The sequence below is a fragment of the Denticeps clupeoides genome, chromosome 18 (genome assembly GCF_900700375.1).
Source record: "Denticeps clupeoides chromosome 18, fDenClu1.1, whole genome shotgun sequence".
NCBI classification, from domain to species: Eukaryota; Metazoa; Chordata; class Actinopteri; order Clupeiformes; family Denticipitidae; genus Denticeps; species Denticeps clupeoides.
Genome location: NC_041724.1, coordinates 5,224,789 through 5,349,047, shown reverse-complemented (window position 1 = coordinate 5,349,047; position 124,259 = coordinate 5,224,789). Strand labels below are relative to the sequence as shown.

Here is a 124,259-nt window from a genome sequence, read left to right as displayed (position 1 = left end):
CACCCTCACATGCCCAAAATATCAATGGGCAGCGCAAGAGCGGCAGCTGGGATACAGTTTGAGTTAAAAGTTTAATAACCGAATTTAAGTCAAAGGAACGTCCTCGGGCCCTACTGTGCTGTAATGACTGCACAATGTCAAACCGGAGTCTGTCACTCCTCTTCCATTTTTCCTATCGTTGCTGGCAGCGGCAACTTATTCTACAAGATTCCAGATGAGTGTGGAAGGACTCTGCGGAGCCTGTTTCAATTGCCAGGGAATTGGGGCAAGTCTTTTGAGCTGGAGGAAAGATCTCTGATTCAACTTGTGCAGTGGACCTGTGATAAGAGGCCTTTGAACATCATGGAAATATCAAGGTGTGTGCAGATGCCTTTTCCATTCAGTGACATTTGTTTCCTGAGGATGGGCGCATCATCATCCTGGATGGCACCACGCCTAGTTCCTCACATCTTCTCCTCATGCGAATCATGCAAAATCTGGGTTGACTCCAGACATGCAGCATGGTAGCATTCTTCAGCCATCCTGCAGCCTTTTTTCAGGTTTTCCCCATTCATTTCCAAAAATAAAATCCATCGAATGTCATGACCATGGTTCACAGCTGTTTTGCAGTGATATCCTGTTTCCAGGATAGAAAAGCCACATGAGGATATCAGATGCCCTTTTATGGAATGTGCTGTGTGTTATCAAGTTGTAGCCTTGCACCACATTGGTAACTTTAGTGTCGTGTACTTCATAAGCACATTTTTTCTTACAGCAGTTATTGCATTATGAATTGATTTACCATTAGCAAACCGTTCATTATTCTCCATTACAATATTCTGCAATTATTCTGCATACGGTATTGCTAAAAATGTTACAATTGCATAATAAATAAAACACAGCAGTGAGAGTCTTGAAGGAGATACACATTCTCATACACACACACAGACATGCACACACATATATATAATTACATTTTCTTCAGCACCCACATGCACATTTTCACATTGGATGTGTTTTTCTTCCCCATGAAGTGAATTTTCAATCTGTTTTTCAGGGCAAGTGTTCCCAGAACCTGCAGGCAGTGACACTTTTTTCTTTTAAATGCATACTTAAGGTGTTGCATTGCAGGGAAAAAGTGATACAGAGTCCCAAAACAATTTATCCCTCATTGTAGGTGATGGCACCCTAAGCACCCTTTGCTCCAAAATCCCTGAGCTTCAAACAGCCTGCAGCAAGGAAAAGCCCTGAAACATTACAATTAACAGCCTATTTGTTAATCACAAAGGAACTTTGTACCAGTGAAATGGCAGCACGTTTCTTTACAAGTCTGCAAGCCTGACAGAACAATCTCGCTTTGATGTTGTAGCAAGGAGCAGCACTGTCGCCCCCCTTCATCTGAACTGTCTCCTCAGCCACAATTATAGCTCTTGACTCATACCCTCATTGCCACAGTAGAAGTCAGAATGCCTCCTTTCTCTTCCCGTTTCAACTAGCAGAGGCCAATCAGACCTTTCCAATCTCCCACAAGGTCAGTAAATGGGAGCAACAGCCCTCACCCTGCAGACCATTCAAATACTCCTTTAGCAGTCAATTAACGAAGGACTTCACAAGCAGCCAATGATTTACCATACTGGGGTTTGACAGACCTAATTTTAACTAAAAAAGGGTGGTCATATATGGTGAAAACCATACATTTTCAACTTTGGTCAAACAACACAGCAGTTTCAGATGCAGCGGATGAGCGTTTCTCACCACAGCTCAGGCAAAAATCAATCCAACATTTGCATTTGTTGAATACACGATGCTAAGCAAATTGACGCACTGAGTTGCGGTGTGCCAAGTCTCCTTGAAACGTCACCGTGATTAAAACCCCCTCAGATGTCATTCTGACCACAGTGGACTTAATGAGTTATTATTCACGTAGCATCCCTCAGACAACACTACTACTCTGGGCTGTGCAGTGGGCATTAGATAATTTTGCACTATAAATGGTAATGTGTGAGAGCAGAATTAGTATTCGCTGGCCATAGCCAGAGAGGTAAAAACAGAAATGTAATATCCAGTGGCTACCCTGCTGCTCGAACAAGCTCAGCCGCGATCCATCGCTGTCAGTTTAAAGTCAGGCCAAGACACCGACCTAAAAAATCTGCACACCAAAACCAAGAACAAAAATTTAAGTGCTGACGATTGCTGTCATCTAGTATCTGCACATTGTAGAAATCTTCAACGGTCTTTTCCCGAATGAATCAATGCACTAAAAAGTGCCAAGGAGGCACTCTGAAATCTTGGGGGAAAAAAACTTTTTTTGTTCTCTTATATTCCACTGAATCTCGTCATTGTCAACAGTAAGGCTGTCTCTAGTCAGCACCATTAGCATTGGAGAATCAGAAATCATTATTCAGTGACACAGGAGTCGTGGGCTGAACCGAGGTTCAACCGAAAGTTTGCTCACGAGGAAGACTGATAGAAGGCCGATACCCTGCAGGACCACTCAAGGCCTCCATCCATCCTGGCAATTACCTGCAGTAGGAATCAATGCTTGTGGACCCCTAATAAACCGGGTATTGCTGCCGTATCTGCCTGGGTTGTGAGTTGTTTTGATTTATCGTCCCTGTTGCTGTGAGGAGAGAGTAAATGGGAAAAATGATGAGCTGAATGGTAAAAATAAGTAGTTTTGGCAGTTGTGTGTGTGTTGTGGTTCATTTTCCTATGATTCTAGGCTAAAATAATCATGTACAAGCCAACAAGCAGTCTTTTACGTGATTTTATTTAAAGACATACTTGATGTGACTTGATCTACATCTATAGAAGTGCATTGAACATAGTGAAAGTGAAGTGATTGTCACTTGTGATGCACAGCACACGGTGCACACAGTGAAATTTGTCCTCTGCATTTAACCCATCACCCTGAGTGAGCAGTGGGCAGCCATGACAGGCGCCCGGGGAGCAGTGTGTGGAGACGATGCTTTGCTCAGTGGCACCTCAGGGCCACCTTGGTGGATCGGGATTCGAACCAGCAACCTTCTGATTACGGGGCCGCTTCCTTAACCACTAGGCCACCACTGCCCCCTCTAGGCCACCACTGCCCCATAGGTAGGTCTGACATACTTGTTTTGACAGATTGTATACATCCACATTCACTTATTGTGACTTTGCCCTTTATATCTATAATTGTAATGACTTTTGCCATTACAATTAGATAAATAAAAGTCCTGTGTTGGTGTTTAAGTAGTAAATATGGTGGTAAATATGTTGCATAATGTCCAAACCAGTACTAAATTGTTCATCAAATTAGCAAGAATTGGCACTCTGGCATCAGAGTGGCTGCATTACTCTTTTGTGAGTACCAGATGCATCATGCAGCTGCCGAGCGACTGGAGATTTGCGAGTGTGTTTAATTAGGACGCACGCACAGCTAACAATACAGCACCCAGAATAACGGGCATGGGCGTTAATCATTCAGCGCTGAATGGAATTAGACTGAGCACGTCTCCCGCGAGAGCTTTATCTGCTTCTTTCACTCAATCAGGCGGAGGAGCCGAGTGAATCCGAACAATACGGGAAGCGGGGAGAAGGATGAGGGAAGAGGTGGCAGAAGGGAGAAGATGAAAATGTGAATGCAGGAGCATGAACGCATCTGCAGGGAGAGAGAGAGGGATGAGAGAGAGAAGTAAAAGAGTTTCTCTGAACGCAGAAGAATATGCCAAGAATGTTTCTTCATGGACTATTTAATGGGTTAACAGTCACTTAATGTATTGCTTCAGAACTTCTAATCAGGTGATGCAGGGATTACTGAGAAGAATCAGAGAAGGAGATGGAGTGTGAGGAACCCTGTGGAATGGGAGGTTGAGACAGATATGGGAGATGGATGAGCTGAGGGAGGAGGCCTTCTGCTCCACTGAACTGTGGTGCTGAACATCTGTTCCTCACACTGTGTCCACGCAGCACATTCAAAATGCTCTCCAAAAACGTCCCCCACAAAATATATTCTGTCTTACCATAGATTATTGATGGATGTATTATTTTTGTGTGTGTTTATACACTAACAAAGTTAGTCCATTGCACTTTACTAAATATAAATGATGAAATTCCACTCGAAACCCCACACCCATAAGTCATCGTCACATTTGTGTGTCTGTTGCACATTCATAAATAGATACACAAGAACAAGAACAGTCTTTCTAATCCCTTTGCTGCAGTACTCTCTGTGTGTTGTCTGTGTGACTATGTCCTCATTTCTGGAGTGTGTGAAGACTGAGGCTTTCTTTAGATAAGGAGGCCTCTCATAAGCACACCGATCGGCTGAATTGTCCTCATGCCTTTATCTGTGTGTGTGTGTGTGTGTGTGTGTGTGTGTGTTCTTTTCTGTACATTATTAATGTCCTGCAAAGAGTTTATTAACACCCCAACATCCACTGTGCCTCTGAGAGCTCACATTAAGGCATTTTTGGCACGATGTCACAGACACACAAACCCACATGTGCATTCACACACACACACACTGCAGATAATATCCAGAGTGTTTGTTCCTGAAACCACATCAAAGTTTGCACAACCCTCCTGCCAGGGCACATCTTCACAATCTCTCATTGTGATAAATTAGTACACTTTTTATATTTAATAAGAACAGTGTGACAAAGTAGAATGAATGTGTGTTAAATGTTCTACTAAGGTTCCGCAGTAGAGTTTGGATTATTGCTGAAATATGCAAGGCATCTCTGCAGTGGTTATATAATTTACATGCTATGGAGACATCTAACAACGATCTACACGCTAAAAATACATTAAGGAATTAATCCAATTTATCCGTGTTTTCCCATCATATGCAGACATGATTGCTCCTTTGATTGTGAGCCAGATATAATTTACTTAAATGAGATTTGAAATGCCTCAAAATACCTGTGGTAAACAAACACTTGGCTGCAGTGCTTAACGATAATTCTAATATGTTTTCACCGAAGAAAAAAAAATGATTCAGAGTGTTCAGTTTTCCCAGGAAGGTGGGACACCTGTTGGCTCCTGCCTGTTGCAGGATGCTTTATAAGTCACGCTCAGCGGATTGTAGAGCTGGATTACAGTGCACTTTTATAGGGGCTGTGGCTGAACGTTCTACTTTAAATCCCAGCAGGCCAAGCCCTGTTAACACCCCTTCACAGGCCGGGATAATCTTCAATCTGCTGGAGCGCTGCGGTCAACCAGCCACCCCCCCAGCTCTCTCTCTCAACTGCAACTTCGGTCAGCTAAGAGGCTTCTGTACCATCAAAACCATCCACTGAGATAATAAACTACAATAAAAAGCCAGACATCTGATCCCAAGAAGAAAAAAAATAGAGAAGGCCACACTGATTTAAGTGAAAGTGTCATTGTCACTGTCTTTGTGAAACACTGCAGCACAGCACACGGTGCACACAACAAAAAAAACATCCCCCTTGGTGAGCAGTGGGAAGCCATGACAGGCACGGTGCTTTGCTCAGTGGCACCTCAGTGGAACCTTGGCGGCTCGGGATTCGAACCGGCAACCTTCTGATTTCAGGGCCACTTCCTTAACCGCTAGGCCACCACTGCCCCAATTTATCATTTATTATTACATGATACATTGTCCTCATACAGCATACAGGATTTGTCTGTCATGAGGATTTCAGTCACATGAAACTACAAACAAGGGAGCAAATACGGTGCAAAACCTTAACATGAAATTAAAATGCTCCTTGGCACAGATTTGACAGCCTCTGCCAGGTTAACTGTAGGCAATGATCTTCCAAATAGTTCTCTATTGTGACAACTGTGGTGGAGATCAAAGATGTCATCTCAAAATCTGGGTGATGAGTTGATATTATTTACATCCTTTTCATTATCAAACAGAGAGTCTTGTGTTCTGTAGATGGATGATGTGAAGTGATTGTCATTGTGCACACAACGAAATGTGTCTTCCACATTTAGCCATCACCTTGGTGAGCAGTGGGCAGCCATGACAGGTGCCCGGGGAGCAGTGTGTGGGGACGGTGCTTTGCTCAGTGGCACCTTGGCAGCTCAGGATTCAAACGTTCAGCCTTCCGATAATGGGTCTGTTCCCTTACCTGCTAGGCCAACCACTGCCCCTGTGGATAATCACGAACAATATACTGAATTGTATTGATTTGCCGTCACCCTTCGATAGAAAAGGGACCATTCTTGTCTTAGTTCCAACAATACTTTTAACATCACCTGCCATGCCATTCTCCACCCATTTGTGCCCATCCTCATAAGAAGATGGGTTTATTACTAACAAGGTTTAGTAATAAAAGGCAATGTTCTGTTTAGATTTATTCTGCACTATACACTTCCCATATTCTCATGGACTTTCCATCTTTGGCAGGAATCAGGACCACAGACAGTTCTTCAATATTACTGAGTGACTGCATTTTTATGCAGCAGTAAGTAATGGAAAATGTATATCTAATGAAGAAGTCCTAAGGGCCTATAAAGGAAATGCTTTAAAATGTGTATGGCATCATATTTCTCCACAAGGGTTAGCAGACATGGGCCTCAATCCCAAACTTGGTCCTGGAGGCTGCGGTTAGCATTGGGAAATCGCTGCATCTCGGTTAATTGCCCACCAGTGCTGAGCTGGTACAAATGAAACAAGGAAGAAAATTAATCTCTCTGAGTGGCAGGAAGGCATTTTTTTTTTTTTGAGGCAATGCTTCAAAAGGTTTCTGTTGGAGATCAAAGCCGCCCAGATGGCTGAATACGTCCTTGAACTCAGATAGGCTCGCTGCGTGTGACTTCCTTCTACTCCGTCAGAACAGAAAGCCACGTCAGAACAGGGCGAACATGGAATGTGACTTCTGAATTGTTTTAATAAAGACAGATGGCGGGTTCAGACGACTTCAAATAAGAGTCTCTGCTTATTTGGTGAATGAAGGTATGCAGTTCTGAAGGCCGCAATTAATCAGCCATGGAAGGGCTGGGAATGAGAGATCCGTAAGCCTTTTACTTCAGAGAAGTTTGAGGGCAGGTTCAGAGCTGGTGCCTGATCAACCACAGCTTCTTTGCATTTAAACGTCAGAAGAAGCTAGAAAAACTAGCTCTTCCAGTCAACAACCAGCAGCTCATGTTAGATGCTGGTGATGCGATTATCTTAGCCAAAAAAGGCAGACTAAAACATTCTTATTTCAAGGAAATTTTGTCATAATGATATTTAATAATGACATTGACTATATTGATATTCAAATATCATATTTTTTTGTTTATTCAGTATGATTTTTCAGTATGATCTGGCACAGCCCTGCGTGGTCCTATAAGTTTCTTAAGGTGTATAAGTTAAAGGACACCTTGTTTGTGTTGGTGGAAATGGGGTAACATTGATGTTGACTGGTCTAGTCTACAGCAGTAGTTCTCTCATGCGTGCTGGGCGCATTGCCTGCCCTGGAGCACCGAGTGCAGGCCCCGCCCCTTCCTATTTCCTGCACTGGTTTCCCTCCTGTAAAGGAGTACCTGGTATTTGAAATCGGTCTGTAACTGTGTGGGCATGTGGTGCATGCCGTAGGTGTTTGGTGAGCTGGTCGGTGTGGTGGTGCTACCACTGGCTTCCCCATGTATTCTTACCCGGTGGCCATGTCCCGGTGCGATATGACTCAAGTCTGAGTCATGTGACTCAGGGGGTCTTGGTTGTGTGTGTGTACTGATAATGGTGACCTATGTGGTGTTTTTCAGGCGTGGTGTGAGTGTGGAATGGTCCCCGTTTCTCACTCCTTTTTCCCAAGCAGAGCCCTATGTGTGTGTTTGTTTGTCCAGTTTAAAATTTAAAATGTTTTCTTGAAGCACCAGCACCTTGGCCCTCCCCCTTCTTTGGTGACAGTTGAAGGTCTGCTGCCAGTGTCTCCAGCTTCCCAGAGAGCCAATCCTCCATCCAGTACAGTTCATTCCACCATGACCAATATTTAAAAAAAAAAAAAATCATCATAATAAGATTATTGTAGACTGCGCAGTTTTTCAGCAGGCATGGATTTAACTGCTTTGCTCTCACATCATTAGTTAAAACAGCGTGAAGCTGCCTGTTCTTTCATGGGTCCCTGGCTTGGTTAAATCTGGCCCTTTGGACACAGCACAGCAGATGCCACAGCCGCGGCCTCATGCAACATTATGTCTAAGCACACAGTGCCTGAGTGCCTTTTAATCACAAGCTGTTAAAGAGCTGCACTGCTGAATTGAGCCCTGGACCTCTCTGCCCCTGAGGAAACTCATCCATGCGAACACGCCGAAAGCCTCCCACACAAGCTGCACGCGAAGAAACCTGCTTGACGCTCGCCTGGGTCATTGCATTTAATGGCAAAGTATTTTTCTTCATTCCAACCACAATGCATCTTAAACATTTCACATATTATAGACCGCTACACTACTCACTTAAAACCTAACCTGAAAAAAAAGGGGAAATAACTAGAAATGTGGCACTGGTGCAATATATATTAGGTAAGGTCTCAACAAATCACATCAGGAAACAGACAGATCAAAGAATGCATTGATACCTAGAAACCAGTTCTCTCAGCTGAACAACAAGCTGACCTTCCCACACGCTTTTCTTTTCTTTTCCTTCTCCTGCCTCCTCTGCTCTCCTCTCCTTTTTTTTTTTTTCTAGCAGGAGAGCATCTTTCGTGTGACGTTTTTCGTTCTCTGTATGGGTATGTGATGTATAAAAGAAATGCCATAGCTGTCTGAAAAGCATATAAATAATGGGATGGGATGATTGTAAAGTCAGTCTGATCAAGGTACCATATCATCTGTAATAATAATAATAAAGGGATGTGATTGTCACATGTGATACTCAGCAGCACAGCACACGGTGCTCACAGTGAAATTTGTCCTCTACATTTAACCCATCACCCTGAGTCAGCAGTGGGCAGCCATGACAGGCGTTTAACCACTACCAGTGTGTGGGGACGGTGCTTTGCTCAGTGGCACCTCAGTGGCACCTTGGGCGGATCAGGATTCGAACCAGCAACCTTCTGATTACGGGGCCGCTTCCTTAACCGCTAGGCCACCACTGCCCCAGCAAGTGCCTTAGGAGAAAAACATTTGCTAAATCAACATGAATACACCCCTATACATTACGAACTCGCCTGGATGAGCTGGAAAAATATTTATATATCTATGCCACACACTTAAGACAAGGAGAAAAAATGGGTGTAAAATGTTCAGAATATGAAGTAGGGAGGATGGTGTGGAATATTTAAAAAATAATTAAGAAGATGAGGACCCGGGGCCTGGATGTATAATGCATTCCAAGGACATTTGAACTGTAATAAGAAATAAATCAGCATTTTATACAAATACAGGGCATGGGACTACGCGATGACATGAAATTTCCATGAAGATAAAGACAGATTCAAAAATAACACACGTAAGCGTGTGTAACACTATAGGGTCCCAGAGGATAGCTCCAGTCTCATCAGTAAACAGAGAACATAGCTCCCTCCAGCAATTCTACGCTGCAAAACCACAAACACCTTTTTTTTCCCCAGGTCGCCAGAGGCGACAGGCTTGATTTTAAACACACCTTGACAAAGCTGAAGAAACTACTAAATTACAGTCCAGACTGTTGCTGGGCACAGTGTACAAGGATGGGTGAAAGTAGAAAGAAAGTGAAGTGATTGTGAAAATCAGCACACGGTGACACAGTGAAATTTGTCCTCTGCATTTAACCCATCACCCTTGGTGAGCAGTGGGCAGCCATGACAGGCGCCCGGGGAGCAGTGTGTGGGGACGGTGCTTTGCTCAGTGGCAACCTCCACTAGGCCACCGCCGCCCACTGTTGTGGGCAAGTGTTATTTTGATTTCCCTTTGCAAAATGGAATAAGTCCATCCACTCCCGTGAAGAAAATAGCATACCTGATTCTTACCATCCACTCCCGTCCAGAACGCATAAGTGTCCTTGAATGAGATCCTTCTTTGTGTGTGGGACTCGGTGGCACTGCTTTTGAGGACCGTTCGCCTGAGTCGGACTGCCAGAAGTGTAATGTTCTTACTTTCTCTGCCGAATGGACTCAATCCCATTCACCGAGCCGTGGTTTTAATACCCGTGTCCTTCCCCATTTCGTGCCTGCTCGCTCACTCACCATCCAAACCAACACTCCAAATTGCTAAGCTTCCCGGCTTCTCGCGTTGCCAAGTTCTCAGATCATTGCACAAGCACCGAGTGTGTGTGAGTGTATGGGTGCTGTTATGTTTTGCAGAGGGACGTGGGTTCTACTCTAAAGCTGGAGCGGTTGGCGTAAGACAGACGAGATGCCACTGCCGGTAGAGTCTGAATGGGGTATAATTATCTGGAATGGTAAGCGTGCTGGTGGCTCCGCGTGATTAAAATCTCATTAACTGCTGCTGCTATTGCAATCTGCAGCTCACTACATTGCCAACACCATATTCCCAGCGGTGTGATACACGTGAAGACGTATGTGTCTGTTTAATTGTTTAAGGCCCCTAGGTAACTGGTGCAGACAAACGAAAAATGGATGGAATTCTTGCTGGTCACTGGCATGGCAGTTACGAAAAAATAAAACATTTCTAAACAGATATTAGTTGGATATTAGTCTGTTCTTAATTACCCATGCTGCTTCACAATGTAATGGAAATGGGCAAGACTAGCAAAGTCTTAACTTTGCTTTTAAAAGTCACAGGAAAAGTGTGGCTAGCTCTGTGGTGAACCAGAAGGCCACAAAGTCACAGGTTCAAATCCCCCTTACTACCATTGTGTCCCTGAGCAAGACACTCCAGATTGCCCCATTTGTGTCCTTGTAACTACTGATTGTAAGTGAAGTGACAAGTCGTTGTGGAGGCCTAGTGGTTAAGGAAGCAGCCCTGTAATCAGAAGGTTGCCGGTTCGAATCCCGATCTGCCAAGGTGCCACTGAGGTGCCACTGAGCAAAGCACCGTCCCCACACACTGCTCCCCGGGCGCCTGTCATGGCTGCCCACTGCTCACTCAGGGTGATGGGTTAAATGCAGAGGACAAATTTCACTGTGTGCACCGTGTGCTGTGCTGCTGTGTATCATATGTGACAATCACTTCACTTCAACACTGCAGCACAGCATATGGCGCACACAACGAAAACTGCTTTCAACCCATCACCTTTGGTGAGCAGTTGGCAGCCATGAAAGGCACCCGGGAAGCAGTGTGTGGGGACGGCACCTTCCTCAAGTGGTCCTCTGTGACCTTCAAATCTGCAACCTTACAATTATAAGTCTGCTTCCTTACCCACTAGGCCACCACTGCCCAGGTCAGTCTGGATAAGGGTGTCTGCTAAATTACTTCAATGATAAATCCCATAATTAATGAGAAGTTTGCTAGTATAACCAGCTAACCCATGTAAAAACACAGCTTATGCTGGTAAATTTGCAGGTTAAAAAAAAAACAGCTCGAGCTGGTAAAACTAGCTTTTAAACCAACTTCACCAGGTAAAGCTGGTCATATCTCTTTTAGCCTGAATTGCAAAGAAGTGATTTTCTATGTATGGTAAATAAGGGGCCTGGTAGCAGCCCAAACATATGTTGATCAGAATCGTTTTTTCGTGCTACGGCATGTTCTGACCTGACGTCATTTGCCAACAGGGATCTGAAATCTGGACAGTCTCTGGCTAAACTGTCTCATATAAGGAAAGGACACTGGATGTGATGTCAGCAAACGTGCCTTGTGCACAAAGACTTCTTTTCTTATCGCCTTTATAAATATATGCATTGTCAAAACCTTTTTGAAGCCTGGTGCCATGGTTCCCCATCATGAAGCATTAGTTCTGTTAAAGGTTACCGGTGAGTCAGGCTGCTGAACGCGAACTGTTCACATCTCTGGTGTTCAGTGGGTGAGTGTCAGCACAGAGATTGACTGTCTGCGCGCCCCCCCGTGTTCGTCCACCTACCCAATATATGGCATCCATCTGTCTCCCGAATGAGACACAGCTGTGGGACTGATCCTACGCAGAAAATGTAACCCCATCTAAGACTTGGTCCAGCCTTCATTCTCAGCAGCAGCTGCAAACTCTTCCGTCTGTTTTCATTCCACTTATTCCACTTTACCAGATTAGGATGCAAGTGGCTGAGTATATTCTCACTCCCTGTGTGTTTCGTTTACACCCCCCCAGGGCGGCCTTTGAGGGTCCCTCGCTGAGGCGATCATTGTTCTTGCCCCCCATCCCCAAACCCCCACTTAATCCCATCAATAATGCAGCTGTGTGCTCAAGCACCTGAATGCGGCATCTGAATTTGCTGCTTTGAACGAAAGGGCACGCGTCGCAGGGTTCCAGAGTCGGCTCTAATTGCATACTTCCCCCTTTCCAATCACCGGAAATGGCCCCTTCGGGCGTTGCATTCATTAGCCTTACCTGCCCAGCGGTGTCTCTGAACCCCGCGTCGCGCTCAACCTATGGAGCTGACCCCTGCTGAGGGGTTAACTCTGCAGACACCATAAGATTTATAGCTCTGAATATCATGTGGCATCCCCTTTAAAGCCAGTTGTTTTTAATGCCTGTTACTGGAGCCACGAGGTACATTTCTGCTGCAGAAATGCAGACACAACTCCCACCATCAAAATGTGTCCCGTGAATCCGTGTGCAAGCAAGTTCCACTTAGGAGGCTGAATTTAAGCTATTTTAAAACGATCCCAGCACGGAGATTGTTAAGCAGACAAGGAAATCTACCCTCCCCAGCAAGAGCTCTGAGGCATCACTGCTGTCATCAGCGCAGTCGTCATGGTTGTCATTTTAATCACAGCGTGCGAGCCTTACACACGTACTCCTCTCAGTCACACACTGGCACCGTAGGCAGCATAATCTGCCACACACGGCATGGACAGCTATTTTCTACGGTTTTTGGTAATCAAATGGGGGCACGTTTGCATTGATTTTAGATCATTTTTCTCACCCCTCTGCCTCGAGAATTTGTTATGAATGCCACAAATATTTGAAGCCTTCCCATTGAAGCGTCAATTGCAAATGCAAAAAAACAGAGTGGGCAAACTCTGTTTTTGCCTGGGGCAAACAGAGCACTCCATGATCATGCTGCTGCTGAACCTGAGGCAGCTGGAGTGCACACTACGAAGTGCACATTGCAAAGTGTACAGTACACCTCGGGGCTAAACACAATTGGAAATACATTGGCCCTAAGAGAAGACAGCATTGCTGGACAGTAAACAGTGGGCCCTCACGCATCTGAGTTCCCATAAGGCCAGAATGATCTTCAGTGAAGGTCTCCCAGAAGGAATTAATAAATTAACAGGCGTGAAGTTGGACATGCATTCAACATCAGAAACCAGTCCAGACCAGGCTTGCTGAGGATATATAGGTGAGGGTGATTGGGAACAGAGAGAGAAATATGATCCAAACTGGATGGAGTATCCAAAGGTGCATAAGTCAGAGTCCAGGTGGACGGGCAGTTTCTGCATATGAACTCTTGTTTTCCTGTACTGTGACCTACTCTCTGCTTTGTTGGGGAGAAGAAGACAGCATTTGCTAGTTTCAACTATATGTATACTATATATATATATGTGTGTGTGTGTGTGTGTGTGTGTGTGTGTGTGTGTGTGTGTATGTATGCATATAATTTTTTTCTCATCGACAAATTTTCTCATGGACTGACTTAAATTCTTAATCCACTTCAACCCTTGAGTGCACTCATGAATATGTTGATCTGAATTTAATATACATGTTCTTTCGAGAAGTTATGCAATAAAGTGCCATGCTTTATCCCTTCATTCATCTTTTTAATGGAGTGACAGACAGTTCTTTTTGTTGTTGTAATTAATCACTAACACTAGCAGTGGTGGTAAGATCTTTGTTTTACATGGTGAAGGGATGTGAGAAATGAGCAAAGCTCTCTCTAAGCTGATGAAGCCAGAATGACAGTCGTAATGTGGTGGATGCCTACATGTACACTACCAGTCAAAAGTTTGGACACACATACTCATTTGTGTATTTTGCATTTTTTGCATTTTTTTATAGAACAAAACTGAGGACAAAACTACGCAATAACACACATGAGGTTATGTAAGAAACCAAAAAAAAGCAAACAAGGCAAAAAGTTAAACATTTGCATGTCTCTCTGTCACCTAAAGTTTGACAACGGGTCTGGTTTCCAACATCCTGAAGGTTGAAAAGTTGCTGAAAACTTTCTCATCATTCACAATGAGCATCTCATTGGTGGCTTTTGATGATAACAATAGTGAAGCAGCCATGAAGATAACGAAAGAGGCAGAAAAAAAGATGAATCAAACTTCACTTTCTCCTGATGCTTTTGTTGGATTCTTCAAAATGGCTCTATCTTATTCTCCATAACCTTTTGTCCAAACTTTGCATCCAAGCTATTTCTCTTCCCTGCTATCATTATACTGGACATATGGCTATATACAGAATCTCTATGAATTCACAGCAAATCACCCTGAACATTTGAGTGTTTTTGAGTGTTTTTAAAGTGATGGTGACATTCCTGTTCTGGTGTTTTTTATTGTCAAGACTGATGCTGCACATGATATCTGTACTTTAACTGAATATAATTTAGTAAATAAAAAAAGGATTTACATTTGGCTGCTTTTTCAGTACATAAAATCTTCCTCTGCTTGTTCTCCCACATGCCTGCTGGCTAAGGCTTGATATGAATATTCTCCAGAAGTGTCTTTTTCACCCATACAAGCCAAATGTGTGAAATAACCAAAGAACCAACAGGTTTCATTGCAGCATTCGTGCAAACAAACATTATACAACATTTTACAAACAAGTGAAAAAACAGCATAATGTGTCATTTCAGCAATAATTATGTAGGAAATGATTCATATTCACAGAATAAATGATTAAGCCTGTTTTTTCTTTTCTTTTTTACCATCTGATTAGAAATCCCATCCAGAATGAAAGTAATTCAGTAACTGAGGACATTTCATGTTTTATTTCCAGTCCCTTCATCCATCCCTTTTCAGTGTGGCATAAAAAAAAAGAATCATTTCAGACCGAATTACATTCTCGGGCAGGTTTTTGTTTGGACAGCTCCGTTCGCGTCCTGGCTTATTATCCTCGGAGTGAACTGAGGCCGTGTGGAGGAGTGTTTTCATGGCCCTTGTTTATTTTGCCTGTCTGCTCATTTAATGTCATTGACGTCTGCATTGCGTAAAAGGGCTTCAGTGTGTTTTGCCTTCGGATTCTCTGTTAAGGCTGAAGTGATGGCGCAAGAGCTCAGGGGTCAATTAGAGGTCATTGTACCTATTAGAATTGAAATCACATTTACTGGCAAATACACAAGCAATTTGGATCCAGCTGTATCCAGTATCTCAAGTAACACAAAACATTCTATAGTATGAAGAACAATTTGGGGGAAAGGTGAGGAACCCAGTGGGACTACTAATGCGGGCGACTGTGGATCGTTTAAAATGCTGTATCACATTCAGACACCATTTAAAGTGAAAGAAGTCAGAAGTCTCAAATGCCTGTGGAATTCTTTCTTTTTTACATTTTTATTGCTCTGCAGACATTTAGAACAAAACCTAATGCAGCTGCAGTTGCAGTGAAATCCATTAATGCGCAGATCTCTGTAATTACACATGCGCTGGTTGGTAAAAAAATTATAAACGCATAAACGCACAATTGAGAGAGACAGAACTGCACACTTGTGTGTTTGCGGGACCATTAGGCCGTCCACTCACTCAGTCTCTGTTTCCATGGCCACAGGAATAAGAGAAGATCCTCTTCTCTTCTCTTCTCATTCCCCTCCCCTACAACTCGCGCGTGGGAGAAGGACCATGAGGGGGGAGAACCACCATGCGCTCACAGTGACCTCTACATACATATTGCACAGAAGTTCACTGGCTTCATATTTACACTTATACACAGGTAGTAAAACGTATGGTAATGTTACTATTTTAATGAAAGCATTTAAAAATATATATGTTTTAATATTGTAGGCCCTGTATTCAATAATAACAATAATCAATGTAGAACCTTAGACCTCCATAAATTAATAGAACTTGCCTATGAATATAAAAAAGAAAAGAAAACAAAGCTCAGTTTGTTTTGTCTGTATCTGTGCTGGGTTTGAGTAATCACTTTATAGGGACAATCTGGACAAATAGGGTATGTGTGTGTGCGCACAACATTTGCACAAGTAAACTTCCTGCTTACGTTTGAAGCCAGAATTGATACAACAAGCAGATGGCTGAAGACCAACAAGAGACCATTAAACCATAACATGTCTGCAAGTCAAATAGTACAAAAAACGCAAATGATGTGCAATGGAAAGATTAAAAAAAAAGTAAAAACAAACGTCAAATGGAGTTTCTGCTCTTTTATCATTTATTATTCTGTCTAGACCATATATATTCTGTCTCTAAAATAATTTCAGAAAGCGAGAGAGGGAACATCTGTAAGAATGGAGAATTACATTTCTGCTATGATGATGTTAGTCAAGGTTCTGCTGTTGCATGCTGTTGCAGGGAAAAGCCTCATGAGGTCACAGAATTGACGTCACAAAGATGAGCACAGCTACAAAAGAGGAATTGTTGTAATTCATTTAGACTGAAATTGCATTAACGTTTAATTGCTCTTTTTTCAGACTGTGACTGAGACTGTGTGTCTGCCAAAGACACCATTCAGAAACATGTCTTACGAGGACAGTAAATAATTAAAATAACGGCTGAATGAGTGGCTTACGTTCTGTGCCTGGAGGGTGGAGCCCAGACCTGTACATCCATCTACCGTAAACTGTTCCATGCCCTCTTAAATTTTTAAACATCGGAACATGCACGGAACATTAACGTGTAAACAGTAAAACACTGGCCTGGACGAAGCCATCACTTAGCTTGCTTGGAGGAAGGATTTGGCCGTTTGCCTGCAAGAGGAAATGTGCTCTGTACCCTTAATGCTGCTGCACACCCAGTAAAAAACCAAACAGCCCTGGACTTAGTGAGGATTTTTGCTATGGCGTTTGCCCAGAGCAGCATCACTGGCATCGACCCATGCCCATGCTGCCCTAGCATCATGATAGCATGGCCACCGATTGGTTTTCTATTCTTCCTTTGCGGGGAGTAAAGGCACCCTCATTTTTTTTATATTTTTTTCGAGGTGTGCATGAAAACTGTGAGGAACGCACTAGAACATCTATATTATTTAGCATAAATGAACAAAATCTCTCCCCCCTCTGTCCTGCATGTTGCTCCCAGGCCGGCGCGGCACACGGGGAACCGCGATCGGGTGAAAGCCGGGCTAATTGCTGTCTCCCACACCCCACTTCGTCCAGCTGAGGCTCGCGGACACGCGGCCAGCTGCCGAGGAGTTCCCAGCTGTTTTCTCTACTGTAAATATCTTTGGACCCAAGAGCCATTAAAGCTCCATATTAAAACAATATAAACCCAACATGGAGATGTTTGTGTGCCGAAGACATAAACTGCTTCTTTTGTTTGCTAAAACACCACAGTGCACAGTGCAAAAAAAAAAAAAAAAAACTAAATTTTTGGCCTGTTTTTGGTCAATTTCCTTTCATTATATTTGGATGGTCTAATAACAATAAAACCAGTAGGAATGATTTTTATAAAATGATTTTTGCAGCGTGGCTTGCTCGTGGCATCTGGGCTACCAATTACTGAAAAATAATTAGAACACATAAATTATTAACTGTACTGTGACTGCAGCTTAGAAGGAGGCAGTTTGGTGTTAACGACAGGTTTATGATCTATATTTGATCAATTTTTTTATTTTTTTTTGGTATGTTCCAATCAAGGCAGCCCTTCAGTGGATCACTGGGAGGTGCGTTCTGTGGGACTCAGCAAGATGATGCGCCCGGTCCTTTATCCACAAGAGGATCAGGTCTCCGTCCTCTGAGTGACCCACATACGTGAATCACCGGGGTCACCCACCCAAATCCCACCTGCTGAAGAAGATCTCCATAACTGGATTTGCTCTGCTGGCCCTTCCACTTGGTGGAGTGAAACACAGTGGGATGTCTTTAAATGTTGCTGGTCAGTATGTTTGAAGACGAGATTAGTAAGAGAGATGCTAAACACAGGACCCATAATCTTGTTTTGTGGTTTGCTGTGTTACGAATGGTGCTTCTGAGAACCAGCAAGGTCTGATTCTGGCATTTTAAATGACTGTTTTGTGGCACCACTAAAGTCTCAAATAGTCTGTGTTCCTTTACTTGATGTGGTAGTGGTGAAGAAGCCTTCTAAGATGTCTCTCCAAAATCTCCAATAGGTTGGTCCTTCAAGCTGATGATTGAAGAACCATAAACATGATTTTAATCATTTTTCAAGCTCACTCCACAAAAGTGGAACGAGCAAAGTCTTTGCTGTGTGTTTTTTTTTGTTTTTTTTTAGTACATCTCTCTTTGGTTTACACGTGTGATGGTTTTCTAATCTATCAAATGTTATAAATGTATAAAGTCTGGTGCATTTGTCCCACATTAACAAAGGAAGGAAACATAACAGGAAAAGCAAACACAAAGAACTCTTTTATTACCAGCTGGATACGCCATGCCTCTCAACAGACGGAAACTAAATTCTTTAGCATTGCCGTAATGTAAATAAACCAAAACAAATCTGCTCTTAGTAGCCTTCGAGTAAAGTAAAAAGCTTAAGAGCAAACTAAACATTTTTTTCGGGGGGGAATGCTGGAATGAGAAAAAAACATTAACCAGACAACAGCTATTCTGCTTTTTACTGCTTTACTGAACTTTACGGAGGACTTCAAGTTGGAGCGAGGAGGAGGAGGAGGAGGAGGAGGTGGGGAACGTCGAGCTCGCCGCCAGGCTAGATCCTGTCCTGTAACCTTTTCCTGTGTGTGACCTTTTCCTGTAGTGCTGCGAGGGCTGCCTCTCAGCGTCAGGTCTCAGCTCATGCTGTGGAGGACCAGACAAGATAGGACTATTTATGGAAAAATAAGTTGCTTTAAAATCACTCGCATGAAGGTCATTCAAAAATGCAAATCACACTGTAACACACTGTAACATTGGGCCTGGATTTAATGGTGCTATGATAGAAGGACATCCAGAAATAAAGAAATGTGCAGTGATTAAAAAGGTTAATACATCTGGATATAAATATAGTGACATTGCAGAAATTGATGATGAATGATTGATGTTGTAATTAGCTAAAGGTCCAACCCCGTTTTTCAGTAGCGAGGTGTGTGCTGGCAAAAATAAACTGCAGTATATATTAGATTTATTTTGCTCTCCCCTGTGGACCACACAACACCCACCTGCCTCCATCAGCCCTGTTAACTGCTCAAGGTGGCAGGGGTGGCACGTGTCCCCTCCCTGACGCTGTCAGCCTGACAGGAATATGGATGGTGAGCTAATGTGACAGTAAACAGCTCATTTAAGACGCTCCGCCAGCACACTGCACTACTGGCCCTCGAACCGAGAGCCCTTGGAACGTGGGGGCGTCACCTCAAGACATTCGGCAGGTTCTCTCTCTCACATTGTTTTCATTTCAGAGAGCCTGCCTATCATATTCCTCATATTTGGCCCTTTTGTTTGCCCCTTATTCTGCTGGTGCTCTGTTGAAGCTTTGGCTGATGGTCGGAGATCAGAGTAGGTCAATCTCAAGTCCTGCTCTGCATTTGTTGAGCACAAATAGGAGTGCAGGAGAAAAGATAACTACAGAATTTAGCACCACACACCCCCTTCCAATGGGTCATCTTGTGCATTGGGAGCATAGATGTGCTGTGTATTGTATAGACAGATGCACATTGTATACAAGTGGCATCGGCTTCATTTTCTAGAATATTGTTTAGTGTTGAGATGGATCATACCAAACACCAGAAGCTGTGACTTTCACTATTACTCATGCACATACATTCACGCTGGCAGGAAGGACGTTCCACTCCTATTAACAAACTTTATTCCATGTGGAAATAAAACTTTCAGCCACTACAAACTACTGCCAAAGACAGTGCTGTTTTATTCTCACTGGAACCAATTTTTACTGGAATTTTGAAATAATTTTGTCCATTTTAACTCGTCATGCAAGATGCATTGCATTTTACTTATTAGTTTTGAAGTTGCTCAAAATTCAAGCCTTTTGTATCAAAACAGTCCCTGTGTAATGCTGTCGGGGCTGCACAATGCATCCCAGGAAAAAGGCTGGTCTCTGTGATTCTAAAGTTCACTCAGCCCCCTTGTCGTTGGCTAATCAAGCATCCAGGTTGCATCAAAAAAATAAATTAATTAATTAATTAAAATACCAAAAACTACAGAGTGTCAGTAACGTGGATACTGGCGCCTTATCCCCTGACTATGCAGCCAGCCTTAGGGTCATTAAAGTTATCCATCTCGCAGGCGCAGATTTGGCCACCAGCCCAAGGGTAACCACTCTTCATGCTGCTCTACATGGCTCATATCCCTCATTGTCCTGCAGCGTGAGCTGCATGTTAATGAGGTGAGCCTCAATGTCATTTCCCCTCGTCACTTATTCCCGTTTCAGCGGAATGTGCACGGCGGTGAAAAATGCAGCCTGGCCGCCTTGTAATTGTGCGCGCACTTGCTTACAAATGGCGATGGACTTTGTCAGCAAAGAAGCATCAATCATGTCTCTATGGTAACCTATTAAACATAAAGGTCACCCCGACGATGTTCTGTGCTCTGAGGGTTTTGGCATTTGAAGCCCTTACATTTGATTGAGGTTGTGGGGGCCTATTTCATCCTGACAGATGATGGTGGGAAAATGGATACACTCGGAAGGGTGGCTTGGTTGACATTGGAATCACAGTCTTGCTGAGCGAAATGAAGAGGGAGGACCTCGAGTGCCATCTAGTGTCCAGAAAGTGCAGTGATTTAAAAAAAAAAAAAAAAAAAAGTTTTATTTTATAACACTGACCCTATTTCCCTGTCAGAGTCTTTATCTTCCCTCAGATAGCCTAACAAAGAGTGCAGAAGGTTGTGGCTTGAAAACACAACTTCCTTAAGAAACATTTTCCCAGTGCTGGTGACTGTTTCCGACAGGTGCTCCCGTTAGGAAATTTTAAATGGACCTTTGTGGACCTTGCGACATGCATGAAGATAAAGACCTGCTTCAGATGTGACTTGAAAAATGAAAGGATGAGTTGACACTGACGTGCAGGGCAGCTTTGTCTGCAGACACATTTTAGGTGTTGCCTCAGCGCGCAGCGTGTTAGTTTCACTTTTTATCAGAGCTTTGACCCCATACAAGGTTAAAGTAAAAGGTCAGGGGAACAAACGTTCCCTTTGCATCTATTTGACAAGGGTTCTGTGTTCTTCTTCTCTTGCAGTCACCCATGCACTGCTGAAGGTGCCGACAGCTCTGTGAAACAGACACCTCTGCGCTTTGTTGTGGCGCGACTGCCAGCGGGCCCGTGGCGGAAGGGCACGTCCCCAAGAAGACGCTTCTGCAAAACCAGCAAGAGGCGCGAACGCTGCTTACTGTTCCGCTTCCCCTCCGAGACAGCGGCACTGGTTTGGTTTCTGCGTTGGCTTCTGACCTGAACCGCACCCTGAAAGGAGCGGCAGACTGAACCAATCATGGACGAGGGTAACTTTTCAAACTGTCTGGAGCTGTCTTTTTTTGTCTTATGACTGAATTTTAGATACAAATACAATACAAAAAAAATACAAATAAAAGAAACACTTCTGGGTAAAGTAAGGGTTCGGACAGAATGAATTGTTGGAAGTCTTTGTCCTATTCTGTAATCCAGTGTCCTGTGCTCTCATTGGCTGTAGCTTGAGCCTTGACCAGATGTTTGGCATTATAGATGTCTGGTCACAATCAGCGACAAGTTTTTGACCACATTCTCACGTCCGATTTGCCTCTGAGGTCATTCCAGGACGTTGTCTAAAGGGTGGAGAGTCACCCACGAACACACCACTCCATCACGCACTCATACCTCAGTGACCAGTTCACCTAGAACTTAAGTACATAACTCCCAGGTGGTGGAATGAACTTCAACCAGATGTTTGAATAATTGAGTCTCTAAAGGTTCTCAAACAGCAGCTAAAAAACGCTTCTTTAAAAAGCCCTTTAGCTGTGAAAGCCCTTTAGCATTGAGGTGTGAGGCTAACCACCATGCCACTGCATGACCAGGCATTACTCAGCTGCCCGTTCACAGAAAGGATGAAAGCATTATATCAACTATATCCATTTTATTCGGCATAATTTAAAAAAAATTAACTGTTAGTTCATTTATACAAATGTTTTTTCCCCTCCATTCCTAAATACAAAAAGTTATTTGACCAAAAAGTTTTTAAAAATCAAGTTCCCAGTGTATAAATTTAGTACCACAAACCAGAGCAGACAGACGACTATGCCATGCAAAGCCCTAGTGCCGTTTTACATTGCAGCATGTTACAGTGATGGTGGAGGGGGGTTATTATATAAAATACTATTTAAAAAAATAAATCACACATAAAAGCACATTGGGAAAAGAAAAGAAAAGAAAAAAAAAAAAAAAAAAAAAACACAATTACCGGGTCACCAGTTTCATCTATGGAGGTAACCGGTTATTCCACTTCCATTCACCTGTACAGTAACACACACACACTCTCACACGACTATTACACAGGGCCCACCATGAGGTCATTCCAACCAAGACAGGAGGAAGGAAATTCCAGCCTTGAACTTTAACCCAGACCCGTAAAATTTGATTTGGCTTTGATTTTACTCAGGATAAAAAAAAAAAAATTCTTTATAAATACAAACAAATGAGAAGATTGAACGGGTCCAACCGATCCACTGAGTGAGGTGCCCTAGAGCCGAGCAGCTTCACGCTGTGACATTTAACAAAAAACAACTCACTCACTGTGACATGCGGCCGTTTAAGCTCAGCCACTGATTGAAACGCTGCGAGAGGCTGCGTGACCTGAAAGCTCGATCAGAGGAAGCCGTAGGCCGAGCCTGCTCGCTGCTCACTGATGTAACAGTTGCACCGAAGCAGCTCGCCGCAACCCCATTCGCCAGGCGCGTGAGAGCTTCTCAGATCTTTCCCTGCAGACGACTGAAGCAGCACAGTCTTTGGTAAAGAGGTGAACTTGGGGCTGGCAAACAAAACAAAATATACTTTGCACAAATGTATTAAATATGATTAACCATTTTGATTCACTTTTTACAGTGGTCACAAATAATAAGCTTTTATTGGATTTTTTTTTTTCTTTTAGCCATAACACTAGAGAAAAGGCACTTATGCTGAACTGAGTGACCCCCTGGGTGCCAGAGAGGAACGGCAGCCACAGGCGTAGAGTTAAAAAAAAAGTGGGGTAAAGTTTTTAAAAGAAGTAAAAATCTCCCTGCAGTTCTACCTTGTGGCGCATTTCCACTGAAGCAAAGCAAAGTTGCCTCGTATCGCAGAGCCATCAGCAGGGTGAGGGTGCATCCATAGGATGCAAAAAAAAAAAAGTTTAATTCAAGTGCATGTGCTGCAGGTCTCCTGCAAATCTGGGTCCACACAAATTGGAATTTAATGTGCAAATGCTATTTACTGCATGAAAATGTTCAGTTGTTTAATACACAGGGCCTGGTTTTTGAAGCATTTGGGGAATGTTAACTAACGTTTTCAGGAATTACAGTAATAAAGAAAGAAAGAGGGCCGCTTGCTAGTAATCTGTATGTTGTTGAGGGAAGTCCACTTTGGTTTGTAATTATTTCTAACACACAAAAGATGACCATGTTATGATGTTTTCATGAACTTACATTTAAAATAGGAACGGTCTCCATTTTCTGTACTCATCATACCCCATGTACAAGAACGCTTAAGTCGATTTGAAATTGGCAAACACTGCCCACACAATCTATTATTAGCTCCATTAAAATGAAATTTAAAAAATGTACTTGAATAAACCAACTATTTTTCCGTCTGCAGATTTAGAGAAGTCACGGTTAAATTGCTCTGTGTCAATCTCATAATCCCACGTTCGGGTTTGTCACCAAGCTCTGCTGAAACTGAATGGGGAGGGATTTCTTGCTCCAGTGGAAATGCACCATAAGAACGGAAAATATGAGCTAGCAAATGAAGCAAGGCTTGCATGGATCGCAGATAAAAAAATTTTTTTAAAAAAAATAAAACTCCAGTGAAAAAAAAAAAACACATATTTAATATTCGGAGATGATCAGGGGTGCGGATCACCAGGCGGTGATCACCGCTAACAAAACATGGGCCTGAAACTTCAGACAGGAATCTGTAGGGAAGCCAATGTGGAATGTAGATAAGCTAGGGCTCGCTGCGATCGAGCTATTTTACCCCCCAAAAATGCTGACAATACAACTCAGCGGCTCCTAGCAGCAAATTTGTCTGATTGAACTGAGCCGCTCGACTCTATTAAAGCAAAATTAAAACATTTCAGTCTTCTGAGGCCAAGTGCTGGACACTTTTACCAAAAGAAAAAATAAATATAATTTATATTTCTTTGGCTTGGCATAGCATAAGCACATTTAGTCATTAACAATTACCCAACTATACAAAACGAACATCTGAAAAGCGATTCCCTGGCACGTGTGTCTAGTCATTATTATTGCATATGGCCTATATGACCTGGTTAACACACACAAGTGTCACCTGCCAACGGACTTAAATCCCATTAAAAGGCACCGTGGAGACAGATCTTTGTTTTTTTTCCTTGACCACCCAAAGACAAAAATGATGGCGAATCCTTAAGGTTACAGAAAGAAAGGTAGAGGTGGAGCAGGTGGGTAAAAAAAAAAAAAAATTTATCCTTCCTGAAAAATGCAGACTGGAGAGGCACTGACCAGAACCTTGGACCACTATCTTCCACCCAAAGGTCTCCAAAAAGTAAAACCTACAGAAAATCGTAGCCTTCCAAAGCAAATATGGAGATGATGACGCATGACTGGCCTGCTGAGGATTCCTAAAGCAGAGAGAGACACGACAAGGGAAGGAGAGAATCGAAGCCGAGTGCTCTGAGTGACATCAGCTCATGTGTCCCACTTGGGCACGGAGACTGAGCGGTGTCCACGTTGCGCACTATAGCAGAACACACTTCTTGCCGTTCTTTTTGGCCGTGGGGTAAAGCACGGCGCGCACCGCCTCCGCAAACACCTCCCGGACCCCCTCCTGTAGCAGCGCGGAGCATTCCATGTACTTGACGGCGCCAATCTGCTTGGCGAGGGCGTTGCCCTGCTGTTGGGTGGTGGGCGCCAGGCCCTGCTCCTTCAGCTTCTTCACCATGTCGCCGTCTGACCGGAGGTCCCGCTTGGTGCCCACCAGCAGGATGGGGACGTTGGGGCAGTGGTGCACAACTTCGGGGTGCCACTTGTGCCGCACGTTGGCGTGGGAGGAGGGGCTGCCGATGGAGAAGCAGATGATGAAGACGTTGGTCTGCGGGTAGGACAGGGTGCGCAGGCGGTCGTACTCCTCCTGACCGGCCGTGTCCCACAGGTTCAGGCTGACCGTGCGGCCGTCCACGCTGATCTGGGCACTGTAGTTATCAAACACGGTGGGGATGTACTCCTCCGGGAAGGCGTTGGTGGTGTAGGAGATCAACAGGCAGGTTTTACCCACCGCTCCATCACCCACAACCACACACTTTATGGTCTGCATCCTAGAAGGAGACAGCAGGGGAGTCAGCAGAGAAATATAAGATGTAGGGCACTGTCTATGTTGGCTTTGATAGTGGGTGGGGTCCCGATATCATGTCCTCTGACTCAGGAGGAAGGAAGTGTTTTTTGTTTTATTTTTACTACACCTGGGCGTGTGACATTCACAGTAGGACGGTTTACATATTCCAGAATGAGGAAACAGGATGTGTGCGAGCTGCGAATCATCACTGTTTGTCCCACCAACTGAGCACCTCCAAAAATTCCTACAGGAATTCTTGTGACATGAATCAACACCACCTTTGGACACCCATACAAGCTTCCTCATAATATTAATTTTTCTTAATGAAACACTGCAGCACAGCACACGGTGACACAACGAAATGTGTCCTCTGCTTTTAACCATCACCCTTGGTGAGCAGTGGGCAGCCATGACAGGAGCCCGGGGAGCAACGTGTGGGGACAGTGCTTTGCTCAGTGGCACCTTGGCCACTTTTGGGATTTGATCCGCTTCCTTAACCGCTAGGCCACCGAACAAACAGAAACAATGATAATAAATCATAGATTAATGTTGAATGATTAATATAAACATGAAGACCGTTTTAAGCAGCTTGTCCTTTGCAGACCCGATAGGAGTATCGGATATTGGTCAACTAATGACTCAAATAACTGTATCAGGTATAGGAAGAGGTGGGGCAGTGGTGGCCTAGAGGGTAAGAAAACAGACGCGTAATAAGAAGGTTTACATATTACATTTACAGCATTTACCAGGCACCCTTATCCAGAGCGACTTACAATCAGTAGTTACAGGGACAGTCCCCCCTGGAGACACTCAGGGTTAAGTGTCTTGCTCAGGGACACAATGGTAGTCTTCTGGTTCACAGGGCTACTAGCACCTATGTCACTAAGGTGCCACTGAGCAAAACACCGTCCCCACACACTGCTCCCCGGGCGCCTGTCATGGCTGCCCACTGCTCACCAAGGGTGATGGTTAAAAGCAGAGGACACATTTCGTTGTGTCACCGTGAGCTGTGCTGCAGTGTTTCACAATGATAATCACTTCATAGATGCATCCTTAGATCAGCATACTTTGTCAGGATAGCACAAGCAAACTGACAGTCCTTAGCCTAACCCTAAACCACATGTACCTTGACATTACGTTCAACCTCTTACCTTCAGTGGGTGGCATGATAGAATGAAAGATCGCGCATGCGCACTACCCACGTGGATGCCATTCTGATGGCATGACATGCTGATCTGTTAAGACACCGGCAGAGAATCAAAACTGAACTGGTATCCGAGGAGATTACAGGCATTCCAAGGAATTTTCAGGCCAAACATTTCGAGAATTTGCGACGCACGTTTCAAAAGTTTGCGGTGGAAAATGTATTACATAACATCTTCCTTTCGGGGTAAAAATGCAGTGAATAAAAAATTAAGAAAATTCACACATCATTGCGAAGCTGCAGCTGTTTCACAATCTTTAGGCGCGTCATTAGTCGATTTTTCTGGGAACGTTCCACCCTGCCTGCCTGTCAGACGACGGCGCCGTCACCTCACCTGCGCGGTGAAAAGTTAGCGGGTCGGGCGACGGCAAGGAAAACCGCCTCCGTTCACCGCTCCGCTCACAGTTACTGATAAACCACGACCAGCGGCGTGATCGCGAGTAAATAAATAATCGGCGAGGCGGGAAGGAGAGAGGGAGCGGTACAAACATCGTTAGCCAAACACCAGCACCGACCGACTTTTAGCAACTTTCTACAACAACGCGAGGTAATTCAACTCGTGTGGACTCAAGCAACAACTGTATGAGTTTGTTGTGCTTCTAAACGTTTAGTTTAAAAGTTTGGCCAAAACACTCACCTCAGCAGTCGCTACTCTCCCCGAGATTCGTTCGCCAGCACATCCGGGAGTTGCCCAAGTGGGCGGTCCCCCCGGCCCGGATGCCGACGTCACATCCGGCGCGTCGTTCGGGAGTTGAGAGGAATTCGAACGTCCCGTTGACTAATGGAAATGTGTGACTCGGGCGCAACCCCCCAGTTCCCTTCGCAGAATCGCTGGCCGCGCCGAAATTCCGAGGCAAGACCATTAATATTTTCCGTTTGCTTCGGTTCATGGATCCCGCTACTTTCTATTGAAAGTAACTCGCCTCGGAGCTGTGCTTCACGAACCTAACACTAGGTGTCACTCTACACATCATGACTAGAAAAGTTCATTGATTAAAAAAAAAATCGGAGAAAATTATTTAAGGAGTCGTTTATTCGTGGCATAGTGACACAAGCCAACTGGATTTCTCATTGAGAAATTATCATTTGTTTTGTTTTTAATAAAGTGATTTGCCTACAAATGTTTCTCACCTTCCGCAATTTGTCAAATTAAATTGATGATATTTATTAATTGGTCTATAGCTAAACCCTTTTCATGTCTCTGGACAGAACACTGTGAGAGTTCAGTATCACCCTGACCTGTAGTGTGCCTGTAGTAATATTATGTGCAATTATATTAAGATCTGGGATCTAGAAAACAAGCCTTTATTCTATATTTTGTTTTTACAATTAAAATTCTTTCTAATTCTAAAAATATTTTTTTACACTTTAAGTTTGTGTCTCTTTGTGTACTAGACAATTTCCATAGAATGTGAGAAAGTTGAAATGCATATGTATTTTTAAATCATGGAATTTTGAGGTCAATACATTCCTTAAGCCATTCCCAAACAAGTTGTACTGCACAATATGCCTACTTAAACCCTCACATTAGAACGTGGGAGCGAAAAAAACGATGCAACACATGAACCCTATCACCCCCATCTTGCAAAAACCTCAACACTACGATTTCCCAGGAACCCATTAAAGTCTAAAATAAACAATCATTAGCCAACGAAGGTCTACATTCACACATACAGAACCATTTCTGTTCTTTCAGTGGCAATTCTCAGTACTACCCTTTCCATCTCCATGACAACGTTTATAAGCCAAGGGGTGACAGACAGTGGATGGAGGGAAAGAGTGACACAAGCCAACTGGACTGGAAAGAATAGGCTGTAAAAGGTCACTGAATGCTATATCATTCATTACTACGGCCACCATTACCATAATTAATATATCATTTAGCTTTTGATGTTAAGCAGCAGTACAAATTCCCTCCTCAACATTATAATATCTGTGGAATTAAAATGCAGCTTTGGAGATTGTACCACTTAATTAAAAAAATCTAAATCAGACTGGTATTTTTTTTTTTTTATTATTTTATTTAAAACATTTTTTTATAAAAAACATTATAAAACATACAGACAAAATATTACAAATACACAGTTCTTTTCATTTTGACAAAGTTGTTCTTCTTTGACAAAAGGGGTTAGGGTGGACTTGGTGACTCCCCTCTTGGTGATGTCCTGTGGCCAGCACAGAGATACCTTCCTTCAGAGGTAGAGTGCAGTACTAAAGTGGAACACTCACACTTGACTACTTGCCCTACATGCCCAATTTAAAGAATACCAAGACATATCAGAAAACCAGCTTGGGCCAGTGATGTTATGTAACTTGTTGTCCTGGTGTGTGATCTTCTCTTCTGAAACCTTACATGCCACTAATTGTTCAGAATGTGTTCATCCTCTAGCTCAAGCTCAGCTTCTGAAGCTTCTCTTAACTTAGCCCAGACATTTTTAGAGGGTAGGAGGTAGAACATATGGTTCATGTTTTTTTTTTAAATAATTTGATTTACATTCATTAAAACAGCATGTACAATGGCATAAAAAGGGATAATTTTGCCTTTAACTTAGTACCTGATGAATTGTTCACTCCAAATCTTCTGAAACTCGAGTGTTATTCCTTGTTTGTACAAGGCTTTGGATAGAATATCCAAAGAATATCACATACTGTAGTATTCAAGCACAGAAATAGGACACATCAGTTTTCAGTAAGCAGAGATTCAGTCAGAAGGTGTATGAGGGTCTCAATACTTCCACACCTAGTTGTTCTTGAGTTCAAAAATATAAATGTATAATTTAGGGGGCAAACAAGTTTGATGGCCATGACTGCAGCGATACCAAATCTTTCACCCCCCTCTGGTCATTTCTGTCTCCAAAACATCATGAAAGTGAAAGTCATTGTGAACACATCGCAGCACACGGTGACACAATGAAATGTGTCCTCTGCTCTTAACCCATCACCCTCGGTGAGCAGTGGGCAGCCATGACAGGCACCTGGGCAGATTGGGATTCGAACCGGCAACCCTCAGATTGCAGGGCCGCTTCCTTAACCGCTAGGCCACCGCTGCCCCACTTTCACAAAAAGATTTGTGAGTCCTCAGCACCCCCAACCAGTCCAGGCCTGGGGAGGGTGTAGTAAAAACGGGAGGGGGGCCATTGAAATGTTCGGGTGAAAGCGCTGAGATGAGAGTGAATTTGACTTCTAGTGCAATGAGGTCACATACAATCATAAAGACATTCAGTCACACATGCAAGTGCCTCCACGTCCACCCCCGCATCACCTCCACATCGGCCGGGCAGCCGCTCTCGTCATCCTGGGACCTTTGATGGACGTGGCAGTGGTCTTGGCCGGGGACGATTCGGCACTTTTGGCGGCTTTCGCTGTGGCCGCAGTGACCGGGGATGAAGTCTCGCTTACTGGCGCCAGACGTTTCGAGGCCCTCAGTAGGGAGTTCCTCACAAAGGGCTCGTGGGCCATCAGAACTTTCTCCAGCTCCTGCCTGACCCTCTTGCCCTTCTGCTGAGTCTGCTTGTGGTCCTGCAGCATTGCGGTGGGGGGCTTTTCCCGAGTGCCACTGCTCGCCTGCAGTTGGGTCTGGAGGCTTTTGGAGCGTCTAATTGGCGCAGCACCGGCGCTGGGTATCCGCAGTGAGAGCTGTCGGGACGTGCGCATGGTGGCTGGGGTGTCCGGCGAGACTGTCTCGCTCTTGACGGGGACCCTTCCGCTAACAGAGCTGTTGTGAGGAGAAGGCCGTTGGACCGGGCCCTGCCTGGGGCCACGGAAGGCGGCCTTGCCACCGCGAAGGTCCTCCCTTGGATGGGCGGAACCCGCTGCCTCTCTCTCTTCCGCCTCTATCTTCTTCTTCCACTTGGAGCAGTGGCTCGGCGCCGCCCTTGCCAGAGGCACCGTCAGGCTTTCGTAGGAGCGCAGGCCTCGTACCAGGGCGCAACACTCCACCGTCTCGCCCACGCGCGGATACGTTCGCTCCCGGTCTGCGCCGGGAGAGGCTGCCTCATTCGCCAGTGCAGGACACGGCTGAGACGGAGATGATGGCAGCTTCTCCTGTGCCGGGGCAGCCGCTGTCTCGGCATGTATTGGTGACGCCAGGCCTGTCGCAGACAGGAGTGACAGCTCCTCGGCTGAGCCTGTCATTTCCTGAGCTGGCATCTCCTTTTGCGTGGTGGAGACACGTCCCTTCTCAATCTCCATATTGTCCCCATTGAGCAGATTTGTTAAATCAGTGCATTTCCCATGACATGTTGCTGCTGTGGCATCCATGGCGCTTTGCGTTTTCCCAATGGATGGTGTGGAAATGCGAAAGGAGTCCGTGACGGGTGTATGGTGGTCAAACCTGCCCGTGTCCCGGCTGAGGGCATCCGAGGGAGGAATCTGAAGGGAGCGCCTGCGACCTACGCTGCGCAGAGAGCGCCGGCTCCAGTTGGAGTTGGAGTTCAAGCTCTTCATCAGCATGCTCTCCAAGTCGTCACCAGAACCGCCGCCCGTCTCCAGACCAGTGCAGATGGCCAACGAGCGGCGCTTCTCAGTGTTTTCCCGCTCGCGCTTCGCCCTCCTCTCCTCCAGCAGCTCGCGCTCAGAATTCTCCTGAGACAAAGAATTTACAAAAAACACATGAGGACACTTTGAAACAAAAAAAAACTACTATATAACAAAACTAACTCTAAATGGCATAGTCTTTTACAACCACTAGATGTCACTAAGAAGACTCAATAGTCCGAAACCAGTTGTCACAACCATGCTATGTCTGGGACTGACCAGCAAAACTCACCAGGACAGCTTTCTGGAAGCGTTGGCAAAAGCAGTAGAAGATGTGGCATGCCTCCTCCAGTTTGAAGGTGCTCTCATCCTCACAGAAGAACTCCGACAGGGCCTGACTGCTGCTGTGCATTCCCTCCACTTCCTCTTGGGCCTCCTTCAGCCTCTCTTTTGCCTCCTGTACACCAACAGATAGGAGAAACTCAGGATGAATGTTGCTGCAGCACCTACAATTTCTAATAACATGATAATATCACTGTTATTATTAATATGTTAGTGGCCTAGTGGATAAGGGTGTCTGCTAAATGCCATAAATGTAAATGTTTACGGTACAGGCTAAAAGTCTGGACACACCTTCTCATTAAATGTGTTTTCTTTATTCTCATGACCATTTACGTTGGTAGATTCTCACTGAAGGCATCAAAACTATGAATGAACACATGTGGAGTTATGTACTTAACAAAAAGTGGAGACCTGACCTCCACAGTCACCGGACCTGAACCCAGTCGAGATTGTTGGGGTGAGCGCCAAGAGGCAAACGATTGCTGAACACCTCTGGGAACTCCTTCAAGACTGTTGGAAAACCATTTCAGGTGACGACCTCTTGAAGCTCATCGAGAGAATGCCAAGAGTGTGCAAAGCAGTAATCAGAGCAAAGGGCGGCTATTTTGAAGAAACGAGAATCTAAAATATTTTCAGTTATTTCACCTTTTTTTGTTAAGTACATAACTACACATGTGTTCATTCATAGTTTTGATGCCTTCAGTGAGAATCTACCAGTAGATAGACCAATGGTAATGAAAATAAAGAAAATTGAATTAGAAGGGGTGTCCAAACATTTGGCCTGTACCGTATATTAATTAATGTGAAAGCTGATAAATTGGACACGGACCTCCAGGAAGTGGCAAGTTTGCTGAAGAATCTCTGGCTCGTTCTGAATGCTGAGTGTGAGAGATTCCGCCCTGCTGTGCATCCTGGACAGATCATCCAGCACAGATTCCTCAGACAGTCTGCAGAGGGAAGCAGGCATCAAAAATCCTTTGTGGCAAATTCATGCAGTAAGGGCAAGTGATTTGAGCAAAAATGTCAATTTTGTGGTTTTCATTCTGCAGAATGTAAAATCTTTAACAGAATACATCGCTCACCCCTACCACACAAAGTCTCTCTGGACATTGCTTGAGGCCCCACAGATGACTGAGGCTTTTTGTTCACCAAACCATGTGTTACTGTAAAGCGAGTTGAAGTTCTGACCTAGCGGCGGGTCCCAGATGACCGAGCTGGTTGGGAAAAGACAGCAAACTCTTGTCTTTCTTCACCGCTTCCTGAGGAAGATCAGAAAGGGCAGATCAGTACCGCAGAAAAGTTATGGAAAAAAGGTTCAGTCAATCAATTATGTAACAGCCGTAAAAAGGCTGACTGTTCGGTATGTCTCACCATGGCAACAAAGTGAAGCAGGTTCATGCCTGGCTTGTTGGCTTTGATGTCTGCCAGTCTGAGCAAAGAAGCAATTCTGAAGCCAGCAGCATTTCCAGCATAGCCCCCCTGAGGGTTCAGACAGGAGCCAGAACACAATTCAAAACACTACAATCCCTCCCATTAATAACGGCCATGAACTTCAAACTGATCGTAATGCTGGTCACATCACTGTTTTAGAAATCACTCACCGCATTCATATAGTTTCCTGCCTTCAGAACCAGACGCAGGATGGAGTGCAGCTCAGAACAGTTCAGTAGCTCTGCAAACATAGCAGACATCCAATAAATGTCAAGCAAGGTCGTCAACCAGCAATCATGATGGGTACTTTCCTTCTGGTACTTCAGAAAGTTGGGAAAGTCCAATCTAGTACTAAAGATTCCAGTTAGAGATGTTTTTAGAGATGTTCAGTTAGAGGTACAGTAGATTGTTGTAACATTTATAATTATACCATTAAAGTTTAAAATGCACTGTCCCAGTGAGACTTATTTTTGGAGAGTGTATGAACCCAACTGAAACAAAGGGTAGTTGGGGGTGGGTCTAGTAACATTGTTCACTGCTGATTTGTGGTTTATTGCATCATGCATAAAGCACTGATCACCATCTGGGCAGAGAAGAAGATCCTGTAAGAGCTGGACGGAATTCAAAGAAACCAGAACGTTTTTCAGAAAATTCTGCAGTGCATATGGGAAACAGGCTACAGCCATAACCAAGATTAATATTGCTTAAAAATGTATGTGTCCAAAGAGAAGTGAAAAGCACTAGACCTAAAGAGTGTTTTTGAAAGAAACCTTTCACTGTGGGATATATGTCCTACAGCAATAAAACAAATCCAACAAGGAAACTAATGGCACGAAGACCCTCCCCCTCAGTCCGTTTACCTCTGGCTGCTTCTTTCAGACATCTGGCCCCCACACAGATGGAGGTGATGGCAGGGTCGAACTCCTGCTGCAGGATCATCGCATCCAGACGCAGGCGAAAACTGGAGGGAAGGAGAGGAGAGGAGAGATTGCACTGAGGTGTCTTTGTGGTTGAAGAGTGTTTAAAATGGTGCTCAGGCAGTGGTGGTGGGGGCAGGGGTGAAATGATGGAGAACAGACAGCAGGCTCCCCCTTTTTCAGGCCTGAGGTTTAAAGTTACACAGAGGAGAAGAGAATCTAACCTTAATCTAAAGGCCAGGCAGAAAGGCTTTAAGTAAAGAATTCCCGAAAGAAGTCTAGAAAAACAGGGTGTTTATTCAGGTCAGAGGAAGACTTGGTTTTTTCTATTAGTTGGTTAATGGTGTTTCTTTGTAAATTCGTTTTGTGGTTCATTTTCTGTACCACAAGTTAATGTAATTTAAACCCTGTGTCTCTACACATAATATCAGTGATTTACAACATGTATTACAATAACCTCTATTGAAACATTTTAGTGAAAACATGCAGGATTTAAAAATATCTCACTTTATAGATGATAATCAAAGATTTGAATTCGTGGAGGCATTGTGAGCTACACAATATCCACAAGAAAAGGACTAAGCATGTGGTGAGTGTTTCAAAATGAAATCATTTACGCAACAGGCTGGATTGAAAACATTCTGGAAAAAAGTCACCTCACTATTCCGAAAGAGCAAAGCACCAATTACATGTAATAGAAAGCATGTTTGACTCAGAAGATATGCAGATCAAGCCCTTATAAAAATGTCAATTTTCTTTGTGTAGGCTGTTGATAGACTGTCAGAACATGCTGTAAAAGGAGAGTAAGGGGGAGTGAGATACAGAAATCGCTCACCTGGGCACCTCCACCAGCAGCAACATGAACAAGTCCGGCTCCCACAGAGCACCGCGGTCTCCAGAGAAATTCTTCAGACGAGACTCCTGAAACACACACAGTTCATTCAGTGTGGTTTATTATCTTAAATCGGCATAAATAAAATCACAGACCATGAAGTGGGATTGGTGTCGAAGAATCCAGTTCTGAAGACCAGAAGGAATTGAAATTGAAAGAGATTGAAATGGCAGTGCACTCAAAAAAATGATTTGTTGGGTTAACTGTTGGGTTATTATGACACCTATGTTTGAATTATGCTATTTGAAATTAAGGCAGTCTATTTGCCTGCATTAGCTTCTTATTCGTAAATGTGCACATTTTTTGCAGCAATGCCACTTCTGATGAACCAAGACATCAAAAAGAACCACCACATAGGAAGACGTTCATTCAAATATATATACATACAGTATATATATGGAAAAAACATGGAATCCATGTGCCATATTCATGAAGAGAAGTTTTGGGGGCCTTGTGATATTCCAGCACAGAAGTTTTGGGTCAGCAGGGCCAGCAGACTAATTTGAACCAGACTGGTGGGAGGGGGAGGGCTGCTCTCGGCCTACGGTGAGCCTCTTAGGACACACAAAGCAGACGCCTTACCTCCTGGCTGTCAGGCAGGAGCTTGCAGAGCTCTCCCAGTTTCTCGGCACCGTAGCAGCCGCCGGCCCCCTGCCTGATATCCTCCACGATATCCTTGGCTGCGCTGCAGAAGAGGAAGAGAAAACGTCACTTATTCACAACGCGCTTGAGTCCGCACTGCCACTGAATGAAGGCGAGGTGACATTTCCTGATCCCTTGGGTTGTTTTCGGTTTATTGACCTTATCTCACCACTGTCTTGGGGGTAAAGGAGGAGGTCGGACACCAGATAGACCATTAGCTAAGCAAATAAACTTCAATCCAAGCTGCCCTTCAGTTAACGACATCCAGGGAGGCATTTGAGGGGGAGGAATTTCACCTTATCTTTGAGTACCCACCCCCCACCCCCCCAGCTCTGTGACAAAAGACCAAAAGTTTTACAAACGAGTTTGATAAAAAAAAACAACAAAAAAAAGCATGGCAGCACAATTCCACAGATAATTTTATCAGCGTTCTGCTTTGTAAGTGATGTTAATGGTGGCCTGTTAACAGTCACCACATTTATCCTTGAGTCTTTCGGCATATTATGAAAAGCCGGTCTGTCTGACAGCTTGTAAAGGCACGAACTTAACACTCACACACACACACACACAAATCAAGATAAAGACAGAGATTCTACATGAACACCTGCTGACGAAATATAAAATAATGAATGAGTATGAAGCACATTGAGTTCCACTCAGTCATAAAAAAAGACATTAGTTGTGCAAACAAATATTTCCCTGGCCAGAGTAACACTCCATTCAATGTTCCTCCAGACCCAACAAGTTCAGACAACAGAAAAGAAAAACACTATACAATTAAATTGTGCACTATTGAACCTACAACACTACTCATCATACAAGTGCAGACATGAAAGAGAGCCACAGAAAATAATAAAGGGTCAGACGAACAGCTGAGGTAACAGCATCGGATCCGGGATGCCCTCTTTTACTGTATTGTCATTCAAATAAAACCTCGAAGTGTCATTGTCCTGCAAAAAGGTCACAGCAAAGTGGTGCAAATCTGTGCGCTATTCAGCCTACAGCTTTTATTGAAAGAATATTGACAGGGCAGCATGGCTGTGTGAATAGCTGCTCAGGGCAGGTTGAGTTCAGGGCGAGGGGAAGATTACAGTGGCAGATGGTCGCAGAGTGACAGGCCACCTCTTAAGATGCTGCATGAAGATATCTCAGCACTCTCATTAAAGTGAAATGTTAAGTCAGAAGAAAAAATATATATATTTACACCCCTAATAAAGAAATGTAAGGACTAATTAAATATTTGCAGCAATCTACCGGCAGTGCTTTTATACCCAGGTCAACATGGTATTACAAAAATAACATTTTTGGACTTTTTAATGGTTTTTATTTATTTATTTGTTTGTTTGTTTGTTTGTTTATTCAAGTGAATCAATAGCAAATCAATTGTGAATATGCTCATTAATCCTCAAACTGACCATCACAATTGTTTTTATAATTTTAGATTCTCAGAAAGCATCTACCTACCATTATCTGGTTCAGGAAATTAGGTCAAGCAATTTCAGAATTTTATGAAGCTCAAAGGAAAAATGGGTCAAATCAACCTGCAATATAATATGAGGCTCAATACAGACTCCACTATGTACAGTACTTGACCAACAGGAAGGTAAAATCAAAGACAAGCTGCCTTTACAATAGCGAGTACAAAAGCAAAGAAAACTGAGACGTCTACCATGCTCAGGACTACTTTTGAATTCACAACATCAGTATCATTTTTCATCACATTTTATTTAGCAGTTTAATGGGTTTTTTTTTATATTTTACTGCTATTAAACTTAAATTCTCATCTCTTTTTTTGTCTCTATGATTTCTTGAGTCCCCTGATAATAAAAGTGCCATAATGGAAAGGACCTTGCTAAACTATTTATTGCACAGTTACATTTGTATGTTTGCAAAGGGTGCGAAAGCCTATTTAGATATTAGCTATAATCAAATTGTTTTGTGTGGCAAATTGTAACATTACAATAACAAAGACGCAGATGTGAGCCTTCAATAGGCATCACCTTTGACCCCTGTAATGACAAGAAGTCCTACCACAGTGTGGCCTAATTGCCTCAGCACCTTTACTTGCTGCTCTTAAAGACACGGCCCTGTAAGTGTTCATCAGAAGTGTTAAGCGCAACCCTCTGGAGTGCCGTAGTGGCCACATGTGCTTCCTTTCCCTGCAGTGAAACGTTACATTACTGCCTGGAATTACTGCCTGCAGTTGTTCTGAAGGTCATCCCTAAAGAGATCGCCTCGGCTCCAACTTACGTCTTGAACTGGCGCAGAAATATCCCGATGTTCATGCTCCGCTTGGAGTGCAGCAGCAGCACCTGCGGGCAGAAACATGTAGTCCCGAGTCAAGGTCAAGCATGTCTGTGGTGCGTTTACAGTCAACAGATGACCATCATGGCCAAAAGCTGCATGTGAAAGATTTAACTCTCCGTGTCAGGATTTGGCACTGCCGGGTTTATGGCTAGGATTTAAAAATGGTGTGAAAAGAACCAGTTCCTGGTTTGAAGCCATCAAAAAGCACACAGACAAACTCCAGACATTTGTTTCGAGCCACTCAGGGCGGCGCTAGTCTAACCCAGCCCATAGATTATTAATAATCATGCATATATTAAAATTGAATCAATCACCTTGTCTGCGCAGTTCTCCTGAGAGGAGCGGCTGCACAGCTTTTTGTGGAAGATCGTGGCCCGTCTGGGCATCTGCGCCTCCTTCTGTCCAAACAACTCATCCAGGGAACTGAGATCAATGGAGAAGTCGTCGTCGCCCACAGCCACCCCGCTCCAAACGCTCTTTCGGCCTTCCACACGCTCCCTGGGGATCTGGTCCCAGTTCAGCTTCCGGAGCCGTGGCCTCTGGGGGTCCAGGCACGACAGAGCTGAGACAGACGAGGCCACGGAGGGCAGTGGCGGTGGCGGCGGTGGAGGGGGAGGAGGAGGAGGCGGGGCTGGGACCGCAGCCATGACCCTCACTGCCTCCACCACTGGACCGGTGCAGCCAGGGTCGGCCGGACCCCTCGTTGCATGAAAGGGCTGGGTGTCCTTCAGTGTCACGTGCAGGTTTATGTGCATAGCCACAGGCGGGCACCTGGGCGGGCAGAGAAAAGCTGTTACCCATCAACACTCTCAGCACACACGCTTGTGTGGGTATTGGCCTACATGCCCTTAAATGCCCTTTAAGCATTTGTAGGAAGTCTCAACATCAACAAGACATTAATAAATCAGTAAAATGGTGATTATTTTTGGGCTTGTTTTTGCAGCAGTGCTATATGCCAATGCATGTTGCAGCAGAAAGTGACAATTGTGGGAGAAATTGAAAATCCTCATTTAATTAATTGCCCAGGCTGCGATATTTGCCTGGTCTGTAGTTCTGTGATTCATACACTGATGCTCGATCGGTGCACGATCGATTATGCATTCAAATGTAACCATGGAAATTACGGTTTTTAATACAGTATAAGACATGAACATGTACTTGATCATAACCAAACTGCCGTCAGGCTATTTGATTATAAGTTTTTGGGTAACGGGAGTCAAAAATGAACCTCAACTCCATTCCTTCCTCTGGTGTATGTGCATGTAATACAGTGGAAGTTTTTGGCAGGACAGCAGCAGTGTCAGAAGCCACTGTCTGCTATGACAGGTGAAAAAAAAAAACTCATTCATAGGTCAAATTTGCTGAATTCACTGGGAAAAAAAGTACGTTTGCACAGGTTATGGCATTAAAAAATAATTATGCGGCAAATTGCCATATAATTATAAATGATGTTACAAACGCTATTTTACAATCTGATAACAAAGGTTAACATAATGCTCCACTTTCTCAAGTCATGGAAACCCATATCCTGACCAACACGCAAAATGCAAATTCCATCGCCACAGTTTTATCTCTGCGTTAGTGCAGATTGTCCAGAGGGATTTTCACAGGCTGTACCGAAAGCATGGACACGATCTCGCCGTGTTATCAGACTGAAGGTGACTAAGCTGCTCCTGTACACAAGCACACTGCAACCAACAGCAGAGATGACAAAGTTGCGATGAATGCAGATATTGATCCCAAAAATGCATCAAAGAAGCGGGGAAATCGTTTCTTCCACCGGTGCATCGTGAAAATCCCGTGAAGTGAGTTCAGTCCATCGGTGAGCATAAGTATGATGACACTAACTTCGAACCTAGTTGAATCTTCCCGGACAAGCAAGATGACACTGCGCTATAATTTGGTTGGGGTCTTTCAACTTTTTAAAACTACGTTTTAAGGGAGAAAGTAATGCAGAAAGCAATATCTCTCTCTGGTCAGAAAGTTTGCCGGAAAAAAAACTTTTCGCCGACTTGTCTGCTGACAAGTGAAAGGCAGACGTTGCCACCTTGAAACGCGCGGGTTCTGTTCACTTAAAGCTCCGCAAAAGTAGAAAAGCGCAAACGTACCTCGTGCAGATTTTTATTTTCTCCCCTTTGCCTTCCACTCGGAGAAAGGAAAAGAGAAGGGGGGGAAAAAAGGCTCTCCTGTTATCCCCTCTTCTCCGGCCGCTCGGCGCTCCTGTCGCACCACAAGGCAGGAGCCAGCGGCGTCGGGGGCGCGCATCGCTCAGCGCCTGCGCGCTCCCGACGCCTCCGGTTCCCAGGTGTCCCCGCTGCCCGGTGGCATCGAGGTCTGGGTTGTGTCTCTAAGCGCAAGGCTTTGTTAAACTTTAATGGGCAAAACGTCAGCGAGGAAGTGATCATCGACGTCTGTCGACGCCGTTATTCATTCGCGGGGTTCGCAAATCACCACGGGCCAGTAACGTGTGTGATAAAGCGCTGGAGCCTTTTAAACAGGCTCCTGTGTGACGCCCGGGGACCTGCGGGACAGATGAGCGTTCCTCTCTGGGTTATCATCGCGGCCAGGCCCGGGCCTGTGATCTCCTGTTGGCTACAGAGGGCCTTGATCAGGAGCCGGGGGTGATGAGAGCCCCTGGGAAGGCAGATGGGTATCAGACATGGGAACCAACACTGGGATACCCTTACAGAGCCGCGGCTTCCCAGGGGAAAGGGAAACTGGGGGAAAGTAGAGAAGACGGAGCTGAAAGGGACCGAGAGTGAGGTGTGGACTCTTATCGCTAGAGGAAACTATAGCACTCTTAAGAAGTGTGGGTTTTTTTTTTCTGTAACATCCCTGTGCTGATCTGGGACCAGTTTTGCTCTTCATCTCACAACAACCGATGCTGGATTAGCAGGTCAGCTCTGAGACCCTTTGTAGGAAAAAAATAACAAAAGCTCACGTACCTAAGAGTGTTCTGGGCTCACGTTTCAGTATCATCACGTTACACAACATTGGGGTGATGAGTGTCACTCAACATGACGGGCGTCGCCACTGACTGCTGGCTGGCAGCTCTCCCACGAGAGGGTATGTTCTGGGCACCGGGAGCCAGAATAAACCTCATTTATTGCTCTCGCTCCATGGTGGAAAGTGCGGTGAATGGAAGGAAATGCCTCGGTGAGAGCGGCCATGTTATTGCCTATGTTAATGGGTTCATGAATAGATAGGAAACTCCAAATCGGAGACTTTCTGCATCATATATATTCATGCCGTGCTTTTAAATGCAACAGTCCTTTGCAGACCGCTGCACCAACTGAGGAAGACGTTTTTGTTTTTCTTGCCTCCAGGCCAAGACAGAAAAAAAAAAAATCTCACACGGGCGTATCTCTGAAACTGCAGGTCCTGTGGGGCATTCTCTCTATGCAGTCGTTATAACCTACCAAAGGTGGTCCAGGCCATAAGGACAACTGGTCAACCAGCAAGAGGGTCATGCTGCCCATTCTAACTCCTGCCCACAATCAGAAGGTTGCCGGTTCGAATCCCGATCCGCCAAGGTGCCACTGACGTGCCACCGAGCAAAGCGCCGTCCCCACACACTGCTCCCCGGGCGCCTGTCATGGCTGCCCACTGCTCACTCAGGGTGACAATCACTTCACTGCATTACTCACTTTTCAAACCCTTTGAGCATCTGTGGGATGTTCTGGAAAGGCAAGCACTTTCTGGAGTAAAAGCCGCAGTAAAAGCGTTGTTTTGGCAGCATGACGCTAACCTGTGTACCTGTCTCCTGTCTCAGGAGGTTTCTGTTAAAAGTGGCCTTCAAGTTATGCCCGTGGGGCATAGAGCTTAGCTTGCATCTTTAGTGTTGAGACTCTGGGTGTCTAGTTCTCCGTCTGAGGCCCCGGGGCAGTGGCACCATAATCCAGCATAATCCTCTGCAGTTTACATCTTTTTTTTTACTGACATTCTCAGTCGTTAAATGTAAAATATCAGTCAAATGCCATTGAGAGAGGGGGGAAAAGGAGCATTTCTGGTAGAAATTGTACCGCTGCAATCCCCCCCCACTCTCAATTTCACCCCTGCTGGAATGAAGCCGCTGATCCAGTGCCCCTCAGTCGAGGGCCACAACCTGGGATTACAGTGGGCAACAAAAAAAAAACCTTTTGAAATCTTAATCTCTCTTTGAAGCTCTTAATGGGTTATGTAAAGGTGAGGGCCAGAAATCCGGTGCAGCCAGGAAAAAAAAAAAAAGTTAAATTAGCCAGGACTATTTCTGCAGAGGTTTTTAATTTATGCCTCTAAGAACGAGTTGGTTAAGAAATGAAAAAAAAAATCTTTTTACTGCTGTTGTGCGGGATTTGGGTTAAGACTGCTACGAATGCATATTCTGGGTTTAAAAAGGAACAAGAACTGACTTGCTGGTTGGAAGAGGAGGAGCAGACCCCTGTGACAGTTCTGCCTTGTTTGTTTGCTTTCGTTTCTGAAAAGTGATGAAACATGCTTTTTAAGCACACAGATCGGAGACCGAGAAATGCAAAAAATTCATTTAGGGAGATGGTGTGGTGCATGAAGAGTCACATTGTGATTATGAAGTCCCATCAGCTCCCTTTTTGCTTCAAATTAGAAACATACGACTTTTTTTTTTTTGCCGTCTGCAGTGGCTCCCTTTTCTTCCTTAGTCTGGCCTCTCCAGGATCTCCAGAAAGGGTCTGTGGCACAAACCTTCCCTTGACCGGTGAACTGGGGCAGAAGGTCACTCTAATGCAGCGCAGATGGGCTGCTTTGCGTCTGCGTTTAGCAACACTTGCGGCCGAAAGGCTGGCGAAAGGGACCAGGAGGGCCGGAGCGAAACACAGACGTGGCAGTGTGACTGATACATGTGGAGGCGCACAGAGACTGCGGGATAAGGGGGGCAGACGATCGGTTAAACAAACCAAGGCTGAAAAGAAGAGAGAAAAAAAGGCGGGTTGGGGGGGGGGGCAGGAAGAGGCCTCCTGCAGTCTGCCCATCCCTCTTCACAGCGGACCGGGTTTCTTAGCTTTTCATACTGCACTGTTGTTTTAATAAGCTGTTCTTGGCCCCCAGCCCGGGGATCGCCCGGCGATAAAGGAGAGATTTCTCTGCCCCATCCTCCATTGTGAAGACATTTTGTATCTCGCAGTTCCATAAACAATGGAGGGTTAGCCTCTGATCCACGAAGCCCAGCGAGAGTCTTGTGTGCGCCATTAAAACAAGCGTCTACATGCTCCCCCGAGCACCGGAGGAAGACGTTACGACAAGAAACCCTCATTAAGCTCAGACACACTCGTCCCTGACCAATAATGTCATAATATTCTTAATATGGACATTAATGTCAACCTGATCAAAACTACAGTTAGCATTTTACATTTAGTGTTTTTGCACATTTCACGCATTTTCCATAATGCACAATTTGGTGTGATTAAATCTTCTAAAAACATTTTTTAGTGTGTAGTGGTGTGTTTAGACAGTGAAATCCACCCTAAACTGCCAGATCAAACACGGAACAACACAAACACAAGCACCAAACATCTGGCCATCAACAATTTTCCTTCCAGAGTATTAAAAAATATCAGATTTTAAGATCTTGAGACAGAAACAAGAGATGATTGTTTAGCCTCATGAAAAATGGTAAGCAATGGTAAGCACCCGGGTCCGAAAAGGAATCAAAACATTGTGTTCATCTGCAGTCAGTGGAAGATCAGATCTATCTGCTTGTAGCACATCCGACTGTAGAAAACAGTTCCCGTCTCTGGTCAGGATTTCCAGAGGCTCCATGACAGACGCCATTAAGCCGTGCAAACACTCGACAGGTTTTCCTCTTCCCCCTGTCTTTCATGGTGACACGTTCACAAGTTCACGGTGACTGAGGCAGCACAGCACTAATCCACCCTGTGCTCGTTTGGGACTGATTTGCACCACTCTCATTCGCTGTTTCATCCAGCACCGTGACATGAACCCTTCCCTGCACGTCCACGACGGGCCCAGCTGAAATATGCCATAGGTTCCATGAATAAACTCAAGGGCCTCCTTTGTAATTACACATTTGGCCCCTAGTATGGGCACAAAGCAACGAGCTGAGGGCTTGGCTGCGTCTCCTCCAATTTGACGTGGCAGGGAAGGGGGGCCTTGAAGAGTCTGCCTGTGTGGCAAGAGCGATCACACAGTTAATATTCAAAGGCCCAAGTCGTATAAAAAGGAAGTGGTGTAAAGGTGACTGACAAAGCACGTCCCGCGCACAATGAGGAGTCAGCTGAATGGGGTGTGTTTGCTGCAGAGGGGCTGGGCTGTGGTACGGTGCCCATGTATAGGGTCTATAGTGACTCTACAAGCATGAGACCACCCTCCTACAGTGAAACCCTACACAGCTTCTGAGTCATTTGATGCCAAACATGTTCATCCTTTTAAATGCCAAGTGCTGCATCATCTCTTTGTTATGCTCGGAAGAACCTATTCAGCAAATATTGGTTTATTCAGCGAATGCAAACCAGGAATCAAAATGCCAACGTGCAACCAAGCAAAGGCAGAAACATCTACGTGATATGCCCCGCATAAACAAACACACACAGATACACACACACACACACACACACACACACTGCATCCACAAGCTCATTATTGCCTGTTCCCATACAGAGGCCCCTTCTGTGCCAAGTAATGATGTCATCCGGAGAGAAAGAAGAGCCACTGGCATGGTGCCTGGCACTGGGGTTGGGGCAGCTGGGGTGGCACTCCTCTGCCCCGGAGCTGAGGGACAACCGGATTAGCTTTCCCACCCGGACCCGGACTGCCAACAGGGCTTCGGGAAGTGGGCCACCCCCCTATTGAAGCGGCACCTCATTTAGTGTCTGAATGGAAGAGACACGCAGGACATGTGAGCCTGAACTTGGGCAGGGCATCTTCAGGATTAACCCCAAGGTCCCGCCCCCTCGCTCCTCTATCCAGTTGCCTATGGGCACTTTGGGCCAGGATGGGGGCCATTCATTACCCATAATCTGTTACATAACAATGCCGCCCGCCTTTTGCCTCAAATAGCGAGATGTTGGTTAAACACAACGCCCCAACACTTACACCTTCGAAACTTTGCCACCCTCCCCTGGAGTAAAAAAATACTCAGGGCACCAAACCACCGGCATGCAGGGAAAACATCCAACTTATCAGACATTAGCTTTGCAGTGAAAAATAAACACGGAGGGGGGCGGCGGTATTATTAGCAACGGAAATGGAGACGGCAGAGACAAACATTCTGTTGGGTCAATAAAAGCAGCGACCGTGCTGGGTGTGCGTTTGCGCGGGGTTATTTTGCATGTGTGAGTACATGTACATTCACTCCACCCGCGGCACAGAGGGCCTCTGTGCGCTTGGCCAAAACCAAAAGGAAATAATGCACAAAAGTAGGGGTGACCACTGCGGGCTGCTCACTGCCAGCTCAGTTATTAGGGCAAAATCGAATAAAACAACTGGAGGGGTTGTTGCTAGGGGATGTGGAGCATGATCAGTAAACAGATTGAAAAAAAGAAATCTCTCAGAAATCTCCCAATATCTCTTTCCTTTCTCCTGGGCATGGCAATCAGACCTAATTATAGTGATTAACCCACCTATACACCCGCTTGTGCCAACAGAGAAGAGCGACAAAAGTATAATTCACATTAAATGAGATTTAATGTGAAGCGATTGTCATTGTGATACGCAGCAGCACAGCACACAGTGAAATGTGTCCTCTGCATTGAACCATCAGCCTTGGTGGCCGCTTCCTTAACCGCTAGGCCACTACTGCCCCAAAAGAAAATAATGCAAAATAATGCAAATAATGCAAATAAGCATTAGGTGCTTGCACCATGCATCCAGCATTATTGTGGAAAGCCACCCCCCCTCTTCCATGGACTGTTGTCCCCCGTGTGTTCTGGAAAAGGGTTTAGAAGCATCAAAATCACCACTGCCAGACACCACAGCAGCTTCTTCCTCCAGTCAGAAGCAAAGAACTGTAGAGATAGATGAAATTCATGGGGGTCTGGGTGTGTATCTCCCAATACAAATACAGTAATGGGGATCCCACCTTCTCCCCAATTCCCAAATCAGCATGTACACACACACACACACACACACACACACACACACTGGGAGTTTTCAGCTCACATGTGACGCTCCAGTGTCTGTTTGTGTGGCCTCAATGTGGAAAGCGTGATAAAAAGGTTTAGTCCAAAACAGGGACATGACGAGGGTCTCCTGAGAACAGATCTCACTCAGCTGCCATATCAGGTCGCTCTCTCTCTCTCACTCTCTGAAATCTGTGTGACTTCATGCAAAGTTCTTCCAAAATGTCACATAGAGAGGGGTCGAGATAAATCTTACTCCACACGTACTAGTTCTGAAAAATGGCCAAAGCTGCAGTTCATATCAAAATAGCTGTTAATGTCACATCATTTGTCACAAATAGACAGTGTGTATGGGTGAAATACTTGTATGTTAATCCTCTTATCATAGTGAAGGAGAGGAGAAGAGGAGAGGAGAGGAGAGAAGAGAAGAGAAGAGAAGAGAAGAGGAGAGGAGAGGAGAGAAGAGAAGAGAAGAGAAGAGAAGAGAAGAGAAGAGAAGAGAAGAGAAGAGAAGAGAAGAGAAGAGAAGAGAAGAGAGGTGTTGCAGATCCAGCAGCTGTTGCCACTTAAAGCCATGTGTCCCTGTTTGTGTCTCGCATGCACACACTACTGCCTCTCGGCTATCTGAGGTAAAAATTCACACACACACCCTCGTACACACTGCGATAAACACACACATACTCACGCACATTGTTGCCTCTCGGCTACCTGATCTGAAAACATACAGGGCACACAACACAGCAACACAATTAAAGAGGTCTGGAGAGTCTCTGCGTCTTTTTATTCTAAACTAAGGAGCCAGGTTTGTGGTCAAAGGTCCGCCAGAGGGCTTGGGTTATCGTGTTCAGCTTTAGATCGCTGTGTTCCTGAACGGCCGTGTCTCCTGCACATAGTGCTGCTGTGTAAACATTATTCTTCACCGGCTTCAAACAGAAACCGTTCAGCAGCCCCCGCTCCTCCCCAGGCAACCCTCACGTCCAGGGGAGCAGAGGAAGCCAGCAGCATGGGGTGTGGGGGAGGAGGCGGTTCACTCTGTTGTCCCAGGTCCACACCTGCCTGTTGTTTTTGGGTCTTTTGGTGTCGTAAAGGGAAAAAATGGGTTCAAATCACAACAACGGATCCCCTCATGTGTAAAACCCCATGCAGTGGTGGCCTAGTGGGTAAGGAAATAGCCCCATAATCAGAAGGTTGCCAAGGTGCCACTGAGGTGCCACTGAGCAAAGCGCCGTCCCCACACACTGCTCCCCGGGCGCCTGTCATGGCTGCCCACTGCTCACCAAGGGTGATGGGTTAAAAGCAGAGGACACATTGCACAGTGTGCTGTACTGTGTTTCACAACGACAATCACTTCACTTCACAATGGGTTGCGCTTCAGGACTGAATGGTAATGACAATTACCTTCTACTGGCTTGACTACCATGAAAGGGAAGGTCCTGGTATAATAACATCAGGCCAAGAATCTCAGAATCTAAAGTTAACTGCAGCTGATATTTTTACTTTGCAAAATGAGAGCTACTGTCTATGTTATCCCATTATGTTAGTCCTTGCATTCATTGAAATGTTCACTTCTCTTTCATTTTAATTAAAATGCTCAACTACGCACACTTTTTATTCCTCCTTTGTAGCTTGGTACAGCGTGCAGATAAATGTGCTGAAAGATACTCTGAATAAGTCAAGTTCTGAGAAGAGTTGCACTATTGCGATCTGAAGGTTGGAATTAAGAAACAGAAATTGACCTATCAAACTCCAAAAGGTTTCTAAACAGGCTTGTCCCAATAAGCCATTTTGTAAAGTTTGGCAATTTGCATGTCTAATCCTGAAATGTTTCCAATGTGAGAACTTGCAAAAAAATCACATGTAGGCACATGAGCTCAGTCAAACTGTGTTCTCATTTCAACGCCCAATTAGGTCCATATGATATTGTCACAATGAAGGCATCTGAGTGAAACAGGCGGTACGTGTGAAGTGTCACAACAGCATCATAAGGGGGGGGGTAGTAGCCATGTGGGTAACACACTCGCCTGTGAACCAGAAGACCCAGGTTCAAATCCACTTACTACAATGGTGTCCATGAGCAAGACACTTAACCCTGACTGTCTCCAGGGGGACAGTCCTTGTAACAACTGACGGAAAGTGGCTCTGGAGAAGGGCGTTTGCTTAGTGCCAGAAATGTAAATGTAAAATGTAATCACAACATGCTGATCCCCAGCACCATAGGCAACTACTCAGCCTCACCGTGGAGTTCAGATGCTCCTTTGGAATGATTTGGCCCATCTTCCCTCAGTTAGACCTCAGGGTGCATGAATAATTTTCAAATAAAATTACATTTGATCCATTGCATTTGGTTGCTCACAGCTAGCACAACAAAGTTCAGTGCAGTTCACAAAATGTGTACAACTATGAAAGCACACTGCAGGATGCCTTGGAACTGCAACCAGTTCATAAGTGGTATGATGTTGGTTTCTAAACAGAGATGTTATAGTTTGCACGATATGTCCCTTGTGGTGGTACTGAATCCTTGAACAGATGCAGATGCCCTGGGGATGGTTGGAAGGAGGGAATAGAGCTTGCATCTTGGGAAAAATTACGGGTTGCAGCAACTTTAATTCTCACTGCAGGTGAGAAAAAGACAGGACTGTTCAAGAAAAAAATCCACAAGGTCATAATAATACATTGCACAGATTAAAACAGATAAAACACACGCTAGGAAATAAATGAAGAGTGCTTATTACAGACATCAGCAGAGCTAAGGGCTAATGTGCTGCAGGAATGTGCTCATCAAAGCCGATCACGCAACTTAGTCACCGCAACACACCTGAATCTGAGCAATGAGTGGAACAGCATTAAAGAAATCCCGCATTTTTCCCGGCAGTGCAAATAAAGTGGGGGTTTAGTTTGCCATGGTATGCCACAGTGGTATGCCCACAGCACGACTGGCATTCCTTCCTGCCATCCCCTACGACAACCATGGCATAGAGTGCATGGTAGAACAACATCTTATAATAAGCCTGCTTAAAGCATAGATGATAGCCTAGATTATTTTCCAGAATAAAAATGTTCACTACCAGTACAAATTTGGAGTCTGTGTAAAGTTGGTTAAGAACTTGACACATTATATGTTCTCCAGTATCTACACTGTGGTGGTTATAGGGATTAAGATGAAGCTATTTTGAAGAATCCAATGCAAGAAGCAGGTGAAGTATGTTCAAATAGTCGCCTTTTTTTACCTTGGTCACTATTGTCATCATCAAAAGCCGCTTCATGAGATGCTCAAGAACATGAGTAAATGATACGAAAGTTTTCCGCATAAACCTTCAGGACTGTTGGAAACCAGACTTGTTGTCTTTCTTAAGGCGGTAGAGAGAAGCCAAGATTGTGAAAGGCTGGCATCACAACAAAAGCTCAGTGCTTTGGAGAGACGCAAATCTATTTGCTATTTTATACATAGCTTCACGTGTATAATATATGTATGTACATATGTGTGTGTGTGTGTGTGTGTGTGTGTGTGTATATATATATATATATATATGTATATATGTATATATCCCTGCAGCTCCCTGTGGCTTTAGAAAATAAATAATAATTTAAGTGTTTTTTATTTTTATTTGTAGTTCAAAATTTTAAGATTATTGTGATATTGTAACATTAAAATGCAATATGTTAATTTTTTTGATGCTCAGAATATATGCATCACAAATGCCGTATATACATATGTGGCCAGTGCCCCCAGTGCTATTAATCAGCAGTGAGCTATTAATCAGTTTGTTCAATAAGAGTAAAAAAGTCTGATGCCTCTTGAGGTGAGTAAATAGTTGTTTGCAACATTTAGTGTTTAATGATTTGCATATGTTGACTTTAAGTTGATAATGTAAGTTGTGCAGAGTCGCTATGTTAGGGTGACCAGATCTCCTCTCTTCCCCGAACATATCTAGTTGGGTTTTTAGGCTTGTCTGGGTGATTAAACATTTGTGACTTCTACACGCATATTAGTACTAGTAAAAAACAGCGTTCTGGCAGCCTTCACCCCCCCCCCAAACCATCCGCACAGCTTCATCCACCCAACCCTACACAAGTTAACTTATTTGCATAAATTAAATTTTGCCAGCAACATACTAGCCTACTAATAATATATGTGCAGTGTTATTTTCGTTTTCATTTTACATTTACCTTTACAACAAGAAATTGCGACTCCCGGTGTTTTCTATTTTGTGGAAACCGTGTCCAAATGGCTTTTTGGGTGTTAAAGTTTGCCAACCCCTGGTTTACGCTAAAGTAAGTGTTACTTCAGTCTTGTTCAGGAGGTCTTATTTTACACTTGATTCATGATCTGCAGTAACTTTAGGCTAAGCAGCCCAAAGACACATAGACACATATGGCTATCACCATAATGGCCCCCTTCCCCCTGTTCAGCTCCACCCTACACCTGGTAAAATTAAAGGTAAATGAAGACAAGTAAAGCACTAACTTTACCCCTTCAGCTGACATTTTTAAGACATTGTCGGCCAGTGATGTAAAGTTGGACCATCTGAAGGCAGGGATGGGCCGGGGCACGTGGCTGGCGCAGGAATGCTTCAGTACATCTGGATTTCATAGCCTAATAACACCTCGGCAGTTTTAAAAGTGGAAAAGCCCGGGCTGTCATCTTGCAGAGAAATGTAAAAATTCGCCTCATCTGAGGAGAGCGCGGCCAGGGGGAGTCAGCGCCTCCAGTTCCCCCCCCCGCTCGCGGGGTCAGTAACGTTGTGCAACGCTGCCGACTCCCACGCAAGGTCCAGCCGTCAGCATCACTCCCAAACACAGACAATCTGAAGCGTGCAGTGAAAGCTTTTGATGTATTTTTAGTGTCGCCCCCCTCATTAGCCATTCAGCTTTTGGTCTTGCTTGCCATTGTAATCTGTAATTTTACCGAGCTTGTTTGTATGTTTGGTCCTCCCTCTCCAAGCCCAAAAAAAGCCCTCCGGGTCATCTCAAAAGTTGGCACCCCCACCATTGTCTGGCTCCCTTCCCCTCCCCATCTCACAGCGCAAGTACATCAAAGCTGCTAAAAGCCACCTGTTTGGCAGCGGACTTCAATGCAGAAACGACTGGAGCACAGGCAATTACACAAAAGTGAACTTGGAAAGGGCACCTTTCTGCTGCCGTTACATCCACTGCCAGTGATGTGCCTCACACAGAGGTCTCATGTTAACCCGGATGCCCAGATAAGAGCCATGGATATTAGGGGGAGCATTAGCGGCCTTCCGATGGTAAAAGGGTGGCCGAGGTCAGGTGGACCGCCCACACGATCTTCACCTGAAGTGCTGAGTGTGGAGGATGGGGAGGCTCAGAGAAGCTTCTCTCATCTGTCAACGCTCCGGACACACTGTCTGCCTCAAATGGGGATGAGGGGTCAAAGGTCGCAACCTCCGAAGACACAGTGTGACCCAGGCTAACGCCTCCAATGCTCCGGGGACTTGCCGGATCTCCCTGGTTGTTCCGTTCTCCTCGGGATCATCAGTCACTGGGCTGGTCAGTAAAGGTGTGGTGGCCGAAAAAAAACCTCTTCACTTCTGACTTGGTCAGTTTTTCTGCTTTTTTCATTTCTGACTTTTTTTTCCCCCCTTTTCGGTGCACCCTGGTCGGTCAGGAAGTCAGCCGAGCTCAGCCTTGGAAGTCCCTTGTGGCAGCCTCGTGGTTTTTTTTGGACATAGTCATTTTGTCAGCTTTTTTTCAGCATGTTTTGTTGTGGCGCACAATGATGGGGTAGTAATGTTTTAGCTCACTGCGAACATTTATTCACCTCTTTAATCTCTTCTGGGAAGCAAAATGTGTCACTGCCCAAAAGATATGTAGTGTTTTAATACAAAATGTGTGCATATACAGTATGTGTATGCAGCGTGATTTCAACCGCGCTATCACTGCTACGTTAATTAAAGCCACTACTGCTTCTGCTTGACGAGCCACACACAGGCCTGACAGTCTTTATTTCGTGACAGCAGCACAGTGGGACTCGCTGCTTGATGCCAAAAGGAGCTCACTGAAGTGGAGACGTCCAGACGACCGGCGCTGACACATTCGCTTGAAAAACAGCGTGCTCTCAACGCACAACCACCCCCATTGCAGCTGAGCAAAGGTTTTTTTTCCCTTCTCCAGCATGTCGTGATGTAAGGGGCGGGGCTGCCTGTTGGAGAGTCCCCAACATCTCATGTTCACGTGCAACAGAAAGTCGGGTGAATTTCGGGTGAACTGTGTGCTTGGGCCGTAAAAAGTGCTTCCCCGCTCACCTGAGGAGATGCTCTGGATCTGCTGAGCATGTCGAGCAGGCAAACGTTCAGCATTGCACGTACACCAGGCACATCGTCTGGCATGGCCGTCGGTGATCAAGCACGTGGATTCATTTATGAGAGGAGATTCTTCTTTATTAAGTGAAATGCCTCATGAGGAAGGATTCACTTTTTGATGAACTCAACTCGACGCGACTTCCAAAATGGCATCTGTGAGCAGGACAGACTTTCATTCGTTTTCCCTTCCTCCCACCACAGCTGCTCCGCTCTCCAGACACATGGGTAGGACCCCTAGGGTGTCTCCAAGTCACCTTTGCCAAACACTCAGCTGTCCTTTCCACTTATAGGTCATCCAGCCCTGTCTCGCCTCAACAGGAGAGTTTCCTCAATCTCCCTGGTTCTGTTTCTAATAAGAACTGTTTCAGCTTAACTGCAGACGGGATTTCCGTCCGCTATATCTGCTGTAACGCTGCTCTTTCTGCATTTGAAGGTGAAGCAGATTGCGGCCGTGAGAAGAGTAAACACTGAGAACTGGGCTACGCTGATCTACGGTATATACATCTGTGGGGGTACACGGGGGGGTTTTTAATATTATGTATTGCATTCACATGCGATACCTTGACTGTTGTTCACTTACTGTGGGAAGTTTGCAGAATTTCTCTCAGCACTGGGGATTTTTACTGTTTGTCATTCACACTTTAAAGCAAAAGCTTCTTTCGCTTTTGCTTTCAGAGGAGAGGTGGACATTTTTCGCATCCTGTTCAGAATTGTCATGATTTCAACATGTCATGGTTCTGGCGAAGATGGTTGAGGATGCATTCGCACCACTTGTGCATAAAAGGGGGATTTATTCACAGAACACAGACCGCACCAGAGGACAAGACATACCCCATACCATGGCCCGACGATGACATGGTATTAACAGGGTAGTTTTATACAGACAGTCTATGAACCAGAAGACCCAGGTTCAAATCCCACTTACTACCATTGTGTCCCTGAGCAAGACACTTAACCCTAAGTGTCTCCAGGGGGGACTGTCCCTGTAACACAACATGTACCCCACAACATCCGTTCATGCCACAACAATAAACTGTTTGCACGAGTGAGACACACACACACACACAACACAGACTTCCTTTCCAGTCACTTTCACAGCCGCCACTTGTCCACCCCATTTCCTCCCTGCTGGTTCTCACAGTCTCTCCAGCAACACACATACACACACACACGCACACACACACAAACACACTCTAACCACAGGTCAAAGCCCACATCAAGACAGTGCTCAGTAGCCACAACTAATCCCGGACCTTGAGCTCCAACCTCACCACGCTGTGTGTGTGACAGCCTTCAATGTGTTTAAATGAACGATGCCACTCGGTTTTTCCCTGCAACTAACAGCACCAGCATTCAACCTCCAGACTACCTCAACCTCCAGGAGGGGAAAAATAACTCCAGATAAGGTCATCACTTATCAACTTTGCTAATTAAAGCTATTATTAGCTAATGTTTTCTCAATACTTTGTTAGTACTGTAGGAACATAATATGTTTATTATAATTATTAAGTGAAAGTGAATGTGCAAGCAAAGCACAGCAAGCAAAGCACAATGGTGACACAATGAAATGTGTGCTCTGCTTTAACCCTGCATCACCCTTGAGCAGTGGGCAGCCATGATAGGCACCCGGGGAGCAGTGTGTGGGCACGATACTCTGCCCCAGGGGACCTCAGTGGCACCTTGATGGTTCAGGATTTGAAACCGAAACCCTTTCAGATACAAGTCCAACTGATGATTAACTTCTCAGCAAGAACAGATGTTTTACTATTCTGTTTACTGTTTACTATTAGTTAATAATGCATTATATTTTATATTCAAGCTCATTTCATATGTTGTGCACACATGGAGGAAAGATAATTTGTACTTTCAGGGGTCTGATGGCAGACCCTCCAGTGATGGCCTACCCTATGGACACTCTGCTCCTGCACATTCGCAGCCTGTTGGGTACTTGCAGTCAGACTGCACTAGGGTGACCTGCTTCCAGCACACAATGTTCCCTAGAGTGCTCCTGACTCATAAGGTACGGCCCGTTATGCAACCAGTGGCAGGGGAGGGCCGCCGTCTGAGGGCCGCTCGTTGTTTCGGGAAGGTGGAGAGGGGCCGGACGACTCTTGCGTGAGAATATGGGGCAACACAGACCTTGCTGGACATGGGTGAAATCTCATAGCCTAGTCACCTGACTCTTAAAAAAGCTTTTTTTTTTTTTAAATCGACGGAAACGAAAATTGAACTTGTCAGTTGTATGAAGAACCCCACCAACCAGGCAGGCATTATTATTTAATTACATAAATAACCTATCAGGGAGTGGTTGGTGAAATCATTTGTCATGCTGCTACACATCCCAAACTGCCTCGAGGGATTAGTTATGGTTATTGCACATGAAATATCCACAAAAGCAAGTGTTACCATAATTCTTAATGTTGCATAATGTGTGTGGTTTTCAACAAGAAGCGAGTAAAATAACTGTAAATTGGGAGGAGGCACAGACATTTTAACCCCTCCTAGGTCTCTAGGACACATAAATTGCCAAAAGAATAACTGCAGACGTTAAAAATCCAAGTTGTCGGGGAGGCTGGACAGTAATAAAGCTTGACATTCCCACAAGAGCCTCCAAGACACAAGCAAGACTCTCCCACTGTATAATGGATTTAGTGAGCCACAGTGTGTGTGTCTTTTACGTCTGGGGAGCATCTTTAACATCCCGCTCTGTGCAGATGTACTGGCCCTGAGTTCAGACTCTGGCTTTTCAAAACGGATAGTGGAAAAGCCAGGACACATGTACGCACATGGAAATACCGTTCTCTTCTTCTAAGAGAGCACGCATTTTGATGTCACTTATAGACAAAATCGATACAGTGATATATATCATGGTCCTTCTTTTGGTGACACGAGGGTCCAAATTAATAAGAAACTAAATGAGCAAGCAGGCAATCATTCTACCTTCTTCTAGAAACAACAAATGGCATTTGGCAAAGCAAATACAATGCACATGAGGCAGACTTATACACTTGTACATAGGGAGTCATTGCAATTAGGCAATCAGTGGACACAGAAGAAGATGCACGTGACCACAATGGAGCAAAATGCAAGATAAAAGAGAGTTATGTTGCTTTCATTGTCTTTGTATGGATGATGCATGGAGAGGGCATGTCAAGGAACCCACATTTTTATGGCTGGTACGCTCATTGGGTGTGAACTCTTAAAAATGCAGTGCATATCTGTTGATTTTATAGCCATAAAAACAAAACCAGGGCAAATACAGTTATTCATAAAAATATGATCTTTAATGTGTTGTAAATAACTGTCTTTTAATTTATCATGGGCAAGTGTCATGGCCAACGCGCCTCCAGCCCGCTAGAGGGCGCCTCACCAGCCTGGGAGACGATGACCCGGAAGAGGAAATGGAAGCGGGCGGTGGCAAGTATAAAAGTGAGGTAACCCAAAGGAGACAGGCCCGCTCTTTGTATTAGTTTACTCGCCAGAGACGCTAGCTCTCTCACCCACGACCTAAGATAATTGTGATCCCTGAAATACGACATTCGCCTGCCCACGACTTCGAGAATTGCCTGATCCCCTGGAAACCACGAAAAGAACCCCGACTGGAACTTCCTGGCTACAACCTCTGCCTGCCCCTGACCTTGAACCTACCTGGCCCATTGGTTAAGACGGGATTCCATGCTCCCCTACCTTCCTGCCGCCCAAGACCTACTGCCGTCCAGTCCAAGATCCCGGACCATCCTGAAACCCGCCGTCTTCCGGTTCTCCTCTGCCCCGGTCCTTCCCAAAGATCCCGAACTGACTCCCCGCTGCGTTGCAGCGCGCCCATCGCATCCTCATTCCTCGCCGGCCAGTGTCCTCTACCGGTACGACGGCTTCTCCCCACGCCCAAAGTATGTCTGCAAGTACGTCATCGAATTCCCCCTGTGACCGCAAGGCATGAAATGGAATTTTATTGTAGGATTCTCTGTGATTCCATTTGCTGCTATAGAGAAGCTTGGACATTCAATGAAAAGGGAGGTTTTGGTAAAGGGGTGTAGACAGGTCTTAACAGCAACAGACAAACTTCCAGCCTTTTCTGCAAGCATCTAGGGCTTGGCCCTCTGCCCCAAACAGACAAGCATTATCTCTTAGCCTGCAAGTCGTTCTTTAAGTTGTGCCGCTCTTTAACTCACAAGACAAAAGGGTGCTTCAGTAATGAAATGTGGGTGCACTGTTCTAAAACGGTACGAGTAGAAAAGCTCGGACAGTCCCCCTGGAGCAACTTAGGGTTAAGCGTCTTGATCAGGGACACAATGGTTTGGGTGGGGTTTGAACCTAGGACTTTGTGATTTTCCGGTTCATGTTTTACCCACTAGGTTACTACTGCTCTGTTGGAAAAGCATGGAACAGTAAAGCATTGAGCCACCAGAGGCTGCGGATTAGCCTGATTTCGTAAAGGTTAAAGTGTGTTGCTAGGCACAACATGAGATAAATTATGTCAACTCAAGGTCATGGGTGACGTTTTCCTTTTTTATGAGGTTTACAACCACACAATGATTTAACAACATGCTATGCATGTAAGAAATCAAGTTACTATTCATAAAAATCCAGTTCACAATCGGAATTGTGGTAGTAGCCTAGTGGGTTACACACTTGCCTATGAACCAGAAGTCCCAGGTTCAAATCCCGCTTTCTACCATTGTGTCCCTGAGCAAGACACTTAACCCTAAGTTGCTCCAGGGGGGACTGTCCCTGTAACTACTGTAAGTCGCTTTGGAGAAGGGTAAATGTTGTAAATGTAAATGAATGCAGTTGCTTAGCAATAATAATAACAGCAAAAAAGAGAGCTAAAGGTTATGTGGCACATTGATATGGAATTGAAATTATATCTTTATTTAATTCATTACCATGTTGAAGGCAAATTGTTTTGTAAATACATGGTGAAATACCTGCAGGCAAAACTGACCAGTTTCGCAGTGTAAATCTCATATATCATACTGGCCATTTACAGGATGCATTTTAACAGGCCTGTGTTGTCCAACCAAACAAATCAAACCCTCAAAATGCACTGCAACGAAACGAGAGCCCTGCTCCCCACACAGTGCAGAATGGCTGCAGCTCGCACCTGACGTTTAAAAGCTTGCAGCTGGCTGCCTCTGTGGCAACGTTGCCTCCACTTTTCCTGATTCTCTCCCCGAAAAGACCTGCCTGCCTTGAGGCCTGCATATGGCAAGCATCTAAGGGACTTTTATTTCCTTCCCAAGTATTATTTGTGTGGAATGTTAGATTAATTGCACGATTTTTATTCATGACCTGCATATGTTCATTGGTCTGATTTAGCATAAAGAAAACCAGCTCTGTCAGCTCTGTCAACGCTCTTTCAGCACAGTGACTAAAAGTATTTAAGAAGTAATATACTGGAATATATTAAGTAGTTATACTCTTATGCAAGTTTCACTTTTTCATGCCATTTTTCACATAATTCAGAAATGTGAAGTGTTTCTACGGTTCAACCTTTATCCCATTTTTTCATTTTTGCTTATGTGAGGCAGTTAGCCATGTGAAGGCAGGACATTATAGGTCCATCTGGAGGAATGTATTGGTACTGCAAGATAGAAAATCACCTACAGTAAAACACATCAGTGAAGCAGTTAATGAGCAAATCAAATTCAAATTTTATTTGTCACATACACAGTCATACACGGTATGATGTGCAGTGAAATGCTTTCTGCAACTGCTACAGACCACAGTATTGCAAATGTTGCAAGTAAACAATGAACCAATATGCAAATATTGCAAACATAACCAAGTATTACACTTTTACGTCTTTAACATAAAATATGTGTAACTGGTAGGGTGAAGGTGTGCAAATGAGTTACAGAACAATGTTTAAAGAAAGAGAGAAAGAGCCATAAAAGAAAGAGCAGTAAGGACCTAAAAAGCGGTCATTTTGTGCAAAGTGATTTGTGCAAAGTGGTTTTGTGCAAAGTGATTTTGTGCAAAAGAGTCCGGAGTGATTGGAGGTGAAAGTGCATGAGTTCTATGTACTGTTGTTGAGAGCTTGGACAGCCTGCGGGAAGAAGCTCCTCCTCATTCTCTCTGTGTTGGACTTCAGGGAGCTAAGGGCTTCCCTGATCGCAGCAGAGAGAAGAGTCCATTGTTGGGGTGGCTGAGGTCCTTCACTATCTTCCTGGCCCTGGTACAGCACCGTTTGCTGTAGATAGATTGAAGGTCAGGGAGCTTGGTACGGATGATTCGTTCGGCTGATCGAACCACCCTCTGTAGGGCTCGCCTGTCCTTCATGGTGCTGTTCCCGAACCAGGTTGAGATATTTCCCATCAGGATGCTCTCTATGGTGCAGGAGTAGAAGTTCCTGAGCACCTTGGAGGGCAGTCTGAAGTCTCTCAGGCGTCTGAGGTGGTAGAGACGCTGCCGGGTCTTTTTCACCACGGTGTTGATGTGACAGGACCATGACAGGTCCTGCGTGATGTAAACACCGAGGTTACGGAAGCTGTCCACTCTCTCCACTGGGCTCCTGTTGATGACAGGGGTCTGGTAGGTCCTCTCCTGCTTTGTACTGAAGTCCACTATTAGCTCCTTTGTCTTGCTGACGTTCAGGTGGAGATTGTTCCTCTGGCACCAGTTCGCCAGATTTCCAACCTCCTCCAGGTAGGCCGTCTCGTCGTTGTCAGAGATCAGGCCCACCACGACAGTGTCGTCAGCAAACTTGATGATGGTGGTGGAGTTAGTAGTGGCTGTACAGTCATGGGTGTACAGGGAGTAAAGCAGGGGGCTCAAAACACAGCCCTGGGGGGCTCCAGTGCTGAGAGTGATGGAGGCTGAGACATGTCCACCCATCCTTACTGCCTGTGGTCTCCCGGTTAAGAAGTTGGAGATCCACTGACAGAGAGATGAGCTGAGTCCCAGGTGCTCCAGCTTGGTGGTGAGTGTGGAAGGGATTATTGTGTTAAATGCTGAACTGTAGTCAATGAAGAGCATTTTAACATGATTTCCCTTCCGAGTGTCCAGGTGGGTGAGTGCTGTGTGGAGGAGATGTGATATGGCGTCATCCGTGGACCGGTTGGGACGGTACGCAAACTGTAGTGGGTCGAGTGTATCTGGTAGTGAAGAAATGATGAAGTCTCTGACCAGCCGTTCAAAGATCTTCATCACTAATGAGGTGAGGGCTACAGGGCGGTAGTCGTTGAGGGAGGCGGGATGGGTTTTCTTGGGGACATGTATGTGTGTGTGCATATATATATATATATGATCATCTTATGACATGGGATTTCAATGATGGTGTTGGTGAAATCCTTCAAAGTCCAGGTCATCTTTCGGTTAGCTACACGGGTGGGCTGTAGTTACACCCACGCAGCTTTTGGCTTTTGCAACAAACTGGGTAAATAAATTCTGTAAAGACAAATATTATTCCTCTCATTGAGTGTGCAGCAGATCTTATTTCGACAAGCTCCAGACAAGTCCACAAGACTGCCCCTTTTTTTATGTATTTGTTTATGCTCTAATAATACTCCAATAATTACCCCATTGTGAACGTGTGCATTTCTTTTACAATTGTACATAAGTGCATTCTGTTCCAGTTGGGTTAATTTTTTTCAGCTAAAGTGATACATTTTTGTTAAATTTTTATGGCCGCATAACAGGACTACAACCGCCCAGTTGCTTTGTATCTGTCACTTTGCTTTAATTAATGGATTCCACAAGTTTTAGAATAACTAGAAACTAGAATAACCTTTAGAAATTATGAACTGACTTGATCACCATGCAAATTTGCATAAATATGATTTAGTGGGCTGTTTTTGTATGTACGCATTCCTAAATATAGCTTAATTTTGTGCATTATATCTGATGTAGGACTCCCTAAATTGCCAAACATTCTGCTTCATTAACTGCAGACAAGTATCCAGCCAAACCCAGACATCACCTCTTCAGAAACAGTTCTTTATTAGGATGACCCTATTACATGCACGTGTTGCCCAAAATAGCTTGTGTCTGTGAGAGAGGAGAAATTGTTGCAGAAATAAATTGCGGGCCCTTCAATGCAATGGTGTCCACGCAGCCTGGTCAAATCTGGTACTTGCACAAGGATAAAGGATGTCACATGCAATCTCCACCCAGGCTGCCATGACATCATTCACCCTGCTGGCTTTTCCCAAGACAACGGCCAGGCCATGCAATTGGGGGAAATGGGGCAAGTGCACACAGTCAACCAGTGTCCCACGCACACCACTAGACAAACTCAGCAGAGCCACTGACGTCAACCCGTTCCCACAAAATAGAGCAGAGCTCAGAAATAAAAAGTTGGTCTGTGCCCGCTCCCTTCTGCCATTGTCTTCACAGCAAAGCTCTCCCATGTCACGACTGCATCAATCAATTGAAGAGTTCTGGAGGAAGAGCATGGCAAATTGATCTGGGTCCTTTCTGGCTTTTTCATTTATACATTTCTTTTTTCCTAGTATCAGAATCACAATAATCTGAATCACATGGGGCAAGGATGTCAACAGACTCAATGAATTTGATTCCAGATTTCCATATCTTTCAAGCAATACAATACAATATATAATAGAAACAATACAGTGTAAAACTGTACAATGTAAAAAGCAACACAACATTTCACAATCGTACTCAAAAACCACACAACACATAGATTATAAACACAGCATTTGTATGTGGACAGCAAAGAAATTATTTCATTCATGTCAAATAATTTTCAAATGTAAACAGCACTCTTGCAAGATCCTAAATGTTGAAGTATTGTAACAGTATCTTAAAATTATTGTTTTTTTAGAATAATGATCGTATACACATAATAGAATCTGCTTCAATAACACGCATCATCACAGACTGTGCATATAGTGCAATTTACCTCCAGAACGTTTGTAAAAGCCACCTCTGGGCAAAACAGCGCCCCTACCTAAATACTGGGGTCTTTCTCCCATTCATATCGGTAAGTATTTCATGGCTGCACACTATGGGTGAATGGGTTAAAGGCAGAGGACACATTTAGATCAATGACAATCACTTCACCGCGCTAAAACCCCTCATCGTTTACTTTCTGCGTCACTCAAGGGACCAAAACTTTTGGGAGCATTGCATTATGTAGTTTGTGTGTTACGAGCGCTTTATATCGCCGGGCCATAATAATATATCTATATGAAATCAAGCATCGTGAATATGACACCTATGTGTTACAAGTATGTCTGCGCATACATACATACATATGTATGTCTGTACATGGTCATGCTAATGAAATTACTATTGAATGAAGGGGTAAAATTATCGAGATTTTGGTACAAATGGCGAACTAATGTATGCTTTGGCGTGGATGGCACTGCCCTCTGTCGGTCGGGAGCACAGTTGCAAGGTGTAAATTATGATATAATAAGTACACATCACATTTACAGTTTACACTTTTGCTATGTGTAATGTATGTTAAAATAGCATATGTAGCATTTATAAATTCGTCGATTGTTTTGTGTCACTAAAAACCTGCTCCAGATAAGACGTTTGCCGCAGTGCTGCCATTTCTACTGCGCATGAATACATTCGAAACGTGACGGACCTAAGCACGACTCTACCTACGTCCTTACTACGTCTTCTTTTCCCATTAGTAGAAAACAATTGTCCACCTTCTAAACATTTTTAAATTCAAAACACATATATAACAAATATAAATCCGGACAAAAAAAATTCCTATCGTTACAATTTTACAGTGTGGACTATTTGGATGTAATGTAGTCCCTTTCAAATCCGCCATTTCAGACGCCTTCGCCCGCCATCTTTTCCGAAGTGCTTCAGCACAACATTAGTGTGAAGTAAGGCAAACTTAGCGTGTTGCGTTAATAATTATAATATGACGCGGTTTTTGGTTTGGTAGTCTTGAATAATATTGCACTGCTCGCAGACGATATTCGCCTGGCTACATCGTTACGTTCTGGCGTGGCTTTCTTCACCAGCTAGCCGCTGTGGTTTGCCTCGTTTGGCGCGAGTGTAACCGCCGTCTCGCCCTGTCTTTATTGTCTGACTACACCGATACGCTTAAAAATTTTTAATAAACCAGGACGTAACGCTGACGACCACCGTTCAGGAGTCCAAGAGCGAAGGAGAGATGGCGAGCTCGGTGGGAAACGTGGCCGACAGCACGGGTAAGTACGCCGGCCGGGAGCTGCGGCGCGGTCATGCTTTGTAGTGCTGGCGGCGTTTTTTTTTTTTTTCGTTTCTTTCTTAACTTTAACGCTTAGTGCTTTAGAACTAACGTTAGAATCACATTCCATGCTAACGTTTCTCATTAAAATGATTTCGGTAATCTAAAAGTGTGTTTTTTTTTTTTAAATACGTCGGTCCGTTTCACCACGTTGGAATGGCCTTATCCGTGTTAGTCTTATATTTGCTTTGTTAATCTTGAAAATAATATAATGCATAGAAAGTGTACTGGTGTGCGTGTGATAAACCTCCCCCTTCCCATCCGAATGCATATTCGTTTCCACCTCAAATCCATTTTCTTTTTTTTTTTTCTTCATATTTATCCTTTTCTCCCCTGTTACTTATTCTCGCCAGATGCTTTAGGGACGTTGCGGTATAAAAACAGTATTTATGGGTGCATATTGACCTGTCCGTTTTGGACCCTTCCCTTGTGCAGCTATATTCAAGGGTAAATAAAATTGACCGAAGACTTTTTGTCAAATATGCATCTTACACACAGACTGTGGTGACCATGTAAAAATGTAAATAAATAAATAAATAAATAAAATTAGTCTGAATAGAATGACACACATTGATGTTTTCTTTGGGTCTTCCCAGTGCTGAATCGGCCGATGTATTCAAAGTATTGGGGTTTTTTTAAAGCCACGGAAATTTAGTTTCAAAGCTGAATTGGCCCAATAGCTATTAATAAAGCTGCAATGACACTGTAGCTAAATGCAGATGGCTGAGCTTCTTTCTTTTGTTTTTGGGTTTCTTTGACCTTTTTAGCATCTTCATTTTATTGTTTGTCATTTTATTATTTCCATTTTTTCTAACATGTTGTTTTCCCCCCTCCCCTCCACTCCTTGTGTTGTGTTGGTGCTCCAGAACCAACCAAACGTATGCTTTCCTTCCAAGGGTTGGCAGAGCTGGCTCACCGCGAGTACCAGTCTGGCGATTTCGAGGCGGCAGAGCGGCACTGCATGCAGCTGTGGAGGCAGGAGCCCGACAACACCGGGGTCCTGCTGCTGCTCTCCTCCATCCACTTCCAGTGCCGCCGGCTCGACAGGTGAGCGGCCAGGGCCGTCCGACATGCTCTCCGTGGCCCCGGGCGAGAGGACCATTCTAAGGCTGCACTGGGGACGCCAGGGCCTTCTGTTTACTGGGCTTTGTCTGTTTTATTAGCATTTTTTATTATCATGCTAACATGCTCATAACACCAAATTTCACGTGACTCATCGTAACCATGCCCTCCAAACGTGCTGTGTTAATATGCAAGTTAAAGCCCAAATAATTTCACAAAATTAACTAATTTAACAATGATTTCACTTGTTCCCATTCATCCTTTAATCTTTTAACCTTTTAATGCTTTCCAAGCCAAAATCCAGAGTCTGTTTCCAAACTTCCCTTCCAAACTTTTCTCCTTATGTTTTTGCTATGTTTGTAATGGTCTAACGGTGGTGGGCTTCTCTCCCTCTGCACCCCTTCCCCCTCTGGAGAAGGAAAGGTGTCTTCACATCTCTGCAATGGATGCTTTGCGTGGCAAGCATGGCAGCATGGTCAATGGTAATTTCCCCTCGCCCCCCAGGTCGGCCCACTTCAGCACTCTGGCCATCAAGCAGAACCCAATGCTGGCAGAGGCCTACTCCAACCTGGGCAACGTGTTCAAGGAACGCGGCCAGTTACAAGAAGCCATCGAACACTACCGCCACGCGTTGCGCCTCAAGCCCGACTTCATTGATGGATACATCAACCTGGCTGCTGCGCTGGTTGCTGCTGGCGACATGGAAGGAGCAGTGCAGGCCTATGTGTCAGCCCTGCAGTACAACCCTGTGAGTGCCAGAGATAACAAAGTATGCAGCAAAAAAACTAACTAGTTTAACCAAATGCTTGGCTCAGTGGCTCAGCATAGTGCAATTCTGATCACATAATGATGAAATATTAAAAAATTCAGGTAAGATAAACAATCAGCAGTCCTAATTTCAAACATTATTCTGGATTTAATGCCTTAAGTTCTACTTAGCAAATACACCTTTTAAGCAATTTCCTTCGGGATTAATCGTTTTTGTTATTCTGATTTTTAGGACCTTTATTGTGTGCGCAGTGACTTGGGTAATCTGCTGAAAGCTCTTGGACGTTTGGAAGAGGCTAAGGTACGTCCCATCGAGGCCGTTAAGAGTTCTCCTGTTGTGTTTGTTTTGTTTTTTATTAGCAGCTTTAGGTACATTTTGTTTCTTTTTCTTTTCGTAATTTTTATTTGATATTCTCTTTAAATGACCCTCTTCCTAACGTGTTGTGCCATGTCATATGGGCACCAAAGGTCCCTTGACAGCCATTGTGGCTTCTTTGCTCGGAGGAGTTTAATGCTCCATCCTGTCCCTTCCTTCCCCAGCCCCTCCTGCCTGGGCTGCTACCAGCTCAGTAGCAATAGAACCTGCAGTCTAAACCAGTAAGCAGAACTGCCTATATTTCCTTTGAATGAAAGGACTGAATATTTGGCAGACACATCACCACTTAAAAAAACCCTCTGCTGATTTAGGGGGTATTTGGTCATGAGCTTCTCTTAAAGAACATAATAGGTTACCTTTTGAATTAATATTAATTCTATTTTATAGACATTGTTTTTTTTCCTCTCCACCTCACAACCACTTTGGTCCCAAACCCCTTTCTAAACCCCCCTATTTTCTTTACCCCACACCTCTTTTAAGTCTCAGAGTTTTCTCTGCTGCACCCCATCCTGTCTGGTCTCAGTCAGTTCCTCTCCCCATAGGAAGAAAGGCTGTACTGCTCTGGTTAGGACTCACCAAAAAAATGTAAATAAAAATGAAACCATTAACTGTGCAGGCTACAGTCCCCTGGAAGGATAAAGCTGGCTCGGTCTTGAGAAGAGTCAATGGACTGATGGAGCTAGTGATCTTTGCTATGCAACAGAAATAAGATGGCTTCTAACCTGTTCCCGGATATGTGGTCTCTAGAGTCATGAATTTAGGAGAAGCCGCTCTGCAGATTTGCATTTCTGTAACCATGATGGTTGTCCAGTCGCAGTAAACCCTCCAGAGCCCTTTGTTGGCTCCAGGTCATAGCTATTGGATCAGGCCGGGAGTTGCGGAGGGGGCAGTTCCCCCTCTTGCTGGTTAAAAGCCACCTTATTTGCGCCACGAGGGGGAGGGGTGAGTGACAAAGAGCGGTAAGGCTGCGTCCAGCCCCCAGGCCCTGTCGCTCGTGGCTCCTCCCCCGCGCGCTCGCTCAGGTTTTATGGAGTGTGCGCGCCGAGAGCTGTCTGCCTGACCCCACCAGCCGCAGAACGAATACTGCTACGTCCTCAACGGGGCCGCGGCGCTACACACAGCCCTCTTGCATTGTTCCATAGCTGCAGCGATTAGAGTGGGTTTGGTTTGGGTGGGCAGGTTTGGTCCCCGGCTGCGTCCGGCACACAGCTCTCTTTTTGCACTCCGTCGCAAGCGTCAGTGGCTGGGCTAGAAAGGCAGAAAGAATCCACCCGCGCAGCAACAAGCATTGACCTCTTTATTTCAGAGCTGTGGCGGCCTGTAGATACAAATATTTAAACTTCCAGGCTTTTCTCCTTACACATTGGCCAGGATTCAGGAAAAGCAGGACAGGATAAGGTAAACAAGGTATTAAAACATGTCTTTTATGAAATGAAATGAAAAGAAAAAGACCTATGACATATTTTCTCCCCCTTTTCTCTCCAAGTATGTTATAACCTTTATATTATCTCTAAAGAAACATGATCAGTTCATTTGGGGAAGATCAAGCCAGTTACCCTCCATCCTTTTTATAGTTTTATAAATTGGTTAATCGAAAGGCCTAAAATTGAAAATATTAATCTAAAACAAAAGCCTTTCTTCCATCCTTCCCCCTAAGAGCATTTTACTCTTTCAAATGTATTTACATTGCATGAAAGTCATCTAATGAAATATTAGAGTACTTTTTGTTAGTTTTCTTTTTATTTTGAATATTTATTTGATTGTTTTTATTTTAATTATTTTTTTTTTTTTACCTGTCTTGTATATCGATATGGACAAAATGTATTGATTGCCAAGCTTACTAACGATCTTGTTTTCTTATTTTGTCTCTTTTGGTTCTTTCCACGACTGATATTGTTATTTAGAAGGTTTCAGGTGGGTGGCAGTATTCCTGGGTAGGTGCCTGACGGAGCGGCGCTCTAGGCCAACTTGAGTCCTCTCCTCTCCCTGCAGCGGCTGCCCCTGACAAAGTCCAAAAATATGGTAACGGGTTTGTAACTGCCAAAAAAAAAAAAAAAAAAAAAAACACTTCATTACCTGAGTACTTCTGTCTTGTGGCTTCATTTGAAGAACAAAAAGAAAACACAAGAAAGTAAATGAGAAAGGTAGCATCAATTGTAATTTTTACAAATCGAATTGGATGCATTTATACAGCAAAAAAAGTAAGAACCCTCTAACTTGTTTGTTTTTTGATTTTTCTGCTCAAAGTTTTGTTTTTCCTTATTTGGAGTTGCAGCGTTTCTGCTGAGCAGACAGTGCAGCGTGAGTCTGCAGTGCGCAGGGGCTGCGCAGGCGACCTTTAAGTGCAACCTGAGGCATGCGCTCGCAAACCAACCCATCCCCCAGAACCACCCCTCCCGGCGTTCTCACGGCACACCTCCCTGCCTAGAACCCATCCCAGCCTGGCACCCAGCGAGCCCCCTCTACCATCATATTGCACTGTCCTGTTTCCCTAAACACACACACCGGCACTGTTCAGTACATCTGACTAATTCTGAGAATGCAACAATGAGGCGGGCATCAAGAGTGTGGCAGGCTGGCACAGGGTCACCCTTGGCTCCAGGTGTGCAGTGGGTGCCGCAAGCCGGAAGTCAGCGCCTGCGGCGCGCAGCGCGACCAGCTGCTGGGTCGGCGCAGCGGCTGCGCCAGCGACAGTGTGATAGAAACGCCCCCCTGGTGGGGCTCACCGCGCAAGCATTACAGGGACCTCCACCCACACCCCTCACTCGCATTTAAGGTTGTGAAGTGTTACTGTGATTAATGAATACTTATAGCAGGCTTTTACCAAGTGGAAGATTGTTTTTTTTTTTTTTTTTTTTTTTTTTTGGGGGGGGGGTTTTGCTTCTTAATTAATTAATATTGTATTTGCCTTCCATGATTAGGCCATAACTGGCGAATGCAGGGGCTGGGTGTGTGTGCTGGTTGGATCCGCGCTGCGCAGGGACAAAAGCATTGCAGCTTTTGCGCAGCAGAGAACTCCGCGCTTGCTCGCTGGCCCACACTGCAGACTCACTTTTTGCTGTTTCGGAGAATGAACACTAACTCTACTTTTATCTGCCCTTTTTTTTTTTTTCCTTCCTTTTTTGTTTCTTTTTTTTCCCTTTCTTTTATCATGTAAATCCCACCCTTCCCCCTCCCTGGCTTGCTCTGTCGGTCCTGTCCTCACGCTCTTCGTAACACAATAAAGGCCTGTTACCTGAAAGCTATCGAGACCCAGCCCAACTTCGCAGTGGCATGGAGCAACCTGGGATGTGTGTTTAATGCCCAAGGAGAGATCTGGCTCGCCATTCATCACTTTGAGAAGGTGAGATATGCCCTGTTGCTGTTTCTTAATGCACAGAGTGTCTTACTTCATTTGACTTGATTACATTTTTTTATTTATTTGTTTGTTTGTTTGTTTGTTTGTTTGTTTTTAAAGGCTGTGACCCTAGATCCGAACTTCCTAGATGCCTATATCAATTTGGGAAATGTGCTGAAGGAAGCACGGATATTTGATAGGTCAGTAGCACATTTTGCATGATTTAAGTGTGTGCTTTCTTTTGTACCAGCAGAATTTCTGTCAATGAATCTGATTAGTCATGGGATTGAGGATACTATTGCATTCTCTGTTGCAGAGCCGTTGCCAGCTACCTCCGGGCGCTGAGCCTCAGCCCAAACCATGCCGTTGTCCATGGTAACCTGGCTTGTGTGTACTATGAGCAGGGCCTGATCGATTTGGCTATTGACACATACCGCCGTGCCATCGAGTTACAGCCACATTTCCCTGATGCTTATTGCAACCTTGCCAACGCCCTGAAGGAGAAAGGCAATGTAAGGATCTATGCTGTTTGTGTTTGTCAAACAAGAAATCAGATTTGGGACTGACTTTCAAAAAAGAAAATGTATTACTTAAGGATCGGATTAGCATGTGCCCTGACAACATCCATGCTTCCAGGTATCTGAAGCAGAGGAATGCTACAACACAGCGCTGCGTCTCTGCCCCACGCATGCAGATTCGCTCAACAACCTGGCCAACATAAAACGCGAGCAGGGAAACATTGAGGAGGCTGTGCAACTCTACAGGAAAGCCCTAGAGGTGAGACACACAGCAGACTGTGCGTCTTCCTCAGATCCTAGTTTTGAATCTCCCATGACTAAAGTGTGTGTGTCTACGTATACGCAGGTGTTCCCAGAGTTTGCCGCAGCCCACTCTAACTTGGCCAGCGTTCTGCAGCAGCAGGGCAAGCTGCAGGAGGCACTCATGCACTACAAGGAGGCAATCAGGTCGGAACTCCACCCAGCGTGCTGCCATTGTGCTCAACAAAGTGGATTTTAGGAATGCTTGTTATTCCGTGGAGATGATGTTTTAACAAGTATATGTTATCACCCCAGGATCAGCCCAACGTTTGCCGACGCCTACTCCAATATGGGCAACACACTGAAAGAGATGCAGGATGTGCAGGGTGCCCTACAGTGTTACACACGTGCCATTCAAATCAACCCAGCCTTTGCAGATGCCCACAGCAACCTTGCGTCTATCCACAAGGTGATTCTGAAGTCTAAATGTCACCAGTGCCAAACATCAAACTCCCACGTTTTGTCCAGACCTTGTGATATCCCTCAAGCGTTATCGATGTTTGAGTGTCTTTGTTTGTTTATTTATTTATTTATTTATTTGGTTTGGTTTTCACATGATAGGATTCTGGCAATATCCCAGAAGCCATTGCATCTTACCGCACTGCTCTGAAGCTGAAACCTGACTTTCCTGATGCATACTGCAACTTGGCCCATTGCCTTCAGGTACGATGTGACCTCTGTCACAACAGGTCATCACACATCCTGTAAGATGTCTAACTCGTTGACTACTAATAGTTCTTATGAAATTAATACCTTATGTTTCCTTTTTGCAGATTGTTTGTGATTGGACAGACTATGACGAGCGAATGAAGAAGCTAGTGACCATTGTAGCCGATCAGCTTGACAAAAACCGCCTCCCATCAGTTCATCCACACCACAGTATGCTTTACCCACTTTCTCACAACTTCCGCAAGGCCATCGCTGAGCGTCATGGCAACCTGTGCTTGGACAAGGTACACCCCCCCCCCCAAGACGCTTTCTTGCTTGTGAATAGTGCTTTATATAATAGAATAGTTGCATTTAAATTGACTTCATGTCTTAACTTTTTTTTTTTTTTTTTCCCCAACACAGATAAATGCCCTCCATAAGCCGGCATATGAGCACTCTAAAGATCTGAAAACCAGTGGGGGTCGCCTCCGTGTGGGGTATGTCAGCTCTGACTTTGGCAACCACCCCACCTCTCACCTCATGCAATCCATTCCTGGCATGCATAATTCTGAGAAATTTGAGGTGAGGAGCTATTTTTTCACAAAATGTAAAATTTGTATGAATGTTAGGACTGAAAATGACACAGAAGCTCTTTTTGGCATGTTCTTCAGGTCTTCTGCTATGCGCTAAGCCCTGATGACAGCACCAATTTCAGAGTTAAAGTGATGGCAGAGGCACACCATTTTGTAGACTTGTCCCAGGTAACGTACCCCCCTTTTTCCTTAAAAATCTTTACTCTTGTGTTCATGCACAACTGACAAGGCTCTTTTTTTTTTTTTTGTGCAGATCCCATGCAACGGTAAGGCAGCTGACCGTATACATCAAGATGGTGTCCACATACTGATCAACATGAATGGTTACACTAAAGGTGCTCGCAATGAGCTGTTTGCCCTTCGCCCTGCCCCCATTCAGGTTTGCATTGACTTAATTTCTCCATTATCTGTGTATACTCAACTTGCCTTGCACAATTGTGGGGTTGTTCATAAGGCATTCAGTAATCATTTGCTCTCTCCTTCTCATATAGTCGATGTGGTTGGGTTACCCAGGCACCAGTGGTGCCCCATTCATGGATTATATCATCACAGACAAGGAGACGTCTCCTCTGGAGGTTGCAGAGCAGTATTCAGAGAAGATGGCATATATGCCCAACACCTTTTTCATTGGAGACCATGCCAACATGTTCCCTCACTTAAAGGCAAGGCTCCATGTTATTGCTGTGCTTTTTGTAGAGGTTGCATATGTGTGGATTGAGAAACACAAAATTCAAATATTTGTCTGGACTTCTGCATTGCACTATTGCATTTTGCGATGTGCAGTATACATTATAAGTGTGGTGCACCGAATACAACAGAACTAATTCCTTGTACTTCTCTCTGCAGAAAAAGGCAGTTATAGACTTTAAGTCTAATGGACACATCTTTGACAACCGCATTGTATTGAATGGTATTGACATAAAGGCCTTCCTGGACAGCCTGCCTGATGTCAAAGTAATGAAGGTGAGCGTTTTGGGTGCTTTGTGTAAATGTTTTCAGAAAAGCCCACATTGTATTGTATTGCATCTTTGGAATATTTTGAATGCATAGAGAATTCAATTGGATGTGTTGTTTATCGCATACCTTGTTATTTTCATACCTTTTGTCTCCAGTTTCCAATTTTCAATTGAATTAAACTCTGATGTTGTTGTTTTTTTCTCTCTCCCCCTTCTCAGATGGAGTGTGAGGGCCAGGAGGTACCCGATGGTAATGGTACTCTGTCCATGCCCGTCATTCCCATGAACACAGCTGCTGAGGCCATCATCAACATGATTAACCAGGGTCAGATTCAGGTCACCATCAATGGTTTCACTGTTTGCAACGGCCTGGCAACCACTCAGGTACATTGGAATATTATAAATGCTGTTTTTAAAATGAGATTTATATTTTCCAACTTGAATGAGACAGCCCTTATTTCCCTTAGTATCTGAGTAATATTTCACCTGCCCATCCCTACATATCATTGTAAATGATTGATGAAAAATGCCTTGTTTCTCTTCAGGATTTATTGGTAGTTACACATTGATATGTACACATCCATTCTTTGTGATTTCTGCTTGTACTGCATTTCTTTGAGCATCCATTTTTGTCTCTGCAGATCAATAACAAGGCTGCCACTGGAGAGGAGGTGCCTCGAACCATTGTGGTTACCACCCGCTCACAGTATGGCCTTCCAGAGGATTCCATTGTATACTGCAATTTTAACCAGCTCTATAAAATAGACCCACCCACCCTGCAGATGTGGGCCAATGTGAGTTTGGAACCAATTAACTACCTAGTCCAACTGGCTCTTAGGACAGACCTGAAATTTGACCTTTCACCTTATCCCTTCAGATCCTGAAACAAGTTCCCAACAGTGTTTTGTGGCTCCTGCGCTTCCCAGCTGTAGGCGAACCCAACATCCAGCAGTACGCTCAGAACATGGGCCTACCCGCCTCTCGCATCATCTTCTCACCAGTTGCTCCAAAAGAAGAGCATGTGAGGCGGGGTCAGCTTGCAGATGTGTGCCTTGACACGCCCCTCTGCAACGGGCACACCACTGGCATGGACGTCCTTTGGGCTGGCACTCCAATGGTTACTATGCCAGGTAAGACTTAAAGCTACTGCTGGTCCAGTTATAATAGCGAACATATAAGTTTTATATATGCAGGAACTGACTGTAGGATTTTTCATGTTTACTGCATGCTAAAAAAAATTATCACTGCATTGATTGTAACCTGCACATTTCGTAAACCGTAGTCCTGCAGTGCCCAGTAATGTACAGGAGACAATGACTCAGAATGTTGTGTGTGTGCTGCAGGAGAGACTCTGGCATCTCGTGTGGCCGCCTCCCAGCTCACCTGCCTGGGCTGCCCAGAGCTCATTGCGAAGAGCCGACAGGACTATGAGGATGTTGCCATCAAGCTCGGCACAGACATGGAGTTGTGAGTACCAGCAACATCTTTCCTCCATCTCTTGAACGGCTAAATATCTCCGTCAAATTTTATGTGTTAGAGTGGAGCAACCCTGAACTTTTGTTCTTAACCTTCTATTTTCTTCATTGTTCATAATTAAGTACATGCTATCGGGACTAACCTGTGTTTTGTCCCTCCATTAGTCTGAAGAAGGTCCGTGGTCATGTGTGGAAGCAGCGTATCTGCAGCCCACTCTTCAACACCAAGCAGTACACCAGAGAACTGGAGAACGTCTATCTGAAGATGTGGGAACACTATTCTACCGGTGGAAAACCAGAACCCCTGGTTAACCTACAGTCTCTGGAGGGCACAGAGACCGCCTGAGGACCATGGTGGGAGGGGAGAAAGAAAAATGCCTCATTTGGTCCCATATCTTGCCTGATAATCACCATCCCACACTTCCACCCCCCAAAACCTTACTATTCACACTGACATAGGGTTCCTACAGCTGATGGAACCTCAACCTCACCAACATGAGCCAAAAAGGACTCAGGCCCTACACACTCCTCAAGCTGAGAGCCCTTTTTTCCCCCTTTTATTTTGCTGTCCACATATGCCACACACTGACTTGACCCTGGCATGAGGAACCAGTGGCTCTGCTCTTTTACTCTTTTTATGTTTGTGTATGTGTGGGACTTGGAATTGGATTGAGAAAAAAAAAGCTAATTGTGATATGAATTGGGTTTGAGACGTTATATGTATGTTCTTGGACCTGAACAAGACAATGTTGCATCTCGATATCTTAGTGTGGGGAAATCGTAAATGGTCATTGTGAGCCCTTATAGAGGCTATTTTTTGTAGTTTGCAACTGCTTTTATTTGTCTATCCTTTATTCAGACCTTTGCAATAAATGCACACTGTACTCTGTTTTGTTAAATGGTGGAGTGTGACTATGATCATGCTCTTTGCCAGATCCCAACTTTACCAGGACATTTGTTATGCTTGACTGTCTGAGTAGAGTTTGAGATTTTTTCATTTTAAAGTCGAGCATTGAGGACAGTAACTGGAAAAGAGCTGCATCCTTGTGACTCTGACTAGGACCTGAACTGCCCACTGAACCAGTTTTAACTTTAACAGAAGGAGTCCCAGGTAAGTATTTCTAAGCAATCTTTCTTTTGCCTCGTCTTTCGGTTGGCTGTTTGCGTTCATGCTTTGTGACATTTGTATCAAGGCTCATCGTAGTCCGATGAAACGGGTTTGTGAAATTAACATTTTGCATCCAGGTTCCCTCTGCAGCAGTGTTGCTCCTGTGGCTTTTTCTCATTATTTTTCACTCAGTAAAGAGTGAATGTAAGATGTAAGAGAAACATGCTTGGATTTTGCATCACTACTCTCTGTTTGGATTGTTACAGATGTCTTGTTGTTGTCACTGAATTGACAGTGTTGTGCATCCAAGAAATCTGTGCAGTTGCTCCCTGCTAAATAAATTGCCATTGAAAAGGTCACTTCTCTGCTGTTTGTTCTCAAGGGCTATGATGTTACAGAGAGCTCGAGCCCTTTTAATGTTCTGGAAATATTTTTATCATCCGGCTTTGAAGGCTAAAGAATGGGATATAGGGTAGGCTGCCATATTCATTAGATCACTGACGTGAAGTAAAATGATGTCCGTTGTTGCTCTGTGTGATGTATCTGGTCTAGTCTTCAGGAATGTGGTTCGGTGTACAAATAAAGGCCAGGCTCAAGAACGCTGTTGGGTCAAAAGATCGAGGTTCACAACAAACATCTTTCAGAAGTACTGCCAAGGACTTGCAGATAAATTTATGAAACACTTTTCGTTTAAATATATTTTTGGGAAAACAAAGATTGCATTGCTTAGTTGCGTCAAAATAACAGAACAAGGTTTCCGCGGTATTACGATCGTGGCGCGTCGCTCTTCCGGAAGTGACGTCGCCTGTGACCTTCCCCACGCGGAGCACGTCTCTCACGCACGCGGCGGTCCGAGCGGGGCGGCGAGTGAGCGGTGCGGCGCTGTCTGCCCGGTAAGCGCGCTTTCTGTTCTGTTTTCCCTCAAATGTGTCTTTTTAAAAAGACGCAATAGCCGAGTGGTTCCGCACATGCTTCCTTACGCTGTTAACGATAACTTGCTAATAGAACGGTTTTATGGCGTCAGGAAAATGACGCATAACAGGTGAACTCGTATGTTGCAGTTGTCACCGTCGCTGGCGACAGCTGTACTGGGAACAATGGTGAAGAATTTCCACTGCGTCGGTCTTCTGAAGCACACCTGGGACCAAGTCTGCGTCGCCTTCTGGCAGCGATATCCCAACCCTTACAGGTAAAGCATCGGGTCCAACCGATAAAGCGAAGAGCAAAATATGGGGAAAATGTTCCAAAGTTTGTTCTTCTTTTGATTAAGGAACCATTGGTCCGACATCTGATGTATCAAAGCTGTAAACTTGGACCCAAATATGCCACTTTTGCACCATGACAGTTTGCTGTTCAGCATCATTGTTTCCTTTTGCCAGCAATCATGTCTTGACCGAGGACATCGTTTTCCGGGAGGTGACCTCAGACAACCACCTCATTTCCAGACGCCTGTTGACCAAAACGAGTCGTGCCCCGCGTTGGGCTGAGAAGCTCTTGCCGGCCCACATGGGACGGTTGGCCTACGTCATCGAGGACTCAGTCGTGGACCCTCAGGGCAGGACCCTGACCTCAGTGACCTGGAATATTACCCACGCACGCCTCATGGTAACCCCATGCATGTGACTTGTGTTTTCTGTGTCCCTGTCAGTGATCATGTGAGCTTTTGTTGCCCCCACGCTCCCAACCATACACCCTGTAGTTGGTTCAGATGAGACCTGGTTCATTTGAGATGTCTGCGTTTCTTCTGTCTGCATGAAAACACCTTTCTCACACCTGCTTGGGGGGGGAATTGGTTGTTTATTAATGTACTGGAATTGCTTCAGTTTGAATGACTCTGCTGACCTCTGTCTCTCTCTGTCTCTCTCTGTAGTCAGTGGAGGAACGGTGTGTTTACACAGTAAATCCAGACAACAGCAACTGGACTGAGATTAAAAGGGAGGCCTGGATCTCATCTAACCTTTATGGGCTGTCTAGAGCCATTCAGGTCAGTAGGAGATTTGGTGGTTTTGAATTAGTTTTTATCTTCAAAAGCAGTATGACAATAAAAAGGTTAGTTTAGGGTCTGTCTGTATTTAACCAGCAGGGAAGCAAAAAAGAACAGGATTCTAGTAATCTTTACTGAGGGAAGCTGTGCTTATTAATGTAAAAGTAAACATGATGGTAATTTGGTCATTTGCATTTCAATGTATCTAAACCTACATTGGGCAGGAATTCTTCAAATATATCTGGCCACGTTGATGGGCAAAGGAGAGGTTGCATTACTCAACGAGCAAATCCCTAATTTTCCTTTATCCATCATGCAGACCTTTACCTTATCGCCATATCCAGAGCGACTTGCATAAGAACGCTGAGGTCTCAGCCATCTAAAATCTCTGTTTTGGCAACAAGACATTACGTTTCCTGGTTCAGAATGTTGGGGCGGATGTGCTCTGTATACTGTATAAAGACAAATGTGTTTGGAGTGTTTCTGTTTTAATTTTTATTTTCTTCTGCCTTTCAGGAATTTGGCCTTGCCAGGTTTAAGACCAGTGTAATGAAGACAATGAAAGGGTTTGAATATGTTTTGGCCAAATTGCAAGGTATTTTTTTTATACTATGACGTTATGGGCAATTTGTTAGTGGTCTAGTAAATGGTCATTTTTTTCCTTTTTTTTATTGAAAATGAAAGTGATTGTCACACGTGATACACAGCAGCACAGCACACAGTGAAATTTGTCCTCTGCATTTAACCCATCACCCTGAGTGAGCAGTGGGCAGCCATGACAGGCGCCCGGGGAGCAGTGTGTGGAGACGGTGCTTTGGTCAATGACACCTCAGTGGTACCTTGGCAGATCGGGATTCGAACCGGCAACCTTCTGATTACAGGGCCACTTCCTTAACCACTAGGCCACCACTGCCCCAAGAATGAACACACTATCACAGGGGGCACCAGGATTTGAACCTGGGACCTCTTGATCTGCAGTCAAATGCTTTACCACTGAGCTATACTTCGTAATGCCCCAAATCTGTTCTGGTGTTATATGAGCATATGAGAGAATACATGAATTTCCCAAATCCTGTGATAAATTGGAAATGCCTTTAATTTTGCAGCATGTGTGTCAGTTGCCTTTGTGTAAAATATACATGGGTCCTCCCTTCATGTCAGTTTGGTTAGTAGCCTGATCCCAGGTTTTCCAGAAATGAAGCATCTGAGTGCTGAAAGGAGCTACATGTAACCAAAATGGGGTGATTTGAGGAGAGAATTTACATAAAATGATTTCTCATTTAAAATATTACTGAATGAATGACCCAGAAGTTTATTGAAACACAAATTCTATGAATTTGATAGATTTATCTGTCTAAAATAACCATGCCTTTTTGCCGTGGTTGCAAGTTTATCATGGACATGCCTGGCATCCAAGGTATGTGCACCATTAAGACATAACATGAAACGTGTGAACTTGTGCCCTTATGTTCTGTGAGTAGTCAGCTGCTGAGTTTACTTTCATGTGGTCGTCTCTCGGCAGTCAGGACCTGTTGCACTGGAGCTGCTCACTATTGGTGGTGAGCTGATTCCAGCTAGACTAACTACCAGACCACACCTAGCGGCCTCCTAGGCGGTGAAGTTTAGTGAGCGTAGAGGAAACGGGAGAAAAGATGCCAAGTGTCTGCAAACAGCGAGCGTTCAAGTGTGGTTGCCTTTCGCAGGTGAAACGCCGCCCAGGTCGCTGGCCGAGACTGCGACAGAGAAGGCCAAGGTGACCGCGCTCGCCGCCAAAGAGAAGGCCAAAGATCTGGCGTCACAGGCCCAGAAGAAGCAGTACATCTGAGGAAAGTTGGCACTGCCGTGTCTTTTCTCTGTGTTCCCCATTCCATCACGGAGGTTGTGCCCTCGAACCTCGGATCCAGAAACAAGCTCTTCCTGAAGATTGAATAACCATCTGTAATCTATATATCTATACAGATGTAAGTAATTTAGCTGTATCCTTCAAATGAAATGTCATCAGCTCTTTTTTTGGGGGGGGTCATTTAACAGTTTCTGTGCATAAAATAATTTCATTGCTTCAAATTGAAGTGAGCAGTGGGGCGATGGGGTCCACGGTTTCTGCAGCACTGGCCTGGTGTCTACGGCAAAGCCGCATATGCATTTCTGACATTTTTAATACCACAAGAGCCAATTTTGTTTTTTAACACTAACACGTCTGTCCTTCTGAAAATATGCATAAGAATAGTGCTGAGGACACTGTAAAGTCTGTAAATCTTCTTCCAGAAACCAAGCCAAGACATGTATAAACCAGCACAAGGCTTGACTTGTCTGCTTAACGCCAATAAAAACATTCTTCTTTTCTACCAGATATTGGCCTTTTGTTTCAGACCTGGGGCTGTTTTTTTACTTTGAAATAAAGAGCCTGGGTTTCAGTGGGGGCGTTGCCAGTATCATGAATTTCAATGGCCAGCATGAGATGGAGACCAATTTAAATACGTAAAATATTTATTTGTACATACAAAACGTATACACTAGTATAAAAAAAATGCTACATATGATTACAAGGACAGATGGATACAGGCTCTTCTGTATCAGACAGATCTTAAGGCCTCTGGTGATCAGTCCATCTTTTTTTTTTGAGGTACCAGCTGAACATGAATAATATTCATAATAATAAACAGATTACATGAAGACAGTGAGAGCACCAATCAATGCAGGCAGTCTGAACTACAATTAGTCTCACTAATAGTCTAGTCTAGAAAATACTAATAGGTAATGCACAGCGCATCCTCCAGACCTCACGACCACAACCTTCCATGGAAAAAAAGAAAACCAGATTTCAGACAGGAGGCGGAGGATGGAATTAAAGAGCCTACCCACCCGTAATCAACTTTTTAAGAAATTAGTTAAAGGTGGGAAGATGGTTGCCTGGAGGTCACTGAAGCGTCCCCTCATGTTGGCACAGAAATGCCTTTTCTGCTTACAAAAAGGCTCAAGCAATGGATAAGAGTGCAAACATGGTCTGCTATCCTATAAAATAAAATAAGAAAAAAAACACAAGTGCTTAGTGGATGTTGTGCAACACAGAAGAGTCAGAAAACGTTAAAGCCAAATAAATAGAAAAGGGTCCAGGACGCAAGTGCGGGCCTGTGAGTTCAGACCGGTCGAATGAAAGTTAATTAAGTCACTGTCATGCAAGTATGAATAGCATGATGAAAAATACAGCAAAATCAGTTCATAGAAGAAGACAAGGCAAATCACCCAAACCGAGTGTGACTCAGATGCACTGAAGTCCGAGCACCAATATTTTAAAATATTTCTCATTTGATACTGGCAATCCTTGGTAATCCTGTAAAAATGATATTTTTTAACCTGCGACCAGAACACAGATTATTGCTGCTGTCGTGTTTTTGGATTTGTTCTGGTCCTCCTTGGTTTAAATTGTGAGGTTTGTGTTTGTGGAAGAGTCCTACAATGGCTGTCCGTCAAAGCCAGACATGGCTCGGGGTGGAGTAGCAGTGGTCCACTTCCGTCTGCGTGCCCGCCAAACCGTCCAACTCCAGAGTCCACACAGTGCTCTCCACGTCAATCTCCACGTCCTCTGCAAATGCAAGGAAGAGATTGAGGATTATATCAGCACTGATACTATTAGAACACCTTAATAGAGCCTAATGTGCATTTATTACTTCACATCAGGGCTCAATAAGGGGTTGGCGGCATCTCTTTTGGAATAAAATAATTACAAAAGATAGTTTTAGTACAACGTTTTTCAGTTAAAATATTGGTAGCCTTATGTAGATGGTAACCTCTGTCCGAGTCGGAGCGTTCGGATGACACGGTGGACCCCAGGCTGTCGTTGCGTGTCCTCTCAGAGCTTCCCTGCAGTTGCTCCAGCTTCACACGCAGTTCCCGCTGCTCCCAGCGCAGCCGGCACTTCAGCACCTCGGCCTCTTCGGCCTGCTCCTGCAGCTTCTGCTGGGCCAAAATAGGGTCAGAGGTCAAGCATGGCCTCAGAAACCGGGTACCAACTTAATTCACTGACAGCGACAAGTCTTCGTCCCACTTTCTGGCAAGAGGTGGTTGTTCACCGTCCTAAAACACACATACCAATGTTTTATTGCACCACACCCCTAATCTGCGCTTCACTCGCCTTGATGTGGAGCTGTGCCCTCCTCAGCAGATTCAGGGTGGTGTTTCTGGAGGAGTCCGGGGATGTGGGCACCTGCTGCTTCAGCTGCTCCAGGCAGTGTCTCAGCTGAGCTCGCCTGCATAGTAAGTGAAGTAAATTAAGTATTCTGCTCTACTTCATATATGTATTAATATGCATAACCGGTCAAATGTTTGGATGCGCCTACTCTGCGGTGGTTATAGAGGCAATTTTGAATGAGCCAACAAAAGAAACATATTTGGGGTTTGTTGTAGCGGGAAAAATAGACGTTTTTTTCCCCACAGAGTCGCCTCGCTTGGCTGCTTTGTTCATGACTGTCATTATCAAAAGCCGCTTCATGAGATGCTTATAAGTGAATGATGATAAAGTATAAACCTTCAGGACTGTTGAAAAATGTCCCCGTGGTCGAACTTAAGCTGGTGGAGAGAAGGCAAGAATGCTTTTGTTGTTATTTATTACATAACCTCACGTGTTATTCAATCGTCCGGTGTCCGGTAGTTTTGTTCTATGGTGTAAAAAAGGCAAGTCCCATAAATTAGTAGGTGCGTCCAAACTTTTGACTTGTAGTGTAAGTATTAATGTGTAAAAGAAATCTAAGGAATTACCTGTGCTTTTCCAATTCATTGTGAACCGACCTGCAAACAACAAAGGAGTTTCAACAAAAGTATAAAAGAAGTGCTGGAGGGCACAGAAAGTAGGAAAAATACAGTACAGACCAAAAGTCTGGACACACCTTCTCATTCAATGTGTTTTCTTTATTTTCATGACCATTTACGTTGGTAGATTCTCACTGAAGGCATCAAAACTATGAATGAACACATGTGGAGTTATGTACTTAACAAAAAGTGGAGACCTGGCCTCCACAGTCACCGGACCTGAACCCAGTCCAGATGGTTTGGGGTGAGCTGGACCAACAAGTGCTAAACACCTCTGGGAACTCCTTCAAGACCGTTGGAGAACCATTTCAGGTGACGACCTCTTGAAGCTCATCGAGAGAATGCCAAGAGTGTGCAAAGCAGTAATCAGAGCAAAGAAACTAGAATATAAAGAATGTTTTCACTTATTTCACCTTTTTTTGTTAAGTACATAACTCCACGTGTGTTCATTCATAGTTTTGATGCCTTTAGTGAGAATCTACCAACGTAAATGGTCATGAAAATAAGGAAAACACATTGAATGAGAAGGTGTGTCCAAACTTTTGGCCTGTACTGTATATACTCAGGAGAAAAACGATCGCGTAAGAATACTGTTCAGTTCGGGTATTTATTACCTGCTACTGCCGCCTGGACCCTTCTTGCTTTTGGATTTCTGCCTCTTGTCCGACAGGTCCTGGCTGCAGAATGGCAGCGCAGACGCGTAGCCGTGTTCCGCCTCTGCACAACAAAGCCCCGTCATTTTGCATTTTAGTAAAAAATAACAACAATAGTAAAACGACAATCAAAAGCGTTTTTTAAAACTTGTTTTACAGCCCGGCATCGAGAGGCTGTTTTTGAACCTGCTCTTGACAGTTTTGGCGCAATGAGCATCCGACCGCGATCGAGCGCAAAACAGCTCGTAATTTTATTGTTTTTTTTCGGCACACGTCAAAATAATAATAGTTTTTTAAATATATATGAGTAACGCGGCGAATACCCAGCATCGTGGAACGAACGACTTTCATTCATCGCGCGACCTGCACGAGCTGCGTTTTCAAATCTGCCGCCGCTTCGCGCCTTTGTGCACAACGATGATCTCAAATATGGGTCAGTGAGTCAAACGGCAAAAAAATTACGAAAAACAAAGAAAAAAGGAAAGAAAAACTGTCTGGAACGAAAGGCCCTCCGGTCACCTCATGGGTCGCGAAATAAAAAAATAAGTAAAGTCGACAGAATACGCGCGTCTGACGTGGTTTTATTTTGAGCCCCGGACGGCGACTCCGAGTAAACAGCCGCGCCGAGGGGGGCTGGGAGAGCCTCCGGGCGCCGCTCCGCGTTACCTCGCTCCTTCCGCTCCAGGTACTCGGCGGCCTGCAGCAGCACCTGGATGTTGCGCGCGTTCGGGTCCATCCTGGCGCGGCGGGAGAGCTGTTAAAAGTCGCTGAGAAGCGAAGGACGGCGGACAGTACGCTGGACGCCTCACGCCGCCCCGCCCTCCTCCTAGAGCCGAGGCTACGTCATCTGCTTGGCCCCGCCCCTCCTCTCTGGAGCCGAGGCTGCGTCATCGGCGTCGAGTTGGCCCCGCCTCCCTGCGCGTCGGCCGCTCCCTCGTTTGTCCACGTCCTTTCCGCGCGGGACGCGTTTACGTCGCGATAAAATGATTTAATGAAGTCCATTTTTTTTTTTTAATGCATAAGAATTTCGTCTTGATACCGTACCTGTTCAATGTTTTGCGTGGAATTGCTACGCGATGAAAGCAGACCAACCTCCTTTACTGTTCTAAACTGTTAAAAATGTTCAATTTCATTTTAATGAGCCTACTGAAGATACAATGCTGGAAGTAAATTATTAATGTGAGCTTTATAAATATTCTCGTCCCGCGTGGGACTGAGCGGACATGTCAGAGTACGTGGCACGACGCTAACTGATGCTAACTGGAAGTTCTCATCAGTTCAGGCCTCACGGAGGATAAGAAAGAAAAAGAACTGAAATAACTCAGACCCCTAGTGACCCAGAAAGAACATGTGTTCTGCTGCAACGTGCGCGAAACACTCCGAGAGCAAATAATAATAATAATAATAATATTACAAAGGACAAGACTATAGTCCCCTTCCTGGATGCTAATGAGAAATATGGCCCCAGGATACAGGACATACAATGTTCTTCAGAACGCTTTATCAGATGTAAATCTGCGTCTCCACTTATTCTTTAGATGTGTACAGCAATTTATTCTTTGTTACATACATAAATATATATATATACACACACACACACACACAATTTCACAAGCATAAATAAGTGACCAGTCCATCCAGGTCATAAACCTCAAGTTTTTTTTTTTTTTAAATTTAACAATACTCCATTATTAATCCTTCAAAGTACAGAAACAAATAGTAATTCGCACCACCTCACAGTCACCGGCATTCTCTGACTGATTTTGATCATATGAAAGATGAGCACAAAGTAGAATTTAAATATTTTTTTATTTAACATGACACAACTGGCCTATATAAAAAAATTAAGAGACAAGAAGCTCATCACCATTGAGCTCGATGTGAGTTTCACGCGAATTCCTTTCTGCAGCAACAAAACACAACTCAATGCACTGGAAAAGGGACCGTTCTTCTGGCCCGAAAATCTGGGGACACGCACACATAAAAGACAAAAATGCAAACCAAATTAGCAAGGTTCAATTGTTCACTTAACTAACACAGAAAAGTCTAGTTTTCCACAACAAATATAAGACACATTTGATGAATTGATAGAAGTCATTCCCTGAACCTGAAGCCATATTCAAGATGGCCAGATTAAATTCAATTTTACATTTACAGCATTTATCAGACGCCCTTATCCAGAGCGACTTACAATCAGTAGTTAAAGGGACAGTCCCCCTCTGGAGACACTCAGGGTTAAGTGTCTTGCTCAGGGACACAATGGTAATAAGTGGGATTTGAACCTGGGTCTTCTGGTTCACAGGACAGTGTGTTATCCGCTAGGCTACCAACACCCTCAATCTACATTAAATCTTGAAGTTCCAACAAAAAAATCTGTGCATCTTACCTGTGCATAACTCTGGTGTAACGGAGTCACATAGGAGTCACTTGGCAAGAGCAGCGGCTTTGTTCCTGGCCAGTGATGGACTCCTCAACCAGCAGGACTTAAAATTAAGAACTTATTAAAATCCAGCTGTTTTGCCATCTCTGGGGGGCAAGAAGAGAGATAAGACACAGTTCAGTGAGGTCATAAAGAAAACCATCCACGCCGCCACAGTGTCCATGTTAACAGAAAATTACAAATGCTGAGGTTTTTTTTTTTTTTTAACGTTTAGATGTTTAATGATTTGAAGATAGGTCACGCAAATTTTTATCTAGTGTGTTTGGAGCAAGGGATCCGAATGAAAAACTATACCCTTGGCACGTGTGCTACTTAACATCAAAACTATACCAAATCAATTCTAACACGAAATTAGACACGCAAGTAATTAGGGTACAAAAGTCTTTGCTGGTGTCTGTGATGTCCACATAAAAAAAAATTGAATCCATATACTTTTAAATGTAATAAAAATGACTAAAATGCAATGAAATAAAAACACAGGTCACTGATCTGATGGGAGAAGGGGAGTATGGGAATATTGATAGGTGATAAATAACTAAAGCCACAAACCTTGCTTATAAAATGCTTCTCTCCTTGCATTTGAAGGCATAAATATCCGGAACTAAAGCATCAAGCAAACAGAAGTCTAAGCCCACACTCCGGCATGTCCTTAAACTGGAAATTAATCTAAAATAGGGATTATTACAACAAAGAGAGCTGGACACCACACGTTGGCATCAGGGGAATATACATATGTCAGGATTTAAGAAGAACAAAAAGGACATTCCAACATCCAACAAACTAATTCGACTGCTGCAAGGTCCAGTGTGACATCTGCCCAACACATTTATGTTAAAGATGCATGCACAGTTCATTGGAGTCGTTAATCAATGGTGTTTGCAGGTAACACGGCCCGAGGTGGGTTTGTGTCCAGGTTGAAGACACACTGGTAAATGTGTATAAAGTATTGCTACAAACCTGATGTGAATATCCTATGGATTTTCAGCTGGGTTTCTACAGCTCTGCAGTAGCCCTGGAGAATCCCATGACGAAGAGGACACAGCTAACGTCTAGATGCAGCCTATTTGACCACTAAAAGTATTGGAGCAGAACGCTAAAATATATTTAAAGCAAAAACAGCATTTCTTTGATGAACTGATGAATAAAGACGTTATGGATTCTTTACCTGAAGAGAAGAATGGCTGGGTATATAAAAACCCACTGTTACGCTAAATGAGTGTCAGTAAAGTCTGTCGTGACACTGAGGAAATCCTTACCATTTATACACTTAACCCCCTTTATTCTGAAGTAACCAATAAGGCTCGTCTCTTCAAATAACCTATATGAAGTAAAAAGGTTTATTCATGGAAATACATACATTTAACCGGTATCTGAAATAAAACAGTATTTAATAAAGTTTAATTTGTATACCATTAACACAAGAGAGACATATGCACGTAGTCAGTTTTTCTAAATGATTAAGTCTGTTTTGTTGGGTATTTTTTGTTTAAGTGTCTTACTGAAAAAATAGAAGACCTGGGAGTGGAAAAGAAACTAATTTCAAATGCAACGTTAAATTGAGAACACGTTCACTTCTGACAACGATGACAAAATATTTAGAAGAAAAGAATGAAAGGTTTCACTACGCATTTCAACATTCACACTACAGATCATTTCACTACAACGGACCTTCAATAAGTTTCGCTTAGTAACAACAGCAGTGAACTGAAAATATTCGTCCTTAATAGTCCTTAATACTGTTCATGGGGTGATTTTTTTTGCGCCACATAATTATCATAAAGGTACTTTCATATAAATAAATCATAGAATCTTGACCAAAATAATAATAGTCTCCAAAATGCTCAAGTTACCAAACTATCCAAGGACTAAGAAAAAAAAAAAAAAATTACAATAATCATCATTAAGTTCACTGCAATGGACTACTTGGCTAGTTGCTCATCAAAGACATGGGCTCCCATGGTCAACTTAAATACAGGTTATTTCAAGGAAAAAAAAAATATCATCATCAAGTTACAATACACAGTCTAAAAGAAAAAAGAACAGAGCTACACTAACAAGAACATATCCAAGAAGATCCATTAGCTGATAATAATAATAATAGGTTCTGTAAAAGCACAAAACAGGACACTGCAAGTCCTCCGGCTGCCAAAAAAAAAACGAAAAAGAGGAAAATAATCCAAGGGGAGAACGATGCTCCTAAAACTCGTGGGTTAAACGGGACTAGTTTATTTGGGTGGGGGGGGTGTCCTGTCTCCTCTAGTGGCCTGAGGTTGAGCTATGAGATGAACACCCCAGGAACCGTCAGTCTACGTGTGGGACCGGGGTTTTTTTTCTTTTTCTCCGTGGTGTGTGTGTGTGTGTGTGTGTGTGTGTGTGTGTGTGTGTGTGTGTGTGTGTTAAAGGGATGGACTCCTAATACGAGCCTCCGTAACCCCCCCTGCCGTAACCACCGCCACCGCCGCCGCCTCGGGAGTACGGACCGTTGCTTCTGCCCGAGTAATTACCTTTCATTGGGCCATAGCCAGACGACTGCTGGCCATAGCCGCTTCCAAAGTCACTGTAGCCGTTGCCACCGCCGTAGCCGCCCATTTGATCCCCGTAGCCGCCGCCGTAGCCGCCGCCGTATCCGCCCCCGTAGCCGCCGTCGTTGCCACCGTAGCCGCCGCCGTAGTTGCCGTAGCCGCCGCGGCCGCCGCCGTAGCCGTTCTGCGACCTGCCCATCCCCCGGCCGCCGCCGCCCCTGCCCCGTCCGCCGCGGCCGCCGGCGGCCTGCATCTCCTGCTTGGTCAGCGCCTTCTTCACCTCCACCTTGTGGCCGTTGATGGTGTGGAACTTGAGCACCACCGCCTTGTCGGCCGAGTCGTGGTCGTCGAAGTGGACGAAGCCGAAGCCGCGCTTCTTGCCGGTGTCTTTGTCGGTGATCACCTCGGCCTTCTCGATCACGCCGAACTGCGAGAAGCACTCGTGCAGGTGCTCGCTCTCGATGTCGTCCTTCAGGCCGCCGACGAAGATCTTCTTCACCTTGGCCAGGGCCTCGGGCTTGCCCGCGTCCTCCCGCGCCACGGCGCGCTTCAGCTCCACGTTGTTCCCGTCCAGTACGTGGGGCCGGGCGGCCATCGCGGCGTCCGCCTCCTCCGGCGTGGAGTAGGTGACAAAGCCGAAGCAGCGGGAGCGCTTGAGCGGCTGGTTCTGCACCACGACGCAGTCCGTCAGCTCGCCGTACTGCTCGAAGTGCTTCCGCAGGCCCTCGCTGGTGGTCTGCACGTTTAGGCCGCCGACGAAGAGCTTGCAGAGCTGGTTTTCCATGTTGGCGAGACGGGCGGGGGGTCCGAGTAGACGGTGCTGCTGCGCAAGATGGCACCTTCTGCTCCGCAGAGAAAATCTTTAAAAATGGCGGCCGGTGGGGGAGGGGAGGCGTTACGTGCGCAGCGGTTCCTGCGGGTTTTTTTTTTTTTATTTATTTATTAAAACGAACTAAATATTTTAACCATCTTTACGCCAGAGCATAAATGTTTCATTTGTTAAAGATGAATATGGACGCGTAAAAGTTCCCCATGGCGCATTAACAGAAAGCGCCAGTCGTTTCTGCACGAAACCGGTTTCATCGGTTACCTGGGTCAGGAATGTGCAACAGGAATACTCGCGACAAACATAACTTCACCCATTATAAATTCACCTTGTTTACCCCCCCATGGTCCATCACGGTCCATTTGCGTCTATTATTATTTTTTTTTTTATTTTTTTTTTTGCATAATCGTAATTATAATGGCAGCTTCATCTTTCAAGGCACAGCCATATTTGTCTTAATAGACAACTAGGAGCCTATATCTCCCACAGTATTATTAATGCATCCATCTATGAAGGAAATAAAGACAAAGGTTGGGGGGGTGCTTAGAAGGGCTAGAGAGTTCAGCAGTAACTATGGCAACAGAACATCCTCCATGAGTAGCAGGAACAGCATCTAATGCCTTCTGTTGCTCGTTCGTCAATGAAATTCTGTTAACAGAGAATCCATTAATAAGGCCTGAAATGCAGTCAACTCTGTACGTACTGTGCAAGCAAAACCAAACACCTTCATGAACATAGACACAAGATTTTTGGGGCACTCAACAATCGCCACAAATGTGTTTAACAAGACCAAAATCATGTGATTTAAGTTTCACCACTGCTGCAGTAGAACACTTTGCACAGAGCGTTTTATTCATCTGTGCATGAATGGCATGACTGGGGTGGTGGTAGACACACTCGGCGATGAAACTGAAGACCCAGTAAATCTCCCTCTAAAAACTGATGGGAAATCACTCTGGATATTAAAAGCTTCGGTTTAAAAATTGGCTTTGACTATTTACATGGTCACTAGCCTAGTCAATCAAGAAGAGCGAAAGTAGACGTACACACATCCTGCTTTTCACCTGGGTCGCACTCAAGGCAGTGTGACTAGGTTCAAGAGGAATTTGTCATTTTACTTCAATAACATTGTGTGTCTGAATATTTCAGACACTGAAATAGAAATCCGTAGCCTGGGACACTGAAACTCCCAACTTAGGCCCATGCTTTTTATATATATATATATATATATATATATATATATATATATATATATAAAAAGTCAGATTGCCTTCACTTAAGGTGTTATGTGGTAGTAGCCTAGTGGGTAACACACTCACCTATGAACCAGAAGACCCAGGTTCAAATCCCACTTAGTACCATTGGTGTCCCTGACCAATTTAACATTTAACCCGAAGTGTCTCCAGGGGGGGGGGGGAACTGTCCCTGTAAATACTGATTGTAAGTTGCTCTGGATAAGTCTAAAAAAAATGCTGTAAATGAAAAATGTTACGTGCACAAACACATACATATATTTTAAAAGATAAACTGGAGCAAACGGCAGGTTTCAAACAATGAAAAAAAATGTTTAATACAATTTGCCAAGGAGACATAAGATTCAACTCAATCTCAAACCGTTAAGAAAAATAAACAGCACGGGACTTTTGAGAACAAGACGACTTTACAGGATCCGTGATAATACACTGTATAAAAACACAAGCCTTTAGTGCTTAAAACGTCACAAGAGGTCAAAAAAAAAAAAAAAAAAGAAAAAAAAAAAAAAAAACACAGGGAGGATGAGCCAGTTGGTACTTATTTCAGCCGATTCCCCTGAGTTACATGCCGCAAAAAGCGCCAGACTCGAGTCTTAAAAAAGAGAAAAAAACAAACATTAAATTAATATGGAGTAATAAAACTACGTGATGGAAAGTGACACGCAAAATAAATGAGGGAAAAAAGGGTCCATAAATGTTCATTATAAACAGCACAGAAGTCCCAAAACGTTACAAGGGGGGAGGAGGAGGAGGCTTAAACTCGTCCTTGTTCTGGATGAAGCGACTCACGAGAGGCTCCCAAAAAAAAAAAAAAAAAAAAAAAAAAAGAACCTTAAAATGTCCGATTAATATATTCTGAAGTCCCGTGGTGTCTGCGGACGTCTCAATGGTCGACTCTCCCCTTAATATCCGCCGTACCCCCCCCTGCCGTAGCCGCCACCGCCGCCGCCGCCACGGGCGTACGGCGCGGGGCTCCTGCCGGCGTAGCTGCCGCCTTTCATCGCGCCGTAGCCGGAGGGCTCCTGGCCGTAGTCTTCCCCGAAGCCGTTGTAGCCGTTGCCGTATCCGCCGCCCATCTGGTCTCCGTAGCCCCCGCCGTAGCCCGCGTCGTAGCCGCCTTGGCCCCCGTAGCCGCCGCCGTTGCCGTACCCGCCGCCGTAGCCGCCGTCGTCCCCGTAGCCGCCGTAATAGCCGCCCCTCCCGCCGCCGTAGCCATTTTGTGGCCGACCCATCCCGCGGCCTCCTCGGCCTCTACCGCCGCCGCGGCGTGTGGCGGCCTGCATCTCTACCTTGGTCAGCGCCTTCTTCACCTCCACCTTGTGTCCGTTGATCGTGTGGAACTTGAGCACGACGACTTTGTCGGCCGAGTCGTTGTCTTCGAAGTAGACGAAGCCGAATCCGCGCTTCTTGCCGGTGTCTTTGTCGGTGATCACCTCGGCCTTCTCGATCAGGCCGTACTGGGAGAAGTACTCCTTCAGGTGCTCGTCCTCGATGTCGTCTTTCAGGCCGCCGACGAAGATCTTCTTCACCTTGGCCAGGGCCTCCGGCCTGCCGGCGTCCTCCCGGGCGACGGCGCGCTTCAGGTCCACGTTGTTTCCGTCCACAACGTGCGGCCTGGCGGCCATTGCTGCGTCCGCCTCCTCCGCCGTCGAGTACGTTACAAAGCCGAAGCAGCGGGAGCGCTGTAGCGTCTGGTTCTGGACGACGACGCAGTCGGTGATCGTGCCGTACTGCTCGAAATGCTGCCGCAGACCCGCATCTGTGGTTTGGACGTTGAGACCGCCGACGAACAGTTTACAAAGTTGGCTCGACATCTTTTTCTTTCTTTCTTTCTTTTTTTTTTTTGTTTTTTTTGGTCAAGCCCGTACAAAAAAAAATTCCGTGCTCGGCAGAAGCGGCGCTAAACCCTCGGCGTTTAAAAGAATCGACGGGGGCGTTGCGCTCCTACGTCACCGAACACGTCGCTGACGACGATTGGCCCGCGGCTCCGCCTGCAAATTTGAACGGGAGGGGGTGGCGACTTCGTACTCTCACGCTGATCTGAGAACAGCCTCGACAGTTGCCGCCTGTAACCGTGTAAATGGCTGGGATTCATAAAGCTGATCCCGGTACAGCCTTGGAAAAAGGCCTTTCATGCGGCTCTACGGGTTTGAAGCTACTATTACTACCACCGAGAGAATTAATGTAGAAACGCTGCAAGCGGTCACATTGCTCTAATCAATTCTTTTGCTTGATTTTGATCGAAGTTTTGAAACTTGCACAGCCACATAGCTGTAACATGTACCCCGATCACCCCAAGTATATAGAGGCGTCGGTGACAGAATTATACTTGAATCAAACCAATCCTATTTGGACACACTTTAACAAAGCTATTGTGTGCCAAGCCAATTAACTTGCACATGTTTCATAGATCCAAGCATATGCATTGCCCCCCCCCCAATCTACTCCATTTTTTTTGTGAGCAGGGTGCCAGGTCTCATAAGATCTAGAAGTTCAACTACCTTCAGAATTAGTTGCCTTGAATACTCAAATAAGAAAAGGTAGCACACAAAGACAGCAAAAATCGAAAAAAGCAGACTTGATGTTTTTATTAAAAACAACATATCAAGCAATAGTTTCATGTGCAAAACATTAGGTTCTATATACATTTCGATAATGTTTAAGATACTGGTGAAAGGCTGGATTATTGCATACACTTCAGGAACCTGACCATTTGTACTAGTATTTAGAGTAGTTTTCAATTTCCATATTTTCACAAGCGTGATGTACTTAAAATACATTCTTTCGGCAAATTCATACAGTATTCCACGAACATAAACTAACACCCAATTTATCACCACCAAACAGCAGCGACCCAAGGGCCTCTGTCCTGACGGGACTGCCAAACTCCATGGTAGAGTCGGACAGAAGTCGATTCCTGGAAGTAGAACAAAAACAAATTAGGAGAAAAAAAATGGTCAAAAGGGACAAGACACAAAATCCTCAAAGTTTTGAAGCAAAGGTCCCAAGTTGCCTGTTCTCAAACTAAATGACCACGATACTGTTGCAGTGCAAACTGAATTAACCGGGGTTAAACGATCACATTTTAAATGTAATAAAAATGTTATAGAATTATGATACATCTAGAAGATAAGTTGATTACATACCTAGTGAGCAGGATGATATCCTAATGATAATTCAGTCCTATTAGCGACCCCAGGTACTGAACAGGGTCCCTGTACAAACAAACTGCTACGACTATTGCAAAGTACCAGGAGTACTGGAAAAAAACCTAAAATGTAGGGATCAAAAGTAATTAGGAGCCTTCAGCTAGTACAGTAACTTCCATTCATTAAAATAAAAAAAAAAAAAATCAAAATCTAGTTGGTCACACGTTTACCTGCTTATGTATCCGACTACATTAGGTGGGCTGGATGTAGAAGACGTGGAGATGCCGAGTATTAATAAAGTATCGCTTGAATAAAAGCTAAGGGTCTAAGAGTAAAATATATAGTCATAAACTTTATTTAAAAAAAGTAACATACATTTGCATACCAACGTTGAACAACTTGTTTGATCTGCAGACATCATACACAATGTACATGAATTGCGCAAATGTGACACTGATGAATATTTTCTTCTTTCTAAATGTCAAGGGAAAAAAAAGGGGCCAAAAAACACAGAAAAACGTCTTCTTGAAAACATTAAACTTATGGATGGCCCTTTTTTTTTATTAAGTAGCCTGGTGGTGGATATATCCCATACACATGCTAAATAAAATTCCTCCTCCTTACATATTAAGTCAGACAGATCTTAATTCATAGAAAATTAAGCAGTTGTAGCCAGCGTGGGGTGGAACATGTGAAAGAAAATAACTATCGACCGTGGAAACAAGACTTGCACAGAACGCATTATATAAAAGAAAAATTAAAAATAAAATGAAATAAAGGGCAAAACTAAACTACAGGCCCTCCGACGGGAACGTAGATGGATCGATTTGAACAGGAACTAGCTGGTCGAGCGAGAGAGTCAGGTTTTCTGGGAAGGGGTCTTCCTACCTGTTAGCGGTTTGAGGTCTTTTTAGGGGTTTTGGATTTCACAGTGTCCACCCATCTGCTGAGGTGTCCAGCAGAGGCCGGATGGTTTCGACCATTGTGTCCAAAAAAAAGCGACTGCATAAGGGCTCCCGGTCACCGGCGCGGCGCCCTTAGTAGGGGCCGCCGTAGCCACCTCGGGGATAGCCGCCGCCGCCTCCGCCGCCACCCCTGGGATAGGGGGCACTGCTGCGACCAGGATAGCCGCCACCGCCTCCGCCTCCCTTCATGGGCCCGTAGCCGGAGGACTGCTGCGCGTACCCGCTGCCAAAGTCACTGTAGCCGTTCCCGCCGCCGTAACCCCCGCTTTGGTCGGCATAGCCGCCGCCATACCCGCCCCCGTAGCCCCCGGTGTATCCACCGCCTCCGTATCCACCGCCATAGCCGCCGTCGCTGCTTCCGTAGCCTCCGCCATACCCGCCCCCGTAGCTGTTGTAACCACCCCTTCCACCTCCGTAGCCATTTTGGTTTCTTCCCATGCCTCTCCCGCCCCGACCACCGCGGGAGCCTCGGGAGGCGGCCTGCATCTCCTGCCTGGTCAGCGCCTTCTTCACCTCCACCTTGTGGCCCTTAATGGTGTGGAACTTGAGCACCACCGCCTTGTCGGCCGAGTCGTGGTCGTCGAAGTGGACAAAGCCGAAGCCGCGCTTCTTGCCGGTGTCTTTGTCGGTGATTATCTCGACCTTCTCCACGACGCCGAACGGGGCGAAATACTCGGTGAGGTCTTGGTCCTCGATGTCCTCCTTCAGGCCCCCGACAAATATTTTCTTGACCTTGGCGAGCGCCTCGGGCTTGCCCGCGTCGTCCCGGGCCACGGCTCTCTTCAGCTCCACGTTCTTGCCGTCTACAACATGTGGCCTAGCGGCCATTGCTGCGTCCGCCTCCTCCGCGGTGGAGTACGTTACAAAGCCGAAGCAGCGGGAGCGCTGCAGATGGTCGTTCATGACGACCACGCAGTCGGTGAGGGTGCCATACTGCTCGAAATGCACACGCAGCCCGTCCTTGGTGGTATCCACGTTCAGGCCGCCGACGAAAAGTTTGCAGAGTTGGTTCTCCATTCTTCCGCACGGTAGAAAAAAAATTCGCCCGCGTTGCGTGCTAACGCAAATCAACAGTTGCGGCGCGGGCTGGCGAGCCGTATTTAAATGGGGGACGCGGTGACGTCAGACGCACAGCTGCTCGCGCCGGGACGTAAAATGGAGACGCCCCGTCAGATGGCGTGCTTTGTTCACGCTTCGCGCTACAATTCCTGCGAGAAAAAGCAGTTTTTTTTGGTTCTGGTTAATTATTGATTGTCAATTAATAATATTAACAATACCATAAACTGACTAAGAGGAGTTCGAGATCATTCACTTTTCGCGTGTGGTGCTGTTCTCGGCAGCGTTAACAACACGGGCTCAAATTTAATTTCAGCAACACTACGAGCAATAAACTTTACATTTGTAGACACGGGCAGTGTGTGTAAGTACGCATATATAAAAATAAATAACCTCTCTCCCATAAAATTTCAGTTAAGAGCACTAGAACCTTCCACCGCTATTTCTTTGTGGAACAGCGCTCCCTCGCATGTGGCAGACACTGATTAACATGGTAAACGCATCACATAAAGGTTTCGATGACGCCCGTCGTCACACGATCGGCCACAATTTGCGTCTGAATGAGGCACAATGGGCGCATACGACCCGGAGGAGACGAGGATTCCTTCCAGTATTGATGAGTGTCAGCTCCTGAGCTCTGCATTTTACGACCCCCGGTGTTTTAATTTAATTGAATTGCATATATAACGGAGGCCTTAACCGCATTTCATCATGATTTATATCTATATATCTTTATATCTATAGTCTATATACCTAAAGAAAATACTTCATGTTGGATGATTTCCCAAAACAATGAATGAGTTCTACAGCTTCTTTTATTTGCTTGGTGCTTAAGGGATGTTCTTGTAACAAAACATCATATGTTCATCTAGCCAGATTGCTGCAGGTGGATAGAAATTAGTGTACCAGAGAAAATCACGCTTTTCTCTGTAAAATAACGTTTGATGTTGCCTTTGGCCTGCATTTCTTTTGAGTCCATTTTTTTCTGGTATCTGTTCACTGCTACACTACTTTTCCGTGATATGGATTTAAAAGTGATGTTATTTGCCATGTGCTTTTGTTGTTGTTTATTTATTTTCTGTACTGCCATGTCCAGGTCACCGGTTCCACTGAACCTAAATAATATTCACACTGCTTATGATGATCATATATCAATTTTGTTTTTGAGCTAGGTAGAATCTATGTAAGTGTCCAAAAGCTTTTTTTCTAAAGTAGGAAAACTGTCCATGTAAAGTTGTGATTTGTTTCATTGCTGTTGGCTGATGACACAAAGAAAATATATTGAACAGCTATCATAGAATAAGAAGTTTTTACGATCTACAATAAACAAATATTTAAAAGCAGTACACTGAATGTAAATACTATGTTGAGCTATGGCTGAAATATAAACATCAGTACTGTGACAGTGATCTGCAGCTTAAAATCCCTCTTGCTCTCTCTGTCACAAAATTTATATGTCAAAACGTTGTGTAAACGCCCTCTAACCGCACACGCCTGTCACCTCCTCACTGCCCCACAATTTTAAATTGCATGGAGCAAGGCCCAGTACTGGTGGTGAAGTTACACGGAAATATTAATCTTATAAACAGAACTGATTTTAACAGCCAAGCATGCATATGAATCATCCATAAATTACGGCCAAATCATTCCTTCACCAATTAACTATTAAACTTATGTGCAAGTTTATAATATTTTAAAGAAGGCAAAAAAGTGGGCATTCTCTTAACTAAGAAAAGAAGATTTTGGTTCCTTCACTGATTTCGAACCGTAAAAACCATAACAGTTTTTTGTTTTTTTTGACGTGTTGAGATAATTATTTATGAGCAGCATCTAGAGCATGTAAAGCTGGATTATGACACCCTTTTGTCTCCTTTGCTTGGCCAGGAATTAGCATCACATCCCTCGACTCAAACTCCACACGCCTGTAGATGTGGCCCAGCATGCCATTTTTGTCCTTCTTGACTGCTTCCTCACCCTGGCCACCCTGGTCAATATTCACACTGAGATCATTCTACTTATCAGCTTCCTTCATTTCATTCTGTATTTAAAATGTCTGTTTACCTACATTAGTGGTCAAGGAAGCGGCCCTGTAATGAGAAGGTTGCCGGTTCGCAGCCCGAGCTGCCATGGTGCATTTACATTTACATTTACAGCATTTATGCAGAGCAACTTACAATCAGTAGTTACAGGGACCGTCTCCCTGGAGCAACTCAGGGTTAAGTGTCTTGCTCAGGGACACAATGGTAGTAAGTGGGATTCGAACCCGGGTCTTTTGGTTCATAGGCGAGTGTGTTACCCACTAGGCTACTACCACCCTGGTGCCACTGAGCAAAGTACCGTACTCACACGCTGCTCCCCGGGCGCCCGTCATGACTGCCCACTGCTCACCAAGGGTGATGGTTAAAAGCAGAGGACACTTTTTGTTGTGTCACTGTGTGCTGTGCTGCAGTGTTTCACAATGACAATCACTTCACTTTCACTTAAACATTGTCTACATTAAATTTCACCTGCTAGTTATTAGCCAGGTATTTAGATTTTATTTAGGTTGATATCCTGTAGTATCTTTTAGTGATAGCCTATACAAAATTAGGTAATTTGAAACATAAAGTTAATTTCTAGGGTTTAGTTCCAGTTTTTGACCAAATAATTTATGTTTCTCACAACAGTTTCTTTGGATCGTTGTTTTTTTTAAAGATGATGCCCTTTTGTGAGACCTGATGAATGGTGATGATCAGTGATGACATGATTTTTTTGCCTTTCCAAAGTCTAAATACATGCATAATACATAGAATATATTGCTGCATGGGCCTTAGCCCATGGAGGCATGTAAATATTTCATCTGATCATTTATCTTTAAATATTATTATTAAATACCATATTTTACATATCCTGCAAGCTAACAACAGCAAAACAAATCTGCTCACCAATTAAGAAAACGTTAGTGTGATTATATGATTGGTTTTTACTTTGCCTGTCAATTACTATTTTTACAAAAAGGATAGATCACACCTGTTGTCTGTCTCTCACACACACAAACACACTGCCACGTTTTTAGTTTTTTTCTTCAAATCAAGCATTTACTGTTTTATTGAAAAGATGTCCAGGATTCTGTACACTGCTGGTGTGAGATCAGCAGGTTTCAGGAGGACCGTTATCGCTCCTTCACCCACTTTTCTCTCTCCCCGCTCTCTCTGTTCGCTTGAAGGGAGGAAATGATGGGGTGCAAAAAGAAAAAAAAAAAAAAGAGAAGAAGAAGGAGACAAAAATGGAAGGAAATAAAGAGAGCCATCTCTGGAACACAGGAGAGAAAGAGGAGAGTAGAGAGTGACAGGGACGTGAGGATGGGCCGTGGCCCACGGCCTGAGGCCTCACAGTGGTAGGCAGTCCTAAAAAAACCCATTGAAATTCTGTCCCACCCCCCCAGAGGCGCTGGTGGTACGCTCGGCTCTGGTCCTGGGTGGGCAGGTGTGGCCTCAGACGTCTCTCCTCCGCTCCTTCCTCCTCCGCCCCTCTCCCTCTCTTTTGATCCTCCTCTTCCGCTCCTGACTTGGCCCTCACTTGCTGGCCATGGTGTAACAGCCGTGCTGGTGCCACTGCATGTCACGGATGCGGCGGACGCTCTGAAACCTGGGGCAGCGGGCGCCGTATTCGTTAAAGTGTCTGTAGTCGCCCTTCTCCAGCAGGTACTGGCTGCCACGGTAACCAGGATACTGGTAGCCCACCCAACTAATGGAAACATACATAAGAATGGAATGGCGAGAGAAATACAACATGACAAAAACAAGAATTAACCAGAATCAGAGAAAATGCTACTTGAACATTTATATTTATGGCATTTGTCAGATTTCCTTATCCAGAGATCGACTTAGAATCAGTAGCTACAGTTCCCATGGAGACACTCAGGGTTACCTGTCACTAGCCATGACAAAACTCTCTATAAACCTTCTAAATTTGCTCCTCGGATAAAATCAATGGATTTCCTCTGTTCCGGTTCAGTTTTCCACAAGTCGCTTGTAAATGTTGGTCTACAAGCACTTACGTTCCACAGCTGACCATGATGCTGCCCACTCTGTCGGTGAAGCCGTAAGAGAACATGCTGGGGACGTCGTCGTCCATGATCTCCATCTTGCGGCCCTTGAACTCACCCACCTCGTACAGGCAGATCTTGTGCTTCTCAGGGTCCTGGCGAACCAGCGAGAGGAACACAGAGGGTCAGCTTTCTAGTTTCATTTTGGAATGGCTGTCTCCAACCACCCAGGGTGTCAGAGGGTGTCAGGGGGTGGTAGAAAGAGAGAACCGTGTGTACCATTCTGACAGGTCTGAAGGACAGAAGGTAGTCGTTCCTCTGGCAGTTGCTCCAGGAATCCCAGCGAGGATACTCGCCTTTCTCCAGGATGTACATCTCACCACAGAAGTTCATCTGCTCGAAGCCCACGAAGCTGCAGGGGAACGGGAAGGCGATTAAAACTTTTCTCCCCCCCGCCCCAGACGGACAGCTTACGATGACGCACGCGAGGGAAGCTTACGGGCCGCACTCCACGCGCAGAGAGCGCACTCTGTCCATGCCCATCTCACACACGTTCATACACTCCGCGTTGATCTCGATCATACGGCCCTGGAAGTTCTCCTGGTCGAACACGTACATCTGAATACATATGAGAGAGAGAGAGAGAGAGAGAGAGGAATTAGTGTCACACCGAGTGCATAACTGTGCCCTCCGTGAGTGCAGTGTGAGATTTACCTTGTAGGCCATCATGCCCATCTCTGATTTCTTGCTTGGGGCGCCCTTGCCGTCCGTCTGGGAGGCGGTTTTGGCCTTATCTCCGCTAGAAGACATGATGACTAAGAAAGAACGACACAGAAAGAAATGAAAGACTGCAAGTGGACAGTTTTGAGAGGGGTGGGGAAGTATTTGTCATTGCACTTGTGTGAATGTGAAGGACAAGTCCCGCACTGGTCTCGATACCGTACCCTTACCTGTGTGTTGAGTGAGTGTGGTTCGGCGGTGAAGACCACTCTGCGAGTGTGTGTGTGTGGAATACGCGTGGCGCACTCTTATAGTCTGGCGCAGAGAACAGCGGGATTAGGGCGCCACAAAGGAACGCGCTGAGCTCACGGCAACTGGCCGGCCAGAGAAAGGAACTACAGCATCATCAGCGATACACACAGAGGGACGTGCGTGCGGGGTTTTTTTTTAAAGACTTTTTACACAGCAGCAAGTGGCCGCCTGCTTGTTCACATAGGAGGAGTGTTTGTGTGTCTGTGTGTGTGTAATTCTGCACAACATATGACAACACGCGTGGCCTCTGCTGTTTGAGACAAAAAAAAAAAACAGAATTCGCACATGGCCCTGTTCGTGTTCTAGCTAATCCCTTTGACATTGCGTTCCGCTCGGCTCAGCACTCTTTTGTGCGTAACCTGTTGCATCCGTGTAAACGGCCCCTGGGCGGCAGCGTAAAGGTCCCACGGGGCCGCACAGGCACACACTAGTATTTGCTGACCTGGCTGCCCACCCCAAGGCAGGCCGTGGATAGCTCGTGATGGGGCGATGGGCCGCGTGTGCGGGGTCAGTCGGTATAAAACGACGGCGCCAGGTACCCTCCAAACCTAACCCGCGAAAAAGCGGTGGTCGGGCGCGTGCCACTCTCGAGTCCTGCGCAAGTCTGTGACGGCATAAAACGGTAAGGGGCCAAATTCAATTTAACCGTCTGGGTGAAGCGCCAAAACCCGGCACAAGGAGAACAAAACTATCAATTTCAGTCACGTTCCACCAAATGTAGGAATACTTTCAACACTTGGCCTTATTTCAGCGTTTATTTTTCTAGTACATTAAGTCAGTGGCATTTTAATTTTTTTTAGTACATTGAATTCAACGGGCACTCTTTATCAGCATCCAAACCACCTACAAATCATGAATTCACTACACAATCACACAAATTTTACACTAACAACTGACATATATTTAAAAAAGCCACAAGTCAAAGGTATTTGAATGATGGTGCAGCGTGCCCATTGACCGAGGAGTTGACAGGATATCAGAATTATTCTTTTATTGGATTCTTTTTGTAATACAACTTTTAGTATATGATGGAAAACTAATCATTTTTACAAAAACAAAACACTATCATAAGTTGGCATATACCTGCTTTCTAAATTGCTTGATGGATAATTTGTAGATCAAAAAGAAAATGTAGTGTTTATAGCGTATGTATATTAGGATGCATATTCCATGTATAAATGTATAAATTGAGGATTTGAGATTTTGCCCATCTCTGTCTCAGGTGTGAAGATGTACAGATCTACTCGTTCCACCATGATGCAGCCCATGACCCATTCTGGCATGGGTATGGCTCCTTTTTTTAAGGTAACTGGCGTGTGGGGTATTCATTATGAGCCAGTCTGGTGACTCAGAGACAAACAAGCAAATGAAATTTTGTGATTTCTCCAGATGACGGTGTTTGAGCAGGAGCACTTCCAGGGAAAGTGTCAGGAGTTTACTGATGAGTGCTGCAACATCCATGACTGTGGCTTTGATAACATCCGTTCCATCCGTGTGGAGAGTGGAGCGTGAGTAAGATGGTGTTTTGCACGCGTTTGTGCTTCTGTTTTGGTAGGTTGTGTATTTGTGTGTTTTTTTTATCTATGCCCTTACTAAATTGTCCATGTGTATATATATGCAGCTGGGTCGGCTATGAGCACCATGACTTTGAGGGACAGCAGTTTGTTCTGGAGAGGGGAGAGTACCCTCATTGGGATGCCTACAGCGGAAACGTCTCCTACCACGTTGAGAGATTCATGTCCTTCAGACCCATCTACTGTGCTGTAAGTGGTGTGTGAAACACACATTTGTCTGTGAGTGTGACCAAGCTTAATTAATACTGTTAAATATATATATATAATTACATGTGTGTTACAGTCTCACCAGTGCAGTCGTATGATGATCTTTGAGAAGGAGAACTTCCTGGGTCGCAGTGTGGACCTATGTGATGACTACCCCTCTCTGCAGGCCATGGGCTGGTGTGGCCCTGAGGTCGGATCCATGCATGTGCAGTGTGGCGCGTAAGTTACACTCAGGCTTATAACGTATTATAAGGTATGACACCCAACACCGTTTTTTAGAATTTTTGGGTCTAGGGTGCTAGTGCAAGAACACACCATTTTGAGAATATCTTAATATATTCATATTTATATAACTGTATAGATGCATAATGCAAATTGGTGAAAAGCTTAATTCACAGAGTAGCCGTCCTTAAAGTCAACCCACAGAATAAACACAATCCAGTGCTTCTCACATACATTTACATTTACATTTACAGCATTTATTAGACGCCCTTATCCAGAGCGACTTACAATCAGTAGTTACAGGGACAGTCTCCCTGGAGCAACTTAGGGTTAAGTGTCTTGCTCAGGGACACAATGGTAGTAAGTGGGATTCGAACCCGGGTCTTCTGGTTCATAGGCGAGTGTGTTACCCACTAGGCTACTACCACCCTAAGCAAATCTGTAGGAATATATAAAATCATAAGCAAATCTGTAGGAATATATAAAACCGATGCGGTAAAATGGTTTCAAACTCGAGGACCTGCTTCTCTGCCTCAGGTTTGTGTGTTACGAGTTCCCCGGCTACAGAGGCAGGCAGTACATTATGGAGTGTGAGAGACACAGTGGGGATTACCAGCACTGGAAGAACTGGGGCAGCCACAGCCAGACACCCCAGATCCAGTCTATCCGCCGAATCCAGCACTGAGGACAGCCCCTCCCACCAGCAGCCGCCCAGGGCCGAAGCACACACGCCGCAACCTAAACACGCGCAAAACACACTCGTTCATTTAATAACTCGCTTCCCCACCTCACTCACACACACCATTCTGGAACTGACCACCTTCCTCTACGCACAACTGACAAGCTGCGAAACAGGCCGCAGTCGGGCAAGAGAATGGACAGCTTTGTTGAAACCCCCGCCATTCGCTGGACCAGCTTGGTTCTGTTCGAACTGAAGAAAAATGAGCAGCAATAAACAAATAAACTCACATGCATTTCAGTACATCAGCTCTGTGCTATTATTGTTTGTTTCTACCTAACGTTTTTTGGACTATGAATTACAGCCATTATCTTTCATAACAAGCAGCTGAAAACGATCCACGCACGCTCTATAGAGGAACTACAAAAGAACTGTTTACTGCTTGTGCTACTTCACGCGGCCACAAGGCAGAAAATGAATAATTTACTACTCAGACAGGCAGGTTTTATGTTTACGTATCATTTTACATGCGCAGGTTTTGTAATCGCCTTTTAGGTTTTTATATCCTGTAATTATATGTATAAAAACATATTGCTCAATATCATCATGTACCTTATATATATTTGCATGTTGTAACATAATCGTGAGTACCATAAACATACTTTTTGTGCAGTCATAAAAATGCAGCTACAGTGCATCCAGAAAGTATTCACAGATCATCACTTCTTTTGTTATTTTTTTAATGTTACAGCCTTATTCAAAAAACGAATTAAATATTTTTTCCCTTTTCCCTTCTGCACACAACACCCCATAATGACAACATGAAAAAAGTTTACTTATAAATATATAAAAAAAAAAATGCCTCAATACTTTGGTCGATGCCCATTTGGCAGCAATTACAGCCTCCAGTCTTTATATGAATATGATGCCACAATCTTGGCACACCTATCCTTAGTCCATTCCTGTTTGGAGCACCTCAATTCCATCAGGTTGGTTGGAAAGTGTCCTTTGAGGATCTCTCCAGAATCAGATTCAAGTCTGGGCTCTGGTTGGGCCACTCAAGGACATTCACAGACTTATCTTAAAGCCCCTCCTTTGATGTCTTGGCTGTTTGCTTTTTCCTCCATCCTGTATCCCAGTTCCTGCAGCTGAAAAACATCCCCACAGCATAATGCTGCCACCACCATGCTTCACTGTAGGGATGGTCTCGGTCTGGTCACGTTCAATCAACTGTTTTTCCATAGGTGGACTCCCATTAATCTGCAGAAACATCTCAAGGACGATCGGGGAGAACAGGATGCACCTGAGCTCAATTTTGAGGTTCTTGGCAAAGGCCGTGAATACTTATGTTCATGTGATTTCTCAGTTTTATATTTTTAATACATTTGCCAAAACCTCAACCTGTTTTTCACATTGTAATTATGGGGTGTTGTGTGTAGAATTCTGAAGAGGAAAATTCATTGAGTCCATTTTGTTCAAGGCTGTAACATAACAAAATATGGATGCACTGTAAATACTTTCTGGATGCACTGTAATACTGTGTCTCTGCAATAGAGGACAGAACTTGTCATTGGCCAAATTTATTTTTTTATTTAATTGGTTTTTTAAAAGATTTACATTTATATAATACATTCATATGTTATTAATGTATAAATGTACATTTTAATGGGTGTATATTTTGGGCATCTCAATAGATGTGTTCTCATTACTTCTCTAATTTTGCTGAAACACAATTGTTCTACTGCCAGGTAGGGTGAGATATATTTAACAACTGGTATTATGTATGTTTTCTACATAATATCTACATTATATCTACCATATCTGCCACATCTACCATAATTCAGTCTAGTGGGTTATTAATTAACTAGCACGGAATAAGGAAATAACCCTTCCTACAACTCTTTAATGTAAAAGGCAAAAGGTACTGAACAGGAATCAAGTAAAACATCTGGAAAAAGAAGTAAACAAGTATAATACTCAGGAGAACACCAACAAAAATGTAAAAATGTCTGAACTCCACCTTGTTACATTCATAAATTTAAATGAAAAATTCTGCTTCATGATGCAACATGAACAACAACCATTGTCTATGAACGGACCAGTTAACCAGTCATTTAATCAATCACATCAATGTCACTGTCCTCCTCTGAGCATGAATCCACCTCAATGACAACTGGAAACATACACACTGGCTCTGGCACAGGACTAGAGAAGCCTATCACGTCCACATCATCATCAGTGCTTCCTGGAGACTCTTTTTTGACCTTTGATTCAGGGTTCCGAGCAACTGCAATGGCTATTTCCATTGAGGAAGACTCTTTTTCAGAGGCAATTTCTGAGCTTCTGGATGGTTGGTCTGGATCAGAACACGTCTTGGTTGAACTGAGCAGAGGTTCTGTTGTGCTGAACAGCATGGTGTAGTAAGTTTCCAAAGCATTCTCAGATGGAAGATGTGTTTTGGGTGGCAGTTCTTCTACCCCTGGCCTGTAAAGTTCTCCTGTTGTCGCTTCTCCAGTGATTTCTTTCTCCAGAACTTCAGCTCTTCCTTCTTCCATAGATTTCCTTTGCTTTCGTCTACCTTCTAGCAATTGCCTAATCTTCTTAAATGCAGAAGTTGCTGTCTCTCTGTCAACTGAATTGATCACTTTACTTTGCTGATCGTGTAAGTCCTTCCTCATCCTCTTCCTTGTGCTCCTGACACCATGTCCTGTTCCCTTCTTAAAATCGCTCTGCTGCTTCCTCTTATGGGGGACACTCGGACTTTCTTGAGGAACCTCAGCTCTCAGATTACCATACTTACCAGTGTCTCTTCTTGACTTAAACCCCTTAACTGGTCTTCCTGGTCTCTGTCTGGTCACTTCCTTTCTCACAGATTGTTCAATCTGTGAGTCCTTCTCATTTTGCTGGCTTTTCAGACATTGTTTTCCCTGGCTTCTGGTCATCATCCTCACCTGAAAGTCATCCTTTTTTAACGTCAATTGTGGTTTCCCCTTTCTTTTGGGGTTTGGTGAGTTCTCTGTGGTGTGGTCCTTATTTTGCACTTCATTTCCAGGCATACAGGACTCTGGAATCAATCCATCCTGAAGGTTCTGCTGATTCGGGAATGCTTGTGAAGATCTATGTATACTGTCATGTGAGGTAATAGTGCATGTCTGAAGATCAGTGTTGGCACTGCTGGCATTGTTGTGCGACGGACCTGCGCTCTGCTCTTCAAAAGACTGCAGGACAAAATCTAAAATGTCACCGTGAATCTGGCCGAGGGAGACGTCAGATGGTTCGGGGAGTTCCTGAAGTGCACCTTGGGGTACGGGGATGGGACGTAACCTTGGGCAGCCTCTTGGCCTGCAGGTGCCTGGGGTTCCACCCTAATAAAGAAAAGGAAAATGTAAGTTACACATTGCAGGAAGACACAGGTGGCTTTATATGAACTGATGGACCAATGAGTATCAGAATGTCATTTGGTTTGGTACTGGACGTGGCACAATCGTCTACATTTTTACACTTTACATTTATAGCATTTGTGAGTGACTTACATTCAGTACATACAGAGACACTCAGGGTTAAGTGTTTTGCTCAGGGACACACACTGGATCATATGTGAGTAAGTTACCCACTAGGCCACTATCACATCTGACACAAGCATCTGACAAAATTGGGTTCATTGATGTGGGCTCCTCCCATTTTACATTAATCATCAAAGTTTGTCCTCTGAGAGAAATAATAACCCAAAAAAGAACTGGCTGGGTTATTAGTTCTTGTTCTCCCAAAACATATTTTTGGTTGGAAATGTGGAAAACTCTACCCCATACTGTAGCCCATGTAATGAGCAACTGTTTCTGTATGTGTGGAAACCAAGCTACATAAAAAAAGTGTAGAAACACATTAACATCAATGTGCAAAATTGAAGATTGAACAAAAAAAGTTAGGAATGGATGTAAACTTGAGGGAACCATTCCTAACCTTTTTTTACAGTGTAAAATGACTATGAACTTAGGCCTCCCTGATTACTGCACAACTCAAAACAAGCCCACAGCGCCATCTAGTGGGCAACATGGCATGGCGTGAAAATGGCAACACAAAACCCAGCAGGTGAACAGCAGCACCTCATTCTTCAAATTCACGATCATCTACGTCCTTTACTGAGATACAAAACACAGATACGAGAAACGCGGTTACCTGACCCCCTTGTGCCCGACACCGTCTCTGTCTCACGCAGGCCATTTTGGGCCGCAAGCAAATCTGGCTGCCGACGCGCCCCCCTCCACAACCGGTCCATCCCAGTCTAACAGGCCTGCCCTCTCTCAGAGCCACGCCACCTCTTCCTCTTCTTCGTCCTCCTACTCTGCTTGATGTGCTCGGACCTTGCCTTGCTCCCCTGCTCGTTCTTACTCTAGCTCCTCTCTCGGCGCTGGGCATTCCTCTCCCTCGCTGACCTCTACTTCTTGGCCGTGACCTTTCACTTTGTGGGCCCCCAAGAAAGTAGTTGATGAATTCTGGTATGTCACCTTCAAAACTCTCCAACAGCTCTCCATACTCGTCTTCGTCCATGCTTCTTCTTATGTCCTCACCGTCTCTAGGAAGGGTGTTCGAGGGTGACAAGAGGGGCTGTGTAGGAGCACTGAAGTTGGGTACAGATGGGTGCTGTACATTCTGGACCATCCCTGTTCCATATATCAATGCATTCAATGCCGCATCATCAAGAGTGGACGTCATCACCCCAGGCACGGTGACATCATTAGGCGGAGACCCTGGAACGCTGGCTCTGTTGGGCAAACAGCACTGTGTCTCCCATGGCCTCGTTCCATCCGTACCATATGGAACAGTGGGACAAACACGCGTCCAGTCAGACGGCCATTCCTCCGTCACACGCTGAGGGAGTTGGGAGGAAGTGATGTCATGGTGGACCGGATGCTCTCCCTCGCCCGTGTGCTGTTCTGCAAAGGTCTGCATGCTGCTCTCTCTGATCCACTGCAGCCCTTCGGTTTGTGCTGCCACCTCCCTATAAACTACTCGCTCAATACATCGCTTTCCTCCTCCGTGGTGCCAACCATCTTCCTCGGCCCCCTCATCCTCCGGCCTCCTCTCTTTTCCCTCCAGCCACGGTTTAATGCCCAGTCGGCCTGCGGCGAGCAGCAGCTCTTCTTTATCTCCTTCCAGAACGCCGGAGTAGAGCAGGCCCACCAGTCGGAGCAGGGTGGCGGCCTTAACAGCCTCCAGCTGGATCAGCCGGCAGTGCCCTGCTGGGACGGCCGGGAGAGCCGACAGGGTTCCGGAGAGCCGCGGGCTGAAGGCAGACAGCACACAGCTGTGCACCGGGACGGAGACACCTGAAGAGGGATTCAAAATTCAACATGTGCATGTACGTGTACCTGGATGGTAGCAGCCCAGAGGGTGACACACTGGCACACTTAACCAGGGGGACTGTCCCTGTAGCTACTGATTGTAAGCTCTGGATAAGGGTGTTGGACAAACGTATGCAGAATCCACATCCAGTATAGATGATATATACAGCACAGGCCAAAAGTCTGGACACACCTTCTCATTCAATGTGTTTTCATGACCATTTACATTGGTACACTGAAGGCATCAAAACTATGAATGAATACATGTGGAGTTGTGTACTTAACAAAAAGAGGTGAAATAATTGAAAACATGTTTTATATTCTAGTTTCTTCTGTGCTCTGATTACTGCTTTGCACACTCTTTCTCTCGATGAGCTTCAAGAGGTCGTCACCTGAAATGCTTTTCCAACAGTCTTGAAGGAGTTCCCAGAGGTGTTTATCACTTGTTGGTCCAGCTCACCCCAAACCATCTGGATTGGGTTCAGGTCCGGTGACTGTGGAGGCCAGGTCTCCACTTTTTGTTAAGTACAGAACATCACATGTGTTCATTCATAGTTTTGATGCCTTCAGTGAGAATCTACCAACGTAAATGGTCTTGAAGATCAAGAAAACACATTGAATGAGAAGGTGTGTCCACACTTCTGGCCTGTATTGTAGATGTGTGTACGTGGGCACCTCACCCTGGGCCTGTAAAATCGTGTCGCAGAACTGAGCCGACAGCTGCTGTCTCTGAAGCTCCTTCAGCAGGAACAACGCAAAGCGCCCCATCTGAGACAGCGACAGACATGCAACATACTTAAACTCTGTTAAAAACCGATCTGCCGACTACGCCGATCACACAATTCTGTCCTTACTTTGCGGGTGTCCGGCGGGCCCCCTCCACTAAGACAGCCGGGGTTGTAATGCAACTGTTAAAACACAAAATCGGGTTACACATCCCCTGATACACGACATGCTGCTGTATATGCGGGGGTTGCTTCACATGCAACAGTTACATGAGCGGACGATCCACGGGTTTTCAGCGACGTCCGGGTCCGGGGACCTTACGAGGATCCACCGCCATCGCTGGCACCAAATGCATCCGGCATGATTAGATTGTCGTTGTTAAGGTGTCACTCCGAAGTGGGACAGCGCGCCACCTTCTCCGTTGTAGTTTGTAAAAAAAAAAACACATTTTTATATCTACGTCGCCATACCTTTCCTGGCTAACTTTACGCACAACGCGGACAGGCCCTAAAAGTACATTACTAACGTACGCGATCGACAAAACATGAATAGAATGTCATTTCGTTGTCTTTAAGACACTTTCACGCACCTGACGGCGACGCGGGACGCTGCTCAATGGCGACAGTCCCGCCCGCGTGTCGGCGGTCACGGCGTTGAAAACCCGGCCGAAAAGAAGAAGTGTTACCTCCCCACCGCGTGGAAATCCTCGACCGAAACCGCCGGCGTCCGCACAGCTTGCGTGGGTCTTCACGCAACTGGCCAAATTACGCGCGTCACAAATGGAAGAAAACTGTGCTATTAAAAACGCATCGTTTTATTTACCGTCACACATCTGGGGAGAATGCAGGTGCGTGCAATTTTATATTAAAATGATAGTATAAATGTTCACTTCTGAACAGGACATCACTACACCATTGTAGCACCCAGTGAACACATTTTGGGATTTTTAGCTGCTGTCATGTTTGTCTGGGTCATTTCTGTCATCAGAGTCGGTCGTCGGGTCCCGTCGTTGGCCGGCCATCGTCTGGGCGCGGTCCGGGGACGGGCGGTGGCCAGCGCTGCTCGAACTTTCTGAAGAAGAGCGGGTCGGCGAAGGGGCCGCCATACACGATCACCTGCAGCACGTAGATGAGGGCCACAACCAGGCAGGAAACGAGCAGGAATGGCAGGAAGGGCCGAAAGTGATGCCATCCCAGCGTCAGCCAGTACCCAAGGCCTCCACGTTCTCCGCCGTGCGTTGTCTTCCTGGACGTCCCGTCTAGAGTTGGAGTAGAGTTGGATATATACCGCTCTTCGTCCAGGTCAGAAGGAGATGGGTTGAGAGAATCCATAAGGACACGGACGTTACGAGAACAGTGGAATTGCCAAAGTCACTCTGACGCTTTCTTTATCCCAAAAGTCACAACAAGAAGGCCGAGGTGTCCCCTCCAAAGACCATGATTTCACCAGTGATCTCGAAAGCCCAGTGGACAACCATAGAAAGGAGAAAAGCTGAAAAGCCCAACACCGAGCTGCAGACCACGCTTCGGGAATCTCACGTGGTGCAAATGCGAACGAAAAGCCGTCCTTCTCAACCACTGAACTGAAGTCAGGGAAATCTGACACTGACAAGGGGAGGGGGCACAGAGAGAGAGAGGGAGAGAGAGAGAGAGAGAGAGAGAACGTGCGAGCAAAGGAGTGCATGAAGACTTGTGATGTCCCCTAAGTATATTTAGCACCAAGTGACATGACACTGGGAAAAATAAAGAACTAGAGAGTGGCAAAGACACTGCCTGAAATGCAGAGAGGTATGCAAGCAATGGCAGGAACTGGACGAACAGATGTTTGTTCAATCCAGACTGGTGCAGCATGAACGCGTTCCTGCTCAAGAACACAATCAGTGTCCTGAGGCCATAGTGGAAGTGGAAGATTTATTTCTGAAAATTAGTCTTGTGTTAAAATGGGTGGTAGTAGCCTAGTGGGTAACACACTCGCCTATGAACCGGAAGACCCAGGTTCAAATCCCACTTACTACCATTGTGTCCCTGAGCAAGACACTTAACCCTAAGTCAGTAAATACTTTACTTTACTTTACTTTACTTAAATCACTTTTATTATGCCGTTTAAACCCTCCCTGTGCTTAATTTAATATTCAATCAGACTGCATTATGGGACATCTTACAAGCAACCTGATGCTTTCTTACCACATATAAATCAAAAGCTTATTAATGAAAGTGCATGCATACATTTACATTTACAGCATTTACCAGACGCCCTTATCCAGAGCGACTTACAGGGACAGTCCCCCCCTGGATCAACTTAGGGTTAAGTGTCTTGCTCAGGGACAGAATGGTAGTAAGTGGGATTTGAACCTGGGTCTTCTGGTTCATAGACGAGTGTGTTACCCACTAGGCTACTACCACCCTACAATCGGTGTATTGTACACTTTTTGGGTGGGGGGTACAAAATAGCCAATGCATGTTATTCTAATTTCAGTGTTTTTACATGACATTAGTCTTATATTAGAGTTTGTGGGAGTTCATTAATGTCCAGAATGATTATAAATGTTGTATGCATGTGTGTTGTATGTGTGCTAATAACAAAAGAAACCTGATGTATTAAAAATGACTTTAATTCATTATTTGTTCTTTTAATTATATTGTGAATCTCAAAAACACAGGCAGCTGTGAAACAAACTTTCACACCACACATTATAAATATATAACGTTAAAAAAAAAAACTACAGCAGCTTTTGGTGATTTGTGATCAAACTAGATAAAGATAAGACTGTCTCATCACTCCTTTCTTTCACTTTCGTCTTTTACCTGCGCGTTAAGTCTCATTTTCTACCACCGAGTTATCTTCACTCTCTGCCACTCCCTTCTCTTCCTCTTCCTCACCCTTATGATCAGTTTCAGCACTAGCTTCTTTGGTCTCTTCTTTGTCTTCCTTCTCCTTCCTCTCTTTCTCGATCTTGGACAGATGCTGGCAGAGTGACTGCACGTAAGTGAACACGCACAGTGGGTCTGGTCGGTCCCCCATCAGCAGCATGTCAGATACTTCCAGCAGGGGGCAGCAGTCTGCCAGGGACCTGAGAAAGGGTCAAATGGGACCAAGATCCTTCTCAATGCCCTTCTATGCTTCAGGATTATTGCTACAGTTAATAAAATATATGGAATTACGATGGATGTGTTGCTCAAATATTACTAACAAAGACTCCCTTAAATGCATCAACACATGTACACGCATGCACTTACTCGGCGGTGGTGAAGGCCAGGGCGAAGTTCTTCTCTCTCTCGCTGGCTTTCAGGGATGAGAAGTCAAAAGCAGACGGAAAGAAGCGGTGAATGAGAGCACAGAACGCCAGACCATCAGACCAGGATGAGGAGAAGTTCTCAATGTCAATGCCCTACGGACACGAAGCAGCAGTCAGGACGCAGGTCGGCCTGTCTTCGTATCCCGGCTTTTTTTCAGCCCCTAGCCAGCTGCCTCACCTCGTAGTTGCGTGTCTTGTTGCGGCACCACTGAAGCACTTTCTGTTTGATTGATGATCCGTTGGACACACCCACTGAGACCCTTTGAACCTTGAAGTTTCTCTGAACTGGGGGTCTGCAAAAAATATTATAATGTCAATGCACTAAATTCTTGTTCAATGTAACAGATTTGTTAGGCAATAATAGGATTATAGGATAATAGCAATAGGAATAGGATAATAGGCTCTGGATAAGGGCGTCTGATAAATGCTGTAAATTTAGCCCTCTAATTCCATTTTAGGGAGTATCTGTGTACCTTCAGAATCTCAGTCATCAAGCACCTCATCTAGCAGCGAAACAACAGGATAGGTGCATTTCATGTTTGGCCTCTGAAGTGGGTGGTGTCTTTTAACTAAACCCAAGATAAGCAGTCTCCCTCTCCTCATCTTCTTCCTCTCTTTCCTGAACGCACTTGTCTGTTTGTCAATTGCCACCTTGACAAAAATATATGGGGTTTTGTCTTTCTTTCAGAATACCAATGGTTGGTGCCAAATATGAAAATTTTAAACAACTGTTTTAATTCAACGCGAAAAGAGGTTGGCCATCTAACATTATGACTGGTTCTAGACTGCATTTAAAAAGCCCTTAGCTGACCAGAGAGTTGCCTGGCGAGTAGCAGTGTTTTTTATAAGCCACTGAGCAAACTACCTGATCTTTAGGTAACACAGACCTGGAACAGCACGGTTTTTGAACACCGCGATATCTGTTCCAATTGTTGTTTTGCTATGGGCATCAATCTGAAAAGGCTGAAAAGAATTGTGCCTTCCATGATTGGATGAAAAAGAAGTACCACCACGAGAACCTGAGTTGGTTTCAGGAGGAAGATTAGAGGGAGGACGAAGGTGACTCACTGGCCCTGCTGGAACTTCGCCATGGCGTCTCTCCGTGCAGAGGGACGTCCAAACTGCCGAGAACGGCCCGCTGATGCTGCGGGCGTGGCCGATGGGGGTGCTTTTCTTCTTTCGGTCACGCTGGTCTGTTTGTCCATTCCTCCTTCCTCCCTCTCTTTTTTCTCATTACATCCTGTGGACGTCTTGTTCTCATTTTCCTCTTGTTTCCTATGTTCCTCTGGTTCACTCTTTACTTCTTTTTCTTCTTTAATCTCATTTCGGTTCTCCATTTCTGTGTTTTCCTCTCCATTCTTACTTCCATCCGTGCTTTTGTCTGTAATCTCTTTCGCCTCTGTTTCAGTGGGTGGACTGCTCCCTGGTTCTTTTTCCTTCTCTCCCTCGGGTTCTTCTTCTTCCTTCACTGCATCACTGTCTTTGTCGCCCACCTTCTCTTCACCTCTCTCTGTTTTAATGTTTTCAGCATGGACGACAGGTTTGGTGGACCCTCCCCCGTCCCCATCAGACATTACTTGAGGTCCTTCCTCTCCATTCTCCTCATTCCTCAGTTCCATATTTTCGCTCTCCGGCCCACACCTTTCCTTAAAAAAAAAAGGACCAATAACAATATCAAAGTATATAAATGTAAAAAACACTCATGACATATGGTCTGTTACAAATAAGACGTGATTTAGACATGCTTTAAGGACCTTGTACAACCCTGTGCATGCATAGATTCAGTTATTTAAGCCTGTTATGTGCCTGTTATGATATATGCAGTGTTTTTTTCTAGGATACATTAGGGCAATAGTTAAGTGCATTTAGTGGAGATTTTGCTCTAACTACAAATGCACTTCTTGTACTCCCTTTCCAAGGCAAGTTCCAGCCCTGGGAGGTCACAGACTGAATTCGTTTTCATCACACTCACCAGATTTTTGTTCTCATCTTTCTGCTTTTCTGTTGCGATGCTTGCAGGATCATCCATTTCTTCTCAATTCTCTGTGCAAGTGAAATGTACGCCCAGACTCCTCCACAGGAATAGAAAGGTCTACCAAGCCTGACCTGAACAGCTTCTTCCAGCTTTTTCTCCCCACTTTCTGACCTTGTGCGTGTAGTGGTTGTCTCGGTCACTGTCTCTGTTTCTCTATGTTTCTCCGTCTCTTTCCCCCTGACCTTTAAAAGAACACAGGATCCAGAAATAGCCAGAGTAGCACTGGCTCTATCAAACCCCTCAACAGCTGCTACCATTGGAAACCAAATGACACTATCTTACACCCCCCACCACCACAAACACACACACACCCATCACAGCAACCACAACTACAGATTCACTATTGCAGCATAATTTCAATTGCTTTTCAACTCTCTTTTGGCCTTTTGCATTCCTTACACCTACAGAAGGCTGTTGCACCACACACACAGCCATGAAATCACGCCAACTGAAGATTCACTGGATTTCACTTCCCTTACACATCAGTAGATCACTGTAGGTCACCCAACACTGTAGGTCACTGCCAGTAGCATGGGCTACTTGAAGAAACCGCATGGAGCACAGGCTAATCATAGCACATTATATTCAGACACTATATAGGCAACTGATTTAAATCTTTTGAGTGTGTATGTGTCTGTGTAGATTAAACGCCATACGAATATGCAACCGCTAACATGACTTACATTTGGTTAAATATATAGTTTGATTAAATTTAGGTTTAAAAAAAATCTTGTTACATAAAGGTAGTTATAGGTATATTAATAATACTTGATTATGTACAAAGGTATATCTATGTAGTCTATGTGAGATGTAGTCTATGTGAGACCCTGCCTTAATCCCTGATATGTATTTTTTGAACACAGACGCAAGTGACTTTTTTACTCAGTTCCTCACTCACCTCTGTGTTTCTCCTTCCACCTCCTGTACTCCGTCCCCCCGTCCTTGGATCGGTGCATCTTCTCCCTCAACACAAAACAGATGGCTTTAAAAATAAACTGCTATCTTTCTTCTCCCCCTGCCATTATCTGGTCCCCCAGCCTCTCCTCTGTGCTTCACTCTTTACTGAAATGTCAGCATGTCTTCAAATGCCACCATCTTGGGCACTTGCTTTCTTCTGGAGTTTAATCGCTGTCCCACAGTCTCTTTATAGGCTGTCAAGGGCACTGCAGCTCAACCAATGGTAAATTTGTTTGAACATAATGGCACTATGTTCTCAACTAAGTGGTTGAAGAGGTCACTTTTCATGGGACAAGAATATCTGTTCACCCATGTGGGCGAAAGTCTTATTTAAATCTCGCACAGGTTTCATGGAAGAACATTGGTCTCAGTCAAAGTAAATGCACAGGCTTGTTTCTAAACTGATGCACTCACTGTACTGGCAGTCAAACATGCTTGTTGTAGGAAAAGGGCTGTTTATATTGCAAATATTTGTTCAGTACATTTGTCGGAGAAGGGGAGGGGAAGAGCAAAAAGAGTAAAATCATAGAGAGCAAAGTTTGCGAAGAAGGCACACGAGGTCACCAGACTCAACAACAATGTGTTAGTGTACCACCATTGGTATGCTGAGCATAATAATCATATTATGATTTTCACATTATAGAGAATCGTGTCATCCATTTTGTCCAGGCAAGCATTTGTGATTTATATTTTCTTACTAAAATGTAACATTTAAATTTGAAACTTTGATGAAGGTTGTTGACGACTAAATAAAGTGTCCCTGACCCACAGTATTTAAAGTTTAAAAGGCAGTCATTGCTGCTCATTTGTGTTTAAAGTTGTAATACTTCTATTGTTTGATGATAAACTAAAACTAGCTACTTAGCAATACCAATTTTGAATGCTACGACATTTGAAAGTAATTGGCAATAGTGTTTTTTTTTTAACTTCTTATGTATTGGCATAATAGCATGGCAAAAATGATCAGATTACATTAAACTGTTAACTGGAAGCCAAATGAAAACAAAAAAACTGCATGGTAATTTTTTCAGATATTCTGTGAACTGAATTTCAGTTCACAACTTGAGTCTTTTTGGATTTACATTGTGCTTTGGATCACTTTACAAAACTCACAGTTTCATTCGTAAGTGAACTAGAGAAGTGTAAATATATAACACAGGAGCTAAATCAGTCCTGTTTTAATGTCCACTGGTAAAGCAGATGAGTTTCAATTATTAGCCAGTCTTGATAGCCTGGGCTAATGACCAGGCATCTATGAATAATTAGCTCGATGGCTAACTGTGCTTGTTTAGTATTAACTAGCACTGACTGCTAGTTTTTCAATAGCATAAATGTGAGGTTCTGTTGGGGGGGGCGGCCTGAAAAAGTGAATAAACTTATTTCTCTTTATGCAAATATGCTTAGCAGCTTACATGTAACAATGCGTGGGAGTTAGCATTCCAGATGGAGTAATATCTTTGGTAGCACAGTCGTTATTCACCCTACTCTGGTGCTACTCTGAGCTGTAAAAACCATCAGGTCGGAGGTGGATGCTGTGCAGGAAACGGCCATGTCAGGTTGGGGTGTGCCAACTTTCGTCTCGTTCTTTCACACTGGGCCGAGAATAGCCGCGTGGCGCTAACAGTGGACGGGAGAGACATTCGAAGCAGCAGGGGTCGCTGATGTTGGCATCATATTAGGTGGGAAAAATGGCACAGCTTGTGGGGAACTATGTCCATATGTTGACATCTATAGGGTTGGGTACTGTTATGTTTGTTTTCATTCGAGAAAATAGGATCCCCGGTTTTCATTGTGCATTGGTTTTTAAAGCACCTTAACAACAGTGGAACCTGCATTCACACCAGATATCACTTTAATTACATTTACATTTACAGCATTTATCAGACGCCCTTATCCAGAGCGACTTACAATCAGTAGTTACCGGGACAGTCCCCCCTGGAGCAATTTAGGGTTAAGTGTCTTGCTCAGGGACACAATGGTAGTAAGTGGTGATTTGAACCTGGGTCTTCTGTTTCATAGGCGAGGGTGTTAGCCACTAGGCTACTAAGACCCAATTATCGTTCCTTCCTTTATTTCTTATGGTTCATGATTATTCCTACCTGCATGTATGCCTTGTAGACCCTGTACTGCCTTTTTTGTTTTGTAGAATTATATAGAAATCCGGAAATACATCTGGCTAAAACAATAGGTAGTTGAAAGCAACAAGTGGTTAATTACATTCTATATGAACTATGCATGGTTTTCAGAAACTTGCCCTTGGTAGGTTATTAATGTATTTCTGAAAGCTCAGTTTGAGTTCCTTTCTGGTTTTGGGTACATACAAAGCACAGCATGGAGATGTTACAGGAGTTCATTTGAAAGTGTCTCATGTTATATTTATACATAGTGCCAGATGACATATGTATGGAACACTTCTCTTTTTTGCGCTGTTGGATTATTGCGTGATGTGTAAAGATAAATTTTGAATGTGGAAATCTTTTTGCGAACGTAGGCAAAAAAACTTCTGATTGAGATTCTGAACTCATTCAATTATGGGCCACAAGATTTCAACAAGTATTTAATGGACAGATGCATTCAGGAAGATGGTTTGTGGTTCTCTATCTTCCATGTTGTCTGACGACTAGCCACTGATTACTGCTAAACTTTGTGGGTATGTGAATGATTCACATACTTTCTGCATGTATGTGCATGTGTGATGTGGGGAAGTATGTTTCTGAGTGTCTTGTGATTGTTTGCATGAAAGTGACATTGTGAAAGACTTTTTTTTTAGCCCTGTGGCACAGCAGACCTCCTGACTACGAGAGGAAAACCTTGATAAGGAGGAAGTGAAAGAGGGCCGTGTGTATTCAATGTGATTTCCCAGATCCTCAAGTAGAAAAAAATGACTGACAGCTAGGTAGCCTTTTGACTCGTATTTGATTAGTATTTCGAATATTCCGAATTGTTTAACCACAATGCTGTTTAAGGCAAAATGCCTCAAGGGATGCTTGTATGTATATTTTTTTATTTATTACCTACCAACGTTTTGGCAGGCCTAGGATAAAGCACATGGCACCATTGATCCCTGTGCTGATCCTCATTGCTGTTCTTCCTAGAATATCTCGCATCCTGCGCGTAGCCGTAATAATGTTATTGCAGGATGAACAGAAATGCTGGGATAAGAGTGAACCCACATTTTTTTCAGCTTGAGATCAGTGGCAAACCTTGGCTTGGGCTCCTGTCTAACTTATTGCGTAATTATGCAATTTAGCAAAAAAAAAAAAAATCAATATTTGAATTACTGATATCTCTGAGGGGTAGCAGGGCCGTTGGTACTCTTTGGCACTGACCTCATCTTCAGCTTTGTTGTTTTTGAGGGTGGTGTTTGAATGGACCGTATATGACTATATAAAGGGAGTAGGGAAGGAGGAGGCATGTGAGTAGGGGAGGAGCTGTGATAGAAGGTGGCTTGAGTGAATACTCCTCTGTTGGCTGGAGAAGTTCTGATACGGACCTTCATGTCACTTTTTCTCCGTTCTGTTTTTGAGGTGTGTTGATTTGTCTGTCTCTTTTTCAGGCGTCCAGCAGATGAGAAAAGGACACGATGCCGGGCCGTAGTTTTGGGTTACGCCTGCGCTCGTGGTTGACGTTTCTCACGGGTCTGGTGGAGTGTATCTGCTTCGCCGGCGCCGTGTTTGGCTGGCCATCCCTGGTGTTTGTGCTCAAGAGTGATGGCTACTTCCAACAACTGTGTGTCAACACCACCGTCAATGGGACGTACACGACAGGTCTTTTTTTTTTTTTGTTGCCACTCTGTTCATGCTGTATGTGGGGTTACTCTGTGTTAGGCTGCACAGGTTTCTCTAACATTTGCATTTCCTTTACTGTATTTGCATGTGGCTACACGATGCCTGCCTGGGGTTTGTTAGACTGCAGTTCACAGGACAAGCAGTTCTCCCTCATCTTCACCATTGCATCTTTCATGAACAATTTCCTCACGTTGCCCAACGGCTTTCTATTTGACCGATTTGGCACAGCAGTGACCAGGCTTCTCGGAATGTGAGTATCTGCATACATCCCACTAGTCTTTCCCACCATCGAGAAATGTGTTATAGACACATAAGATAGAAATACGCTTCAAATCCTTTACATGGAGACGAGAAATATGTTATTTTTCCTCTCTGTGGTTTGTCTCCGTCTTTCTCCACCTTTCTCATATGTTCCTGAAAGATTATTTCTCAGAAAGGGACTCAGGCAGGTCTGTTCAGGGTCTTCCAAAGGTCTTCTCTTGATACTAGAGCTGACCCGCTTGCTACACATGCATGGTTTAAACATTCTCTGACTTGTCCATATGTCAAAATCCTCCTGCCAAGTTCACCCCAGATGTCTAACATTATTGTGTCAGATCCCACCTTTCTTCCCAATAAATCTGATTAAGCAGAACAGGGTTTTGGACAAGAAACACGCAGTGATACTGGAATCCATGTTCTGGCCCAGTAAGAGATCCTCCGTTTTCCAAGAAGCAGATGTATGTGGAACTGCCAATGTAATGGTGTGAGAAAGGGTCCGGATTTTGAGCTAATTTATCCACCCCACCCCCCCTAAGGAATGTAAATGGATGAGAAACAAAAATCTACAGCATTATCTGGGATATTTTGACTGCACGCCACAGGAAATGAAAAGGCTGGTGTGTAAATGGTGAAGTGGTAAAGGGGTTTCCACCACCCCACAATCTTTAGTACGTTCTCTGGACCTCGCCTAATCGGTTGTTTCTTTTCTTTAGATCACTTTACACCGCTGGGACCCTGCTGATAGCCTTCTCAAGCGCTGGTAATTGTTTGTACTGTACTTTATCTGATGTTCTCAGATCCCTGTCTAGAGTTTAGTTCCTCAGCAGTTACATTCCTTGGAAATATTTCCACTTATTTTCACTTAATTTATTACACTGGTAGTTGTGTATTGTGTATTCTGTGGTATAGAGGCTATAGGTTATATTTGAAGGGTCTAACAGTAGAACTACTGTTAAAATACTCTCTCTCTCTCTCTCTCTCTCTCTCGCTCTCTCTCTCTCAGTTCAGTCTGTCTGGATCTTTCCTGCTCTTTCCTTAATAGCTGTGGGGGGGATTCTCTTCCTGGTCACTAACATGCAGGTATGGTACTGAACTGGCCTAATAGATCAGAACTTTGAACAGTTTAAACTTTGACAGCTGGATCCAGTCAAACCATTGACAGAAGGGGAATATTTGTTATTCGTTTAGGAAATGATATATGATCGATGAAAGCTGCACTCTAAATAAAAAGTTTCCAGACTGTATACATGACATTTTTGAAAAAGGCTGTCTTCACATTCTTTTTTCTAGTTTATGGTACCATGGGTATAACAAAATTATTAGTGCTTTTTCCTTTCTAACCCATTTTATTTTCTATTTTCTGATCCATGCTGTCTGCATAGGTGGGAAATTTGTTTGGTTTCCGCCGTTCCACAGTGATCACTCTGTACAATGGTGCCTTTGATTCTTCCGCAGCTATTTTCCTTATCATCAAGGTAAGAAATGTTCATGCATTTACCAGTGTTATAATGGAAACTTACTGTTGATTGATAAATTATAAAAAATGGTGATGAACCATTTCATATCCTCAGTTGCTATATGAGGGCGGAATCTCTATGCGTGCATCCTTCCTCTTCCTCTCCGCGTGTAGCGTGATCCACCTGCTCCGCACTGCCCTGCTCATGCCCCGATCACACATCCCCTACCCTGTTCCTGAAGGCTACACCTATGGGTATCCACACAACTCCTTTCTACCGCTACGGAATTGTGCTGACGTAGCGTTTCTGTACATGCCTCAGAGCAGATTTTTCATACGCATCTTAACAGAATGAAGTGTGGTGACAGTGGCAGTTTAAGGCACAAATCCAGCAATCAGAACCCCATCCAAGATCCAGCTCTTTCAGAGGAAACATCTCTAAAAAACAAGGCACCTTTGGCTCAAATCCTGCCAGGTTTGCTTGTCTATTTTGTGGTTAATATGGCATGTTATTATCATGATTAAATCCATTCACCGAGGTCTTGATGAACCTGCTCTTTCTTACTTCATATGTTACAGAGAAATCCTTCTGGAGCTGTGTTCTCTCCAGGTTCTTCCTGTTTCATTTGCTCTGGATTTCAGTGATACAGCTGAGGCACTACCTTTTCATCGGCACATTGAACCCCATGCTGATCCGGCTCACTGAGGGAGATCCCACGCTTGGTATGTGCACATAACCCCTGAACTCCCACCTCATCACACAATGATGTTTAGGCGGCCTATTAAAAAGGCTGTCACTTCCGAACCTCAGACCCGATAATCTCAAATTTAATCATTGCTATTCATCCACAATTTTCCTCCACTTTTGGTACCTAGATAGTAACAAAATAGATTGCTTCTTCCTGTGATGTTTACAGTGATTAGCTCTGTGTGTGTGTTCTCTCCCACAGTAAGCAGGTTCACCAATGCGTTTGCCTTCACTCAGCTGTGTGGCGTTCTTTGTGCACCCTGGAATGGACTCATCATGGACAGGCATAAGAAGCGACCCACTCAGCCAGGTGATGCTTAGTCTTCTTGTATATAGGAAAATGTGACTTAAATTTTATTTAAAATGAGGACTTTTCATACTGTAAATGTATTGATACATCAAATATGATGATGATGATGAGAACTCTTTATTGCGGTTGCAATACACCATGTCACTAGTCACAAGTACCAGTGAAAAACTGGCCATCAACCTATTCACAACATTACATATGGGGGTAGACGGGTCAGGAAGAAGGGAGATATGGAATAACAGAAAAAAGGGAATCACATACATGATGTACATGATCTATCTCAGTGGTACCATGATAATAATCTGTGCACGTGTGTGTGTGTGTGTGTGTGTGTGTGTGTGTGTGTGTGTGCATAGGCATTAGTGAACAAGAGGCAGACCTACAAGCAGCAGTGTTGTCCCTGGTGGTGACGGTGTTGCAGTGTGTGTTCTTCTCAGTGTGTGCCGCTACACCTTTTTTGCCCCTGCAATATCTCACCTTTGTCCTGCAGGTCCTAAACAGGTCCTTTTTGTACGGTGGAAATGCTGCCTTTATTAACATTGCGTGAGTTGTTTTTATATCACACGCATATTTGCACAGTCATTTGTTCTACATTCTGGCTGCAAAATGGTGTTAATTAAATGGACTGGGTTAATGGAACAGCAAGTTTCCTGCAATGCAAACACACACTGAATGTAAATATGACTGCTACTTGTCTTTCTGTAGGTTCCCCGCAGCCCACTTTGGAAAGATATATGGCCTGGTCATGGCTCTGTCTGCAGTTGTGTCTCTCCTGCAGTATCCGTGCTTTGACCTTGTCAAGGGACATCTCGGGGGAGACCCCCTTTATGTGAGTACGGCTGCAATTTCACATGACAGAAATAGGGGACTTGCTGCTCTTTTCCCTTCTGCTGACCCTGTATGTGTGTCTAGGTCAACATTGCTCTGACTGTGTTGAGTTCTCTGGCCTTCATCCACCCCTTGAATGTTTACCTCCACTGCCGTCGCCAGGCAAGCCAAAAAAGTGATTCCAGGACCTCAGCTATCTCATATAACTAGACCAATCACAAAGGAAACAATGGTTACTGTTCATTTATAGGATTTGTTGCCATGAAATGCTGCCCTAAGGTTGTTTGTGGAAGCTCTCTCACATCTTCGCAGCATTTTAAGTTTATTGGTTCTTCAACGCTACTCCTGACATGCCATTCGGCTGCCACTGGCAACCACCAAACGCTGAGATTGGTTCTTGCACCAATCCAGTCTCAGCTGTTTAGACGCATGCTGTGCTGGTTTTAGAGTGCAGCGTCACACCTGTCAACGTCACCAGAGGCTCTGACCTCCTGGTGGTCAGCTGTTCCAATGTCCTGTCAACAGGGCTGCAGTAAGAAGGAAGGTTTAAACTTGTTCTTTTAAACTTCATTATATCATTTCGTACTGCGCATTATACTGTAGTTATTATACGTTTTTTTATTATAACATGTGAGGATTATATATGTAACAGACTGTTTACATGTTTTGACCAATATTTGTTTTGTCATTTGCAGCAATGCATATGCACATACGTTGACTGTAAACCAATTTAGTGTTATTTCATGTAGAAAATTGTCTGTCCTTGTATATGTGAACTCTTAGAAATGAAGACCTAATAAAAAGGTGCATAAAAAGAAGTGTGAATTTTTCCACACAATAAAAGCACCAGGCAGACACTGCTGTGATGAGGACGCCTCCTGAAACGGATGGGTGGCCATTTCAGATGGACACACCTGTCACATCCTTTTTAATGGTACCAACGTCCTCCTGTTCTTTGCCTGCACTATCCATGCATGCGTGACATAGTCTAAGGTCCTCAAATCCAGGAACTTGCTTTCAGTCCCTCCATTCCCGATTAAAGGGCTCTTTTATCTTTGCATAGCTTTCCTACCCGGTTGTGATGGCTCTGGTCCTTGTATCAACTGGCAATGATCACAGCACAGCAATTGTTTTGGCTAATTGAGCCCCAGATTATGAGGAGAGGAAAACACAGAGCAATTTTTGCACACAAAATCAATGATTGTAAAAACATATTTAAAGTAGGATGATACACTCACACTAAAAGCAGAGGCATTCATAATCCCGGTAAAAAAAAAAGTGTAAAACACAACAAAAATAAGTGAATTGTATTCCACACAGCATATATGAGGAATTTGTTGCGTCCAGTCGGCACACAGAGATGTCTACAGCACCCTCCGGGGGACAAACGTATCACAGACATGCCACCATAGAAGAAAATCAGTGTATTGTGTGTACTGCAACGTAGTTGGCACTGGTATTGGGTCGTGGTTTCAGACGGACATCTTGGAACACTGGGTGCAGGGCGGGGACTTGCCCGGTGGGACGCCAGTCTGCCGCAGGTGTTTCTTTCTTGTTTTATCTATTTAGCTCACACTAGTGAGATACAGCCAGTTAGAAAATAGTGCCGTACAAAGCTGATGCGATAAAGAAAACCATTATTGGTAGAATATGGGAATTTTGGAACAGCGACTGTTCTAGGCAGTTATCTGCATGTGGAATTTGCGTACGTGTAAGTTCATATACGCTCTACGTGTGAACTTCTTGGAGCAGAAGGAACAGCTCCAGGGCTTCACCCCCGTGTGTATCTTCATGTGAGAATTAAGGCCACTGCTCTGGCCAAAGGACTGTCCACAATGCAAACACGTGAAGGGCTTCTCTCTGGTGTGGCTGCGCATGTGTGTTGACATGTAGCTAGCCGAAAGAAAGGTTTTGGCGCAGACGGGGCAGGAGTGCAGCTTTTTCTCCTCCAGCATTTCATTATGGATGTTCATTTTGTGGGTAATCAAATAACGCTTTTCTATAAAGGCCTGGTCGCAATGGTCACACTTGTATGGTTTCTCCTCCGTGTGCACGATCAAGTGTCAGTTCAAGTGGTACTTCCGGAAGAAGCCCTTCCCGCACTCCTTGCAGGTGTGCGGCTTCTCATCCGTGTGGCACAGGAGATGACGACTGAGGTAAGACTGGTGAGTGAACATCTTCCCGCATTCGCTACACATGAAGTCCTTTGTGCCATTGTGGCTCATCTGGTGAATGCGCAGGGTGGTGCTGGTGGTGAATAATTTGCCGCACTCGTCGCACCCATATGGCTTTTCCCCAGTGTGGGTGCGCTTGTGCCGCAGCAGCGCGGCCAGACATCTCAAAAGCATGCCACACTCATCGCACATCAGTTGATCTTTCTTCGCTTTCATCTGAGTCTTGGCTTTAGATGGTGGATCAAAGTCTGCCACCTCTGTACTGGGTTCCATGTTTGAGCCGCCGTCTGGAACCCCCTCAGTGGCGTCGGCTCGCTCTTCTGGCAGCAGCCACTCCACACCGTCGGAACCGGACTCATCACAGTCTGCTGATGACCCGTTGTCTGGGTTGCGGGCCAGAATCCTCTGGGAGGTTCTTTGCTGTCGGGTGGTGGCGGTTGTGGCCCCGTGAGAGTCCTGGTCAGAATCTGAGCTGTACGGCGCACATTCGTTACTGGGAGGTGCTGGAGGTAATAAAATATTGAGATTTAGAGCATGTCTTCAACTAATGAGGCTGCATTAGAGCACTCACTCACACTGCCCCCTTACATATCTTAACAGCCATTTGTAAAATCTATTCTCAACTGGTAAATGCATGAACAATATTCCGGGACTGGGTGGCTCAATGAGGGGAATACAATAAGAATTATATAGTAAATACTTGTATATGGTGTCGTTTCAACATCCGTGACAAATGCTATAATGTTGGGCTGGTAGTAGCCTAGTGGTTAACACACTCGCATATTAACCAGAAGACCCAGGTTCAAATCCCACTTACTACCATTGTGTCCCTGAGCAAGTTAATCCTAAATTGCTCCAGTGGGGGACTGTCCCTGTAACTACTGATTGTAAGTCGCTCTGGATAAGGGCGTCTGATAAATGCTGTAAATAATGTGTTTTTAGGAGCATCCCTCTTGCGGAAAACGGGCTTAACCGCAGGTTATAATTCTGATCATTCTACACATCGGTCTAAAACCATCTCCACGACTTACACAAGCCCTCCATCGACGTATAGAGAATAAACGGATCAATCACAGCTCGATAAATCGCCTCCGGAGAGGAAAAAAAAAAAGATCAACACAGACGACTTCCTCGGCGGCGCTGTGTCGGCTTGTGTTTACGCCTCCCCGTGTTGGAGACGCTTCGGCGCCCCCTGCAGGAAGGGAGGACGACGGGGGTCGACGTTCCGCTGATGAATGTGCAGCAGTCTCAGGTCAGAGACGGGATTTTTTTTTTAAGACTGTATGTTTGTTGTTATGTCACCACGTCTACCAAACCCCAGTTAAAAATCATACTTGCACAACTAATACAATGCATTTATGATACAACATACCTCAATCTCAGCGTAAAAACACAGAACAATATTTATTCCAAATGATTCCTATTTTCCTGCCCAAGTCTGTCTTCAAGGAGTTAGGTTCTTTGATGTCTTCATTTGTGT

At 44.6% G+C, this 124,259-nt stretch overlaps 14 protein-coding genes across 20 annotated transcripts; 4 read left to right on the top strand and 10 right to left on the bottom strand.

The window, feature by feature from the left end:
* Window positions 1–24,576: 24,576 nt before the first annotated feature.
* On the bottom strand, window positions 24,577–27,406 carry LOC114768100 (rho-related GTP-binding protein RhoG-like). Its single transcript, XM_028960210.1, has 2 exons — window positions 27,343–27,406; window positions 24,577–25,484 (listed from the first exon to the last, which is right to left on the bottom strand). Exon 2 carries the CDS (start codon window positions 25,481–25,483, stop codon window positions 24,908–24,910), a length of 576 nt encoding a protein of 191 aa, XP_028816043.1. The 5' UTR covers window position 25,484; window positions 27,343–27,406; the 3' UTR covers window positions 24,577–24,907.
* Window positions 27,407–29,130: 1,724 nt separating this feature from the next.
* fhdc2 (FH2 domain containing 2) lies at window positions 29,131–40,105 on the bottom strand. The gene is made up of 12 exons (XM_028960259.1): window positions 39,821–40,105; window positions 38,027–38,483; window positions 37,656–37,717; window positions 35,346–35,448; window positions 34,707–34,792; window positions 33,815–33,915; window positions 33,125–33,195; window positions 32,895–33,002; window positions 32,712–32,782; window positions 32,353–32,470; window positions 31,474–31,638; window positions 29,131–31,289 (listed from the first exon to the last, which is right to left on the bottom strand). The coding sequence occupies exons 2-12, from the start codon at window positions 38,465–38,467 to the stop codon at window positions 29,964–29,966; spliced, it is 2,652 nt and encodes an 883-aa protein (XP_028816092.1). The 5' UTR covers window positions 38,468–38,483; window positions 39,821–40,105; the 3' UTR covers window positions 29,131–29,963.
* Window positions 40,106–61,871: 21,766 nt separating this feature from the next.
* ogt.1 (O-linked N-acetylglucosamine (GlcNAc) transferase, tandem duplicate 1) lies at window positions 61,872–73,255 on the top strand. Of its 5 annotated transcripts, none has more exons than XM_028959921.1 (23): window positions 61,878–61,934; window positions 62,180–62,264; window positions 63,220–63,370; window positions 63,890–64,133; window positions 64,386–64,454; window positions 67,756–67,872; window positions 67,987–68,066; window positions 68,183–68,378; window positions 68,503–68,643; window positions 68,731–68,831; window positions 68,940–69,093; window positions 69,246–69,347; window positions 69,458–69,637; window positions 69,756–69,914; window positions 70,004–70,093; window positions 70,179–70,304; window positions 70,417–70,587; window positions 70,772–70,888; window positions 71,101–71,265; window positions 71,523–71,675; window positions 71,759–72,011; window positions 72,225–72,348; window positions 72,522–73,255. In XM_028959921.1, the coding sequence occupies exons 2-23, from the start codon at window positions 62,228–62,230 to the stop codon at window positions 72,700–72,702; spliced, it is 3,111 nt and encodes a 1,036-aa protein (XP_028815754.1). In that variant the 5' UTR covers window positions 61,878–61,934; window positions 62,180–62,227; the 3' UTR covers window positions 72,703–73,255. The 5 variants fall into 5 exon arrangements, with proteins under 5 accessions (XP_028815753.1, XP_028815751.1, XP_028815754.1 ...); XM_028959919.1 differs by having other exon boundaries at window positions 61,916–61,934; window positions 63,190–63,370; XM_028959920.1 differs by having other exon boundaries at window positions 61,872–62,264.
* Window positions 73,256–74,252: 997 nt separating this feature from the next.
* Window positions 74,253–77,798, top strand: prelid1a (PRELI domain containing 1a). The gene is made up of 6 exons (XM_028959924.1): window positions 74,253–74,357; window positions 74,526–74,653; window positions 74,844–75,069; window positions 75,335–75,448; window positions 75,965–76,043; window positions 77,152–77,798. The coding sequence occupies exons 2-6, from the start codon at window positions 74,562–74,564 to the stop codon at window positions 77,271–77,273; spliced, it is 633 nt and encodes a 210-aa protein (XP_028815757.1). The 5' UTR covers window positions 74,253–74,357; window positions 74,526–74,561; the 3' UTR covers window positions 77,274–77,798.
* Window positions 77,799–77,917: 119 nt separating this feature from the next.
* On the bottom strand, window positions 77,918–81,922 carry mxd3 (MAX dimerization protein 3). Its single transcript, XM_028960240.1, has 6 exons — window positions 81,574–81,922; window positions 80,869–80,971; window positions 80,204–80,233; window positions 79,581–79,695; window positions 79,237–79,402; window positions 77,918–79,031 (listed from the first exon to the last, which is right to left on the bottom strand). Exons 1-6 carry the CDS (start codon window positions 81,641–81,643, stop codon window positions 78,916–78,918), a joined length of 600 nt encoding a protein of 199 aa, XP_028816073.1. The 5' UTR covers window positions 81,644–81,922; the 3' UTR covers window positions 77,918–78,915.
* Window positions 81,923–82,697: 775 nt separating this feature from the next.
* Window positions 82,698–86,749, bottom strand: LOC114768117 (heterogeneous nuclear ribonucleoprotein A0-like). The gene is made up of 3 exons (XM_028960239.1): window positions 85,852–86,749; window positions 83,294–83,433; window positions 82,698–82,871 (listed from the first exon to the last, which is right to left on the bottom strand). Exons 1-2 carry the CDS (start codon window positions 86,651–86,653, stop codon window positions 83,378–83,380), a joined length of 858 nt encoding a protein of 285 aa, XP_028816072.1. The 5' UTR covers window positions 86,654–86,749; the 3' UTR covers window positions 82,698–82,871; window positions 83,294–83,377.
* A 2,020-nt stretch (window positions 86,750–88,769) lies between these two features.
* LOC114768059 (heterogeneous nuclear ribonucleoprotein A0-like) lies at window positions 88,770–89,837 on the bottom strand. Its single transcript, XM_028960134.1, has one exon. It carries the CDS (start codon window positions 89,760–89,762, stop codon window positions 88,851–88,853), a length of 912 nt encoding a protein of 303 aa, XP_028815967.1. The 5' UTR covers window positions 89,763–89,837; the 3' UTR covers window positions 88,770–88,850.
* Window positions 89,838–90,511: 674 nt separating this feature from the next.
* On the bottom strand, window positions 90,512–93,161 carry LOC114768513 (heterogeneous nuclear ribonucleoprotein A0-like). Its single transcript, XM_028960859.1, has 2 exons — window positions 91,986–93,161; window positions 90,512–90,865 (listed from the first exon to the last, which is right to left on the bottom strand). The coding sequence occupies exon 1, from the start codon at window positions 93,077–93,079 to the stop codon at window positions 92,135–92,137; it is 945 nt and encodes a 314-aa protein (XP_028816692.1). The 5' UTR covers window positions 93,080–93,161; the 3' UTR covers window positions 90,512–90,865; window positions 91,986–92,134.
* Window positions 93,162–96,166: 3,005 nt separating this feature from the next.
* Window positions 96,167–98,139, bottom strand: LOC114767925 (beta-crystallin B1-like). The gene is made up of 6 exons (XM_028959842.1): window positions 98,096–98,139; window positions 97,860–97,960; window positions 97,645–97,763; window positions 97,425–97,557; window positions 97,158–97,300; window positions 96,167–96,844 (listed from the first exon to the last, which is right to left on the bottom strand). Exons 2-6 carry the CDS (start codon window positions 97,953–97,955, stop codon window positions 96,673–96,675), a joined length of 663 nt encoding a protein of 220 aa, XP_028815675.1. The 5' UTR covers window positions 97,956–97,960; window positions 98,096–98,139; the 3' UTR covers window positions 96,167–96,672.
* Window positions 98,140–98,650: 511 nt separating this feature from the next.
* cryba1l1 (crystallin, beta A1, like 1) lies at window positions 98,651–101,167 on the top strand. The gene is made up of 6 exons (XM_028959843.1): window positions 98,651–98,799; window positions 99,400–99,482; window positions 99,567–99,685; window positions 99,799–99,940; window positions 100,035–100,177; window positions 100,718–101,167. Exons 2-6 carry the CDS (start codon window positions 99,408–99,410, stop codon window positions 100,863–100,865), a joined length of 627 nt encoding a protein of 208 aa, XP_028815676.1. The 5' UTR covers window positions 98,651–98,799; window positions 99,400–99,407; the 3' UTR covers window positions 100,866–101,167.
* Window positions 101,168–102,872: 1,705 nt separating this feature from the next.
* Window positions 102,873–108,520, bottom strand: LOC114768547 (uncharacterized). Its single transcript, XM_028960902.1, has 6 exons — window positions 107,517–108,520; window positions 107,197–107,340; window positions 107,056–107,109; window positions 106,882–106,969; window positions 105,036–106,186; window positions 102,873–104,224 (listed from the first exon to the last, which is right to left on the bottom strand). Exons 4-6 carry the CDS (start codon window positions 106,967–106,969, stop codon window positions 102,974–102,976), a joined length of 2,490 nt encoding a protein of 829 aa, XP_028816735.1. The 5' UTR covers window positions 107,056–107,109; window positions 107,197–107,340; window positions 107,517–108,520; the 3' UTR covers window positions 102,873–102,973.
* A 1,002-nt stretch (window positions 108,521–109,522) lies between these two features.
* smtnl1 (smoothelin-like 1) lies at window positions 109,523–112,851 on the bottom strand. 2 transcript variants are annotated; one of them, XM_028960556.1, is made up of 5 exons: window positions 112,195–112,851; window positions 111,291–111,863; window positions 110,401–110,515; window positions 110,164–110,315; window positions 109,523–109,997 (listed from the first exon to the last, which is right to left on the bottom strand). In XM_028960556.1, exons 1-5 carry the CDS (start codon window positions 112,512–112,514, stop codon window positions 109,739–109,741), a joined length of 1,419 nt encoding a protein of 472 aa, XP_028816389.1. In that variant the 5' UTR covers window positions 112,515–112,851; the 3' UTR covers window positions 109,523–109,738. The 2 variants fall into 2 exon arrangements, with proteins under 2 accessions (XP_028816389.1, XP_028816390.1); XM_028960557.1 differs by having other exon boundaries at window positions 111,291–111,868; window positions 112,195–112,838.
* Window positions 112,852–116,637: 3,786 nt separating this feature from the next.
* slc43a3b (solute carrier family 43 member 3b) lies at window positions 116,638–121,395 on the top strand. Of its 2 annotated transcripts, XM_028960312.1 has the most exons (13): window positions 116,638–116,657; window positions 116,771–116,981; window positions 117,123–117,252; window positions 117,977–118,023; window positions 118,267–118,343; window positions 118,646–118,738; window positions 118,835–118,974; window positions 119,070–119,194; window positions 119,299–119,442; window positions 119,670–119,777; window positions 120,134–120,320; window positions 120,483–120,606; window positions 120,690–121,395. In XM_028960312.1, exons 2-13 carry the CDS (start codon window positions 116,798–116,800, stop codon window positions 120,813–120,815), a joined length of 1,485 nt encoding a protein of 494 aa, XP_028816145.1. In that variant the 5' UTR covers window positions 116,638–116,657; window positions 116,771–116,797; the 3' UTR covers window positions 120,816–121,395. The 2 variants fall into 2 exon arrangements, with proteins under 2 accessions (XP_028816145.1, XP_028816144.1); XM_028960311.1 differs by lacking the exon at window positions 116,638–116,657 and having other exon boundaries at window positions 116,664–116,981; window positions 120,690–121,394.
* A 158-nt stretch (window positions 121,396–121,553) lies between these two features.
* Window positions 121,554–123,924, bottom strand: LOC114768404 (zinc finger protein 184-like). Its single transcript, XM_028960666.1, has 2 exons — window positions 123,811–123,924; window positions 121,554–123,282 (listed from the first exon to the last, which is right to left on the bottom strand). Exons 1-2 carry the CDS (start codon window positions 123,821–123,823, stop codon window positions 122,669–122,671), a joined length of 627 nt encoding a protein of 208 aa, XP_028816499.1. The 5' UTR covers window positions 123,824–123,924; the 3' UTR covers window positions 121,554–122,668.
* Window positions 123,925–124,259: the final 335 nt, after the last annotated feature.

Bases quoted from the DNA above. Each gene is read 5' to 3' on its own strand.
- mxd3 (XM_028960240.1), bottom strand. From the start codon at position 81,643: ATGGACCCGAACGCGCGCAACATCCAGGTGCTGCTGCAGGCCGCCGAG. The intron at 79,696-80,203 runs GTAATTCCTTAG...CTTACTATGCAG, and splicing joins AATGAATTGGAAAAGCACAG to GCGAGCTCAGCTGAGACACT. The intron at 79,403-79,580 runs GCGAGTGAAGCG...TTGGCCCAGCAG, and splicing joins GGGCACAGCTCCACATCAAG to AAGCTGCAGGAGCAGGCCGA.
- LOC114768100 (XM_028960210.1), bottom strand. From the start codon at position 25,483: ATGCAGACCATAAAGTGTGTGGTTGTGGGTGATGGAGCGGTGGGTAAA.
- slc43a3b (XM_028960312.1), top strand. From the start codon at position 116,798: ATGCCGGGCCGTAGTTTTGGGTTACGCCTGCGCTCGTGGTTGACGTTT. The intron at 117,253-117,976 runs GTGAGTATCTGC...TCTTTTCTTTAG, and splicing joins GTGACCAGGCTTCTCGGAAT to ATCACTTTACACCGCTGGGA. The intron at 119,778-120,133 runs GTGATGCTTAGT...GTGTGTGCATAG, and splicing joins GAAGCGACCCACTCAGCCAG to GCATTAGTGAACAAGAGGCA.
- fhdc2 (XM_028960259.1), bottom strand. From the start codon at position 38,467: ATGCACATAAACCTGCACGTGACACTGAAGGACACCCAGCCCTTTCAT. The intron at 37,718-38,026 runs GTGATTGATTCA...TTCTGCCCGCAG, and splicing joins AGGAGAACTGCGCAGACAAG to GTGCTGCTGCTGCACTCCAA. The intron at 31,639-32,352 runs GTCCGTGTCCAA...GTTGGTGTACAG, and splicing joins AAACTTGCCACTTCCTGGAG to GAGGCAAAAGAGAGGCTGAA.
- ogt.1 (XM_028959918.1), top strand. From the start codon at position 62,228: ATGGCGAGCTCGGTGGGAAACGTGGCCGACAGCACGG. The intron at 68,379-68,502 runs GTAAGGATCTAT...CCATGCTTCCAG, and splicing joins CCCTGAAGGAGAAAGGCAAT to GTATCTGAAGCAGAGGAATG. The intron at 69,915-70,003 runs GTGAGGAGCTAT...CATGTTCTTCAG, and splicing joins ATAATTCTGAGAAATTTGAG to GTCTTCTGCTATGCGCTAAG.
- smtnl1 (XM_028960556.1), bottom strand. From the start codon at position 112,514: ATGGTAGCAGCTGTTGAGGGGTTTGATAGAGCCAGTGCTACTCTGGCT. The intron at 110,516-111,290 runs GTGAGTCACCTT...TATTTTTTGCAG, and splicing joins GCGAAGTTCCAGCAGGGCCA to ACCCCCAGTTCAGAGAAACT. The intron at 109,998-110,163 runs GTAAGTGCATGC...ACCCTTTCTCAG, and splicing joins CTGGCCTTCACCACCGCCGA to GTCCCTGGCAGACTGCTGCC.
- prelid1a (XM_028959924.1), top strand. From the start codon at position 74,562: ATGGTGAAGAATTTCCACTGCGTCGGTCTTCTGAAGCACACCTGGGAC. The intron at 74,654-74,843 runs GTAAAGCATCGG...TCCTTTTGCCAG, and splicing joins CGATATCCCAACCCTTACAG to CAATCATGTCTTGACCGAGG. The intron at 76,044-77,151 runs GTATTTTTTTTA...TGCCTTTCGCAG, and splicing joins TGTTTTGGCCAAATTGCAAG to GTGAAACGCCGCCCAGGTCG.
- LOC114767925 (XM_028959842.1), bottom strand. From the start codon at position 97,955: ATGTCTTCTAGCGGAGATAAGGCCAAAACCGCCTCCCAGACGGACGGC. The intron at 97,558-97,644 runs GTAAGCTTCCCT...GTTCCCCTGCAG, and splicing joins CTGCGCGTGGAGTGCGGCCC to CTTCGTGGGCTTCGAGCAGA. The intron at 96,845-97,157 runs GTAAGTGCTTGT...TGTTTCCATTAG, and splicing joins ATCATGGTCAGCTGTGGAAC to TTGGGTGGGCTACCAGTATC.
- LOC114768547 (XM_028960902.1), bottom strand. From the start codon at position 106,969: ATGGGGCGCTTTGCGTTGTTCCTGCTGAAGGAGCTTCAGAGACAGCAG. The intron at 106,187-106,881 runs GTGAGGTGCCCA...ATCCCTCTTCAG, and splicing joins CACGATTTTACAGGCCCAGG to GTGTCTCCGTCCCGGTGCAC. The intron at 104,225-105,035 runs GTAACCGCGTTT...TTTCTTTATTAG, and splicing joins GTCGGGCACAAGGGGGTCAG to GGTGGAACCCCAGGCACCTG.
- LOC114768117 (XM_028960239.1), bottom strand. From the start codon at position 86,653: ATGGAAAACCAGCTCTGCAAGCTCTTCGTCGGCGGCCTAAACGTGCAG. The intron at 83,434-85,851 runs GTAATTACTCGG...CTTGCCCCCCAG, and splicing joins TGGCTATGGCCCAATGAAAG to AGATGGCAAAACAGCTGGAT.
- LOC114768059 (XM_028960134.1), bottom strand. From the start codon at position 89,762: ATGTCGAGCCAACTTTGTAAACTGTTCGTCGGCGGTCTCAACGTCCAA.
- LOC114768513 (XM_028960859.1), bottom strand. From the start codon at position 93,079: ATGGAGAACCAACTCTGCAAACTTTTCGTCGGCGGCCTGAACGTGGAT.
- cryba1l1 (XM_028959843.1), top strand. From the start codon at position 99,408: ATGTACAGATCTACTCGTTCCACCATGATGCAGCCCATGACCCATTCT. The intron at 99,686-99,798 runs GTGAGTAAGATG...ATATATATGCAG, and splicing joins ATCCGTGTGGAGAGTGGAGC to CTGGGTCGGCTATGAGCACC. The intron at 99,941-100,034 runs GTAAGTGGTGTG...TGTGTGTTACAG, and splicing joins TCAGACCCATCTACTGTGCT to TCTCACCAGTGCAGTCGTAT.